This window comes from Mus musculus, chromosome 10 (genome assembly GCF_000001635.26).
Source record: "Mus musculus strain C57BL/6J chromosome 10, GRCm38.p6 C57BL/6J".
Taxonomy (NCBI): domain Eukaryota; kingdom Metazoa; phylum Chordata; class Mammalia; order Rodentia; family Muridae; genus Mus; species Mus musculus.
Genome location: NC_000076.6, coordinates 99,750,312 through 99,894,490, shown reverse-complemented (window position 1 = coordinate 99,894,490; position 144,179 = coordinate 99,750,312). Strand labels below are relative to the sequence as shown.

The 144,179-nt window shown below is 39.4% G+C and overlaps 1 protein-coding gene and 1 long non-coding RNA gene across 2 annotated transcripts; one reads left to right on the top strand and one right to left on the bottom strand.

The window, feature by feature from the left end:
- Window positions 1-63,908: 63,908 nt before the first annotated feature.
- Window positions 63,909-134,985, bottom strand: Gm35206 (predicted gene, 35206). Its single transcript, NR_155868.1, has 5 exons — window positions 134,925-134,985; window positions 132,385-132,711; window positions 67,006-67,136; window positions 66,639-66,722; window positions 63,909-64,967 (listed from the first exon to the last, which is right to left on the bottom strand). It is a non-coding gene; the product is annotated as a predicted gene, 35206 (long non-coding RNA).
- Csl (citrate synthase like) lies at window positions 134,833-136,786 on the top strand. Its single transcript, NM_027945.3, has one exon. It carries the CDS (start codon window positions 135,290-135,292, stop codon window positions 136,688-136,690), a length of 1,401 nt encoding a protein of 466 aa, NP_082221.2. The 5' UTR covers window positions 134,833-135,289; the 3' UTR covers window positions 136,691-136,786.
- The last annotated feature ends 7,393 nt before the right edge of the window (window positions 136,787-144,179 follow it).

Here is a 144,179-nt window from a genome sequence, read left to right as displayed (position 1 = left end):
TTTTATAGACCGTTGCATGGAAAATAAAATCAGTATCATCTTTAGTATGTATGTCCTACATGCACGTAAAAGGTGGATTCCCTGAAATTATTCAACACAATCAAAAAGTAAAATCAGTATTATCAGAGAGGGAAAAACCTGGTAGAGTAGATTCCTTCTAACTTTTTTACTTTCCCTTCTGTGTTCAAATAACTGTCTTCTCAGGCTCATGTTTTACTTGGGCTTTGAAAATTAGCTTTAGACACATTCCAAAACAATTCTACACTCAGATAATCATTAACGAATGTTACCGAGCCTGACCTTTCTAGCCAGACAACCACCTAGAGGTAATTGCTTTATGAGGCTTTCCCCACAGAAGAGATTACATCTGCCCTTCAGGCAACTATACCCCTTTCTTTACATTCCAAATTCAATTGATTTATTGGCTTCCTAAATTTTGGAACCACCATAGTCCTGGCGAAATTTTCTATTACTTACTACCAGCCTCCTAACCCAAAATTAAAAATAGGATTTGAAATACTTCCCAACACAGCAGAAAGCTACAAAAGAAAAATTCTAGAATTCATCATACCCACATAAATTCCCTGGATGTGTCTTGTAGATACCTCAAACAGAGCCTCTTCCCTGAGAACTCTCTAAAAGGACACGTATAATATGAATTTCCAGTCCTTTCCAGAATTGCCTGTAGTCGTGTTTTGCACAAAGTTCATATTCACCATAACACTGTTTTAGCCGTGAGGACTTCTGTGACTCTGAAAAAAAAATGAGATTTTGCAAAGCTGTCTAATAGGATGTATGAAATGTAGTAAAACATACTTAGCAGAGTTTAACAAAAATGGGCTGTTGGTGCTATTTTTGCAGCCACGGTTATATGCTTTTCAGTATGTTCTTCCTCAAACCCTTTCACCAAGCAGAGTCAGAAAGCTAGTCATTAAGGAACCAGGAATGAAATTTTTAAGGTAAGCAGTCATGGATTCTGTTATCTTCTCTATACAGGGAGAAAACATAATGAGAGATGCTTAATGGAAGGCAGAGAAGAATTGGACTGTAGAGGAGGGATGCCCTGGTGATGTAGGACAACTCCTTAGAAGAGAAGTAGAAGCTGGGGATAGAATTGATGGGGCTTGAGGGGTCAAAGACACCACAAGAAGACCTACAATGTCAACTAACCTGGGCCTATAGGGGCTCACAGAGACTGAATCACCAACCAATGGGCATGCAGGGGCTGGACCTAGGTGATTGGGATGTAAGGTGAATAAAAAGAAAAGGAACAGATGTTGGAAAATGAAAGACACAGTCATAACTGTCTTTGTGAGACTGACTGAGAGTTGGAAGTAACTTGTAATGGGTAAAATACAAGCAGGAAGACTACATGGAATAAAAATCTGGAGAGTCCTGAAAAGAAGGTTAAAATAACAATAACTAGACTCCAGGGAAATAAAATTCCCATTTAGTTTTCTAAATATATTAGTTTTCTACTTCTTCATAATATAAAGAACTCAGTAGCTTAAAACCCTCACTTATCATCTTCTATCTCGCACTTCGATAGGATGGAAGTTCTGGGCTGAGTGACTGGGTTGACTTCTCTGGACTGTACAAGACTGGCAAGGTTGCAGATGGGCTGAGCTCTTACTGGTGGACATGGCAGGGGGCGGGGGGTGCAGAGCATATCCGCTTCCAAGCCTAGTTAAGATGGGAAAATGATTTAAGTCTGTGGAGCAGTAGAACTGATGTCCCACTTGCTGACTGCTTTACTTTATGCTGATAGAAGCCACCTTAAGGATGCAAAGTGGCAATCATAGTAATTATACCAAGAGACTAAGGAATTGGAAATTATCTAGAAGTTTGCTTTCTAAAATGATGCTTGCAACATACTAGATGGTAAAAGAAAGTTTGTATATGCACCAAACCCACCAAGAAGCTATTTTAGCAACTTGAGCTAAGGTATTAATGATTTATCTTGCTGCACACTGGGTTCCGTTTGTGAATTCAAGACACAGAATTTTTGAAGATGATGATGGTGGTGGTGGTGGTGGTGGTGATTTTCTAGCTGAAGAAATGATGGCTTCAAGGGTTAGAAAAAGTACTCAAATTCACACAGCTCATAATTTGCAGACCCAAGATGTAGACCCATATTCCATGCAGGCTGTTTGTTATTACACTGCCTGTTCTCTTTTAGTTGAATGGCTGGGGACTTTGCTTGAAAGACAAGGGTGAAGAAAATACAATTGGCTTTTCATTTCTCCTGAAACATCTGCACATTTATGGCCTCTGCTTTGTATGTTAAACATGCGCTGCTTGTCGTCTTTTATCAGCAACTTTTGGTGGACTACATCATAGCACCTCCAATCCTCACAGAATCTTCCTGGTACGAGCAATAAGGAAGATGAGATTGCAGGTACATGCCTTGCATCAGGGCTCAGAGACACAGGGTAGCAGATGCAGACTTTGAACTCCAGTTTGCCCAACTCTGAAGGATTTTATTGCACTCCAGTATTAAACTAAGAATGCCTATTTCAATGTGTTCAAATCTCTGGGAAGCAGAAGGCACTTGTGGTAAGCATGGGAGCTCTCACACATTTTGTGTTTGAGTCCAGCTCTGCTACTTATTTGTCTCTCTAGCTCCAGTTTCCTAGTTATTGAAAGGAGAACATTACAGTGGGGGGGGGAGGTACTACAAAAATAAAGCTCTATTGGAGGTCAAGACTGAGCATACAAACCAAACCACGGGAGCTTTTTGTCGTACAGGAGAACTGCACGATATCAATCGATCATGCATTGGTTCGTACTTGCTTCTTGTGTAATTCCTAGGACTGAGAATTTATTCAGTACCATAGCACTGCATTATTTCTTCGTGGGGGGCTAGCTAAATGGTAAGGAGAAACAATTTTGAAGATCTTGGTTGTTCATGCAAACATTAGAAGTTAGGAAGAAGGCTGTGGATGTAGGTCACTTGTTCAAAGGATTATACAAGGTGACGTAAGCATGGGACAAACTGATAGGTTTTCTTATTTGGAAATGGAGCAGGGAAAAAGTGATTAACATATAATCTGTGTCCAGTTGTAAAGGTTGAATCAGTGGATATATAGATAGCAAGTTCCATCTTGTATTGGTTTATCCGTCCAATTCATTAAGCATTTAATGAACATCCCCAGGCCTTTAAAGGGTAAGGTGCCATCAAAACAACGGTAAGGGGGGCACAAGTCCCTTCCGCTCGACTCGAGCCCCAGGCTACCTTGCCAGCAGAGTCTTGCCCAACACCCGCAAGGGCCCACATGGGACTCCCCACGGGATCCTAAGACCTCTGGTGAGTGGAACACAGCGCCTGCCCCAATCCAATTGCGAGGAACTTGAGACTGCGGTACATAGGGAAGCAGGCTACCCGGGCCTGATCTGGGGCACAAGTCCCTTCCGCTCGACTCGAGACTCCAGCCCCGGGCTACCTTGCCAGCAGAGTCTTGCCCAACACCCGCAAGGGCCCACACGGGACTCCCCACGGGACCCTAAGACCTCTGGTGAGTGGAACACAGCGCCTGCCCCAATCCAATCGCGCGGAACCTGAGACTGTGGTACATAGGGAAGCAGGCTACCCGGGCTTGATCTGGGGCACAAACCCCTTCCACTCCACTCGAGCCCCGGGCTACCTTGCCAGCTGAGTCGCCTGACACCCGCAAGGGCCCACACAGGATTCCACACGTGATCCTAAGACCTCTAGTGAGTGGAACACAACTTCTGCCAGGAGTCTGGTTCGAACACCAGATATCTGGGTACCTGCCTTGCAAGAAGAGAGCTTGCCTGCAGAGAATACTCTGCCCACTGAAACTAAGGAGAGTGCTACCCTCCAGGTCTGCTTATAGAGGCTAACAGAGTCACCTGAAGAACAAGCTCTTAACAGTGACAACTAAAACAGCTAGCTTCAGAGATTACCAGATGGCGAAAGGCAAACGTAAGAATCCTACTAACAGAAATCAAGACCACTCACCATCATCAGAACGCAGCACTCCCACCCCACCTAGTCCTGGGCACCCCAACACAACCGAAAATCTAGACCCAGATTTAAAAACATTTCTCATGATGATGATAGAGGACATCAAGAAGGACTTTCATAAGTCACTTAAAGAATTACAGGAGAGCACTGCTAAAGAGTTACAGGCCCTTAAAGAAAAGCAGGAAAACACAGACAAACAGGTAGAAATCATTAAAGAAAAACAGGAAAACACATCCAAACAGGTGACAGAAATGAACAAAACCATACTAGAACTAAAAGGGGAAGTAGACACAATAAAGAAAACCCAAAGCGAGGCAACGCTGGAGATAGAAACCCTAGGAAAGAGATCTGGAACCATAGATGCGAGCATCAGCAACAGAATACAAGAAATGGAAGAGAGAATCTCAGGTGCAGAAGATTCCATAGAGAACATCGACACAACAGTCAAAGAAAATACAAAATGCAAAAGGATCCTAACTCAAAACATCCAGGTAATCCAGGACACAATGAGAAGACCAAAACTACGGATAATAGGAATTGATGAGAATGAAGATTTTCAAATTAAAGGGCCAGCTAATATCTTCAACAAAATAATAGAAGAAAACTTCCCAAACATAAAAAAAGAGATGCCCATGATCATACAAGAAGCCTACAGAACTCCAAATAGATTGGACCAGAAAAGAAATTCCTCCCGACACATAATAATCAGAACAACAAATGCACTAAATAAAGATAGAATATTAAAAGAAGTAAGGGAGAAAGGTCAAGTAACATATAAAGGAAGGCCTATCAGAATTACACCAGACTTTTCACCAGAGACTATGAAAGCCAGAAGAGCCTGGACAGATGTTATACAGACACTAAGAGAACACAAATGCCAGCCCAGGCTACTATACCCGGCCAAACTCTCAATTACCATAGATGGAGAAACCAAAGTATTCCACGACAAAACCAAATTCACACAATATCTTTCCACGAATCCAGCCCTTCAAAGGATAATAACAGAAAAGAAGCAATACAAGGACGGAAATCACGCCGCAGAACAACCAAGAAAGTAATCATTCAACAAACCAAAAAGAAGACAGCCACAAGAACAGAATGCCAATTCTAACAACAAAAATAAAAGGGAACAACAATTACTTTTCCTTAATATCTCTTAATATCAATGGACTCAATTCCCCAATAAAAAGACATAGACTAACAGACTGGCTACACAAACAGGACCCAACATTCTGCTGCTTACAGGAAACCCATCTCAGGGAAAAAGACAGACACGACCTCAGAGTGAAAGGCTGGAAAACAATTTTCCAAGCAAATGGACTGAAGAAACAAGCTGGAGTAGCCATTTTAATATCAGATAAAATCGACTTCCAACCCAAAGTTATCAAAAAAGACAAGGAGGGACACTTCATACTCATCAAAGGTAAAATCCTCCAAGAGGAACTCTCAATTCTGAATATCTACGCACCAAATGCAAGGGCAGCCACATTCATTAGAGACACTTTAGTAAAGCTCAAAGCATACATTGCACCTCACACAATAATAGTGGGAGACTTCAACACACCACTTTCTTCAAAGGACAGATCGTGGAAACAGAAACTAAACAGGGACACACTGAAACTAACAGAAGTTATGAAACAAATGGACCTGACAGATATCTACAGAACATTTTATCCTAAAACAAAAGGATATACCTTCTTCTCAGCACCTCACGGGACCTTCTCCAAAATTGACCATATAATTGGTCACAAAACAGGCCTCAATAGATACAAAAATATTGAAATTGTCCCATGTATCCTATCAGACCACCATAGCCTAAGACTGATCTTCAATAACAACATAAATAATGGAAAGCCAACATTCACGTGGAAACTGAATAACACTCTTCTCAATGATACCTTGGTCAAGGAAGGAATAAAGAAAGAAATTAAAGACTTTTTAGAGTTTAATGAAAATGAAGCCACAACGTACCCAAACCTATGGGACACAATGAAAGCATTTCTAAGAGGGAAATTCATAGCTCTGAGTGCCTCCAAGAAGAAACGAGACAGCACATACTAGCAGCTTGACAACACATCTAAAAGTCCTAGAAAAAAAGGAAGCAAATTCACCCAAGAAAAGTAGACGGCAGGAAATAATCAAACTCAGGGGTGAAATCAACCAAGTGGAAACAAGAAGAACTATTCAAAGAATTAACCAAACGAGGAGTTGGTTCTTTGAGAAAATCAACAAGATAGATAAACCCTTAGCTAGACTCACTAAAGGGCACAGGGACAAAATCCTAATTAACAAAATCAGAAATGAAAAGGGAGACATAACAACAGATCCTGAAGAAATCCAAAACACCATCAGATCCTTCTACAAAAGGCTATACTCAACAAAACTGGAAAACCTGGACGAAATGGACAAATTTCTGGACAGATACCAAGTACCAAAGTTGAATCAGGATCAAGTTGACCATCTAAACAGTCCCATATCACCTAAAGAAATAGAAGCAGTTATTAATAGTCTCCCAACCAAAAAAAGCCCAGGACCAGATGGGTTTAGTGCAGAGTTCTATCAGACCTTCAAAGAAGATCTAATTCCAATTCTGCACAAACTATTTCACAAAATAGAAGTAGAAGGTACTCTACCCAACTCATTTTATGAAGCCACTATTACTCTGATACCTAAACCACAGAAAGATCCAACAAAGATAGAGAACTTCAGACCAATTTCTCTTATGAATATCGATGCAAAAATCCTCAATAAAATTCTCGCTAACCGAATCCAAGAACACATTAAAGCAATCATCCATCCTGACCAAGTAGGTTTTATTCCAGGGATGCAGGGATGGTTTAATATACGAAAATCCATCAATGTAATCTATTATATAAACAAACTCAAAGACAAAAACCACATGATCATCTCGTTAGATGCAGAAAAAGCATTTGACAAGATCCAACACCCATTCATGATAAAAGTTTTGGAAAGATCAGGAATTCAAGGCCCATACCTAAACATGATAAAAGCAATCTACAGCAAACCAGTAGCCAACATCAAAGTAAATGGAGAGAAGCTGGAAGCAATCCCACTAAAATCAGGGACTAGACAAGGCTGCCCACTTTCTCCCTACCTTTTCAACATAGTACTTGAAGTATTAGCCAGAGCAATTCGACAACAAAAGGAGATCAAGGGGATACAAATTGGAAAAGAGGAAGTCAAAATATCACTTTTTGCAGATGATATGATAGTATATATAAGTGACCCTAAAAATTCTACCAGAGAACTCCTAAACCTGATAAACCGCTTCGGTGAAGTAGCTGGATATAGAATAAACTCAAACAAGTCAATGGCCTTTCTCTATAAAAAGAATAAACAGGCTGAGAAAGAAATTAGGGAAACAACACCCTTCTCAATAGTCACAAATAATATAAAATATCTTGGCGTGACTCTAACTAAGGAAGTGAAAGATCTGTATGATAAAAACTTCAAATCTCTGAAGAAAGAAATTAAGGAAGATCTCAGAAGATGGAAAGATCTCCCATGCTCATGGATTGGCAGGATCAACATTGTAAAAATGGCTATCTTGCCAAAAGCAATCTACAGATTCAATGCAATCCCCATCAAAATTCCAACTCAATTCTTCAACGAATTGGAAGGAGCAATTTGCAAATTTGTCTGGAATAACAAAAAACCTAGGATAGCAAAAACTCTTCTCAAGGATAAAAGAACTTCTGGCGGAATCACCATGCCAGACCTAAAGCTTTACTACAGAGCAATTGTGATAAAAACTGCATGGTACTGGTATAGAAACAGACAAGTAGACCAATGGAATAGAATTGAAGACCCAGAAATGAACCCACACACCTATGGTCACTTGATCTTCGACAAGGGAGCTAAAACCATCCAGTGGAAGAAAGACAGCATTTTCAACAATTGGTGCTGGCACAACTGGTTGTTATCGTGTAGAAGAATGCGAATCGATCCATACTTATTTCCTTGTACTAAGGTAAAATCTAAGTGGATCAAGGAACTTCACATAAAACCAGAGACACTGAAACTTATAGAGGAGAAAGTGGGGAAAAGCCTTGAAGATATGGGCACAGGGGAAAAATTCCTGAACAGAATAGCAATGGCTTGTGCTGTAAGATCGAGAATTGACAAATGGGACCTAATGAAACTCCAAAGTTTCTGCAAGGCAAAAGACACCGTCAATAAGACAAAAAGACCACCAACAGATTGGGAAAGGATCTTTACCTATCCTAAATCAGATAGGGGACTAATATCCAACATATATAAAGAACTCAAGAAGGTGGACTTCAGAAAATCAAATAACCCCATTAAAAAATGGGGCTCAGAACTGAACAAAGAATTCTCACCTGAGGAATACCGAATGGCAGAGAAGCACTTGAAAAAATGTTCAACATCCTTAATCATCAGGGAAATGCAAATCAAAACAACCCTGAGATTCCACCTCACACCAGTCAGAATGGCTAAGATCAAAAATTCAGGTGACAGCAGATGCTGGCGTGGATGTGGAGAAAGAGGAACACTCCTCCATTGTTGGTGGGAGTGCAGGCTTGTACAACCACTCTGGAAATCAGTCTGGCGGTTCCTCAGAAAACTGGACATAGTACTACCGGAGGATCCAGCAATACCTCTCCTGGGCATATATCCAGAAGATGCCCCAACTGGTAAGAAGGACACATGCTCCACTATGTTCATAGCAGCCTTATTTATAATAGCCAGAAGCTGGAAAGAACCTAGATGCCCCTCAACAGAGGAATGGATACAGAAAATGTGGTACATCTACACAATGAAGTACTACTCAGCTATTAAAAAGAATGAATTTATGAAATTCCTAGCCAAATGGATGGACCTGGAGGGCATCATCCTGAGTGAGGTAACACATTCACAAAGAAACTCACACAATATGTATTCACTGATAAGTGGATATTAGCCCAAAACCTAGGATACCCAAGATATAAGATATAATTTGCTAAACACATGAAACTCAAGGAGAATGAAGACTGAAGTGTGGACACTATGCCCCTCCTTAGATTTGGGAACAAAACACCCATGGAAGGAGTTACAGAGACAAAGTTTGGAGCTGAGATGAAAGGATGGACCATGTAGAGACTGCCATATCCAGGGATCCACCCCATAATCAGCATCCAAACGCTGACACCATTGCATACACTAGCAAGATTTTATTGAAAGGACCCAGATGTAGCTATCTCTTGTGAGACTATGCCGGGGCCTAGCAAACACAGAAGTGGATGCTCACAGTCAGCTAATGGATGGATCATAGGGCTCCCAATGGAGGAGCTAGAGAAAGTAGCCAAGGAGCTAAAGGGATCTGCAACTCTATAGGTGGAACAACATTATGAACTAACCAGTACCCCGGAGCTCTTGACTCTAGCTGCATATATATCAAAAGATGGCCTAGTCGGCCATCACTGGAAAGAGAGGCCCATTGGACTTGCAAACTTTATATGCCCCAGTACAGGGGAACACCAGGGCCAAAAAGGGGGAGTGGGTGGGCAGGGGAGTGGGGGTGGGTGGATATGGGGGACTTTTGGTATAGCTTTGGAAATGTAAATGAGTTAAATACCTAATAAAAAATGGAAAAAAAATAAATAAATAAATTTAAAAAAAAAACAACGGTAAGGCATAAATTACTGTTCTAAAAGCTGATCTGCTGACAGAGGAAACAGAACCTGTGAAGACTGATGACCCAAAGGGGAAAGTCACACAGGAAGTAGCAAGATGCAGATCACATTCAAAGGAGGGAGTTGCGCTTCAAACTGAGAGGAGTCAGGACTAATCTGTGGAGAAGATGGCAGACTTCAAGAAAGGCAGCTGGGGAGACATTTTGGGAATGAGAAGGAGATAAAGTGTATGCTTTGCTTCACCAGATATGAGAACAAATACTCACCTTCATTAGGAAGTTGATATTTGCAGTGGAGATAAGAAGGTATAGGGGAGAAACACTTGGTAAGTTACCAATAAGACAGATTCTAGCAGAGAGAGGAAAGATGTGAAGATTAATTACGGCTTTGGTTTTGGTGGGCAGGGAACTGATACACAGCAGAGACACTGACTCCAAAAACATTCAGGTGGGATATAGAGAAGGGCAGGTGACAGGATGCTTTGTTTTGCACAAACTGTATTTTACCTAATGGTTAGCCAGAAGCATCTAGAAAGAAGTAGAGCCCGAATCTGGGCTCATGACAACAAGGGGGGAGAGAAAAGTTCACAAAGAAAGCTTTGTCACAGGTTTTCTGGACAGTTTCTCCATCATTGGTGACCCCAGAGTTCCAGGAGCTCTAAGAGTGTACATGGTGCCTGTCTTAATCAGGGTTTCTATTCCTGTATAAAACATCATAACCAAGAAGCAAGTTGGGAAGGAAAGGGTTTATTCCAGTTACACTTCCACATTGCTGTCCATCACCAAAGGAAGTCAGGACAGGAACTCATGCAGGGTAGGAACCTGGAGGCAGGAGTGGATGTAGAAGCCATGCAAGCATGCTGCTTAGTGGCTTGCTTCCCCTGGCTTGCTCAGCTTGCTTTCTTATAGAACCCAGGACCACCAGACCAGGGATGGCACCACCCACAATGGCCTGAGCTCTCCCTCCTTGATCTCGAATTGCGAAAATGCCTTACAGCTGGATCTCATGGAGGCATTTCCTCACGGAAGGTTCCTTTCTCTGTGCCAACTCCAGCTTGTGTCAAGTTGACACACAAAATCGGCCAGTACAGTCCCTCAGTGACAAGAAAATGATACAAACTGAGTGACAGATGCAACCGAAGCATGCTTCTGGAGATAGTGATGGGCAATGGAACTGTGCAAAAGCAGTTGGGCTCCAAGTTTTTTTGTTTTTGGTTTTTTTTTCCATCAGAGGTTAAGGAAGATCATGACACCAGAGCTGTAGTCCTCAAATCCTGACCCCCAAGTTGGGAACTAAAGTGGGTGGGGGAAGGGAGGATAGCCCACGTCCGGCCACAGTTCCTCATGCTCTGAGCAGGCAGACATGGGAAGGCTGCCAGAGGCTTTCCACTTGGCTCTGGGTGGGTATCTAAGCCACTGACCCCACTCAACGGGAGACCAGGGACAGCCCCCCACGGGGGGGCGGGGCTACAGGGTGTCGCAGATCAGCTCTTAGAACAGTAATTTATGCCTTACCTTTGTTTTGATGGCACCTTACCTTTTAAAGGCCTGGGGATGTTCATTAAATGCTTAATGAATTGGAATGGATAAACCAATACAAGATGGAACTTGTATTGATGGAGAGGGCTTAGGGAGAGAGGTTCCCATGCAGGTGAGAGTCTGCGCAGCAGGCCTTGATGAACAAAGAGTCTATGATTTTAGAGATTTATTATAGAAAGGCAAGGGGGAAGAGAGAAGGTGGAAAGAGAGACTGGTCATGGCCAAGAGGAGAGAAGGGGAAAAGGAGAGAGAGAGAGAAGAAAGGCTAGAGAATAAGAGGGGGAGAGAGAGGAAGAGAGTAAGAGGAGAGAGGAGAGTAAGGGGAGTAAGAGCAAGAGATCAAGAGAGAGCAAGGTGGGGCCAAACAGCCTCTCTTAAAGTATGCTGTTATCTTTTCTGTTGCTAGGTAACTGCGGAGGAGTCTAGCCTGAAGGTCAGAAGCTTGGCCATTGCCTACGTGACTACTAACCACGCTTCTCTTGTGGGGGCAGAGGGGGTGGTAACTTTCACAGGATCCAGAGTTCCAGGAGACATGAGAGAACTCCTTCCATCCCATGTAGGTGAATTATCACCACCAGGTCCTGGGATTCCACATCTAGCCTCAACTGGAAATCGGGCTGTCTGTGCATAGCCCAATGCCCAACACCCAAGCAGAGCCCTCTCCTTCCCTCTACTTTATATCAGTTATGGTTCTGCTAACACATCACCTAAAATGTGGCTTTGAAGCCAGGTGGTGGTGGCACAAAGAGGTTGAAGCACAGAGGATGTGGAAGCAGATCTCCTTGAGTTCAAGGGTAGCCTGGTCTACAGAGAGAGTTCCAGGACAGCCAGGGCTACACAGAGAAAGCCTGTCTCAAAAAACCAACCAAACCAACTAACCAGACAAACAACAAAACAAACAAACCAAAAAAAAAAAAAAAAACCAAAACAAACAAAAACAAACAAAAAACCTGTCACTGTGATTGTCAGAAAAAGTCCTTTGGCCTATGCAGAAGTTTAAGGTTCACAAACAAAAAGACAGAAACAGGACATTTTTTTAAACCTAAGGGGAATAAAAAGATTTGCTTTTTTTGGTCTCCTGTTTCACAAGGACTGGGGTGTTAAAACATTATGGTAGCACGTGTACTTTTAAAATTACAACTGTATTTTTAAACAAACCATTTGTTGGTGAAGCAACTGCAAAAGGCATCTAAAATTACCATGTCTATATTTGATTCATAGAATTGCATATTATAAACGAATGAATACATTCTTCTAGACTATGTTTATAATTCTCTTGTAGGTTGTGATTTTGTAAGTCTGGTTTCATCTGGGATCATATTTTTTTTAAAAAATTATATAATGTGGAAAATGAACATTTTTACCAATAGCAGCAAGTGTAGCAAGAAAATCAGTTGCTGGAAAGCCTAAAGCTTTCTTTTACAAGTTACCAGGGTTGGAAAGAAAGAAAAATTATCTACATATAATGAGAATGCCAATTAGAATACCTTACAGCAGTGGTTCTCAACCTTCCTAATGCTGTGACCCTTTAATACACTTCCTCATGTTGTGGTGACCCCCAACCATAAAATTATTTTTATTGCTTCTTCATAACCACAATTTTGCTACTGTTATGAATTATGATGTAAATGCGTGTGTTTTCTAGTGGTCTTAAGGGACCCCTGTAAAAGTGTCATCCAACAGCCTGAGAAGCACTGCCTCTCAGAAATCCATGATATATAAGAACTAAAAATTTCAATAAAGCTATGTGTTAAATGACTATTTGGATGCACAAAAATCATTTTAACTTTTAGAATGTATTTGACAAACCTTATATGCTTTGTATTAAATTTTGTTCATACTTTACCATTCTTGTTTCAAAATTATTAAATGAGTTATATTTGATTAGCATATGACAGCTATAATGTTACAGATAGTTTTCTTAAACATTTTAAATTCAATTTTTAACTTTCTTTTAAATTCTAAATAAAATCAAAGTTAAACTTAAGGGAAGACTACAGTACATTTATCTTCCTCTTTCATCTTCTGTTTTGTACACTTACTTTCAATGGGTATATATTTAGGAACTAATTCAATTCAGTCAGCATTTGTTTCTTTCTAGCCCCATGAATCAATGTCCTTTTAGAAGGGTCAGATTGTCCCTCTTCAAACAAGAAATGACACTCACAGTCTCATATCCACACATAGTATAAGATTTTATTATGTTAAGAAAGTATTTGGTAAAACTCCAGCCATTCCCTCCATATGAGCAAAACCATGTGACAAGACAGAGTCTAAGAAAGAGCCCATTTCTCAGAGTGACATGACGAGGTTAGGCACCAGGTCCTTTAGAAAAGCATTCACGTCCCTCTTAATTTAGTGTTAGTAAGCCAGGAAGACAGAGCAGAATATGTATAACTTCAGTCAGGAAAACTGGTAAAATTTGCATAAATATTTATCTCAGTGGTTCTCAACCTCCCTAAGATTCTTTAATACAGCTCCTCATATTACAGTAACCCCCCACTCACGAAATTATTTCATTGTTATGTCCTGGCTGTAATTCTGCTACTGTTATGAATCATAATATAATATCTGCCATGTAGGCTACTGAAATGTGACCCCCCCCAGAGGGTTTGCACCCACAGGATGAGAGCCTCTGACTTATCCCACTGTGCATTCAAACATTCTTATCCGAGTAACCCCATGTATCTTTGAAAAGGTAAAAACAAAAATGGAGGCTGTCTGTGAGTAGGTGAGAGGAGAGGGTGATGTTCAGATAACCACCTCTACACTAGAATTGCTTACATACGGTATAGAAAATAATAATAATAATAAATAAGGAAAATATGTGTGTGTGTGTGTGTGTGTGTGTGTGTGTGTGTGTGTGTTATTTTGAACACTGAGTGGAGGATTCAAGCAGCTATGGCTCTCAAAGTCAGATGCAGTACAAAGATATTCAACATTCTGCTTACAGTCTTTCTTTTGTACAGAAATTAAAGCAGGGGCCATTTTCCCTTAAACTACCCAAGCTCAAACTTCCAAGCCTAATAGAATGATAACAAATCAGAGCTCCGTCACCTTTTGACAGCCTTCAGTCTGAGCTTGTCAGTTTTTAGACTACCTAGCCCAAGGGTATGGGCATTCCTCTGGCTATATTGTGTTGTTATCTCTTACCAGTGAGACTTTATTTCTTTGTTCTCCATTCTCTTTGTGGCTATTTGACATGGAAATCCTGGTCTTTGGAGGAGCCAGGAGCCAAAGGTTTCACATTTGTCTATCTGTCTTTCTGTATGTACTGCATTCCCTTTGATGTCTCCTGTTGCTGTATGAAGTTGAAGAGCTTGATACCTACTTTCTGTGTGGCTTTTCGGGAATCTTCTCGCCTCTGATCTTTGCAAACCAACCCTAGTATCCCATAGATTCTTTGATACTCTTTCCACTTCCTTTTTCCTCCTTAACATAATTCGTTTCAGGTATTTTATTTTAAACAAAAGGCTACAAAGAGACAATGACAGCTGGTTGCTTCTCTGTTGGCTCTGTGCAGATCATAGGGACCATAATTACAAAGACTACCTGCTTCTTAGAAGTGGGATGGGAAAATATATTGGGAGAACATACATCTGTAACTTTCCAATAACTCCTTTTGAAAGCATGGTCCATGGGAGAAATTAGTGGAGAGGTGTTTCAGTTAGCAAAGCAAGTGCCCTGGTACCCTGCAGATGTGTGGTCGTCTGCATCTTGTATAACATCGTCTCTCATGGACTTTGGCAGGCCCGCTGCTGGCTATTGATACCTGGCTGCTGTTTGAAAACAGCCTGCTTTGGGATTTTACATTCTGGGTACTCCAAATCCCTAGTGCACTGATTCTTTCAAATTAGTGGCCATGGGGCTTTTGATTTAGCACCTTAAAGTCTTCTTTAAAGTCGTTGCATGTGTTCTCCAGATGTCCCACATTTCAAGAGTGAGACGGAGTCTCTGTGTCCTTGGGTCATAAGTATACATCTCTTGTCCCTGCTGCCAAGGAGACTTGACTTTTTCCACTACGGTTGTTGTCATTATTGACTCTCATTATTAATAGAAATTTCCACTCAGTAGCAATTAAGGTTTTAAGGCTTTTTTGTCCTATTATCTCATTTGATTCTCACGAGAATGCTGAAAACTAGGACAAGTGTTATTATCTACGCTCCTTAACTATTGTCTTTATTAGAACCCTTAACAGAATTAAACTTAGACATGTGGATAGAAATTTAAGTTGCTAAAAACACATTCCAGATCACCCCAAGTGAACTGTCCCCCAGGTATGCATGTCTTAGTTCAGTAGGGCAAATTGTTACATAGCATCTGAGGTCCACATAGGCTAATGTGTGCAAAGTCTTTCTGGTGTAGCCACCGGTTTTGGAAAAACATTTGATATAAAATGTACCTAAGTCAGATTATATTCCCTGGGCATCAGTTGAAATCTTCATGAAGAAATTCTCAATATAACAGAAAGGAAAATTGTGGTATTGTCTTTTGTTTTATCTTTCTTTTCTTCCCTTTCTTCATTTGTCTTTCCCTCTCCCTTCTCCTCTCTTCCTTCTCTTCCCTTTCTTTCCTTCTATACTCTGCTCTGCCTTTCCTCTCTCTCCCTTCCTCCGTTTTTTCTTGCCCCTTCTCTCCTCATCCCTCCCCGACTTCCTCCTCCCTTCTTTTCTTCCTTCCATCTTTTTCTTCCTTCCTTCCTTCCTTCCTTCCTTCCTTCCTTCCTTCCTTCCTTCCTTCCTCCCTCCCTCCCTCCCTTTCTCTCTCAATTTCTTTCTCTTTCTTTCTTTCTTTCTTTCTTTCTTTCTTTCTGAATTTATTAATTCATTACTCTCTATTCATTTATATGCTTAGCTCATTAGCTGGTTAATTTATTCCTTGCTGTTCTTGCTTTCTTCTGTCTTACCCTTTTCCTTGAATGCATATGCAGAAAGGAAACTTTCCAACCTCAGTGATCTAAAAACATTAAAGCAATTATAACTTTTCAAGAACTCAAAAGTTGTTATTTCATGGCGACAATCATATGATCAACCAAAGTTATAGTTGTGTGTTATAGACTTTACTAGGATACGAGGGCTTTTATTTTGATAACATATCTTTTGTGGTTTAGACTCCCACATCCACCCTTTCTTTTAACTAGGTGTTTCCACTGTCAATGAAGTTGATTGGCTTTCCAATGCTGTAGAACTAAGCAGCAACTGAACCAGAATTTAAAGCAGTCCTTGAGAGGCTCCAGTCTATAATTGTTGGAAAATGGTTAAATTCAAATTTGGATCCAAGTCACAGAACACAGACCCTTGGGAAGGGTTGTTAGAGGGCCCCATTTAATAACAAGCTGGAATTCACTGGCAAGCAATTACAATTTCCTCCTGGGAAAGGTCTAATGAGGTTGGGATATTATTGGTAATGTCTTCTCATTCTTTGGCTCTTTTCAAGTTTTTTCATTGGCACAGTGACTTCATGACTCAATTTCCTTGACATAGCCTTGGCCTTGGTTGACATGACTCAATATAAAGATTATATTTATGTTGTACATATAATGTGTAGTTATTAATCTCACCCTCTTTTAGCAGTCAGAAGTATCCCATTCAGGGAAAGCATGATGGGTCAACAGGTAAGGGTCTTGCCACCAAAGCTGATGATCTGAGTTGGATCCCAGGTAACTATGGGGTTGAGAAAAAAAAAAAACCAACCCCACAAGACAGCATAGATTTGCTACATTTCCTATTATTTCAGTGCAGGCATTGATATCTCTGGCCATATAGTTGCTTGCAAACTGTTCATGGCTGATCTTCAGTACAATGACTTGGTTACAAGTGATCTTACCATGAGCTGACCAGGTCAAAATCTAATTCAAGTCTTAGCCCTGCTTTCTTGAATGAGCAGTACTGCATCTACAGTACACCACTTGCTTCCCAGCTTTGTTAAAAAAAAAAAAAAACCCTGCTACCTAGTGTGAAACTAGAAACTTGGAATTAGAAACAGAAACTTTTACCTACAGCGTACTGGAGGGCAACAGTCTGAAGTCACTCTATGGGTGTTTCCCTTTGGAGGCCCTACAGGAAAGTCAGTTTTATACTTCTGGTAGACCTAGGTAGTTTTTGGCTTGTGCAGCAAAACCCCATTCTCAGCTGCCATATTTTCCTGATGCTTTTTGCTGTTCTCTGTTTCTTCCCTGTTATTTCTTCTGTGGAAACTCATTACTTCACTTAGACTCCACCTTATATTCAGAATCACCCCAGATCAGTATTCATGCAACTCTACATACATGATTTTATTCCTCCAAATAAGATCATATTCACAGACCACGGAAATAAGAAAATGGAAATAGTGTGTGGGCAAAGGCACAATACCTTTGTAAGCATATATGCATTGCTCTGGAAAAAAAACATGCATTTTCTCAGATCATGAAAGATGCTTTTATTCCCAAAGGCTTTATAACCACTAAACTTTATCCCAAATACTCCAGACCAGGAATCCTAAGAAAAGTGGTTTTGGTTTTGTTTTGAGTTTTAAATTATAGTGTCTGGTACATGGTAAGAATTTAAAAATACTTTATGACATGATGGAAATTAACGGCATGGTCATTTTTAAAGACAGTCCTTCCTTCCTTCCTAAAATTTTATTTATTGAGCACTCAATGACTTTTGAAAGTGAAAGGCTGATGATAATACAAACTGGGCTGATTTATGATGAGAGTGAGGATTCTAGATTTCAGGCAGAAAAAAAAATCATGACAATGTTCTCTTGCAAATGAGCCCTTTTCCACGATGAAGATTCCTCACCACACAGATCTGGCTTTACCGAAGTCACTACATTCTAAGAGAATCGGGCGTCTGTCTTATTTTGTTAGACTAGATTCACATGCCTCTGAGTTTAGGCCATTGTTATGGGAAATCTCCACTGTCAACTTGACTGGTTAGAATCACCCAGAAGATTGGTTGAGACACACATAGTGTGAGCATTCATTTGAGGGCATTTTCAAAGAGGAATAGCTTTAGTGGGGAGAGCTAACCATCTCACTGGCTGAGGACAGAATAAAAAGGGGAATATAGAATAGAAGGTGAATGTCAACACTCCCTTTTCACTTTCTGACAGCCATGACATTAGCTGATCTAGACTAACCCTTTAACTCCTTCCTGAAGTTATTTCTGTTACATATTATGTCACGGTGCTAATTCTAAAAATTCTTCCAGAGATGCTCTGGTTTCTTGCATTACAAGTTTTCTCTCCCCAAGAAAAAGAACTTAGCTGCTTCCGTCAACCCTAAAGTGAAAAAAATCATATGGGGCATCCCTTCTTTAATGGACCCCATACAGTCAACTTTCTCACCACAGGAGTAGAAGGTCATCCCATTAGGGTGTCTGGCCACCTTCTCCCCTCCCACAGAGGTCTTTTATTTGGAGACAGTGTGCTGTTGACAGTCAGGAAAAAAATGTTCATCAGATGGTTTGAAAATGTGAGCTTTGAGGTCTTTGATCACTCCCAGTGTCACTGGGGTCAGAGACTGTCTGCAGGGAGAACAGTCTACAAATTGCTCCTGGGGAGGAGGCTGGGATCCAGTTCTGGATCTTGACTTTCCAAGACTCAGTAAGCAGCTCTGAAGCTGTGATTCCAGAAATTGAATTCATATCCAGTGTAAAAGCTTTGAAGGCTGTCTTGCAGACGAAGATGGAGAATCTTTTGGCATTTGTGAGATACTACAGGTCAATCCAGTGTTGCTGTTGTACCCAACTCCAGAACAGGGGAATAAAAGGGGGAGCCCTTGAAGTTGTTTTTCTAACTCTGCTAGAGGCCATCCTTGTGAGCCACTTTTATTTTATGAGACTGGGCATTCCTTGCGATCAGGGGCCTATGTTTTTCTTATTCAGCTCTAGTTTCATAACCATCATCTCCACTTTGTTGGGAGAACGAAGGACTACCTAGCAGACGCAAAACATGGCTTTCTTGTCTTGATGGAATTCCCAAACAAGATAGATGTAAAACTCCTTAATGTTTATAACTTCCTGCCAAGGTACCAGTTGTTTGTTTAGATACATGGCTACACTTCAACAATTCTGTGAATTTCATTTAGTCCAAGTATCTGACAGATGAAATAAATATTGTTATGGAGTTGGATGCCAGCATAGATGATAGGGTTTTCAGGGCCTTACCTGGACTTCTTTCAAAGTGAGGAGATTGCTTCCTCATACTTGGGTCAGTGTTGTAGATGGAATGTTCCTGTTTCTATGGATTGTCTCCCCAGGTTAATACACTCACTTAAGAAGGCTTCATAGCATTGTATCTTTGGACTCAACACCTGCCACCCTCCGGCCCTTCTGAATGTCTTTCCTATTTTAGCACTGTGCTGGACGTATTACTTTTCCTCAACTTATCCTCTAAAATTAGAATGTTAAATATGACTGAGTGGCTACATCAAGTCATCTTAACATTTTTAAAAAATGGTTTTACTTTGAGATTTCATTGGGGGGGGGGGTGGTCGAGACAGGGTTTCTCTGTAACCCTGGCTGTCCCTTATGCTAGTCACAATGGCAAAGACCAACAAAACAGCTGACAATAAATGCCAGAAGGGGTGTAGGGTACTGGAAACCCCTCATTCATGGTTGGTGGGATTGTAGAATGATGTAGTCATTATGAAAATTAGCATGGAAAATTCTCAAGAAGCTGAAAATAAATCTACCCTATGACCCAGCAAAATTACCCTTGGCATATGCCCAAAAACTTGACATCTGACTCCATGGATACTTGCTCAGCCATGTTCATTGCTGTTCCTCTCACAATAGCTAGAAAATGGAAACAACCTAAATGTCCTTCAGCCAATGAATGGATACTAGAATACTATCCAATGGTAAATAAAAATGAAATCGTGAACTTTGCAGGTAAATGGGTAGAACTAGAAAAGATGATATTTAGTGAGGTAACCCATACCCAGAAAGCCAAATGTGTGTCCTCTCCAATTGGAAGTTGTTAGCTCCAAATCTTCAGATATGAGATATGCACCGGGGTAACTGTGGAAACCATGAATGTTAATGGGACCATTGCTAGGGTATAGGTGAAGAGAAATAGAGAGGCAAATACAAGTCCTCTCATGGGGAAATGGAGAAATGAAGGAGTTCTAATGAGGAAGGAAAGATAAATACAAACTAAAGAGGGTGCATTAGTCAAGGTTCTTTAGAGTAACACAGTTTCTAGAATGAGCCTTTCTAAATATATAGAAATGAGATATGTTAGAATGACTTACAGGTTGTGGTCCTGCTAATCCAACATGGCTGCCTGTGACCAGAAGGTCCAAGAATCTAGTAGTTGTTCAGTGTAAAAGTTTGAATATTTCAGTTGGTCTTCGGTATATGTAGGACTCCCAGAGAAGTCAGCTTTAATTCCAGTAAAGTAATTGACTTGCTAACAAGGAAAGAGCAAGTAAGCAAAGAGCAAAAACTCCTTCGGTGCCCTTACATTGACTCCTAGCAGAAGGTGTAGCCTAGGTTAGAGATGAGTCTTCCTACCTCAAAAGATCTGTGTTAAAGGTGTGTCTTCCCACCTCCACAGATCCAGATTAAAGGTATGCCTTCCCACTTCAAAGATCCAGTTTAGAATTGGTTCTTACCATGCTGAATTAAGCAAAACTCTCTGACAGATGTTCCCCTCCATTTTGAGGTTTTAGTTAATTCCAGATCTAGTCCAGTTGACAGGCAAGAAAATCCATCACATAAGGGAAGGGCAAAATAACATCAAGGATGTCTGAAAAAAGTCATAAGGAATCATACTACTAACAATGTATCCCCCCCCAATCCAAAATTCTTGTAAGTCTGTGTATAAATATACATATAATGTTTAAATGAAATTTTCTTCTCTTGGCTGACTCTCTAACAGAAATCCCAAAACCAAGCAACCCCCCCACCCCCACCCCCCGTTGAGTAGTTCTTTGGAGTGTCCAGACATCTTCCAAAAACATAAGCTCTTTGTTGACTTTCAAGTTGTAAGGTTAGTTCTTATTGAAAAAGGCACCATACACTCAGACACAGGGGCCATAGGACTCTGCTCTAGAATTGATCTATACCAGTCAGTCCTCCTTGAGGACTATCTTTTATCACACCTGAAGGTGCCATGCAATCTCCCAAAGGAGAGAAGCAACCAACGGTTCTACCCAGCTATGATGGCTATTAATCACAGCAATGACTAGCATGGCACAGCAATTCTAAGAGTTCTGTAGTGACAAATTACTTTGGTGGTAACCAGCAACTCTCTCGTGTCCCTTAAAAACTTGAAGATAGGAGGAAAATCATGCCTGGTGCTGGAAACCTAGCTACCAACCCCCCAGGGATAGTGAAGTCATGGATCTTGGAGGAGTACTTATAACTATGACTGTACTAAACCAACATAATCCCTAACTACACTTTCATGTTTGCCCTTATTTATTAATTAATAATTAATTATTGGGAATTAATGGAATAATAATTAGTGGGAAAAGAGAATTCAAAGAGAGCAAGGGGAGGGGTTAGAGAGAAGAAAGAGAAGGGAGAAATGATTTAATTAAATTACAGTCTTAAAACTAAAAGAAAGATTTCTCAAACAATATTTGTTTATAGTTCTCAGAGTTCCAGAGTCTCTATTTTATGCTCTTATGTGAAATGTCTTTTCCTGTCCCCTGTCAATCAGTTTGCATCCTGACATTAAGTCTCACTTGTTCTCTGCTACACACACTTGAAGCCCAAATTTCACAGAGATTGCCAGGCTATTAAAAACTACTTGGTATTCTAATACAATTAAGTGTCGTTTAATTATATTACCACTTCCAAGAAACCTAGATATAACAGAGCTCTAGCTATTTTTGGACATGGAAGTTAGAGAAATGAGCCAAATTGGGGGAATAATGATACACTGAATAAGTTTGTTGAGGGAAATTGTGAAAATTTGATATCTAATAAATATCTGGGGAACTTTTGTCTCCTATCTTTTGAGTTCTATCAAAAGACAGGATAAAACATATAAATCCAAGGTCCCTTAGAGACTGAAAGGGACTCAAAAGTACCAAGCAAGAATTTCTCTTTCATTAAAAAAAAAATCAGTCTATGATTTTAGTTTAATTTTTCTTCCATAGCTTGCTTTCCCCTTTGTCATCTTCTTTCTTCTAATTTCAGATGTTTTAATTTTCCTACATTAAATAAAGTTACATTATCACTAAATATGTTTTAAATATTAATGGGAAAACAATTCAAATAATATTAATTAATTTTAACTAGTAACTATTGAATACTATTCCATAGTATGTATATATACATATCATCCTTTGAGTAGGTGACTAGTAATAGACTTTGCTATTGCAAAATACAAAAAACTAAAGTATGTAACATAGATATTGTACACTATTTCTCTGAGAGCAGGATTTCTTTGTGTGGTCTTTGGATCTAATTCTAAGCTTATTTTAACTTTATTAGTTACTGTCTAGAATTATCATATAAGATCATACCCTTTCAACCTTTACACATGAGTAACAATGGTCATATAATGCCATCTAAAGGGTCTAAGAAAAGTTCTGTCCTATTGGGTTTCTGAAGGAGAAAACAGAGAACATACAAGAGACCAAGTGTTATAAGATACAGAGATTGTTTCTTCCAATTTCAGGGTTTTAATTTAAATATAAGGAGAACTAAAATATGTGGCTTATAGGCAGTGACGTAGGTTGCTATAAAGCAACGTCTCTAAGATGACAATGGTGGATGGATACTTCAATCTTCACTTTCTCTCTCTCAGCCAATCTTTCATTCTAATGTAAGAATGAAAGGAAATGTTTTTGCTCACATTCCCTGGGTAGACCCAGGGAATAGTGATAGAAGAGATTCAAAACACTAAGTTCTAACCTAAAGTAGGAGAGGGAATAGTGATAGAAGAGATTCAAAACACTACGTTCCGACCTAAAGTATTCCTTGCTCCCCTTTTCATTTACACCCCAAGTGTTCGTTAGTAACACTCAAATAGGCAGCACATGGCAACTTGGTAAAGAAATGGCAGGCAGAATGTTGGGGCTATATATCAATGACAGACGCTATCTATGAAATGAGAACTAGGAGTATGGTGTAGATGTGCTTGTCAGGTCTATAGGAAGCAGAGCTTAGGTTTTTATATGTTCACTAGTTACATCTCATTGCACTAGTAGTTATTCCTATAAATAAATTATTTTGAACTTCTTGGTAGGAAACAATAATATTATTCTTATCACAGCTAGTGTCTGAAATATCCTGCCCAGACTCCTGAGTTTGAACACCTCCTTCTCAGTTGTGATACCGTTTTAGAAAGTTTCAGACCCACTGGGACAGGGAACCTGGGCGGTAGAAGTGATTCATTGTGGACAGGCTTTCTGGGACAGCTCTCTGCTTCCTGCTGGCTACAGTGTGATCAAGCCTCAGCTTGTTCCTGCTATTACAGATTGGAGCCATATCTACTCAGGTGTTTGCTTCATCAAGACCAGTGAAGAGCACTGCAAAACTTGGAGCTCAGTCTCCTCTTCTTCCCATTGTTCCTGTCAAGCATTTTGTCATTTCTCTTACCGTCCCATCAGTACTGGGGACCAGAAACTTGGGTGTGTGGATTTGCTGGCCTCAAGACCTCTGGGAAGACCATAATCAGAGTGTCAGTAAGGACTGGCTGGCTCTGAAAACTCAGCTAAGGAGACACAATTCCAGCTCCCTCCCTTATACCAGTGGTTCTCAACCTTCCTAATCCTGTGACCCTTTAGCACAGTTCTTCATGCTGTGGTGATCCCCAACCATAAAGTTTTATTGCTATTTCATAATTGTAATTTTGCTACTGTTATGAATAGTAACATACTGTAGTGTTTTATGTAATAGAATGTAAATATCTATGTTTTGCCATGGTCTTAGGTGACCCTATAAAAGGCTCACCTAACCCCCAAAGTAGTTGGGAGCTGTAGGTTGAGAAACACTGCCTTTTATGTTTTCGATAGGTTATTAGAGAATTTTTTTTCATACCTTCATCTTCGCTAGCATGAAAGCTTCTCTCCATGAAGTGGCACACTATTGCAACTGACCAACCAAGTGGGAGAGACAAACGGGAAGGAGCTTAGTCTTTGTCTAGCCTCACATTTGAAGTGACGTCCCATACTACAGTCTCATTAAAGCCATATTTGCCAAATCCACTTTGCACTGAAGCAGAGGCTCTGAAGCTGCTTTGATTATAATTATTTCACACTTTCAGCGGAAGCATTCGCAGAATGTGTGACAACTTCACTTTATGGACACCCTTTGAAGGGAAGAAACTCTTAGGCTTCCTATGTATGGCAGCCGTATTTAATCCACTACACACGGCACACAGTTTTGAGAAAAGAAATGGTATGGTTTATAGTTAAAACCTTCTGTGGCCTCATAGTTTTTGATGGTATGCACAGCTCTGAGCTACAATGAGGCCGACAACAGTGGAAATGAAGCAAATCATCAAGAGAAGGCAAAACACGGTATTGTTGTAATGTTAGACTTTACCTTGCCACAGTGATGTGCACCAGATCGTTTAAAGTGATGCTACTTGGGGGAGGGGTAAAAACAACTTTAGTCATTCCTTTCTTAAACAAGCTTGAAGGCTAAACCATTGAACAAAGTCCTTTCAGTGCTCATTAATTTAATTGCAGTTAAAATTATGACACTTTATAAGTTATGAAATTGAATCTAAGCAATCTTTTGCTTGTACTTTTGAAGAAAATGTAGTCTTCCAAATATTCATATATTTTCTGTTTGAAATTTTCAGTTGCTTAAGTTGGAATTTAGAGAGGAGAGAGTTGGGAAGAGAGAGAGAGAGTCTCACACGCGCTATTGTCTCGCCAGCAAGAACACACGCGTGAGAAACCGGATCCTTCTGCAGCAACTTTATTACACAAATTTCAACATGAAGAGGAAGACCCCAAGCACCAAAAAGGCGCTGCTTATATACACCTTAGTGTGGCGTGTCCACACCTGATTGGCTGCTCTCCCAGAGCCTCATCACCACGCCCCGGGATGGGCCGTGACTTGGCATGAAAACACCCTCGCACATGCGCACATTGCTTGTTTACCAATTAGGCCACGCAGGCACAGCAGAAACCCCTTCCCACAAGAGAGAGAAGCAGAGAGAGAGAGAGAGAGAGAGAGAGAGAGAGAGAGAGAGAGAGAGAGAGAGAGAGAGACCAAGAGAGGAAGAGAGAGAGAGAGAGAGAGAGAGAGAGAGACCAAGAGAGGAAGAGAGAGAGAGAGAGAGAGAGAGAGAAAGTGTGGTGTCTATGTGTAAGCTACCACAGTATTTATTATTATTTTTTCTCCTTAATTGTAGACTTGGAATCACAATCTGCCAAGGCTTCTTCAGGGTGAGTCTCTAACAAGCTGTTGAAAGGCAAAAGAACCCTATTTCTAATTTAAGTTTGACATAATGTTTTAGCATTTGGCTACTAAATTCAACTCTTCTGAGTTCCATAGCTTTAAAGAGGTGCCTCTTAGATTTCAAAAATAAATTTTAAGGCTCCAAATGTCAAATGTGAGCAAGTTTATCAAAGTAGATTCATTAATTTCTGCAGCTTGGATGGAGTTTTTATGAAAGGAAGAAAATAATGAAGCTTAGTGTATGACTTTAAACATTTTAAGGCAAAGGTAGGTCATCTTGAATTTAAAAATCAACAACAACCTGGTAGGTGAAAGTTGGAACAGAATTTATTCATTAATAGTTTATCAGTTATTGCTGGCTCTGACTATTGGATGTGAGAACAAGGGAATGTAATCTTTTCAGAGTCATGAAGCTAAACTTCTTATAGCGATGATAAAACACATACTAAAAAAAAAGAAAATGGCCTCAATACCGACAAAATGTTACCACTATTTGACTGAAAAGACATGTTAGTACTCTAGGTGTTGTTCAGCCCTCAGAGTTACCAGTCCCCAAAGCTCATGGAAACACATATTATCGAACGAGAAAACACCAAGACGAAATATTGAATGAGATTTCTTTAGTGAGTATGTGCTAGGTCAATAAGAACTATGATATAAAAGTTTAAATACTGCAATCATATCAAGGCAAAAATTTTAGACTCTTGAACGTTTAGAGTTGGGAAAGGTTTTGTGAACACCTGGTCTCTTCCTCTTTAATCATATCTTACTTGTAGACACATCCAATGGTATTTTTAAGTACCTGGAGATTTTGAATCTACCTAATAAATTTTACATGTATCATTATTGTGGCATTGTTGATTCTATCAATTTATTTCTGGACCAGTGTAAAAGTAACATAAATACAGCCAACACTTATTCAGAACTTGGAATATTTGTTGCTTATAATAAATGGAGACGTGACACTATTAGATATGAAAGTGGTATTGTCTGCAGACATGTATCTGAAGTTCTGGACTTGTATGGGAACTTATGTGTTCTATTGTATGGTCTCTGGCTTCAACTCTAGGCTTTAATGGCTCTTCCCTCTGGACGGCATTGCAATAGGAGGAATTTTAGATGAAATGTAGGAAGCCACTAATGTTAGTGAAGAATAAAGGATCTATCATGCCTACATCCGTACCATCTTGTGTCGTGAGCTCTGAGTAACAAAATACTCCTTGTTTTTCATAACTACCCCATGATTGCCACTGCATGCCTTAGAAATAAGCTGTATGATGAGACAGCTTTGACGAGATGAAGGAACTTATCTGTGTTTATAATTTGAAGCTTGAATTAGAACTCAGAATCACTTGCCTCTCAAGATTAGAAGTCATATTAATTCTGTTTTATCCATTCTACTGATAGTATTTGCAACTGATGAAAATAAAGGTCATTGCTTCTGCTTTGTAGTACATATTCATAAGTGACCTCATAGTTTTATAGTACTGAATTTTAATTTCAGTATTTTTCACTCCTAGTATTTATATAAATATGGAAATATTTATTATTATGTGTTTATGGTAGATTTTAATGTGTTGTTTATTTGGTTGGTTGGTTTTTTGTTTGTTTGTTTGGTCTGAATTGGAGTATTATCATGTAGCCCAGGCTAGCCTGGGACTCAGGTGCATAACTGAGGTTGGCCTCAAACTTGCGATTGTCCTGATTAATACTTATAATTCTATGATTCCAGAGATGCTCCATCATGTCCAGTTTTAGTATCAATTTTTAATGAATTGATTTATTTTTATATGTATGAATGTTTTGCCTGCAAATATGTCTGTGAACCACATGTGTGCCTGGTTCCCCGGGGAGACCAGAAAAAAGCAGGTCTTCTAATGTTGTAGGTACAGAGAACCCTACTCTACGTAAGCTACCACGAGAGTGCTGGGAATTGATTCTGGATCCTCTGGCAGAGCAGACAGTGTTCTTAACTGCTAACCAGTTTCTCAACCTGTAAGTTACAACTCCTTTCAGGGGTCGAATGGCCCTTTCACCGAGATCGCCCAAGACCATCCGCATATCAGATATTTACACTATGATTCATAACAGTAGCAAAATTACAGTTATGAAATAGCAATGAAAGTAATTTTATGGTTGGGATCAGTACAACATAAGGAGCTGTACTAAAGGGTCTCAGCATGAGGGAGGTTGAGAGCCACTGTGCTAAGGCATTTCTTCAGCTCTCTATCATAGCTTTTAAAAAGTCAGTAACAATGGTGGATTTCATAGCACTCTCAGACCCAGAAGAATGTCAGATCAGGCCTGTGGTTCTAAGGATGCGGGAAGCTGAGGCAGAAGGACTGAAGTTTGATGGCTTGCCAGGCTGAAGAGTTAATCAAGGACAGCCTGGGCAACTAAATGAATTGAAATCCAATAGGAAGCATGGGGATGTAGCTCTTTGGTAGAGCCTTTAGTTATCATGCATGAAGCCCTAAATTTAATATCCGATACAGATAAAAATTTATACATGGTAAATAGAGTATATAAGGCTGTGAATAGGTAGAGGTCCCTCTTACAGTTTAGAGAATGTTCATCTATTTCTTTACTTCTTTGGCAGCAATTCCATTATTGATTGACATTTTTTAAATGTTTCTTTTGTTGCTGTTTGGAAATTTCTTTGTATCAACAGATAATATAGCTAATTGAGCTAGTTAGATATGTACACAAGGATAGAAAGACTGTGGACTGACATTTTTACATATTCTAATGAAGTGGTCATTTATATAGCAAGCAGAGATTAGAGCTAAGCACAAAAAGAAGAATTCACTAAGTTTAAGCTGTTCAAATCTAGTTGATCTTAAAAGTTTCAAAAATGATCAGTATTTGTTATCTCCTTAAAGTTACAGTGTAGCTCTTCCTGTAAGCAGCCGGAGGTGACCTGTGAAGATGGTTCACTACTCTCTTGACCCAGATAACCCCACAAAATCACGCAAATCAAGAGGTTCAAACCTTCGTGTTCACTTTAAGAACACCCGGAGAAACTGCCCAGGCCATCAAGGGTATGCATATCTGCAAAGCCTCCATTTATCTGAAGGATGTCACTTTAAAGAAGGGGGTGAGGGTGGTCTGGTGAGCAGGGGTAGGGGAAAGGGAATGGGGGGTGTTCAGAGGGGAAACCAAGAAAGGGGACAACATTTGAAATGTAAATAAAGTAAGATCTAATTTTTTAAAAAAAAGTGGCGTTGGTAGGTGCACCTAGTGCAAACCCTGAGGCTCGACACAAGGACAGTGGCCAAAAACAAGTGCTAAATTTTTGCTGCACATGCTTAAAAATGCAGAGAGTAATGCTGAACTTACATGGGTTTAGATGTAGATTGCCTAGTTGTTGAACACATTCCGGTGAACAAGGGACCTAAGATGGGCCCGACAAACCTACAGAGCTCATGGAGGGATTGACCCCTACATAAGATCCCCCTGCCACAGTGAGATGATCCTCACTGAGAAGGAATAGATCGTTCCAAAGCCAGGAGGGGAAGTTGCACAGAAGAAAAAGATATCCCAGAAGAAACTGAAGCAATAAAAATTCAGCAGAAAATAAATGCAGATAAAGTAAAAATAAATAAATAAATGAAAGATAGATAGATAGATAGATAGATAGATAGATAGATAGATAGATAGATAAAGTTACAGTAGAAACAATGTTTTTCAGCCTCTCAAACTTTGTAACATAATGATTTCAAATATTTTATATGCTACATACTCCTTTAGAGTACCACTCTGAAATAGTACAGTTCTAGATTTGGAAGTTGGCTGTATTGCAGCTACATAGTATGAGCTGCAACAGAAATTATCTATATGTGTTCAATATTCTAACATCCTCATTGAAGATGAAACAATTAAAATGGATAAAAACAATTAATTTAAATAATATTTTACTCATAAATCAATAAACCTCAAATGTTATATTAATTCAGAATTAGACAAAAAATGAAATAGCCTTGCCTTCTTCTGTTACTGCCTTTTGACTCCAGGCCATGTTTGGCTGGTTTTCAAGTGCTCAGCAGCTACACATCACTAACGCTTTGTGGATTGAAGGGAAGAGCTCTATTTGCTTCTGCTAATAGCTATGATAATAATAACTATGGGTGCTGATTCATTAAGGCAAGTCACAGGCTAGGAACCCACAGAAATTGCCCTTTTAAAAGCTCCAAGTGACAAGAGCTTGCCCTGTAATTTCATAGGTGAGTGTTCATCAGCCTAGTGGCTTTGGCTGGAATCCCAAGCTAAGAGCAAGGGCACAAGGAATTCGCCATGTAGCTCCTGACCCACTGAGGATCAGATAACTCACCTGCACAATGAAGCCGGCTAGATCCAGTGCTGGGCACGTAGTAGACCTCCTATCCAGTTCTTTTTTTTCTTTTCTTTTTTTATTGAGATGATAGCATTTCGCTCAGATTCATCCAGCTGCCTAGGGGTCTTTTTTCTAATAGAGCACCAAAAAACTCTTTGGTAGATGGAGTGATTTGTTGTTGTTGTTGTTGTTGTTGTTGTTGTTGTTGTTTTATACATAAAATGCGGCTTGCTGATAGCTGTACGGAGACATGAGACAGAAAGTGAGCAGGTTTGTTGAGGTTTTAATGCCTTTGCACATACTTGTGACTGGCAGGGTCTGTTGGTGAGGAGCAGGAGGGTGCACACACCTCAGAATGTTTCAGCTGCTTGTCTACGGAAGGGGGCAGGGGGGGAGTTTCTCCAAGCAAACTGAAATTCCTCTAGCTCGCCTTCACGTTCTCTTCAGGAAAGACAATTAGGAGTCATCAGGGAAGGTAATTAATTTGACTCTGACACCATCTCCTTTCCTAAGACATGAAAGGAGGAATCCAAATCTTTTTCTTTTATTAAAAAAAAAAAAGTGGATCTAGCTTCCAATAATGAAAGTGAGCACATTTTCAAGGGGCGGGGGGTGGAGTCCATACAGAGAGGTGGGGCTCCAAAATCCTTAAGAGACACCGATTTCCAGAGAGTTGGAAAATGCTGACTTCAATTGAGATGTGTTTTTATCAGACCATACAAGAAGTAGCTGTTTGATATGAAGCAAGTCAGAACATGACCCGGACTGAACTGGTTGACTCAATCAGGCCTTTATTATCTTTAAGATCTTTAAGTAACATTTAAAAAAAAAACTAACTGGAATACTTAATTAAAAATATCCCAATGAATAATGCTTTGTTGCACCTCCTATTAAATCCCGCAGTCCTTTCAGAGCCTTGAGTGTAATGTAATCAAGCAACTTATTAAAGATTCTTGTTTCATGTTTGATGAAACCCAAAATAGCGAAATGGCAAGGTTAATGAGAGACTGTTCTGCGGTAGAGAAGTCCAGGCATATTTACTTCATATTTGCCATACTGTTTATCCACAACAAACATTTCCCTGCTCATGAGCTCATTAAGAAAAATGGGATTTTTTTTTAATCCCATATACATAAAGGTGGCCCTCCCACTTACTTGATGTGATGAAAGATGTCTACTGGAGGGATGAGGAAGATGTATCTTTCATCTTTATCTTTGATAGTTACACTTTTAGGTTAAAGACAAAGACAGCGTAGAGACATGAGCTAATACTAGATCATGCGGAGCTCAGTAGGAATAAAAAGGGGGCACACCTCTTAAAAGGCAGGAATAGGAAAGTTTTAGAAGGACATTCTCAAACATGTTATAAAGCACTTTAAAAACCAATGAGATGCTGTGTGTGGTACGGCATACCTGGAATCCCAGCCCGAGGAAGGTCAAGATGGGATGATGGCAAGTCTCCCTGGGCTATATGGTAAGACTCATCCTTAAAAAAAACAAAACAAACAAAGAAAAAAAACAAAAGCCCTCAAATGTGAAAATTTAGAAATTACTTATAAAGCCATGAGGTTTTGTTCTAAGTTACATCTAACATGTTTTCCATTTTCGTTCTTTTGATTCCACTGCTCTATGACATATGACTACAGAGACCAAAGATAACCATAGACTACAAGAAACTCCTGCATAATAAGTAGTTCTATCAAAACATATTATTTCAAGTTGTCTAAAGTAAAAAAAAAAAAAAGAAAACTTGGAGTACACAATAATGATCATTTCTAGAATTATATTCTAGGTAGAAACACTCTCCTTATATCCCCATTTATTTCATGTGTATATGTATGCAGCTGAAGGGGTGTGTGTGTATCTGTGTGTCTGTGTATTGCATACATGTAGGTATCTGAAGTTACTAGAAGAGAGTGTTGGATCCCCTGGAACTAGAGGTACAAGCATTTGTGAAGCATTTAGTGAAGATGTTGGGAACCAAACTTTGGTCCTCTGCATGAGCAGCCAGTGTTGTTAACAGTTGAGCCACCTCTTCAGCCCTTACACTGGACTTTTTCATATTAGCCTTTTCAGAAGGACTTTGTGTAATCTACTATTTCCCAAACTTATTTAAACACGGAGAGTTCTTAAAACTTAACATCTTGTGGAGCAACTGTTTAAGGGGAATATTTGGGAAAGTGCTACTGTGAAACCATAATATTTAAAGTGGTGAGAGTTCCAGGCCTTTGAGAGTCCCCAATTCATAAACCCAGAAATTAAGAAATAAAGAAACAGATGTTTACGGATTAGCTAAGCAAACTAAGGAACTTGCTGATCAAAACCAACCACACAGCCCATGGGATTCAGATTCGTGCTAGATGCTTTTATTAGATCTTCATTTTTACAAGCTGGTCTCAGAACAGCCAGATGGTGGTAAAGTCTTTATTTTCATTATAACTGATTGTATCATGGAATGTTTTGCATCTTCTATCAAGAATGAGGAATCCATGACAGGCAAAGATTAAAGAGGCAGCTTTAGTGACTCAGAATCTATAAGATCTGGTTATTTCACATTTTATGCCTCCTGTTCCATGTCTCCATCCTGGCATTATAGCAGCTCTCATCGCATTGAGTTCTTAGGAAACTTGCATGATTGAGGCATGGGGAAATAGCCCAGTTGGTGTTGCCCTTGCATTATAAGCAAGAAACCCCTTCGTTCTGTCTTCAGAAACCACATGAAAAGCTGGGTGAGGTGGCACACATTAGCATTCCAATGTCTCCAGGGAGGCAGAGCCAGGTGGCTCCTGGGGAATTATTGGTCAGCCAGTTTAGTCTGCGCAGCTAATCCTAAAAGGATAGGAGACTTTAAAACAATAACAAAACAAACAAATGGTGGACCACTCCTGAGGAACAACTCTTTGAGGTTGCTCTCTGGCTTCCATAGGTAAATGCACTTGTGCACATATGCAGAGACAGCAGCCCCGTCCCCCCAACACATGCATTCAATTACACACAAGCACACATGTACACATATACACAAACTAATCTTTAAAAATATTAGAAAGTAAAACTCATAGAAATTGATAACTGTCAAGTGCTTAGAGTCCCACCGGCCCGTCATCTAGCAAGGGCTACTTCAGTGTCACATATAAAGGACTTTCTCGTCAGTTTATAACGTAACATAGGTAGGTATCTTTGGTTTGATTTTGGTGAGTGAAGGATGGCAGGTCCCTATCTATCTGTGTTGTAGGAAGCAGAGAGAGAGAGAGAGAGAGAGAGAGATCAATGGAAAGCCTGCCTTACCTCCTGTAATAGAGATATTAATTGTTTGATTTTATTGTTGTCATTTATTGGCTTTAGTTGTTTGACTCCTGCCAACATGCAGGAAGATGCCCGCCTTTGCCAGGACATAAAGTTGGAATTTCTCTGAGTGACTTCTAGATGACTGACATCAGAAACTAGCGGGTTTGGCTCAGACATGCTTGCTTCTTCCAGCATGCTCAGGATCACCCCGTTTGCATAATCCAAAAGCGAAAAGTGATGCCTTATGTAATGAAGGACTCTTTACCTTTCATAAACATTTTTAGGCACCATAGACATTATGGTGTTATTTCCTCCTATACTGGGACTGCAAGCTCACTGCATCTTTCTGCTCAGACCATACTTATTGCCTTGTAGGCTCAGGGCATGGTTCTGTGGGCATCGTGTTACATACAGGCAGGAAACTCAAGTAAGGCCAAGGGCTAAAGGCTATTCTAGTTGAACCTGCTCCTCTTTTATCTTCTCTTGGAAACCTCACGCTCTGTAAGTAATTAATCTAGCGCCTTAACTGGGGCCTGAGCAGGCTGTGAGCATTTAACAGGATCTGGAGGGATGTTGTCTCTAGATGACATGAGTTTTATGCTTATCAAAACAGCAGCTGGCTCTGGTACCCATGGTATTACCGCAGAATAAAGAAGTTCTGCTTCTTCACGACTCCTTTTGTCTGTACAACACACTGGGACAAGATTGCTTTTTTCCCAGTAAGCTGTTTTACAAATGTCTGTGCCCTTAGCATTCAATTTCAGTGACTTAGTCATCTGTGAAATGCTCGCATCCCGACCTGACAGTCAGTCCTGCCTCCTCCTTTCATTTTAAGCCTCATCTTTCCAGTGTCTCCACAGACTGAGATGCCTTGAAGGCCACAGGATGAACGACAGCAGACAACTTACAGTTACTGCTTGATAAAGGTTTGTTCAGTACTTTTATAAAAGACAAATGGGCACATAAAACACATGGCATGGGCAGTAGAGTGCACGACTGAAAAATGGAACGTTAATTTTTGTTTTGCACCAAGTAGTGACTTTTCAAAGCCCAGCTGTTCTATTTATCATTTAGGAAAAAAATATATTTATTTGAGAGGTTATTATATCATAAAAGTATAGCAGAAAGCAGTATAGAAAGGACTTAAGTATACCAAAAATTATATATGAAGTTACGGCATTCTCATGTTTATTATCGCTTTTGATTCATCCCATGAAAGGAGGTTTGAATAAATACTGAATGAATGAGCACTGAATTAAAAGGAGGAGAATGCTCAAGAGTTAGCAGGCTGCTTTCATCTCTTAAGATTCCCAGCAATGTGTTATTAATGTCATTGTTCTGAGTGAATAATATAGGGGTGCGATAGCTAAGTAATGAACAGTAACGATAATTATTACTTAAAATGATGCTATGTAGGAAGCCGGTATTTTTTAACTTCCTTTAAGATACATGGGATAACTGTGCTGGTCACTCATGCTTAAGCTTTGCATATTCACAACCATGGGACACTTGACTCTAGAATTTCTTTTTCTTTTAAATTTATTTACATAAGTAATAAGTACATACATAAGTACACTATAGCTGTCTTCAGGCACATGAGAAGAGGGCGTCAGATCTCATTGTGGGTGGTTATGAGCCACCATGTGGTTGCTGGGATTTGAACTCAGGACCTTCAGAAGGGCAGTTAGTGCCCTTACCCGCTGAGCCATCTTGCTAGCCCCAGACTCTAGAATTTCAAGAGGTGATTTTGTGCCTAAATACTCCTAAGGTCTAATTTTGAATACGAACATCCCAATACAGAGATTTATTTTGTGGATAATTGTTCTTTTAATGAAAAGAGAGAGAGAGAGATTGATTCTAATTTGTGTGTGGTATACATATTTGCACTTTAAGTAGTAATGTGATGGATATTCATTTGTTCAGTCACATCTGGTTTGAGGTAGAAGAAAGCTTAGACTTGGCCTCTGTGTAAGAGAATACTGATGAAATTGTCTTCAGGTGTTAAAAGGAAGTGGTGGTTTCTCATAATACAGCTGGGACCAAATCCTGGGAGGCTCCAGTTCTTTTAATGTCTAGTTAACTGATACAGATCAGGAAAGGGGATGGGGGGTTGGGAGAAAAAAAAAACATCTAACCCCCCAACCCCTACCTTTATGCTTGGTGGATAGTAGAAGAAAGAAAATGCAAATCAGAGCAAGGAAGACAGGATTTCCTCTCTTTTCTAAACAGGGCAAAGGCCAGTTTTCAGGAGGAAGTAAAGGAGAGAGCAAAGAGCTCACTCACCAGTGGGGAGTAGCCGCCATGATAATGGCCTGAGAGTTCTGGAAGGATCGCGTCTTCTTCCCGGAGTGTTCCATTTCTGAACTGCCTCGGTCGCAAGCATCCTGAGCCCACACCACTGTGACTGTGCAGGACAAGCTGAGCAAACCCAGCTCAAGCTATCAGCCAGAGGACTCAGGGGAGCCCTAGCTGCTGGTTTTGCCCCTTAGTGCTTTCTGGGACTAAAAGACTAAAGAAAATGACAAAGGAAGATGTGAGGTAAACGACAGCCAGGAACTGATATTCCTTACCAATGCTTTTCCACTGACTCTCCATAGGACACCAGCTGAAGAAGGGTATTGCTTTACAAACTCGGAGATAGAACACCAGCTAAATGAACTGTTACAGATTTAGAGCAATATGTGTGTGTGTGTGTGTGTGTGTGTGTGTGTGTGTGTGTGTGTGTGTGTGTGCGTGTGTGCGTGTTCTTGTGCACGATTGGAGGCACATATGTGTCTTGACACACTTGTGGAGGTTAGAAACAACCACAGATTTGAGCTCCTACCTTCCACCTTGAGCTGGGAACAGTCTTTCTGTTGTTCATTACTGTGCACACCAGGCTAGCTGACCCACGAGCTTCTAGGAATTTAAGTACCCAGTTCCATCTTCCATTTCTCCAAACAAACACTAGGGCAATGAGTACACAGGCAGCTTTTTGTAAATTCTACGAATTTGAACTCAGAGCTGCTAACCATTTCCCTGGACTCGGTTTACCTTCTTACTCTCAGTCCTCAAATTAATGACCAGGTGGGCTTCAAGAGCGCCATGACTCCTTGTCCCAGAATTCTAAATCTAGTAAGAATTAAATTTACAGCCTCCATTTCATTCTACATATTTTGCTGTCCCCTCTGCTGCACACATAAAAGTTTATATAACACATTAAATTCATGTTCAAAGACAGAAAAATATAAAAGCATAGAGAACAGAGCCAAATTTAAATTTCTCCAGAAATAATCCTTCTCAGGAAATGTTTATGTATGACCTTAAAATTGCTTAGGAAAGCAAACCTCGAGACTCCATGAGATGGAATCTGTTAAAATGGGCGAAGTCTTTGAAGTCTAAGAATGCTAAGGCTACCACATATTGGAGTTTGGTTCTCTTAGTGAGGAAGGGGATGGCACTGATTTACATTAGAGTAGAAAAGTTACAAGATGAAGGTTGATAGGTCTGGCTTTCTGTATGGCTTTTTGTTTTGCTTTAGGTGTTTGTTTCTAGAAGTGGAGAAAGATCAGGCAGGAATGTAATAAAAAGAAATGTGAGTGGGGAAAACACATCTCTCATCATATATCTGCTTTAAATACATTTTATCTGTAGAGTCTTTCATTCACTCACAGGGCTTGGTGGGTTAAATAGCAGGTCTGCAGGTATGTTTAATTTCAATGCCAGAGCTATATAGTAGAGGCAAGTTTTCCATTCCCAAGCCGAGCTCACAGTGCTTATCATATATTTGACAACACACTCCATATAAATGACATATGACATCCCTATTCTGTGTCCTCAAGGAGTGGATACTGCAGATAAGTATATTTAGCAGTCCAAGTCCATGATGGACGTAGTCAAAGGAATACAAACTGGAATGCTTAGTAGTGTGTCACGGAATAGATGTGCAGTTGAAAGATGGGTTCATTAGCAGGAAGCACTCAAAAGGTTATGCTGCCATTCCATTAGGAAACAATTACAGACATGCTAGAGTCTAGACTGAGGCAGTATCAAAGCTAGGAATTGCAGGTGATAACATCAGATGAATATATGTAGGCCAATCTAGTCCTACAAAATCAAAAAGGGGTGTTGATCCTTTTAAGCATACACACTCAGGATCCTTTGTAGGCACTTGAACGTTGTACCAGCCATCAGGTTCATGTCTCCATGTCAGATGGAAAGGGGAAGTGGGTAGGAGGCTACTAATGAAGGGATGTGTCTTCAGAAAAACCCTTGACAAGGTGAGGACAGAAGTAATGAAAAGAAATTAAAACAAAGAATTGGCTGAACCTAATGACAGAAAGGTTACATTGGATGAGACTATTTGTTCTGACTTCATACAATTCATACATGTTGAATAAATGCAATTTATGATCTACTCCATTTTCTTGAATGATAAATGTTCTAGTCATTTTTATATATGGAAAAAATGCACTGTACCAGGCAGATGAGGGAGTGGAATTATGTTGCAGTGCATTCAACAAATATAGGGAAGAGGAAAGAAGACTTCTATTAGTGGTATGTTGGGGGGGGGGGGTGGAGATGATTTCAAGGTGTAAAAGCCCAAGAGACAACTGCGATAAAGGACAGAGACTGATGGTGTCATGATCACTTGCATGCTTATTTTGTAAAAGAAAGTTTGTCCCAACCCACACATTTTTGATTCTGAACGGGAGGGGATGTTGTGAAGAAAGAAGGACATGAATGGCACTCAGCACCATCTATGACAAGCCAATATGCAATCAAATGCCTGTGGGATACCGTGGGAGATAGTAATTCATAAAACATTCCAGTAAAGATGACGGAGTCCTTCTCATTCCCTTCACCTAACACTAGGGCTTACTTTCAACTATCATCCTTCAGGAGTGTGGGACTACATCTAGAAGAATTTAGTCAGTGTCTGATATTCATACAGTATGATCCCTCCATTTTCTTGAATGATAAATGTTCTAGTCATTTTTATATATGGAAAAAATGCACTGTACCAGGCAGATGAGGGAGTGGAATTATGTTGCAGTGCATTCAACAAATATAGGGAAGAGGAAAGAAGACTTCTATTAGCAGTATGTTGGGGGGGGGGTGGAGATGATTTCAAGGTGTAAAAGCCCAAGAGACAACTGCGATAAAGGACAGAGACAGAGAGGGCCTCCTTAGCCTAATGCCTGTTGCTATAGCTTCATACAACACAATACATACGGGGGCGTGCGCGCACACACACACACACACACACATACACACACACACACACACACACACTCATACACAAGCACACACTATCTCTCAAAAGCCTTTCCTAGCTTTCCAGCCTGTTTTCTGCTAATGAACTGCTAACCTCCCTGTAGCAGCCTCATGCTCTCTTACTTTGAAGCCTAAAATGTCATAACATGTGTTGCTTCCTGATAACATCATTTTCATTTAACAGCTCATTTGCAGTATGTTGGTGACTTTGCTGAGATCCTGCATATCCCAGTGGTTCGTCATTCAATTACTCTATCATTGAATTCTTAGTGTATGTATCTACGTTCCTCTGGGTTATGTATACTTTGAGCATGGGGCTATCTCTCCTTGTCACTTATAGCTCTTAATTTGCTACACTGTCATATTCCATAATACCTAATCATTTAAATACTTTTTCTGTATATGTTGTGGGTGAATTAAAGCCCTAGCACCTTCATTAAAGCATTTTCAGAATACCACTTTAAATTTATTATCAATGACTTTATTTACCTACCTTCCTATACTGATTAAAAGTTACAATAATATAAAGAGGTTTTGGAATTTTAATAAATGTTCTATAAAATATATATTACCTCACTTGTTGGAAAATCTGTTTCAAGCAATATCATAGTGGGACCAAATACAGTTTATAATACTATTTATTTAAACTTTTGTTTGCTTCCAGAGAATATAATGCATTGAGGGAAACAGAAAATATTCAACTTCTAAATTTAAAGCTTACATTTCGCCAAATATTAAAGTTCCAAATAGAATTATGTTTCGTGGTGGACATGTCCTGAGCCAGTGTACAAATTCTTTCCTGTTGTTTAAGAATGTATCAGTGATGCTGCATGGCTTTATTGTGTCTTGTTTCTCTCCCAAGGCTGAATTCACTACCAGCAGCCCAGGAGGTTGCCATATAGAAAAGTGTAACTCTATAATCACATAGGAGGTGTGAAAAGAGGGTGGCTTCTAAGCTACTCAGAGACATCCTGTCTCAAAATGACTGGCTTGAGGTACAAGAGTTGAACTATGATCTGTGTAAGACATGTGAACTAGACATTTACTACAATAAAATTCCGCTGAATTTTCAAAGGTATATTCTGCATTATTAATGTAGGTGTTTCTTGCTTCATCTACATAGTAGGATACTTCAGAATATAGACCATGCTTTGGAAGGCAGCCAATGCAGAACAATTCAAGAAGTTAAGATTCAGTGTCTCCGTCACCATCCTTGTCCAGAAGAGTAGGTGTAATTTGCTGAACATCCATCTATCTTTACCCTTGGAAACGTGAGTAATGTTCTTACACTTTTAATTTGTACCTATTCTGTATGTTAAAAAGCCTATGTACATAGCTGGAAATTAAATGAGCCGACATCTAGGCTTGAGATTCAAATAGTGGCATGGGAAAATATTTTTACTGCAATAAACGCATCTCTGATGTCTTTAGGGGAAATTGAATAGTATTTTATTGACCAAGATCAAACAATCTGTAATTACCACCCAGAGGCACAAGGGAAAATTGCAGCAAGTAGAGGCAGCATTGGGTTGCATCACATCAGCAGACACCATTTTGGTCTATGCCCGGGCATTTCCATCAGGAGCTTATGTAAGTTCCTCAAGGAGATGCCCGGGCATAGACCAAAACCGTGTTTGCCAGGAAGTCCATTCTATTAGGGGTTGCGTATCCAGGTTTTAGTTGCCTTATCTGTCATCTGGAGGGTGGTGTTCTGTGGCTTTTAAGGTGTTCAACAAGCTCCAGATAACGAGAAAGCAGAAGTCTTTCTGGTTTCTTCAAATGAAGTACTCTTTTTTTATTTCTAACCCTTTATAAACATACAATCTGTCAATCTGTCACATATATTACAGATATCTAATACATGGGTTGCCTTTGATTTTTTGATTGCTTTGTGAAACTAGTCATTGAACAGAAGGCACACATGCTTGACCACTGAGCCATGAGCTGTTATTTTTATTTTTGGTACACACACACACACACACAAACGTATCACTCATACATATGTGTGTGTGTGTATGCATGCATGTATTTAATACGTATTTAATTCTTTTACATGGAACCCAGCAACATGTCTTTGTTCCCTCCTAGATAACATGTATCAGTTTTTCTTGAGACAGATCAACTTTCCATTAGGACCTGACCAAAGATATACTTCTTGTGATTTCCTACTTTAGACCCTAACACTTCAAAATTACGACTACATTCAGTTTTGGGTGTTAGATTATCTCGGCTGATAAAATGAGCCAATTCAAGCAAAATTAAAGTATAAAAGTAGGTTTATTGGGGGCATCCTTTGGGCAGGACCACTGGTCCCAAGGAATGAAGCTAGGGAACTCACTATGTAGAGAGAGATGTAAGAGGGGGAAGAGAAAAGGAGAAAGAGGGAAGGATTAAGGGAAGGAGGTAGAGAGGGGGAGATAAGGGAGAGAGAGAGAGAGAGAGAGAGAGAGAGAGAGAGAGAGAGAGAGAGAGAGAGAGAGAGAGAGAGAGAGAGAAGGAAAGAGAGAGAAGAACCAAAATGCCTGGATTCTATAGAAAAGAACCTCTGGGTGAGCAAAAGCCCAGCCCCTGGGCTGGGAGTTCAGCATAGAGGGCAGGGTATGCCAGCCATGCCCTGTAACAGGTAGAAACTGAGGGATGCTGGGAGAACCTGGAGACCAGATCTGCTTTTATGTTAAATATGCACCTCAGCCACTTGTCCTAGGCCTAACCCAACATCCCAGCTTTTTGTTGATAAACATGAAAAAAAAAAAAGGGCAATGTAATCTTCTATGACTACTTCCAGCTGACACAGAGGCATCATTATTGGGGGTCCAAAGGCTGGATTGTTGGCTAGGTCCTGGAAACCAGGCTGCCGTCCAAAGTCTGTAGGACCATCTGGGGCTAGGGACATGAAGGGCCAGTTGAAGCAAACTGGACCAGAGCTGCAGTGAGTAGCCACTTCAGAGCTGTCCTGGATGCAGAATTTGAGGAAACACCTGAACTTGGCAGGATGCTGTAACAAACAGAAAATAAAGTTAAGCAGTTTGGGGGAAAATGTTTTCTGAGTGTAGATGTCAAACTTTTAGGCATGTGGTCTTAGAAGTTGGGGTGGGTGAAGCACCAAAACCAGGGAACAGAAGCAGGGATCCCACCCTTAAGGATAGGCAGGTGAGGACACAGATTGTACTTTCCTGGGCCACCCCCTTGTTCATGATGCCCACGTAGTCGTCTGTGACCTTTCAGTGTGTAGACTCTAGTACTCTAAGCTTGTCCCATGCCTGTTGTTGACATTCAAGCCATTCATAACTCAGTCATAGCTGATTGCTCCTTAGAGTCTTTTATAGATAGTATTTATATTTGCCCTTGATAGCTTGTCTTTCCCACAACTCTGTCTGTGGAGGTTAACTTTCAGATTTAATTATCTAAGATATGGCTTTCTGAGGAAGGATTCCTGCTTCCTGTGTCAGCCACTTCCATGCTCAATCCTATCTCAGATATTTGTTGTGTGTTTTTTTTACTTGCCAAGGTTTTAAAAATAACCTCAAAAAAACATTTTCACTGTATTTTTAGAAGAGAAATGATTCTCACTTCACTTTTAAGATTCTACACTAGGATAGACAGCACACAAGGCAGAAATAGAATCTACTTCTGCTCATTCTTGACTATTAGTACATAGCGTACTGCCTGACCCACAATAACTTTCTGAAAAGGACTCCATAATTGAACCATATACTTGCTATTCTCTTGATTTACAATTTCCAAGCAAGCTGTGGTCCATTTTGAGAAATATAACTTGAATAGGAAATCCGTTCTGGGCATCGCCTTTAGATTTTATGCATACATTCTTCTCAGAAGTACGTCCTAATGGTTATCACATGCTGGTTGACTTTTCACGCAGCAAGAATGTTCTTTATGTTCATGTTTGTCTTCTTTAAGGGCCACAGTTGTGACTCATTTGTTTAATACTGTCAGAACCTAATAAACAGTAAGCATACAGAAACTATTTTAATTAACTAATCAATAAATTCCTAGCTTCTCGGTCATAACAGTCAGCTGATACCCATTTCATCTTAAGTAAACGAAGCAGAAGATTGACACTTAACAGGGATAATGGACGCCCTGGGTTTACTTGCAATTTCTGCTTAAGCAAGAGGATGGCTAACTTCTGTGAGACTCAGCTTCCTTATTTATCATACAGTGAAAGTCCAAGTAAAGGCAATTCTCATTTCCTTTAGGAAGCCTTTTTAAAACATCAGTTAATCAGCAGACATAAAGAGGACAAAATGGAGGATTGATTTTCTACATATGTGATGTGCTTCAGCTTTTTAAACTATTTTTTTTTACTATTTTAGCTGGATTATTATTTTAAATGTCTTTAATTCTAAAGAAAATTTGGGGAATTTATTGCTAATTGATTCCATTTTGAGAATGCTGGGATTGAGAAAAATAAAGATTTCTAGTTTCCAATCTGTCTTGTAAGAAATTTAGACGATGCTATTCCATTCAGAAACAAGTAAAAATTTGGCACAACTGAAAGACAAATGACTTGTTATTGTTACAAAGAAGTGAGATCACTGAATAGATGGCTACGTCAGATTTGAGACGCAAACAGGCCAATATGGAGTCACTACTTACCCTGAATAGAGAACGAGGAAGGTCTGAACTGAAACTGATGTGTTACAGGTGGTACACACCTTCAGTGGCAACCACTACAAAAACTCCATTGGATCCATGGGGAGTTAAGAGATTCCAAGGTACTCAGTCATGGTGGACCCTTAGACTTTTGTAGACTTTACCTCCTGGAGTTCTGTGAGGACTTCACAGTAAATATCAAAGTTAAATCCCCCTCTTCCCAGCAGGAAGAGAAGGAAAAAGATACCATCCCTAAATGCACCGAAGTATTCTGTCCTTAACAAGGTCTGCTCTCAAGAGAAACCATTTATCAAGATCATAAACATCTGGGGAACAGATACTGGCACACTCAATTGCAGCTGGCATTCACATGGAGGCCAGAAAATACCCAGGCTCCACCAGGGTTCCAAGTGGAAGAAGAGACATAGAAAACTCTGCTACCTCCCATCATCCAGGAGGTAACTGAGAGGCAACTGCAAAGCTTACAGAGACTCGGGCTCACTAAGAAACTGAGACCTGGTCATAGGGTTGTAGAATGTGTCTACTACTTTAACATGCTGCTACCATGCAGTTAATGGTCTTTCTATATAATTTTTCCTACTTTGTATGTCATGTCCAGTTATCAAGAAAAATGTTACAAAGCAAACAAAATAGCAAAACTAATCATAGACAGAGTAAATATCTGAACCTCACTCAGGTATCAACTGAGTTGCTATCGGAGGTATGAAACCCCTGTGATTACTATGCTAAGACCTCCAATGGATAAAGTAGACTGCATACAAGGACAGGTAATCAGCAGAAGAAAGATGCAGAAAGATGCAAAACTCCCAAAGACTGAAAAGCACATAACAGAAATGAAGAACTCTTGCAGTATATAGTGGACTAGACACAATGGAAAAAATCTGAGCAGAGGAGAGTCCGAAAGAAACCTTGAAAACTGAAAGTGAGAAATAACAAAGATGAGAATAAACTTCAAAGCAGAGTATCCTCAAAGTGGAGGACATCTGTTAATGAGAGAATGTACACAAAATGGAGATACAAGGAGGAGAAAGAAATGAACAGGAGGAATAATTGAAGCAACGATAATTGAAACAGTCCTCAAATTAATGTTGGAAACCATATCACAGGTTTGGAATGCCTAAGAAACACAAGCTAGATTAATGGCATGATTCCCACATCTATGCATACATTTATCACCTTGTAGAGATCAAATGCTGAAAGGCAGACTTTAAAGCCCCCCTTTTATCTATACAAGAGCAAAAAGTAAAATGTTCTTTTAAATTTTTACTAGAAACTATATGATATGAGTATGACCTTTAAACTAATGCAAGAAGATAGGCCCATGAACTTCAGTACTCTACAAAATCATCCTCAAAAATCAAAGGAGAAATATGGACTTTCTAAGGAAAATAAAAATCTAGTGAATTGTAAGGAATGTTCAGATGTGGATCAAGGGATGAGAAGTGGTGGGTCTCAAACTTGGATCTGCATAGAAACAGAAGAGCAGCAGGTGAGGGAGATGTGAAAGTTAGACAAAGCCTTTTCTCATACTCTTAATTGATTAGCAGATAAATAAGATGTTGAAAATGAAAAGAGCAACCGTGTACCTAATTATACATCTATATACTTCAGTACAAGTAAATGAATGATGGCCAGGGTATGAGGAAAACAAGGAAGAGATTGATGTTATTTTGTATTATAAAGTAGTTATATTACCTGCAACATCATATGGCATTGTTTGTTTACTTATTTATGAACACATGTTTGCATGTGCACATGTGCACACTCGCACACATTTATGTGAGGGTCAGAAGACAAAACTCAGCAGTTAGTTGTCTCCTTCCAACAAGTGGGTTTCACGAATCAAGCTGAAGTTGCTAGGCTTGGCAGAAAGAACTTTTCCCCACACCATCATGCAGGTCCTTTTTAACATTACTTGGAAGGGAAACTATTTGTGAATTCATTTTACAAACTTTAAAGCAACAACTAAAACTGGTAATAAATAAATACTCCAAAGATACAGCTAAAATGATTAGAAAAAAAACAGAGGAAACGAAATAACACAAATTTTAAAGTAATATCATAAAGGTCAGAGTCAAGGTGGAAGACAATACTAGATGCAAAGGAGCCTGAAGAGATGGATGAGTCGTTAAGAGCTCATAGAGCCCTTAAAGGGAACCCAGTTTCAGTTCCCAGCATCCAAGTCTGATGGCTCACAAATGTCAGTAACTCTAGATCCAGATAATCTGACACCTCTGGCCAGCCATAGTTAACTGTACTTAAGTACACAGCCTGACATTTAGCAAAACACACATACACATAAAACAACAACAACACAGAAACATAGGATAATAGAAGAAATGTTACCTTATGAAATATGTATCGATATAACTGTATCAGCTATCACTTTGAATTACAATGATCTAAATGTACTGATTAAAAGGCTGATATCTTTGTTTCTGAAGGAGGGTCATAAATGAAAACAAACCAGTATGTTGTCTACAAGAAGCACAGTTTTGGTGTAAAGACACACATATAAACAGATGACCAGGCACAACACTTTACATTGATAATCCCAGCTAATCTAAAGACTGAGACAGGAAGATCACCTGAGCCTGGAAATTCAAGGCTAGCCTGGGCAAGGTAGTAAGACTGTTACATCATAGCAACCAAAAAGTAACTAAGATACCAAACATTATGACCAAGGGTGACTAATGGGCAAAAATAATTCTTTGGGGATATGGTTCTAGAGGGAGAATCCATAACAAGTGGGGAGGTGTGACAGCTGGCAACCAAAGCAGGAAGCAAAGAAATCGAATCTCCATCTACATGCAGAAAGGGAGGGGGGGATGGGGAAAGGCTATCAACTCAAAATTTGTCCACAGTGGATGACTTCTTCTAACAAAGCACTACTTCTTAAAGGTTCTTTACCCTCTCCTAATAGCGCCACCAAGTGGGGTCCAAGTGTTCTGATATGTGAGCCTATGGGGGACATTTCTGATTTAAACCACCAAGAAAATAATCAACTAAATTCAACGGTTATTCTTTGAAAACCAATAAAATTGATAAGCCCCTAGTCATAAGAGGTGAAAAAGAGAGGTGACAGAAATTGCCAATATCAGAAAGAGAAAAGCGGCACTGTTGGAGACCCCAGGTGTTGAAAGGGCAATAACATAGATTAAATGGACTCATAAATTGAGAGACACAATCTTCCAAATCTCAAAGAAGAAGTATCCAACTTTAACATATTTATACAACTATATATATTTAAGGAAATTGTACAGATAATTAATAATAGTACAATCAAAACACTAGATTAAGAAGAGGTCATTGGTAAATGCTACCAAATACGTAAGGCAGGAGTAACAATTTCTCAAAAGATAAAAGTAGGAAATAATTCCTAACTCAATCTACATTGTAATCATTACCTTAATGCAAATGAAAATAGTACTAAATAATGATCATTCTTATAGAATGATATCCCTTGTGAACATAGATGTAAAAAGTCTTGAAAAATATAATTTAAAAATATCAACAATGATACAAGACTATGTCCTCTTTTGAAAATCAACATGATTCATCATATTAACAAGCTAAAGAAGATAAGTTCACATGCTCAAACCAACAGATGCAGAAAAGGCGCTTTACAAAATTTAATGCTCATTCATGATAAAAGTTCTCAGTAAATACGGACTGTAAATGAACTTCCTAAACTTGATGAGTAATACCCACATAAAACTGACAGCTTACTTCACAGACATTGAGGCCACCTTTGTTGAAGCCACTCATTAAGATCATGAGTCTTACAAAACTGTCCTTTATCACCACTGATTTTCTGAATTATATTGGGAGCCCAGATAATGAGCTAAGACAAGAAAGAGAAATAAATAAGATATAGATTATTTGTAAAGAAATAAAAGTACCTTTGGCACTTGATAATCTTTGTGTAAATTGAGGGGAGATGGCCTCTTGGAGGTAATATGTGATTACAAAATGTTTACAAAATATAACACAAAATTAACACAGAAAAAAAAACTCAATTATTCCCATTTATCCAAGAAATGATCAAGTAGAATTTGAAAAGGAAAAAATATATATAGTTCTTACATTTGCACCTCCCAAATGAAATTATTTAAACAAAGGCATACAAAGTCATAAATAAAAATGTGTGGTTTGTTTTGAATTAATTGACTATGTGCATGGGATGGGTCAGCACCAATCTCTAACCCTATTAATGCTACTCTATTGTGCTTGCAGATAGGAGCAAGAAGTCCTCTGAGAAGCTCCACCCAGCAGCTGACCCAGACAGATGCAGACTCCCATAGCCAAAAGGTGTTGCCTATACATGGGATATGTTCTTCTAGCTGGGATGTCTTGTCTGGCCTCAATGGTAGAGGAAGCAATCTAGAATTGAAGTGCCAGGGTAAGGGGATACCCCTGGGGGGGGGGAGCACCTGCTCAAAGGAGAAGGGGAGACAGGGAGGGGAAAGATTGTGGAGGGGGTGTCCAGGAGGATGACAGTGTACTGTATGTAAAGTAAATAATTAAAAAATAGACACAATCTCCCTTTGGGGACATGGTTCAGATCCTGAACTGTCTGTCTGCATGGAGACTTTGAAAATACAGCTTTGGTTTTTAAGATTCTGGTGAGTTTTCTTGGCTTCCACCCCAAACCCAACACTTTGGAACAAACATCAAAACAACCAAATGGATAGAACAATCTAAATAAAAACAAGTGGGGAAACAACTGGACATCCATATAAGAAGAACAGAATCTAGACCATGTACCTTTTGAAAGAGTTAAGTTCAAGTGACCACTGATTTAGAACTAGAAAGCTCCACGAAGATAGTATAGGAGAAAATTGATATGGCCTTCATTTTGGTGATGCCTTCTAACACACAGCACCAAAGCTATGTTCTATGAGATTTATTGAGAACCTGGACTTGTAATAAAAACTCCAAACCTTTTCATGAGAATAGAAGGAAGTTCCAGACCAAGATAAAATAGTTGCTGAAGGCACAGCAAATTGAAGGATTTGTGGTAATTTGAATAAGAATGACCCCCTATGCTTAGTCACAAGAAAAGTGAAACTCTTGGAAAGGATTAAAAGATTTAGGAGTTGTGGCCTTGTTGGAGTAGGTGTGGCCTTGTTAGAGGAAGTTTTTGGGTATTTTTTGAGGTTTCAAAAGTGCTTGTCAGACCCCACCCCTACCCCCTCACATTCCCCCCCACACCACTCCACCCCCATCCCCCTCACCCCGTCTAACTATAGATCATGATGTAGAACTTTCAGCTACCTCTATAGCACCATGTCTATTGGCAATCAGGCACCTTCATGGCTAGCCCAAAGGGACCCTGAGACAATGTTAGCAATCACTCACCTTCACAGCTAGCCCTGATGGACCCATTCACAGCAAGACCAATCAAAGACCGATCATCACTAGCTGTCTGGAAGGTACACATTCCCATTGTCTCTCCTGTCACATGGTCCTGATTAAAAAAAAAAAAGGTACATTTTTCTTCCCCCACCCTTTCTTCCCTTCCTCCACTGATAGACATCCCCTGTGCCCCCTCCCTCCTCTCCTAATAAGCCTCCCATGTGAGACCTATTGCATGGTGTGATTTTGTCAGAATTCACTGCTTAGTTTCATCAGTGTCTGCCTGTGTGCCTCCCATGCTTCCCACCATGATGATAATGGACTAAGCCTCTGAAACTGTAAGCCAGCCTCAGCCTCAGCCACAGCAATTGTAAGTAAATGCTTTCTTATATAACAGTGTCCTTGTTGTGGTGTCTTTTCGCAACAAAAGACCAGTGACTAAGACAAGGTTGTTATTTAAAATATAGAAACTATGGACTGCAGACAATATGATCCATCAGTGTAGGTAGAGCAACTTTAGTAAATGCTAAGGGATTGATAATAGAGAAGGTGATGTATACAGGTGAGCAGATAGCGTATGGGAAGTCTCTGCACCTTCCCTTACATCTTCTATGAACCTAAAACTGCTATAAAAATAAACTTTATTATCAGTGAGAGGAAAAGAGAAGGAGGAATCACTGCCCCCTAAGAGATAACAATCAAAGCAGACATTCAATAAATTCACAAATAGTAGCTAACATTTTAATAATTTTTATATTATTATTTGTGTGTATGGGTGATTTATTTCATGCATGTCTGTGTACTATATCCATACAGTGCCCTCAGAATCCCGAGGTGGGTGTCATATCCCCTGGGACCAGTGAGATCACACCTTGAGTTTGCCATGTGGGTATTGAGGATTTGGCCCTTCTTCTCTGGAAGAGCAGCCAGTGCTCTTAAATACTGAGCCATTCTCCAGCCCAATAACTAACATTTTTATAGCAATTGCCATGTGGCAGGCATTTAAAAATTATCACTCTCATCCTTAACAGCTCGCCTAAGAAGATGGTATTCTTATCCTTAGTGTAAAAATGAACAAATTTAGAGAGGTCGGCTACCAATCTGTAGTCAACATAACGTCCAAGAAGCTTCAGGGCTAGAGTTCAAACTCAAGCAGTCTAGATCTGGAGTCTCTGCCTCTTAACAATGTTTGCTAGGACCTGGTTTTTCTGCTGCATGAGGGCAACACACTAATAGATCCATGAAAAAAAATCATGAGACATTACAAGAAAGAAGCAATAATTTTCATGAGAAAATAGGTAAGTCTTAAGTGAGGAGGTAAGCTTTGCAAGCTGAATCTAATACAATCTGTGGAAAATTGAAACAGGGATAGATGCTCTCTCCCACCTCCTATCAGCTGTAGACAGATGTTGTCCAGTCAGTTAACTACTATTAATCACAACAAGAAAGACAACAAAAGTTTCTTCAGACTGTGAAGATTAAGTCATATAATGTGTGTAAACACATTTTCGTGACACTGCAAGAATGTTCCCTCCAGGTCCTTGCAGGTCCACCAGGAGTGGCTGCCCTTGTAGGAGTAGTGCTTCCGTTTCTCCACTTCTGCCTGAGCAGGCTTTTAGGATGGCTTCAGCCAGTAACACTGGATGAAAGTGGGGCCATATACCTTTGGAACAAGTCGTAAACAGTAAATCAATTTTCAGCTGGCTCTGTCTGGGAATGTCTGATCTTAAAACCAAGCCATAGAACTACAAGGAAGCCCGGGCCATATGGAGGCACTCACAGAAAGACCAAGTGAGATTGCTGGTCTTGACCTCTGGACAGCAATAACTTCCCAGCATGTGAGTGAACCATCTTGAAAGACGATTCTTCAGGCCCTAGTTGAGCTGGTGTTGGGTGGAGCAAGGCCTAGCCCAAAGTGCAGATTCACGAACCAAATAAATGATCTTTATGTTGTCCTGATTTGCTATGAAGCAAGAGGTGGCTGAAGCATATTTGAGACAATACTGCATGGGAAGTCCTTGACATAGTGTGTGAAATAACACATGTTTAATTAAACATGGCTATTAAACTAGACATGTCTTAGAGTTTGTAGAAACTGGACTAGGGCTCCCTGGATTTGAATCCCAGACAATCTACTTCTCCACTATGTCAGTGAATTTGTGTTACCAATAAGTTCTTAGTTTCTCATTTTTAAAGGGGAATGACTATATCCATTTCATAGGCTGGTTATTGCTGCTAAATGATTTTCCCTCCGCTTGTGGTCCACGATCCTCACGAGATGACCCGATCAAGCTTCCGTAGCAGTTACTCTTACATCATCCTGATCCTTCCTAAAGTTCTCAGGTTAGACAGTCTTTGCTTTAGCAAGCTTTTGACCTGCCAAGTTGCAGTGGCAGAACTCAGACTGACACTTGTACTTGGCACAACTTTCTTCACAAAACTGAGGTGCACGTATTTTTTAGATGACTCTCGACCATAGCCCATGCTTCTGCCACCACCACTGAATACTCGATCTTCTGTTATCAAGTCAAGGCTAGTAAGTAGGTCTAAAGTCTTCCTCCTCCCTCTCCCATGCTCCTACCTCTGTCCTCTCAGGAACAGGTTTGAAAAATACTTCAGCATCACAGACCATGACTCAACACAGCATCAAGATCATAAGCAATTGTTCTCTAAGAAAAGAAGAATTACGTGGAAGAATCAGACATGAGTCCATGGTAGACCGTTAGAACTTGCCCTTCTGTGACCCCCTTCTCTCTGATACTAACTCTGCTATTGCCTTAAACCTAGTCCTCAAACTCTTCTTATTCAAGAGCTTAAGCTGACTTGCAAATCCTTCCCAGAATGGGGTTACAGAGAATGTACCCCCAACAACTCAAGAAAAATGAACAATGTGTGCTAAAGCCATCTTTAGATGATTGGTTAAGGCTGGGATCTGCTCTCTCTCTCTCTCTCTCTCTCTCTCTCTCTCTCTCTCTGTGTGTGTGTGTGTGTGTGTGTGTGTGTGTGTGTGTGTGTGTGTGTTAGTCATTTGTTTTAAAGTTTGGATTATTCTTAATTTCTCACATTATGAAAGTATCTGTTATTGCTTTTGAGCTGAGTTGAACCATGTAACCTCAAGCACGGGAGGCAGAAAGAAGACAAGAAAAGAAGTTGACAGACATCAACACCAGGACATCAGAACGTGTGAATATACCCTCCTTAAATGGTCCCAATAAAAGTCAGGAAATGGTCCTAAGTCTATAAACATTCACATTTAGTTGCTGGCATTTACTTGTAAAACCTTAATATGTAATATAGCCCTCTAGTTTGGTTTTTAAAAATGTCTTAAGTATTCTGGCATCTGCATGCAAATGGTTCTTGGTTTTATTTCATTTCAGAAACCCAGGTAAGTCATAAAAGAAAACAGCACAAAGGAGATGATGTGGGTATTAACTCTTAATAACTGTTCTCAACACAAGACACATTTATTCTCAGTTCACAGCAACGAGTCCATTCACATATACTCATTTTTTTTTTCATTCAAGAAATATCTTATTAAGACTCACCTTCTACAAGCGGGAAAAAAAACCACAATGAACTCAATGCGGAAATAACTAAAATGCAGTAAAGTGTAACGATGGGTGAATATATAAGACACGTCAACAGGAAGATGTCAATACAGTCTGTATAACAAACTGGTTTTGGATATCAGGCTCTGTGCTAAATACACATGGTGTTAACTGCTTTGATCTTCAAAAATTCCTTGGATGGGTGTGGTTTCGCCTCTGTAATACAAGTGAGGAGACTCTGCTAGTTGCTGAGGTCCATACATGCAAAAAGCTAAGAAGCTCTGGCATCTCCTCAGGGGACTTGGGTTCTTAGGCATGCCATAGGATGTCATCTGAAAACGCAATCTTTCTCCTGGGGAGGAATTTCCAGAAAGCCAACTGGAAGGACAGGAGTAAAGCAGGAATCAGACACTTTGTCCCATAAATGACCAGAGAATAGTAAGGTTTTTTCATTGGGGTCTTTATAACAACTCAGCTGTCATAGGAAAAAAGCAATACATGGACGATGGGCAAATGAGCATGATCTATTCTAAAACGCTGCATTCATAGCCCCTGACATTTGCATTTGGTTTCATCCTCACATGTTACAATCTATTATTCCTTTACACTAATTTTAACGTTAAAAAGGGAAAGCGGTTTTTAGATAGCAAGAGCATACGTTAATGGTCAAAGCTTCGAATTTCAATCGTCGCTATAGTTTGCTGTCCTCTGTTCACAAACTACAGAGTCTGTGCCCCGATGAAAGGCAGCGTGGCAGTTCTGCAGGCAGTCCAAGGCATTGTAAGCAAAGGAAGTAGCAGTTGGCAGAGACATAAGTAGGTGACCGAACAGGACTGCTTTGAAGAGCCATAAACAGAGCCATTGGCATTTAGGGCTGGAGGGGGGTGGAAACACAGGCAAAGGAACAGAAGATTCCTGCGAGCCCATGCTGGGAATTTGACCTTCACTGTGTGGGCAGTTGTGTGTGTGTGGGGGGCGGGGGAGTCACTGTGGAATTTGTGGTTTACATTTTGAAAGTGTCTCTCTAGTAGCAAGGTGAGAAACTGACAAAAGTCACTCTAAAGAGATGGAAGGAAAGGCAGGAAAGCACTTAACAGCTCCAGCTAACACTTACCAACTCCAGTAGTTGAGCCAAAGGCCATGTGAATGGGCTGAGTCATCTGTCCTGTCTTCCCCCTACCCATCATGTCCTTTCTAGACTCAGTACCATTTCAGATGATATTTCTGTCTCTGGAATTCCTTTCCTTCTTTCGTCACTTAAACCCTTCTACCCTTCTGAGTTCCATTCTGTCGTCCCGTCTCTAAGAAAACCTGTGCTATAAGTCGTCTTACACAGGAGGACTTAGCTTCCTTAATAATCGTACTTGGGACATTGGCTACAAGTAGTTCTGCTGTGCCAGACCATAAAGCCACGTGCCTACCATATTACCTATGGCTGCAGTATTTACATTAGAGAGAAGCTCAGTCAATAAGCAGAGAGGGCATGAGGTCAGAAGGGGATAGTTACCACACAGAAACTGACTGGGATCACTTGACTGAACGGTTGACAAAGAGAGAGACCACTCACAAAGGGGATTTCCTAGATTTGCCTCAAAATATTGAGTGGGACAAACAGAGAGAATGCAAGACAGAGATCAGTTTTGAAGCAGTTGTGGAAATGACTTTGATCATGTCATGTCTCCCAAATGATACTTGAGGAGGTTCATCAGTAGACTGGTATCTGTTTCCCACCACGAGAACACAAGTCCTGACACTGGCAGACGCAACAGCACACATTCATAACTTGACCTCCTGCTTTGAACTCTTTCCAGGAAGCACGTGCCCCAAGAGTCAGAATTCCCTTCCAGAAATACCCTTTTCCTTGTGTGTTCTGCCTGCTTCCAATACTGAAGAAAACATCTGTGCTCTCCACTTAAACCGCTAGCCTAGCCGCTTTTTGCTAATTCACCACTTTTCCCATAGCCCCTGACTTCCCGCCATGAATATTCTCTGATCCAAATAGCACCTCATTTTTCGTTCATTTCCACTGTTTTGTTCCTTTTCTACATGCTTTTCTACCCTGCTTCCCGTTTTCTTTTTTGGCATGCCCAAAGCTCATCTTCCTGTAGAAGCCAATTTAATGTCCATCTCTTCCTCAGTACTTCCTGAGGCCTAGTACATAATCCTTTGTCCCCTTCCTTGAATTGTCTTAACCCGCATGGACCTGTTGCTCTGATAATAATACTTCCTTCTGCTCTGGGGATGTAGCTCAGTCACAGGCCTTACATAAGGAGCCCATAGATTTGATCCCTAGGATTACGGTATCATAGCATGTGGGCTTTATAAAATATTATACCCAGAACCATTGTTTTACAATTATGAATTATTGACTGAGCTAAAAGTAAGTTTCAAACTCTTTGTACTTTAAAATATACAAATAACCAATTTGAAAGGGCTATTGCATGACTAATAAGAAATCACATGTGTTTGTGCTACTCACCTCATATTATTATCATCATTAGTATTTGTGTTTCTAGAAAATTTCCTCTAGTCACATTACCACCTCAGTAGCAATAGGTCTTTTTTTTTTCTCACACATAGATTTTTATCTGGAAATTGTTTTATCTTGTGGCTTGATTCCACTTGCTAGGGTGTGTGTGTGTGTGTGTGTGTGTGTGTGTGTGTGTATTCCACATCCTTTCAGAAGAGTCATCTAAAAGCCAATGACCCTGGTTTTTATTTAATCAGAAGTCAAGTAAAAATATATTGAGCATATAAATCACTTGAAATTCCATATTATCCAGTAAAAGTTGAAGATACATTGCCCTGCCTGTAAAGATTTAATGTTTGGCAAGGAAGCCCTAAACATGTGGCATAGAAAAGAAAATGAGCTGAATCTTGATTTGGAAAAACCCTACTTGTGGCTACCAGATCCGTGGGCTTAGGTTTGTCATTCAGTGGTGAGGTCCAGGGGGTTGTTTATATCAGGAAGTAATAAGATTTACTCTGAACAGATTTGGGAGAAAGATTAACATGCGTGATCTGAGAGAATGGGAGGAGGTTGGGGGTTAAAAGCTTAAGCCAGGATGCTCAGGAAGATGAGGAAAAGAAGAGGCGGTGAGAACCTAGTCAAAACTAGAGGTGATTACCAAAGACTTATTAGTTGGTAATGTAATTAAAATATATTTTTTATAATTAATTTTTGAGAACTTTATGCATAATTACTGAATTTACTTGATTTACAACCCTCCCTCTTCCTATTACAACTCCTTCTGTGTTCCTCTCTCTCAAACTTACCACCTCTTCTTTAATTATATGTGTATGTATATATTATATATGATGTGTATATCTATTATATATATATGTGTGTGTATGTATATGTATATGTATATGTATATGTATATGTATATGTATATGTATATGTATATGTATATGTATATGTATATGTATATGTATATGTATATGTATATGTATATGTATATGTATATGATGTATAACCTGCTGAGTCCATTTAATGTTTCTTATACGTATTTGTTTAGGGCTAACCTCTGGGGATTGGGTAACTCATCAAAGACTCATGCATAGAAAAGTTTGATTCTCCCTCTGTTAGTAACCATTAATCACTTATAATTCTTTCTGTAAGGGTAAGGATTTGAGACATTTCCCCAGACACCCTGGCACACGAAGTGATGCCATTGCACAAGTTTTGTTTCTGTGACTTTCTCTCTGAGATTTCATGGTCAGCTTCCCTGCCACATATGGAAGACACTATCCCACAGCCAACTTTCTGGTCTTCTGGCGTTTACGATTCTTTGTCCCTGTCTTTTGCAATATTCTCTGACTGGGAAGTGTAGGGGTTGGGCTGTGGATGTATTACTTGGGGTTGGGCACCCCATGGTCAGTTCTTCTCTGCCTTCTGACCAGTTGTGGATTTCTGGGGTGGTCTTCACCTGTGGTAAAAGGAAACATCTTTGCTGGGAGATGAGTGCTATAATTATGGTTGTTATAAGGACCAAAATCTGGAGTGCAGTTAGAAATTATACTGGTTCAGGAAAATGGCAGCAGTGGGCTCTCCTCTAGGGTCTGTGACCACCCTAGCCATGAGGAGTTAATTTGCAGTAACCATGGAAACTAGGGAAGTTAAAAAGTGACCATGAGGGTCAGGTAGGAGTGGGTGAGGGGTGGGGGTTGGTGGAAGGGTGTGTGTGTGTGGGAGTTCTACAGAGGGAGATAGAACATAAATGTCACCAGATTGGAAATGAGAAAAATGGGGGCAGAAAATTTGATTGGGATGGGAGAAAGAAGGTAGCACAAAGGGAAAGAAAGGAAAGAGAGATAAAGAACAAAAAGACATTTAAGAGAGACATGGGGAAACATTTTCTATTTACTTAGAATACATTAGATATAACTAATATATATATTTATATTTTATATTTATACTTATATGTTTTATTTGCACATGTATATATTAACATGTACAATTTATATATAAACAATGTATATTAATAGTTTATGTTTGTATTATGTTTTATTTATACATGTATACATTAACATATATAATTTATACATAAATAATATATAATATATAAATATGCGTACATTTAAATGAAGGTATATCATTTGGCATCTGGGGTGATAATGCTTCCCACAAGAGCCTTAGACTATCTAGCGAAACACTCAGTGCGAGACATGGGAAACATGCCTTTGAGTTGTTGGTCACAGGAGTAAAAAAGACTCTTGGGAAAGATATGTTATTGCGTGGATCTCAGAGAGCTCGCATAAAACAGCATGAATTCTAGGACACATGCGCATTGTAAGACTTGTAGAAAACCAAGAGAAGGAACAGCACAGGCAAGCTGAGGAGTGACATCATGACGAGATGTCCCTGGTAGCTGTGTGCCTCCTGTCCTCACAGGAATTCCAAGGAAGGGGCAAAGTCTGAGAGTAGCTTTTCTATTAGTGCTTCTGGCTCCCAGAGAGATACTTGTAATTCTATTTGCCTTCTTAATATACCATTTGTCTTACTACTAACATCCTCGGCATACCTTGAATATATATGGACTGTCTAAACACAACAACTGCCAGAAAGCATCTTTATTTATAAATTCAATTTAACGGTAACACATCAAAGATTTCTTGATGGATTTCACTTTTCCCTCACACCATGGGTCTGCCTTCTTAAATTTTGAAAAACATTCTTTCTCTTCTGTGACAACCTGAGAAACAGCGCCACCTTGGTTGAAAGTGTATTGCCCTTACACCCTTGCCTAGGGTCCCTTGTTCTTATGTGTGTTGATTTAACCTGGCACATTGCCTACACTCTCTGTGATTCTGCCCTATCGTATCACAAACTATAAGGCAGCTGAGCTGGAAGGCTAAACCTCTCAGGGCTCTTTTTGTTACTCTGGAAAGGGCCAAATTACAGGAATGAGATGAAAATGATCTCCCTGCATGCACCGGCTACACTCCTTTGGTTTTGTGCAGAGGCCCCCAAATCCAACCACAGGATGTCAGTGAACTGAGTATCTAAATGTGCTTGTAAGAGCTAGGGCTTAGGCCACCTGAAAGTATCTGGTGTCTCTTTTATTTTTTGGCGAGTTTGCAGATTTCCTTACAAATAGCACTACTTTTAAGTGCTTATGCTATACAATCAGTTCATGTGAGGACATACATTCCTTCCTCAATGCTTTACACCTTTTAGAGATTTTAAAGGCCAGATACGCTTACACTCTCCACAGTACCGATGGTATTAAATGGTCTGAGATTGACTCATATTTATATAAGTCCTCGTATTATAACTTAAATGCTGCAACCAATCTTCTGATCCCTGACACTTCCTAAGTTACAACAAATGGCCTGCTATACTATTTGGGACATCAGGAATCTAGAATCACCTGACAAGTTGGAATATATACTTCATTTTGCTGTTTTCCTGGGAGGGTTAGCTCAGCTCTGCCAATTAGCTGGCAATATCTAGCTCCCTCCTTTCTTTTTATTTCCTTCTTCACCTCAAACATGGCTGTCCTATTAGTCAGCAGTCAGTAATTTTTGCTTTAAAACAATAGTTCCCAGCTTTTTCCTTCTCAACAAAATGTTATATATGAAGATGTATACAAAAGTCTTCACTAAAATAGGTTTTTTGTTTGTTTGTTTGTTTTGTTTTGTTTTGTTTTGTTTTGTTTTGAGGTTTATGGGAGAAAGCAGCCCTAAGTAAGTTCTAATTGAGGAATTAAGATTCTTGGAAAGGGTAGAAAATGAAGGAGGGAAGAGACGGAAGAAATAAGGAAAGGGAGAAGGGAGCAAAGATGTTAACGAAAGGAAGGACCTGGAGTCCGTATCCAGCTACATCTCCAGGGCAGATTGTCACTGCCATACGTTTTGTGAGGTCCTCTCTGATAGCCAAGAAGAGGCAGATAACTTGGCCAAGCTCTTTCCCCATCTGAAAAAGCTGCCCTTATACGACAGAGTGTTAAGTGCTGGAGCAAAAACTTGAAACAGAAAATCACAGCAACCTTAATTTAGAAAATTAAAATCATTCCCAGAATCCAAGGCATTTGAGACCACTACTAATGCGTTTCCTGCCTAAAAAACACCCTAAAGCAAACAGACTAATGAAAGCGATAATACTTTTAATAGTTATAATTACAATGACCCTAAAATGTAGAGCTTACTTACTCTCCACCAGTTACTGCAGTAGGAATTTTTTAACATATATTCTCTTCTATTCTAACCCTAACAGAGCCCAATGCATTACTTTCACTTATAGTATGTCATTGAGTAGTAGTGCACACCTTTAATGGCAGCATACAAGAGGCAAGGGCAGGTGCATTTCTGTGAGTTCGAGGCCAGCCTGATCTACAGAATGAGTTCCAGGACAGCCAGGGCTACAGAGAGAATCTCCGTCTGGAAAAAACAAACAAACAAAATACAGTAAAGAAACTAAAGCATGAAATAAGGAAGTTATTAGTTAATGGTCTTAGTTTCTTCTCCTATTGCTGGGAACATCTTATGTCCTCAGAAAATTTTTCATTCTGGGTAAAGAAAGGTAGCTGGTGAAGCCCTGTAGACTGTGAACATAGTTTTACTGGTACCCCTGGCATCATTCCAATATCAGTTCCAAATGGCTGTTATCAAGCATAGAATTAGGATATCTCTTAAGAGGCACAGCAAAGGTCCTTATTACTGTCAATCACAAACATTCATGCCTAGAGGAAACTCATTATAACTGAGTTTAAGAAATTCATACCCCAAAGAACAAAATATACCACAGTTAGCATTTAACACTTCATGACTGTCCTCCTCTGTAGAAAAGCCAGCCCCAGTTTTCCCAGGCAGATGGGCCTTTTTTTGTGAAAGACTGAGACTGCATCGTGTACCAGCTGAGAGCCAACTAAGGCATCTGCCCTGAGACCCCGAGTGGCCTTGTTTTTGTCCCTGGTTAGTCTGTGGGAGCAGCAACTCCACTTGAGTTTCTTGTTGTTTCACAGGCACTGATACAACACAGACTTCTTTCTAGTCCTTCCAAAAGCCGCTCTTGGCAACAGACACTGGTATACACAAAGACATCTACATCTGGTAAGGCTTGGCAGGAAGTGGAAGGGATACATCCATCAACATCAATGACCGCTCTCAGTAAATGAAGTTCTATGGAAGAAAACTAAAGCACTATATGAAAAATCCATAGTGTGTTAAAAGCTCAGCTGACCTGTCCAATGGATTCACACACTCCTGAGTGTCTGCGACATGCGAGGCACTTCTCTTTACAAGCTTGAAAGGGTAGAAATCAATAAAGACAAAAGTATTAAAAGCGCTATGTCCTAAGTGCCTTGAGACACAGATTGACTCTGATAGTGAAGGTTTTGAGTAGGAGCGAGCATGCTAACACATCTAGGAAGTAAAGAACTTCAAGGCAAAGGAAATAGTGTGTTCAAGGCTGAGGCAACAAGCTGGGTTTGGTGTTCTGAGAGAATCTCAACTCTGCGACTCAGATCCAGTGTTAAAGTAGCGGTAAATCCCCCTGAGGGTAACCTTTTGGTCACAGGAATGGAATCTCTGACCTGGTCTCACTCTTTTAATATTCCATTTGAGTCGGGTCAATCACTTAGCTACGATTTACCTTAAGCTATGATAAAGGCATAATTAACCCCTTAAATTCCTGTCCACAGTATAGTCTCTACGAGCTGAGCAGTCATGAGAATCATCTGGGTCTGTTCACCTTTCGCAGTCCTGACTCACACAGCGAAGTTTCCTCTCCACTCCTTTTTCTCTGTTTCTTGAAGATGCTGGCAAACATCTATGTATGCTTTATCTGAAATTTTGGGCTACCTTACTCCTCCTCTAACCTACTCTTGCCTTGAGGCTGTGCTTCCCTGTGGACCTCTCTCCCAGAAACTCAAATGTCATGACATTTCCCTTCCTCTTCTCTATTCTCCTCCTGGGTAGTTGCTTAGATTTACAGTTTGCTTGCCCTGGGGAGTTGTTCTTTTAAGCTCTTATAAAATTTCCCCCACACTTCTATCTTTATCCACCCTTAAATTATCTTATTAGTGAGTTAATGAGACTAAGAGCCCTAATAGGCAACCCCAATTTTTTGGTATCATGTGGCAAATAAGAAGAAACACCCCAAAATTCCAAAAAAAAAACATTAGCAGGAGTGAAATGACCTGCAGATAAAATTGAAACAGCTAGTAGCTTTTGAAATGCCTTTTGGTATCAGCTTTTCAAGGCTGTGTTCAAGAATGCACAGAACATGTAGCTGTGACTTCAAGAACAATGATGTTTATTAAAGATGGTTTTCATTGAGTATTCACTGTGTTCTGGATAGTGTGTCATAAGCCTTTACTTGGATTGTCTCTGGACAGCATGAGTAACCTATTACCATGGTGGGGAGAATGTGTTTTCTAAAACATAATCAACAATATGTTACCGAGAAGAGGGGCGTTGGAGACCTCTTTAAAAACTGCCATAAATATAGCTGATTCTAGTATTTATTTCTATATTCAATGTGACATGTTGGTAGTGGCAAAGTTTATCACCTTGTCTTATACCAAGTTATATGTGTGGGTGCAGAAATAAGATAACAAATAAATAAATGTGACTGGTACTTTTGTTCATTGAGCACGTGGTTTCTAAGGGATGCAATGCAGTAACCATGGTTATACCAGCATCTCCTGACTGATGCTCAAACAGCAAGTGTTCATGAAAAGCAGTGGGTACAGCGAGAGCTGCTGGCCATGGACAATGCTCTAGTATGGTGAACCGAGAGCTGCCTGGCTTGGAGATGTTACCACAACAGGACCATAAGCAAAAAGGAGAAGTATGTCTTCACATCTTTATTTTAAAATGTTCATTTTTAAAAATAAAACTCATTAATAGCAAACTCATACTAAATCAATCAGCTAACAGATGGGAGCTTTGGATTCAAAACAGATTCTTGTCTTTCTTTCAGCTGGCAATTAGACATTTTGAAAGCGTATTCTTAAACTATGATGTGTCAAAATTTTGTGGTTTTTTAAAACAAAACTGTCAGGCAGCAAAATTTATAGACTTACCTAATTTCTTATTATTACTGCCTTTGCTTTTTATTTCTCAAGCAGTTTAGTTTTTTTTTTATTTTTCATTGTAGTCATGGTAGAAAATTAAAAACACATATTTTTACCTTCAAAAATTATATAAGAATCTTTTAAGAAGATCCAATTTTATTAATATATTTTATTTAAGGCAATAAAGTTCTGCTGTCTTAGTATCTATAATGATAACAAAAATACCGTGTGTGAGTTCTGGAAACATCGGGAATAGTGCTCTGGATAGTGTCCCAGGGACCAGATATTTTAAAATGTCAAGTTCAATGCAAACTGATATATTCAAATGACACTCTGTGACTTCCACTCTCAAGTTTGCATTTTAAGCTACCATTTGTACTACGACTGATCCCACCCACTTTCATGGAGTAAGGAGCCAAGGACAATGAGGGAGACCTGAGGAAAGACAAGTCCTGACAAGTGGAGTGATACCCAAGCTAGGTAGGTCTCTTCTAGTCTCATCAATGGAACCCGCTTCTTCCTTATGTGAGTAAAAATCTCATTTAGGAAGTTGTTTCTTTTGCTTTCTCCAAGTAAGATGGAATGTGAAGTCAGCATCTAGGAATAAATAAGAATAGTTTCTTGTGATTATTTTATGAGAATGCCCCGCTTTCTATCGCTCATATATTTGGTCACAAGGGACTGGAACTGTTTGAGCAGGACGAGAAGGATTAGGCATTAGAAAGTGTGGCCTTATTGGAGTGTGTGCAGCCTTGTTGGAGAAGTATGTCACTTCGGGTGGGTTTTGAGGTTTCAAAAGCCCATGCTAGTCTCTCGATGCCTGCAGGTCAGGATGTAAATACCTCAGCTCCAGCTCCAGTGTGATACCTGTCTGCTTCTTGATGATAATGGACTTATGCTCTAAAATGGAAAACAATCTCCAATAAACGTTTTCTTTTATAAGAGTTGCTTTTGTCATGGCATTTATTCACAAGAATGCAACTTCAACTCATAATACATACACACACACACACACACACATATACATATACATATACATATACATATACATATACATATACATATACATATACACATATATATTGACACACACAGACACACATACATACACACATATATACACACACATATATGCACACACACACATACACATGCACATATGCTTTTCTTTGTTTTGTAGTCAACATTCTCAGAAACACAAGAATACAAACGATAAGTGTCCCTCAAAGAACCTCATTCCCTCTCTTTCCTTCTTCATCGACAGCCAAGTTCATCTTAACCTACTAGAAAGCGATCTTTCTTCGGAAATATGGAGTCTTTTGCAAAACCAATCCTAAAGAGACTTCTTTTTAGAAATAGAGGAAGAGGGTAGAGGACCCTGGTAACCAGAAGCCTGACCTATCCTCAACCGAGCTCCAAACTGGTGTAGCCTTCGGGGTTGACCTCAGTTATCTGAAACCGTTTGTCTGTCTATGGAACTGGGATGAAGCGTGCTTAAAGGAATACCAGCTCAAAATCAAACCCAATAAGTGAACACATACACAAACTTGGCTCAGATAAATATTCAGCTACGTCCCATCATTTATTACTTTATTTGAAGGTAGCTGGAAGGACAACATTGGCATCAGCACAAAATTCCTGTGACTCACTTTTTCACAATTTGTAATGAAGATTATAGAGCTCTTTATTGGTACATTTTCATATCTTAATATCTCTGTGCCTCTTTATTGCTTTGTGGTGAGAAGAGGTGCTCCTTTGCCCTAACATTCTGAAACTCCCTTCAGACTGGATACTTTGACTTTAATTTATGTGAAAAGATTTCATTGCTTTATTTACAAAATGCCCTGTTAAAACACGGCTGTTCGTAATTCAGCCTTGAACATGGGACTTAGAGATGTGGGGCCTAGGCAATGGACTGGCATTTCAAGATAGATCTGAATTGCTAAGCACTCTGAATTGAAGTTTTTACAATTCCACACTGCATTATGGAACTGCAGATATCATTATAAGAGAGACATACTCATAAAGGAAAATAAACTCAAGTCTGGGGTCTTCATATCAGCATTGGTCTGTTTAATAAATGTCCAGGACTCACAGATACAAAATTGAGTGGTTCTCATTGCTTAATTTCTCATGGCCATAAATTGTGTTTTCTCTTTAAAATATAACCAAGTGATGTTAATATGCTACCAGATGACTCTAACTTTCATAAGCTTATTAGAGTTGAATTGCATCTTGGACCCACTTGGCCTCCCTTTTTCTGTCTCCTTGCTTTTCTTCTTCCCATCTATCTTTATTGTTTTCAAGTTTGTTTTATATACTTCTCTTCGAAATTTTAGGATGGCTTAAAAAAAACAGTGAGTCTAGAAAGGTACAAAAGTCAGTTTAGACCGAGAGAAAGGAAGGCTCCGTTTCTCTGTCTCAAAGACACATTTTTAAAATTTTTTTATTTACGAAGAATCCAGTAAGTCTATTCAAAATTGACTACACGGTGAGCTCATCTGCAGGAAGGAAAAAAATTGCTTATTTTCAATATCTTCAATATAGTTATTGACTTATAGAGCTAAGCACCTCATTGATTTGTGCATAGTGTATCTACATATAGTAAATAAGATTGCTTTCAGCACCCCTCCCCCACCTTCCCAAAACATTCACCGAGATAGCATGTTAAATAGATGTTAGGATGTACTCTCAACCTGTGATGGAGGGAAATTCTGCTTGGTGTTTACTCAGCAAATATTTCTGTCTTAATTGCCAAGATAATTGGAATTCAGCATATGAAGCAGCAATTAGCACATCCAATATGGTCACCCCGCTTTGCAACATCCCCTGCTATGGTTTTCCAGCCATGTATCAGAGAGAAGCAGATGTTTCCAGAGTCTTATTATGCATCACAGCTGTATTGTGCAAGACCAGAATATAACTGCTCTGGATGCTCTGGCCCCACAATGTACCCGTTTAAAAATGATTATCATTGTCATAATCCTAACTTTGGGCAAAGGTTCTGTCAAATTCCTTGGGTTTATTTGTTGGCTTGCTTATTTAAATTAATGCTTTTAGAAATCGCTCTAGCAATAGTAAATCTCACTCTCACATATGTTTGTGGAAAGACTGCTCCTAATGTTAAAGAATCTAGTGTACTGATGCCATCTGGTAAATATTAGAGTAGAATAGATAACATCGTGTGCATCTGTAATGTAAATGCATTCTGTTGTAGACGTGTAAGGTTGGAGAAAAAGACAAAGATTTTTGTCATTGTCCACAGGATACATTCATGGCTCTGGGTTAGCAGGAAGTGGAGGATAGAGCTGTGTGCATGTTTCCCGGTTGCCACCCTTCTCCTCTGCCTGGACATCCACATCTTGCTGCGCTGAATGGATCTTCCCTTTCCGACATTCATTGAATATTTTCCCGGGGCTAAGGCTCTTCAGTGCCTTCCACACAAGTCGGCTGTCTTCCTAATGCTTATCCAAAGGAGCTCCTGTCCAAAGCTGAAAAGATAATTTGCTGGATTAATGAGAGGTGGTGCCAGACCGTATGAAAAGTTTTCATATATTTCCAAGGGCATTGTGGATTCTATTTTTGTTTTAGATTCAGACTTTAAAGCTCATTCCCAAGTGAGATATTATGTTGTAAATCTATCATTTAGTATTCCAAACTGTAATTCAGTGGAGTACAATCTATAATTTTGTAATACATATTAGGAGAAAATTACAGTGGGAGTGGGAAAACAGACCTGGCTATTATCTTTAAGGTGCCAATAAACATCTCATTTGCACTTTTTAATAGTTTAACCAAGACATTCAAAACATTTCTTAAATTGACACCTAATTCAAACCCTAAGACTCACTAGGTCTTGACACTGGGGCACTTGGGATTTTGATTTAGTGACAGTGATAATTGATGTATGTAATAAATGCTATCTATGCCTACATAGAGAAGTTGAGCTATACATTAGGAAAAATAATATGCTGTAACTAGGAAAAAATATGTGAGCCCTCACTTTTTTCCCTTAAGCAAATAAATATTGTGCTTTTTTTCTCTCAATTAGTCTAACACCATCATTACAAACCACCCTTCCTTCCTCCTGAATATATTTACTGTTCTTTGTTTTATCACCACAATTTCCTATTATCATCCTGATTTTCATTAATTTTTCCAGCTCCATATGGGTCTTTATTTGTGTATATATGTGTGGTGTTGGGGGAAGCAGTGTGTATTCATATGGAGGGCAAAGGTGGAGGTCATATATCTTCCTCTTTTGCACTTAGGGGTTTTTTGGGGTTTTTTGTTTTTTGTTTTTTTGTGTTTTTTTTGTGTTTTTTTTGTTGTTGTTTTGTTTTGTTTTTTAGAAACCCAATCACTCACTGATAACAGAACTAACAGATTGGTTAGACTAAATATCCAGGAAGGTATGGGGACTGGCTCGTCAACACATGATGTCATTATGTGGGTCTTATTTAGGAAAACGTTTCTTCAGCTGTAATGGGTGCAGTTTCCTTGTTATGTCTAGAAGATACTCTCTAGAAATAGGCTTCCGAGTCCTTTGGCTTTTGGCTCTTGAACAGTCTTTTTGCTCTTGTTTCCTTGATTTTCCTGGACCCAAAGAGACAAACACATATTCTCTCCTCTTCATGCATCCTAACTCTGCATCTTTAGATTTGAGTATATAACCTGCAGTGAGTTTAGAGGTCAAGAAAGTAGGCAGAGGCTAGAGGAGGAAGAGGAAAAGGGGCTCCAGAACGGACGATAGGAGCATACAAGTGTAAGAAGGAAGAAATGGAGATAATGGCAGTGGGGACAACTGAGTAAGGTAAGGTGGGGTAATACAGAAGGAGAAGAAGAACCAAAAGATAAATAAAACTAAGGATGTATGAAATATAATTTTATAGCCAACTGAGAGAGAGAGAGAAAGAGAGAGAGAGAGAGAGCATGATTAAGTAAAGTTATACTACACATGGTAACAAAGCCCTGCTCACCACCACCACCACGAGCCATAGACTATCATCTACCAAAATTCTCAATGACAGGCATGGGAAACTCCCATTTAGTTTTTGATCTGGTGGTCCAGAAGGCTGCCCTACACAGTATAGACTCCTGTCAGTTTGTCCTCAGCTGTTTCCCAGGGCTTGACGGCAAGATCCTGTGAAGACACTACCTACTTCAGGCAGGGGACTTGGAAGAATTGAACTGGAAGCCTCCTCCCTGAGAATCAGCTCGCCTCAATTCCGAAGGTGCCATGCAAGCTGCCAAAGAAGAAAAGCAATCAATAGCCCTGCCCATCTTTAAGCCTTTGAACCACAGTGACTGGCCTGGCACCATATCCCCAATGGAGCAAGAGCTGCACTTGGAAGACGACCAAATGCTATTTAATTGAAGTTAAGGTGCATTGAATAGGAGGGAAATTCATGTCTGGTACTGCAAACCTAGCCAACCACTAGTGCCTGGAGAGGACATAGAAGCTGAAGAAAACCCTACTACTGCCAACTACTTAAACTAATATACTTTCTAACTATTATAAATACTTACACGTACATCCATAGATTAACGTGGCTATCATGTATCCTCAAGGAAGCTTCATTTTGCAATTGATGGAGACTATTACGGAGATCCATAACTGGTCACAATGAAGAGAATAAGGGGGAACAGAGTGCCCACGCCTAAATGAGTATGAAATTTTGCATATTATTTTTGATGGAGATATTTAACATACTACTGCAAACTTTTACACTTCCAAACTCATCTGATTGATGTCAGATTTTTTAAATTAAGGGAAGGCTTGTATCAGGGAAAACGAGGGCATGCCTTTAGCTTTCTAAATCAATTTTCTTATCAAAATACAGACCTTTTGACCTCAGTTTACATATTCATTTTTTTAAGGCTGAAATAATAAAATTACAGAAGGCATAGGTTGAGAGTTCATCATGAAAATTATGCTTTGCAGGCATAACTGACTTGGTGCTTTTCACAAAACATCACAGCTAGAGGCTGCCCTGACAACCATTGTAGCCTCAGCCACGAGACAGCAGAGCTGGAGGAGAAATGAAGGACACAAGACATCCCATCTTTCTAGCCAGAAACTTTCTGCTCTCTCCTGGTTCATCAATGTGTGCACACACAGCCTCTTCTGACTTATTACTTCTTTAATATATCTTTACTGCTTTCTTGTTGCTCTAACAATAAATGTGATTGTCATATAAAGGAGAGTTACTATTGCTCATGATTCTGGGCTCACTGGGGCATCAGGTATAGTTAGCCATCAAGTTGCAAGGATCCTTCTGTGATTTTCTCTGCCACACAAGGGCTCCAGATCTATGCCACCACGCTTAGAATTTTTACACTACTGCTAGGGAGCTCAAATTAGGTCTTCTACTGCTAGGGAGCTCAAATTAGGTCTTCAGGATTTCAAGAGAAGCACTTTAATAACTGAGCTCTCCCAGTAGCCCTACAATTTGATTCTCTCAAAAAAAACAGAATTTCTTAAACCAATACTTACTTAATTCTGACCATGACGAGCTCATCTTAAAAATACCCCCATTGTAAATGCCACTAACAGATAATCTCATAGTTGATTTTAGTCCTTTCCTTTAGATAACATACTTGCAACACTCCCCAGGTTAGAGTATGTTTCTCGACATCATACCTAAAGCCTTGGCCATCAGATTGCTAAATAAATCATGGGTCTCACAATCCAGGGGCACAGCTATCTAAAAGGGGCCTTAGAACCTGTACTGAACTGAGCAAAAATGAAAGCACAACACAATGACAAAAAGTAAGGCACATTTATAAGAATGTGTTAAAAAAATACTACCAAAAGGGGTGCTTCTCACACTAAGCTCTTACATTGGAAAAGATGAAAAGCTGTAAATTCACAGTCTCGCAAAGCCGGAAGAATTAGATGGCTCCAAATGGAGCAGATGGATGACACAGCCAACATCAGCACCAAGATCAGTGTAATTGGCTTCACCACATCCTGCAGGATGGTGGATGAAAACGCAGAGAAATCAGACACTCCAGAGAAGAAACCTGAAGCAAGCCAACCACAGTGTTTAAAGGGGTAGCAGTAAGATGCAAATGACCAGGAAGAGGAAGGATGCCCCCATGGCAGCTAAAACCCTATTCGGGTCAGAGGAATTGACAGCCAGTCTGATCTGCTGTGAACTTCTGAAAGACCCTACTGACGAGGACGGACCTCTTACTCTGAGATGATTGCATCTACTATAAACCCAGTTGGGGTGACAGAATGGTGGCACACAGATGCCGAAACTTCACAAAATGCCTAGGAATTTTATTGCTGAAGTTATTCTTAAAGACTGTTGAACCACAGCTTAAAAAACTCCTTCAGTCAGCATGGAAGGAAACCGAAAATTATAACCATGCCAGCTACTACCCTGATCAGCCTCGTGGAAGCCACAGAGGCATGGATGTCGTTCTTCTGTTGCAACTGACTGAACAATGCTTTGTCCTTATAACTAGACCCCTTGTCATCAGTTAAGTTTCTCTATGTAGAACATACCAGAACTTTTTTTTTTGGTTAGCACATTTGTAAAGAATCCATTTCAGCAAAATGAAAATGCCCAAACTCTCATGGATGCTTGATTCAAGGAGAACTAGAGAACAGATATCAGGAAGGTGAGATGGTCACCAAAAGTTGTGGTCCTAGAGCAGGATAGAACTGTGAATTAACATATTTTACCAAAATTCAAACTACTGTGGTACCTGCAATCCAGCTTTACTCTAATTAACAGATTCTAGCCTCGTACATAGATGTTTTAAATTATGTACCAAGAATCTAATTAGGGCTGGCAGTGCAGTTCAGTGAGTGAATGCTTTCTTAATATGCAAAACACTCTCAACTATAGTGTGTATGCACACAGAAAAAAACAACAAAGAAAATAAATTGTACTGTAGAAATAAAATGTGATATTGGAAACACGTTAAACAACAAGAGAAAAGCAAACCAAGAATTTCTATGGAAAGAGCAAAAAAAAAAAAAAAAACAAGAAAACTGGCAAAAATTGCAAAGAGAAATATGCCAGTTGTTAATACTTGGTATGAAAGTGGGTCTTATTGTCATAGTCCCTGTTGATATTAAGGAGAAAGAGAGAAAGAGAGTGAGATCCTACACACAATTTTGCCTACATTATTTGAAAACATATGTTCCTTTAAATGCATAAACTGAATACAGTATGAACTAAATCATTTGAATATCCCTACAACAGTTATGGAAATTGCTCTGGTAGTTTAAAAACTTCTCTCAAATAAATCCCTGGGCCCAGATGGTTTCACTAGAGAATTCTTCCAGGCATTTAAAGAAGAACTAACCAAGCACAGCTTGACACAACACCTTTCAGGAAACAGGAGGGAACACTTACAATTTATTTTAGAAGGCTAAACTTACTATGATAACAAAAGCAAATACTGCCCAAGCAAAGAAGGAGCAGGAAAGGACGCTATGGAACAAATTCCTCAGGATAGAATTCATTAAAACCCTTCAGTAACAAGACTAGTAGTTTACTTAGTCAACAAAATGACTCTAATAGTCTTTATACAAAATTACATAGTGTGAGTATTCACCTACAGTGTACAAGGCTACCTGAACAGTATAGTGTCAGTCATTGACATTTCTGTGTCAATGAGTGAAGACAAAAAAAAATCCATGACCATATCAACTGAAGCTCATGAAACATTTGAGATGACAAAGTTCAACACCAATTTATATCATTTGATTATTCCTCTTTACTTGCTCCTAATCTATTTCTTTAAAAGGCTTTCTTTTTTTCTACTGTGTTGTTAGAACGTAGAAAGCAAGAAATATAGTGTGTATCCATTCTCTAGAGCTGCTATAACAAGCACCTACATCAGTCTGGGATGACATTTTCAGCCTCAGAACATGAAGTGATGACCAAGGACAGGAAATAAGTATAGCAAAAAGTTGAAGCCAGTAAGTTATCAACAATCATATAGTAAGAGACAAAAGAATAACAGAGAACAATAGAGCTAAGAGAAGCAGGGAGAGCCAAAATAGTATACAGATGTCTTCGACCATAGATGGCAATATGGTGCGAGCCACAGAGAATCAGAATCGTGTGCACCTATATGATTTGTATGAAAAATATTCCCCTGTACACTTTTATTGTGTGTTAGAAGGGAAGACAAAAGATCTTCATGGATTTTTAAAACCATGCATTACTTCAGTTGAGTGTATAATGAGAACTACCAAATTCTAGAGGAGATTTGAATTGAGATATTTATGCACTCCATCTCACTTACATATATAATCCTTTTCCTAGAAGCTGACTGATCATGTTGCTCACAGAGTGACAACAAGTAAAGCCCTGTCAGTTATATTTCCAAAATCTCAATTTGAAGTTCATTATAAACATAAAATGCTGTATGTCATTTCTGAGCCAGTTGATAAGGTATCACTTTGATGTAATTATATCATGGCCTCTATCAATCATCTCTTTCTCTCTTCTTACAATTTCTCAATGCATTCAACCTAAACAGCTTAGTTGACACTATCCAAAGAATCCTCAGAAAATTTTTAAATTGCTCATAAAGAGTCCAAAGTTTCCAGTCGTAATTATTAGACAGAATAGCCAGCCAGAAGTCACGGCATCGCATCACTAAAAGCATTAATCACTCAATTTTGTCCAAGAGAAGTTACTTAATGTCTGTGATGCCATTCTTGGTTTAAAAGAAAAGAAAAAAATTAATAAAAGAAATAATGGTTTCTTCAAGTAGCTCACAAAAGTCCTTGGCAAGAAAAAAATAGTCATAACTCATTGACTCCATCCTTTGAAAGGGACTTTAGAAACATTGAGTTTTGTGAATCTCAAATAATACAGATTTGAGGTCAGCGAGATAACCCATTTATTACAGTAACTGATATTTAATCATAAGGATCTAAAAGTTTGTTCTCCAAGCCCCATGAGAAAGAACCAGCCAGACATGGTGACATAAAACTATATTCCCAGCAACTCCTTAGGACTGGCCATTAGCAAATAGGCAGTTCCTAGGGCCTACCCGCAGGTACCTAGCAACAGCTTTCACCTGCCGCGGCAAGGTGTGGCCCATGAAAGCACATCCCTATGACACCCCAGGTCTCTCTCTTTTGCTGCTCTCGGTTTCCTTTCCATGTCTCCCTCCTTCTCTGTCTTATTCACACGTTCAGCCCCATCCTCTGTGTTTCTGTCTTTGTCTCTGTCTCTCTGTTCTTTCTCCTTTCCTCCTTCCCTCCCTTCTTCCCCCTCTCATGTGCCACCCCAACATAGCCTTTCGTCCTCTCTCTTCCCCCAATAAACCTCTTATACTAGATCTGTTGGGTGGTGTAGTTTCTTAGCTAGTGATACACTTGGGCATAGGCCTGTTGAAGGCATCCCACCTTCTCCAATTTACACTATCATTGGTGCTGTGACTGGGGCAGTGGGAGGGCTCTCCTAGTGTCCAGCCACACAGGAACCCTACTCTCCTGATCTACCCACAAAAGATCCACTCTCTGGTACATTGGTCACTTTGGATTCCACCTACCACCAGCAACTGGTGAGTTCTCCTTCCTCAGTCATTCTTGCCTGAGTCTGACCATTTCTCTTAGATGAGTCTCCCTGTTTTCCAAGCATGGTTTTTGTTTGTTTGTTTTTTGTTTGTCTGTTTTTGCCTCCTGTCTTTATTCATTCAGAGTATCTTTCCTCAGGTGCTTAACCCCTGGACCCTGTTCAGTGTTTGATGACCCACTGGCCAGCTTGTGCCCCAGACTCAGAGATCCCTCTATACTTCACCATCTCTATACCATCATCCACCTCCTTGCTCCCCTTGGTATGCCTTTTGGAGAAACTTAACACTTCTACACTTAGTGCTCAACTTAAGGGCTTCTAAACTTACTTGCCTTTGCAGTTGAACCTGCCCTCAATATGCTGCCCAAGTGATGAGGGAAGTGTGAACAAATTCCCCTTTTCTTATTTCTTTTTTCCTTGCTCCAAGCCCCCCCACAACACACAAATACCTCCATCATTCACACAAACACACATGCACAAACACACAATCACATTAACACACATATATTCATTGAATGAATAATAGATATTTTTAAGAGGTCTGCAGCCCTATAGGAGGAACAACAATATGAACTAACCAGTACCCCCCAGAGCTGTGTTGCTAGTTGCATATGTAGCAGAGGATGGCCTAGTCGGCCATCAATGGGAGGAGAGGTCCTTGGCATTGCGAAATTCATATGCCCCAGAACAGGGGAATGCCAGGACAAGAAAGTAGGAGTGGGTGGGTTGGGGAGCAGGGCAGGGAGAGGGTATAGGGGGCTTTGGGAATATAATTTGAAATGTAAATAAAGAAAATATCTAATAAAAATATGGAACCCCCCAAAAAATCTTTTTAAAGAATTGTTTAATAGAAGGTCCCACAATCATTCAAGAATTTGTTGTCACACCTGCCAGAAAACCAGGTATGCTCCCTGCAGACCTCTGCTCTCTTTGTTCCCCTGGATCCAGTCTCATCCCCAACTCTTCAGCAGAACACCTGTGGCTTCTCCATGTCCACATGTCCTGTAGATTCCACAAACCATCCCCTTCAGAAACTCCCTCCCCACATCCATTGCTCTGTCACAACCTCCAACCATAGCAGGTACCCCCTGCTAACCCAAGGATGGCTTCTCCCAGGGCAACACCTAGGCTGGAGGCAGATACACACCTCTCCTTCTTCTGATCCCCAAGTTCAAATTCCCCAGTCTCATTGCCAGCTCTGTAGTCTCCTTTTCCTCTCTGAACCTACCCCCAGAGGATCAGAAAGATCTTCTCTCCCAACCTTCCTTCCTGCAACTCACTCCACTGTCCCAGCAACCAACACTAGGAGACATTCACTGGAAGCACGTCTGCTGAGCAGGCCAGAGAAACAAGAAAACCAACTGAAGACCTTCATCACTCCTCCCATAGTCTCATCCCTAGCTCTGCAACAGAACACCAATTGCAGCCTTCCTTCTCCTCTGCCCATATCGCTTATGAATTCTACAGAGCATCCCCTCCTTACCTCCCCCTCCCACCTATCACTTTATCCCAGCCCCAAACTTCAGCAGGTACTCTCTGCTAACCTACATATCACTCCTGCCAGGAAAGCAGACAACTGTCTGTAGATCTTGCTTTCTTCTTATGCTCCTCTAGAGTAGTAGTTCTCACCCTTCCTAATGCTATGACCTTTTACTACATACAGTTCCTTATTTGTGGTGAACCCCCAACCATAAAATTATTTTGTTGCTACTCCATAATGCTAATTTGGCTGCTATTATGAATCATACTGTAAATATCTGATATGCAGGATAGCTGATATGCAACCACTCCCAAAGGGGTTGTGACCCACAGCTTGAGAACCACTGCCCTACAGCCAACCCTTCCCCACCCAGTACAATAGCAGACCTTCTGGAATGACCTTTTTGTACCACATTCCAAGAAGACAAAATGACTGAACACTCTGTTCTCCTTTTTTTCAATGAACCCCTTAAGACTCTTAGCATATCACCATTCTTAAGTGGCCACAACTATCAGCTCCAAAGAGAAGTTTATACCAGGCAACACACAGCTACCACACTCTCACAAAACCATAGAGAAAACAGAAACCAAGAAACAAAATACCCACCCAACAAAGACAAACCCTGAAATCAGCACCTAGACTTTTAATCATCCCAATCACAGGTGTCTAGACATCAACATAAAAACAGCCAGGACAATACGTCTCCACTAGAGCCCAGATAACCTACCAGAGTAGGCCCTGAGTATTCCAACATAGCTGAAGCACAAGAAAACGACCTAAACACTGCCTATATGAAGATGATAGAAATCTTTAAGGAGGTAATAAGTAAATCCTATAAAGATATTCAAGAACATACAAACTGTGAAAAAAGTAAAAAAAAAAATCTCTTAAAGAAATGCAGAAAAACATAAACAATAGAAGGAAATTAATAAGACAGTTCAAGACGTGAAAATGGAAATAGATCAATTAAAAAAGTGAGGGAATGTTGAAACAACAAAAAATACCAATTTAAAGTAATACAGAGGAAAGCTTCACTATCAGAATATGAGATAAAAGAAAGAATTTCAGACTTTGAATATGTGATAGAAGAAATGGATACATCACTCAAAGAAAATGTTAAATCTAAAAAACCCCTGACCCAAAGCATCCAGGAAATCTGGGACACTATAAAAGGACCAAACTTAAGATTAATAGGAATAGAGGAAGAAGAGTCTCAGCTCAAAGGCCCAGAAAATATTTAACAAAATCATAGAAGAAAAATTTTCTAACCTAAAAGAGGAGTTGCCTATAAAGGTACACAAAGCATACAGAACATCAAATAGATTGAACCAGTAAAGAAAGTTGCCTCAACATATAATAATCAAAACATTAACACAGAGAACATAAAAGATATTAAAAGTTGTAGTGGAAAAAGTAACATACAAAGGCAGACCGATTAGAATTATACATGACTTCTCAGTGGAGACTCTAAAAGCCAAAAAAACCAGAACAGGTGTGCTGCAGACTCTGAGAAACAAGGATACAAGTTCACAATATTTTATACCCAGTAAAACTTTCAGTCACCATAGATGGAGAAAAGAAGATATTCCATGGCAAAACCAAATTTAAGCAAAATTTATCTAAAAATACACTCCTACAGAAGGTACTAGAAGGAAACTGGCCATTTAAGGAGATTAACCCATAAAGCACAGTGATTTGAATTATTTCAGACAGCAAAATCTAAAGAAGGGAAGCTCAAGCAAATATATCCCACCACACCCACCACCACCACCACTTCCTAAATAACAGGAATCAGCAATCATTAGTCATTGCTGTCTCTCAATATCAATGGCCTAAGTTCCCTAATAAGAAGACACAGAGTAACAGAATGGATGCAAAAACAGAATCCATCCTTCAGCTGCTGTCAAAAAGCATACCTCAACATCAATTACCTCAAGGTAAAGGGTTGGAAAAGAATATTCCAAATGAACCTAAAAACCAGGAGCACCCAAGTTTGTAAAAGAAACAGTACTACAGCTTCAATCACATATTGACTTTCACACACTGGTAGTAAGAGACATTGGTACCCACGATCACCAATGGAGAGGCCATCTAGACAAAAACAAAACAGAGAAATAATAAAGCTAACAGATGTTATAAATCAAATGGACCTAACATATTTACAACACTTCACCAAAACACAAAGGAATATACCTTCTTCTCTGTAACCCATGGAACTTTCTATTAAACTGACAACATACTCAGAAACAAAGTAAGTCTCAATAGATACAACAAAATTGAAATAATTCTCCACATCATATCAGACCACAGTGGATTAAAGCTAGTTACCAACTACAACAGAAACAACAAAAAGCTTACAAACTCATGGAAACTAAACAACTCTCACTAAATGACCACTGGGCTAATGACTACTAGATCAATGACTACTGGGTTTATAAAAAGAGATGTTAAAGACTTCCTAGATTTCAATGAAAATGAATACACAACATACCCAAACTTAAAGGATACAATGAAAGAAAGCCATGCTAAGAAGAAAGTTCATACCATTAAGTGTCTTCATAAAAAAGTTGGAGAGGCCTCATACTAACAACTTAATAGCACACTAAAAAGCTTTAAAACAGAAAGAAGAAAACACATCCAAAAGGAAGTAGATGGCAGAAAATAATCAAAGTCAGGGCTGAAATCAATAAAATAGAAACAAAGAGTAAAGAGTAAAATACAAAGAATCAATAAAAATAGAGTTGGTTCTTTGAGGAAAATCAACAAATAGATAAACCCTTATCAAAACTAAAAGATGGAGCGAGAATATCTAAACACAATCAGAAAGGAAAGGGAGGCCATAACAAGAGATAAGAAAGAAATCCAGAGAATCCGAAGGACATGCTTTAAAAAGAAAATGTACTCCACAAAATTGCAAAATCTAAGCAGGAATTATTTTCTTGATAGGTACTACTTTCCAAGTTAAGTCAATTTTAGTAGACCTATAACCTGTAATAAATAGAAACAGTCATTAAAAGTCTTGCAAACAAAGAAACAAACAAACAAACACTTTTGGCCAGATGGTTTTAGCAAAGAATATTACCAGACTTTCAAAGAAGAGTTAAAGTTGATACCTCTTCAATTATTTCCCAAAATAGAAACAGAAGGAACATGGTCCAATTCATTTTAAGAGGCCACAGTTACTCTGATACCAAAAACCACATAATGACTAAACAAAAAAAGGTTATCACAGATCAATTTCAATTGTGAACAGAGATTCGAAAAGACTCAATAAAATGCTTCAAACCAAATCCAACAATAAATCAAAAAGATCATCCACCATGATCAGGCATGCTGTATCCCAGAGATGCAGGTATGGTTCAACATATGAAAATCAGTAAATGTAATTGTACTCCTGCATAAAACATCATGACCAAGAAGCAAATTGGGGAGGAAAGGGTTTACTCAGCTTATACTTCCACATTGCTGTTCTTCACCAAAGGAATTCAAGACAGGAACTCAAGCAGGGCAGAAACTTGGAGGCAGGAGCTGATGCAGAGGCCATGGAGGGATGCTGCTTACTGGATCGCTTCTGCTGGCTTGCTCAGCCTGCTTTCTTATATAACCCAGCACTATCAGCCCAGGGATGACACCACCCACAATGAGCTGGGCCCTCTTTCCTTGGTCACTAATTGAGAAAATGCCCTATAGATGGATCTCATGGAGGCATTTCCTCAAGGGAGGTTCCTTTCTCTGTGGTAACTCCAGCTTCTGTCAAGTTAACACACAAAACCAGCCAGTAGAGTAATCTACCATATAAACATACTGAATCAAAACAAACAAACAAACAAACAAACAAACAACAACAAAAACACAACATGATCTTTCCTATGCAGAAAAGGCCTTTGACAAAATCTAGGATCCTTTCATGATAAAAGTCCTGGAAAGATCAGGGATATAAGCTTCATACTTAAACTTTAAAAGGGCAAGTTTACAGAAAGCCTATAGCAAACATAATTTAAATAAAGAAAATCTCAAAGCAATTTTACTGAAATCAGGAACAAGACAGTGTTGTTCATTCTACCCATTCCTATTAAATATAGTAAAGTCTCAGAGCAATAAAACACCTGAAGGAAATCAAGCAGACACAAATTGAAAAGGAAGAAGTCAAAATGTGATGATTTGATAGTTTATGTAAGTAACCCTAAAATATCTACCTATAATATAAATAAACTTACACAACTAATAAACACTTCCAGCAAAGTAGCTGGATACAATATTGACTCACAAAACTCAGAAGCTCTCTTACATACAAATGGCAAATGGACTGAGAAATAAATCATGGAAACAACACCTTCCCCAATAGCCTCAAAATATAAGGTATCTTGGAGGACTCTGCCCTAACAAGTGATAGACTTGTGTGACAAAACTTCAAGTCTTTGAAGCAAGAAATTGAAAAAAATATATTGGAAGATAGAAAGAACTCCTAAGTTTTTGATTCATTAGGATGGATTTAGTGAAAATGACCATCTACAAAAAGCAATTGAGAGATTCAGTGCAATCCCCACCAAAATTCCAGTGCAGTTCTTCACAAATATTAAAAGGATAATTCATATAGAAAAAAACCCATCCAGGGAAGCTAAGTCAATTCTCAACAATAAAAGAACTTCTGGATACTATATCATTCCCAATTTCAAATTGTACAATAGAACTATAGTAATAAAAACCAAAGGTTATTGGCATAAAAACAATCATGTTGATCAATAGATCAATAGAATTAAATTGAAGACTCAGATGTAAACCCACACACCTAATGATACTTGATTTTTGATAAAGAAACAAGAAACACACATTCAAAAAACAAATCAAAATAAGACAACATCTTCAACAAATGGTGCTGGTCAAACTGGATGTCTGCACAGCAAAGAATACAAATATATCCATACCTATAACCCTGCACAAAACTCAACTTCAAATGTATCAAAGACCTCAACATGAAACGAGATATACAAAACCTGATAGACAAAAGAGGGGAATCACTTTGAATGCACTGGCACAGGAGACAACTTCCTGAACACTGATAGCACAGGCAATAAGATCAATAATAAATATATGAGACATCATAATATCAAAAAGCTTCTATAAATCAAAGGGCACCATCAATTGGACAAAACAGCAGCCAAGGGAATAGGAAAGGATTTTTACTGACATCACCAAAACACTCAATACAATGATATCCAAAATATATAATGAACTCAAGCAACAATGTATCAAAAAAAACCTACAAATATTCCAGCTACAAATGGAGCTACAGATCTAAACAGAATTATCAATACAGGAAACTTAAATGGCTGAGAAACACTTAAAGAAACGTTCAACATACTTAGCCATCAAGGAACTACAGATCAAAACTACCTTGAAATTCCATCATATATCTGTCAAGATGGTTACACTCAATAACCCAAGTGACCATTTATACTGACAAGGATCTAGAATAAGGGAACACTCCTCAATTACTGGTGGGAGTGCAAAGCTGTATAGCTACTGTGAAGTCAGTGTGATGTTTCCTCAGAAAATTGGGAATTGATGTACCCTAAGATCCAACTACACCACTCTTGGGCACATGTGCAAAACATGCTTCATTCTATCATAAAGGCACTTGTTCAGCCATACTTATTGCTGTTCTATTCATAATAGCCAGAAATTGGAAACCTTGCTGTTGCTCAACAGAAGAATGAATGAAGAAAATGTGGTACATTTTCACAGAGGAATATTATTTAGCTGTTAAAAAATGATGTCAGGAAAGTTGGAAGCAAAAGAATGGAACTAGAAAAAAATATCATCATGAGTGAGATATTCCAAATATATATAAATAAAGATGGTATGTATTCATTCATATGTGGATATTAGTTATTAGATAAATGACATGTCAGGGATCTCTAGAGTCACAGAACTTATGGGTAGTCTCTATAAAGGGATTTGTTGATGATTTACAGTCTCCAGTCCAACTCCCAACAATGGTCAACAATGTGTACCATCACACCTTTAATCCCAGATGATCTTGAACTCAGAGGTCTCCCTGTCTTAATCTTCTGGAATTCACAGCCACTATGCCTCAAGATCTCCATGCCAAGATCCAGGTCAGAAACTTCTGTCTCCCAGCCTCCAGATTAGGATCACTTGCGAGCCTTCCAATTCTGGATTGTAGTTCATTCCAGATATAGTCAAGTTGACAACCAGGAATAGCCACTACAACAACCAATCGACAATCCATAGAGCAGAGAGGTTATGTGTAGAGAAAGGAACTAGGCAGCACACATGGATCTCCATGGGAGGGGAAGTAGAATAGATTTTAAGAGTAGACTGAGAATGTTGGGGGTATAGGAATGAGAGAATCAGGTGAGGAGGGGAAGGGAAGCTAGTGCGGAGGGAGGGAATTCTGGGAGACAGGTAGAATTGATGGACACTTAAGGGATGGTATGAAAACCTCTGGCAGCAGAAACTTCATAAAATATATGAATTCCATTTTAATGAGGTCGCCTAATAATGAGGGATACAGAGTCCGAACTGGCCACCTCTTGTCACCAAATGGAAACTTCCAATACCGGCACTGGATTGCATTCACTTTAGTTGTTGGCTAAGGGGGTCCCATTGGAATCCCTAAACAATCCAGATGTTGCCAACACAAGAGGCTGTTCTTGGAAAGCTGACAGTGGGCCGCATTGTTGAGAACAATCCCCACACACAATTTAATGAACATGGATAAGTCAAGCTGGTGCCTACATGGAGGCTTCATTCCTAAGTTCTATTATCTGTTGCAGGAAGTTACTCTGCAGGCTACCAATAGAAAAACATAAGCACTAACCGAGGCACAAAGCCTTTGATCTTTGGAGTAGCCAACCAATGTCTGATTTCACTAAAGTCCCACTCCATGCAATAAAACTCATACTGGTAAGGTGACCAAGAACCAGAGATCAGATAGTCTAGAGACCCGAGGTACAACCAAACACTACGGATCTTTTAAAAAGTAATAATATAATTACCCCTAATGATTTTCAGCTACACTAAGATCTAAGCCTTACTCAGTCATCAGAAGAGAAGCTTTCTCCTACAGCAGACAGAAACAGATACAGAAAGGCACAGCCAGACATTACGTAGAGAGAGAAGATGTCTTTGGAACAGACAGCTCTGAATAATATGCCTCCATTAAATCGCTCAAACTCAGAGCTTAAGGAACCCAGCAGAAGAAGAGGCAGAAAGAGTGAAAGAGCCAGAGTAGATGGAGGCCATCAGGAGAATAAGGACCTAAGAACACAGAGACTGAGCAGCAAGCACAAGAATGACACGAGTCTGAACCAGGTTGTGTGTGTGTGTGTGTGTGTGTGTGTGTGTGTGTGTGTGTGTGTGTGTGTGTGTGTGTGTGTGTTGTGTGTTATTTAGGGTTTCCATTGCTGGGCTGGGCTGCAAGTTCAGAGGTACAATCCATTATCATCAAGACAGGAGCATGGCAGTGTCCAGGCAGGCATGGTACTGGAGAAGGAGTTGAGAATTCTACATCTTCATCTGAAGGCTGTTAGGGGAGACTGGCTCCCAAGCGGTTAGGAGAAGGATCTTGCTTGCCACCCCCTCAGTGACACACTTCATCCACCAAGGCCACACCTACTCCAACAACACATCTCCTAATAGTGCCTCTCCCTGAGCCAAGCATATCCAAACTACCACAGGATCTATATATCTATATCAATATTTATATCTATACCTATATCTATAGCCTATGTTGTATGTTGAGAAACTGCATTTGCATCAGTAACCATGGCTCTAAACTCTAGTACCATTGTACTTCATTAAATGGAGAGACCACTGGGCCGTGTTATAGTCTTCAAAGTGTCACCAGAGGAAGACTAGAGAAGTCAAGGTACAAGTGATGATCTTTGCTGTGGTGCCTAGATTTATTCTGCTTAATAAATAATGTTATTGGAAAGAAAGAGAGAGAGAAAGAAAGGGAGGGAGGGAGGGAGGGAGGGAGGGAGGGAGGGAGGAAGGAAGGAAGGAAGGAAGGAAGGAAGGAAGGAAGGAAGGAAGGAAGGAAGGAAGGAAGGAAGGAAGGAAGGAAGGAGAAAGAAACTTCAAAGTTCAAAGACACCCAGAAAGCACCACAACTGCAAGGAAACGGCGACATTATAATTGGAGTTGAACCTTGCTTCACATTCCTGCTGTTCAGCCCCACGTGATGGGTAATTGGGAATTGTGTTTATGTACGCTTAGACTAAAATTTGAGGTTTATAATGTTTCATAATCAACCTGCAAAGTGAGTCCCAATTTCACGTGGGCTGAATGGAGACTCAAAAATCAAGCAACAAATATTAGGATTATCCTTCCATTACACCGCCTTTGAAAAATGACTCCTTGCCGCCACATGAAGGGGTTCTCTTGAGCTTTAATGCTGAACAGAGATTTAAAAGGATTAACATCAACCACCTTCCAGTAAACACCCAGAATGCATTTTAACATCTACTATTTCATTTTTATTTGAGTGCTTCCATACTGTAATGTTCTGGTCATGTAGAAAGACTGTCTGGCCCCGTCCATTACTATTCCTTCGAAATATTCATGGTTCCCCACTGACCCTTTTTCAGCAAGTTTTTTTTTAAGTCCTTTGTTTCTGCTGCTGTTTTGTGTCTGGCTGACATTAGTTGGTCAGATTTATGGTGCTGTGTGCAGGGGTTCCCGCTGCGCATGCCATTATTACTAATGCCTCTCCCTTTAGCAACCTGTGTTTATAACAGACATTGAGTTGCTTTATCCAACTCTTTGAATTCACAGGGCTTACACCTCACTGGAATGGTACTTCTTATGGCCAAGGGACTTTGAAAAACACTTGACTCTATTTTCATGTAGAACTATTTTTAGACCCAGCAGCGGACTTAACCAGATCTGCTCCTTGATTGTTTATTTTTGCCTAGACATATATTTGGAAGATGTTCGTTCTCGTTGGGCTTCCACAGATGCCCCATTTGTTCATTCACCATCTTCCCGTGCACCAAATATGGACATGATCAGCTTGTTCACAGAGGAAATAAAAGTGAAGGCTTCCTTATCATGAAAAGATAGGCAGTATTTATTCACTGATATATGATCTTCGACCTTTGATTTTCATGTGTCTGCACCTGTATGTGGTGTGTGATAGATGAGCAATATGAATGTGTGGGCATGTTCTTGTGTACAGACATTTGCCTGTATGGTGCTGGTGTGAAAGTCAGAGAATAACATCCAGGTGTCTCTCCCTGCCTTTCCTGACTCTACCCTACTTCTGGCCTAGAAGCACTCATCAGCTCTCCGGTCTCTATACTCTGTCCCTTTGGGGGAGGAACAGATGTCTGGAATCATAAACACTTAACTACTGCATCCAGATTCCACAGGGGTCCTGGAATAAAAGCCTAAATCATGAGGTTTTCTCCAAACACTTTTATCCATTAGGTCATATCCCTAGCCCTGTCTTAAGTTTACTCCAACAACATGGCATACATTTTTTTTTCATTTTCTCCAAATTTATTCTTTAATTCTCATTCTTCTCAAAAGAAACATAATAGAATATGTCTGAAAGGTTACAAGCTGATTTTAAGTTATTAAGCTATTTTTTATTGGATATTTTCTTTATTTACAGTTCAAATGTTATCCCATTTCCTGGTTTCCCCTCCGAAAAAAACACCCTCCCCCTATGCTCTCCCACCCCCCTTGTCCTACACACCAAACCACCCACTCCTGCTTCCTGACCTTGGCAGTCCCTCACATTGGGGCATAGAGCCTTCATAGGACAAAGGGCCTCTTTCCTCATTGAAGTCTGATTAGGCCATCCTCTGCTGCATGTGTAGCTGGAGCCATGAGTCCCACCATGTGTGTTCTTTGGTTGGTGGATTAGTCAGTCCCTGGGAGCTCTGGGGGTACTGGCATATTGCTGTTCCTCCTATGGGTCTGCAAACCCCTTCAGCTCCTTAGGTCCTTTCTCTAGCTCCTTCATTGGGGACCCTATGCTCAGTCCAATGGATGGCTGTGATCATCCACTTCTGTATTTGTCAGGCACTGGCAGAGCCTCTCAGGAGACACCTATATCAGGCTCCTATCAGCAAGCACTTGTTGGCATCCACAACAGTGTCTGGGTTTGGTGATTTTATTTGGGATGGATCCCCAAGTGAGTCAGTCTCTGGATGGTTATTTCTTCAGTGTCTACTACACACTTTGTCTCTGTAACTCCTCCCATGGGTATTTTGTTCCTCCCTTCTAAGACGTATCTAAGTATCCACACTATGCTCTTCCTTCTTCTTGAGTTTCATGTAGTTTGTAATTGTATCTTGGATATTACCAGCTTCTGGGCTTCTGGGCTAATATCCACTTATCAGTGAGTGTGTACCATGTGTGTTCTTTTGTGATTGGGTTACCTCACTCACGATGATATCCTCCTGATCCATTTATTTGTCTACGAATTTCATAAATTCATTGTTTTTAATAGCTGAGTTGTACTCCATTCTGTAAATGTACCACATTTTCTGTATCTATTACTTAGTTGAGGGACATCTGAGTTCTTTCCAACTTCTGGCTACTATAAATAAGGTTGGTATGAATTTAGTGGAGCATGTGTCCTCATTACATGTTGAAGCATCTTCTGGATGTATGCCCAGGAGTGGTATTGCTGGGTACTGGGAGTACTTTTCCCAAATTTCTGAGGAACTGCCAAACTGATTTCCAAAGTGATTGTATCAGCTTGCAATCCCACCAGCAGTGGAGGAGTGTTCCTCTTTCTCCACACCTGCCCCAGCATCTGCTGTCACCTGAGTTTTTGATCTTAGCCATTCTGACTGGTGAGAAGTGGAATCTCAGGGTGGTTTTAATTTGCATTTCCCTGATAACTAAGAATGTTAAATATTTTTAGGTGTTTCTCAGCCATTCATATTCCTCAGTTGAGAATTCTTTGTTTAGCTCTGTACACCATTTTTAGTAGGGTTATTTGTTTCTCTGGACTCTAACTTCTTAAGTTCTTTGAATATATTGGATATTAACCCTCTATCAGATGTACGATTGGTGAAAATCTATTCCCAATTGGTTGGTGGCCTTATTGTCTTATTGACAGTGTCCTTTGCCTTACAGAAGCTTTGCAATTTTATGAGGTCCCATTTGTCTATTTTGGATCTTACAGTACTAGCCACTGTTTTTCTCTTCAGGAATTTCCCCCCTGTGCCCATATTTTCCAGGCTCTTCCCAAATTTCTCTTCTATATGTTTCAATGTCTCTGGTTTTATGTGGAGGTCCTTGATCCCTTGGACTTAGGCTTTGTACAAGGAAATAATAATGGGTCAATTTGTCTTCTTCTACATGCTAATCGACAGTTGAGCCAGCACCATTTGTTAAAAATGCTGTCTTTTTTCCACTTGATGTTTTTAACTCCTTTGTCAAAGTTCAAGTAACCATAGGTGTATGGGTTCATTTCTGGGTCTCCAATTCTATTCCATTGATCTAACTACCTGTCACTGTACCAATACCATGCAGTTTTTTTATCACAATTGCTCTGTAGTACAGCTTGAGGTCAGGTATGGTGATTCCACTGGAAGTTCTTTTACTGTTGAGAATAGTTTTTGCTATCCTGTTTTTTGTTTGTTTGGTTTTTTTTTTTTTTGTTATTCCAGCTGAATTTGGAAATTGCTCTTTCAAACTCTATGATGAATTGAGTTTATACTTTGATAGGTATTGCATTGAATAGGTAGATAGCTTTTGGCAAGGTGACCATTTTTACTATATTAATCCTACCAATCCATGAGCATAGGAGAGTTTTCCATCTTCTGAGAACTTCTTCAATTTCTTTCTTCAGAGACTTGAAGTCCTTATCATACAGATCTTTCACTGCTTAGTTAGATTCACACCAAGGTATTTTATATTATTTGTGACAATTGTGAAGGCTGTTGTTTCCCTATTTTCTTTCTCATCCTGTTTATCCTTTGTGTAGAGGAAGGTCACTGATTTGTTTGAGTTAATTTTATATCCAGCCACTTTGCTGAAGTTGTTTATCAGGTTTAGGAGTTCTCTGGTGGAATTTTTGGGGTCACTTAAGTATACTATGATATCAACAGCAAATAGTGATACTTTGACTTCTTCCTTTCCAATTTGTATCCCTTTGATCTCCTTTTGTTGTCTAATTGCTCTGTCTAGGACTTAAAGCACTATATTGAATAGGTAGGAAGAGAGTGAGCAGCCTTGTCCAGGCCCTGATTTTAGTGGGATTGCATCATTTCTCTCCATTTAGTTTGATGTTGGCTACTTGTTTGCTGTATATTGCTTTTACTACATTTAAGTATGGGCCCTGAATTCCTGATCTTTCCAAGACTTTTATCATGAACGGGTGTTGGATTTTGTCACATGCTTTCTCAGCATCTAATGAGATGATCATATGTTTTTTTTCCCCTTGAGTTTGTTTATATAGTGGATTATGTTGATGGATTTTTGTATATACAACCATCCCAGCATCCCTAGGACAAAGCCTACTTGATCATGGTGGATGATCATTTTTATGTGTTCTTGGATTCGGTTTTCGAGTATTTTTGAATCGATATTCATAAGGGAAATTGGTCTGAAGTTCTCTTTCTTTGTTGGATCTTTGTGCGGTTTACGTATCAGAGTAATTGTGGCTTCATAGAATGAATTGAGTAGAGTACCTTCTGTTTCTGTTTTTCAGAATAGTTTGAGGAGTACTGGTATTAGGTCTTCTTTGAAGGTTTGATAGAACTCTGCATAAAACCCATTTGGTCCTGGGCTTTATTTGGTTGGGGGACTAGTAATGACAGTTTATATTACTTTAGGGACTACGAGACTGTTTAGATCATTAACCTGATCCTGATTTAACTTTGGTACCTGGTATCTGTCTAGAAAGTTGTCCATTTCATCCAGGTTATCCAGGTTTGTTGAGTAAGGCTTTTGTAGTAAGATCTGATGATTTTTTGGATTTCCTCAGTTTCTGTCGTTATATCTCCCTTTTAATTTCTGATTTTGTTAATTAGGATACTGTTTCTATGCCCTCTAGTTAGTCTGGTTAAGGGTTTATCTATCTTGTTGATTTTCTCAAAGAACCTGCTCCTGGTTTGGTTGATTCTTTGTACAGTTCTTTTTGTTTCCACTTGGTTGATTTCAGCCCTGATTCTGATTATTTCCTGCTGTCTACTGCCCTTGGATGAATTTGCTTCTCTTTGTTCTAGAGCTTTCAGGTGTGCTGTCATGCTGCTAGTGTATACTCTCTCCAGTTTCTTTGTGAAAGCACTCAGAGCTATGAATTTTCCTCTTAGGACTGCTTTCATTGTGTCCCATAAGTTTGAGTATCTTGTGGCTTTATCTTTATTAAACTGTAAAAAGTCTGATTTCTTTCTTTATTTCTTCCTTGACCAAGTTATCATTGAGTAGAGTGTTGTTCAGCTTCCACGTGTATGTGGGCTTTCTATTATTTATGTTGTTATTGAAGATCAGCTTTATTCCGTGGTGATCTGATAGGGTACATGGGATTATTTCAATCTTCTTGGATCTGTTGAGGCCTGTTTTGTGACCAATTATATGGTCAATTTTGGAGAAGGTACCATGAGGTGCTGAGAAGTTAGATCCTTTTGTTTTAGGATGACATGTTCTATAGATATCTATTAAATCTCTTTGGTTCATAACTTCTGTTAGTTTCGCTGTGTCTCTGTTCAATTTCTGTTTCCATGATTCATTGATGAGAGTGGGAAGTTGAAGTTTCCCATGATTATTGTGGAAGGTGAAATGTGTGTTTTGAACTTTAGTAAAGTATCTTTTATGGATGTACTTGCATTTGGAGCATAGATATACAGAATTGAGAGTTCATCTTGGTAAAGTTTACCTTTGATGAGTATGAAGTGTTTCTCCTTATCCTTTTTGATAACTTTAGGTTGAAAGTCGATTTTATTCAATATTAGAATGTCTACTCGAGCCTGTTTCTTGAGACCATTTGCTTGGGAAATTGTTTTCCAGCCTTTTACTCTGAGGTAGTGTGTCTGTCTTTGTCCCTGAGGTGGGTTTCCTGTATGCAGCAACATGTTGGGTCCTGTTTAAATAACCAGTCTGTTAGTCTATGTCTTTTTATTGGGAAATTGAGCCCATTGATATTAAGAGATATTAAGGAAAAGTAATTGTTGCTTTCTGTTATTTTTGTTGTTCGAGTTGAAATTCTTTTCATGTGACTATCTTCTTGTAGGTTTGTTTAAAGATCACTTTCTTGCTTTTTCTAGGGTGTAGTTTCCCTCCTTTTGTTGGAGTTTTCCCTTTATTATCCTTTGAAGGGTTGGATTTGTGGAAAGATATTGTGTAAATTTGGTTGTGTCATGGAATACCTTGGTTTCTCCATCTATGATAATTGAGAGTATTGTTGGATACAGTAGCCTGGGCTGGCATTTGTGTTCTTTTAGGGTCTGTATGACATCTGCCCAGGATCTTCTGGCTTTCATAGTCTCTGGGGAGAAGTCAGATACGTCTACCTTTATATGTTGCTTGCCCCTTTTCCCTTACTGCTTTTAATATTCTTTCTTTGTTTTAGGCATTTGGTGTTTTGATTATTATGTGATGGGAGGAATTTCTTTTCTGGTCCAAACTATTTGGAGTTCTATAGGCTTCTTATACGTTCATGGTCATCTCTTTCTTTAGGTTGGGGAAGTTTTCTTGTATAATTTTGTTGAAGATATCTACTGGCTCTTTAAGTTGGGAATCTTCCTTCTCGTCTATACCTATTATCCTTATGTTTGGTCTGCTAATTGTGTCCTGTATTTCCTAGATGTTTTGGGTTAGGACCTTTTTGCATTTTACATTTTCTTTGACTCTTGTGTCAATTTTTTCTATAATATCCTCTCCACCTGAGGTTCTCTCTTCTATCTCTTGTATTCTGTTGGTGATGCTTGCATCTATGGGCTCCTGACTTCTTTCCTAGGTTTTCTATCTCCATAATTGTCTTCCTTTGTGATTTCTTTAGTTTCTACCTCCATTTTTAGATCATGGATGATTTTGTTAAATTCCTTCACCTGTTTGGATATGTTTCCCTGTAATTCTTTAAGGGATTTTTGTGTTTCCTCTTTAAGAGTTTCTACCTGTTTACCTTTCTTCTGCTGTATTTTTTTAAGCGAGTTATTTATGTCCTCCTTGAAGTCCTCCATCATTGTCATGAGAAGTGACTTTAGATGCATATCTTGCTTTTCTGGTGTGATGGTGTATCCAGGACTTGCTATGGTGGGAAAATTAGGTTCTGATGGTGCCAAGTATCCTTGGTTTCTGTTGCTTCTGTTCTTTTCCTTGCCTCCCGCTATCTGATTATCTCAAGTGCTCCTTGCCCTCGATATATCTTATTGGAGCCTATCCTTCCTGTAATCCCGGTTGAGTCAGAACTCTTCAGAGTCCAGCTTTCTCTGTGATTCTGTGATCCTGTGATCCTGAGATTCTGGGTGTGTCAGAGTTCTTGTCAGCCAAGCTTCCTCTGTGACCCTAAGATCCTGGTGTAACCAAACTCCTGGGATGATGGGATCCTAAGATCCTGGGTGTGTTAGAGTGCCTACAAGTGATACCTCCTCTGGGGCTGTGGGGTTGTCTGCTGAGTTTGAAGCCAAGGTATACCAGAGCAGACTGGAAGGAACTGGAGCCACTGGCTGCTGGGTTCCTGTGTCCGTGTTCCTGCTGGTCTCAGGCACTCCTGGTGATGTCAGAACAGATGCTGTGCTCGACTTACCAGTAATCCTAATATCCTGGGCGTGCTAGGGTGCCTGGGGAGTGGATACTCCTCTGGGAACCATTGGAACTCTCTGCCGAGTTTGTGCCCAATGTGGTCCGGTTTACTGGCACTGACGGGAAGGAACCTGAGCTACACATGGCATACATTTCCTGACAGTAGGTCTGATAGTAACTTCCAAATGGCTAATAATCATTGGCATTGGAAAATATGGAATAATTTTGTTAATTTAAAAAAGATGATCACTTATGATAATGATGGATGATGTGCCTGGCTTGAGTAGAATGTCATTTAAACGAAATTTTCGTAGCAATGAAGACCTACTTCAACAGGTCTTCCTTGTAATCTGGGTCAATGCTTGAAGCACCTTGAATTCATATAACATTTGGTACAAGGTGATATGTAAATAAATGCCCATTTGAAAATTATACTAGAGTGACAGTGATCCATGACTATATTAACTTTTATGCAACAATGTCACAAAGCATCCCATAATGTCTTCACATGAACTATTGCTTACTCTTTAAAATCTTTGATCTACTATTTTGTGGACTTTGTCTTTGTGTCTGTATTGTGTCCATCTATAAGGATGTAGTACGTTGAAGTTTAGGGTTCCTGAGCGTGAAGCAACTGAAGTTATTTTCGTTTGTTTGGTTGTTTTTTTTAATGTCTTTGGTGTCTCCTCCACAAAAAGTTAAGTATACTTATATTGTGGAGGTTCAAAAACTGCTGAGTAAATGAAAACAAGAATAATTTATTACATTAGAATTGATTAGCATATTCATTTTGACTAGGGAAGGCATATAAACATAATATGATAAAGATTAAGGTTAGTTTTGTAAACATTCACCTTCAAGAAATGTGAAAACAAGCAAACAAACAAAAAACTAAACCAATGCAAAATAAAATAAAAATCATTTTTTAAAAAACCTAATCATTTGAAGGAAACTTTCCAAATAACAAACAGATGGTGCTAAATCTTCTCCATGAAAATACTAGCAAAATTATCTAGATTATCCATGTAAAGACACTGGATATTTCCAAAGTTATATAACAAGGCAGAAAATGTTTAAGGAAATCTACCATTTTCATAGTAAAATGAGACCACTGCTATGGAAAGACCCATTTACTATTGCAAGGCCAAGCAACTGTGGTAGCCAGAAGCTTTGGAGTCACTGGAAAGAACTGACTTATACAGAGCACACCACATATCTTGATACATCAGAGAGCTGTCGCTGTCTGAGCACACATGGAACCTGGAAAAGACATGGTCCATTCTAGATAGAGCTTTGCTGCTGTTTATCATGACTTGGTTGGAGTTACGCTCATCAGACAGACTCAATTTTCAGGCCATTGTCAAAATCATCTACTTGAGATAATTAGCATTAGGCTGACTAAAGCTACACTATCAGTTGAAACAAATTTGAAAGAAAATTCTGAGGATTGAAATGATCCCAAGGGGTCTTGAAAAGCTCTGATATATTTCTGGCGATCCAGAATTCCAAGCATATCCTCATCTCCAGGAAATACTAGTTGGGTCTCAGTTATTTATTATCAGTGATTGACCTTGGCAAGCTGGGTTAGCAAGAAGTGAAGGCTAACACAAATTTTAAAGATGATTGAACTTCAAAAGTATACTCCCAGGCACAGGAATCCCAGTAGAAAAGGGTAGGTGTCCAGTTCACTCAAATGAATCTAGGTTATCATTGACAACTAAGCTATGCTGACCCAAAACAAAACGTCCATACAGGCTTGGAAATGAAACAATTATGTATATGTACATATTAGACAGACAGAGACTAGATGGATAGGTATAGATAGATTGAAAGACAGGTACATGAACAGAAAACCTTCTGTGGATACACCCTGCATCAAGTAGATAACCTACACAATTAGTCTTGGAAAGTCACTAAACAAAGATAAACCAAAGATAACTCCAACTAAATAGAAACTATGGATCTACAAAATCTCTATTATGCATAAATAATATGCATCCTGGAGATGGGGTGGAAAAATTGTAAGAGGTAGAGATTGTGGGCAGCTGCTGTATCACAGATTTTTCTGAAGATGAAGGTCCATTGTGCATATATAGTCACAGCAATTATGGCTGCATGCTCAAGATAACCCAGGCAAAATGCCAGTATGGGTGAGGGAGAAGATCACAAAGCCCCACCCCTAGCTCAGGAGCTTTTAACTGATAGCAGAGGGAGAACCAGTTTTCTTTACAAGTGGACCCTTGTTAGGTTGTCCATGTTCCAATGGATTGCTCTACATCCATGCAGATCTTGGCAGTGCCAAATGGCTCCAGTAGATGAAAGAAAGAAAGAAAAAAAACATGAAGTTGGGAAGAAAAAGTGGTGGGAGTTACCAGGAAAGTTGAAGGGAAGAGAGTGGGGGTCAATTTGACCCAAATGCTTTGTACTAGGTATGATGAAACTTGATGATACAGAACAAAGAAGTGGGACAGGAGGGCGTATGGGGGTGGGGATGATGAAAGAGCATGATACATATGGATGAAAATGGAATAATGAAACCTATTATGTCGTAAAATGAACATAGCATTAAACATGTGTAGTTTAAAACATCACAAACAACGGTGAACTGGATGACTTGTCTTTAACTAAAAGGGGTGACATGGGGAAGGGGAGAAAAGGACACGAGCATGACATAAAAAACCAATAGGAATAAATGCCACTTTTTCAATAGTTACATCCATTATAAATGAATTAAAAAACTCTAACCGAAAACCGAATGGTTTTGAAAATAATCCTGTAGGGAATGGATGAAGTCCTGAGTAAATGTACATTGTTGACATGACCATGTCAAGGACCAATCTCAGCTCCGTGGAAGTGGCAAAGCCTTTTCTGGGTGAGGCTCAGATGGCTGTGAGAGTCTTCCTCAGATCAATGAGAAGGTTGACCATGTATACAAGCAATGTCCCCTGCAGCTTTCTCTCCAGCCCCAAGTTGTATATAGTCCAAGGCTGTCCCCCCCAACAGAGACTGCTCCTACTAAGGTTAGCTAAAACCGCCTCCTTGTTCATCTGCATGTCATAACTCTGACATCTTGTTCAGCTGTAAACACTCAGTCAGCCTCCTGGTTCAACTCTATATAATCAACATGACCGTCCAGGACCCTGTGGCTTCTCCATATGAGAAGGCAGTCCACCAAATTCCAGACTTCTATGTTTGTCTTTTCTTCATTCTTTCACCATCTATTACAGGCCAATCATCGGAGCCATGTAGGATCTGTACGACACAATCCATGCATATGGGCACACATAAGTGAATGACATTAAAATCTGGGATACCAATGATCTAAGCCATTTGAGATGTAGGGTGATTATATCAACACAAGTAATGATATATTAATTAATAAATATACATGTTACCATAAGTGGTAAGACACACAAAACACAAGCCAGCCATATTGATGGGAGCAGTGATCAATCCAATAGTAGTAGTTGAAGAGTCTAGTATTTCAATATGAATAGTAGCCTTATTGATAAGGCTACTAGATAAAAATAATTTGTTGAGAAGGACAACAAAGTAACAAACAAACAAAGAAGGATGATGAAAAGAAAAACTAAACTGAGCAGTTTTTCAAAACCCTTCTTCTGTAAACTTCCAATGGCATCATTTAATAGTCATTAGTAATTGTCCCAAAAGAGATCAAAAAATGGTGATCACAGCACTTAGGAAGCAGAAGTATAAGGATAGAAAGTTCCAAGTCAGTGGGAGTACATAGCTAGAATCAATTTCAAAAATCACTAAACAATAATAACACAGAATCTTTACTGTGTTGTTATCAGAAATTTTCAGTTAAATCGCGTTGTTACCACAGTTACTTTTCGTCTTATGTGTCTTTACATTTTAATCATTTATAATTAACAGAGAACATACATGGCAGAGAACTCCGAAAAGAAAGATCTCAGATCCATACATTTTGACTGGTTTGAAAATCCTGTCATTTAGGCTTGTGTAGCTACATAATTACTTGTCTTACGATTCTTTTTTAGGATAAATTCATAGAAATAAAACTGTTATAGCAATAGGTGTATTCATTTAAAGAAAATTTTCAGTGACTTTGTTCATGTTATACTACGAATGCACTCATAAAATTTTGATACATAAAGACATATTGCCCTTCTAAAAACAATGAAGTTCATATTCCACCATCACTCTAAGGAATTCACTTTTTAGGAAGTAAATTTCCGACTGCTGAGGATATTGTCATTTGTTTAACTCTCCTGTTACAGATGGATATTCCAATCATCTGCTTACTAGGCAGTTACTTTCTGCATAGCTGTTTGTATCAGGAGCACTTCTACAGCACTGTACCAAACAGACATGACCTCGTGCTTATGACCGTTTTACTTTTACACCACTCAACTGCTAAGATGACTATTGCCGGTGTATGTTTATTTTTTAGACAATTGTTTGAAAAACAATATGAAAAGTAGCGACAGGCTTTCTAACACTTCTGTTAAAGTTCATGATATCTTCAGTTTCCTTGGAAACTAGCTGAACTGTGAAGATGTCACGAAACATACCATGGGATTAGTTGCCCTGCTAGTGTTAAGACAGAAGAAGTTGGTTCATGTTTATTTTGAGACAATGTGTAAGAGAATAGAGGAAGTGCGAATGAATTGGATATGTGTGTGACATCTAGGGTAGATTTTCGGTGGCAGGCAAACCGGAAATCTTCCCATTTAAATATTTGATTTTGCATTTCCAATGTGAAGTCAGATGCTTTCAAAGGATACTCTTCTATAAGGTCATGATTGAAAAATATTTGAAAATACAAATAGAAACATATGGATTACAACAAATATCAGTAGTGCAATGGTTATAGATCCTGAATATAAATTTTGTCCTGAATTACAGTAGATATAATACAACTAAAACATAATAAATCATTATTTTTCTACTCCTATCTAATCATTAATGTAACATCTAAGTCTTAATTATGAAAATGTTTCAAATCCTCCTTTCTTTATCTATTCCAAAAAGAATTAAAGATTTAAAAGAATACCTCCAAACAACACAAAACATTAATGCTTTAGGTATATTAGATTGCACGTGAATACATTAGTGTTACAACTTTGGGAATATACTAAAGAAACTAGTAGAATACTATTGAAGAATCATATCTTTTTTAGCTTTGAGAATTTTTATCATATAATACTTCTTTGGCAAGCACATCTGTTTTGTGATTGAAAGTTTCAACTTGTAAATAGGTTGAAGAGCTCTATGTAATTAAAGTTTAATCACTGAGCACAAGAAATCAACTCAAACATATACAGCTGTCCACAATGCCCTTGAGAACAGCAATTTATGAAATAATAAGAAAAGAAAATCAACACAGAGATAAAAAGGAAGATTTGGGATGATCAAAGACTCGCGACCTACATTTATCTGCATAGAACTCTTTATTAGCAGAAACTTCAAATAAATCGTGCCATTAAAAAAAAACCAGCATGATATAGCAATCATTAAAATAAAGCACAAATAATGTTATGCTATCACAGAAATGTTCCTGCAGATATGTTTCACTTATGAAAGACGCCTAAGAAGCAGAAATTGACTGGCTAAAGATCAAACATGTAAAACTTTAAAGTAACAATAAAAATAAATGTACATTAGCTTTAGAATGGAAAAACCCTTCCAGGAGCCTTCCCACTGACTTTATAAGCCTACAGACCAAGGTTATTAGAGTATTAGCTGCTTACTGAGTAATTACTAGGGATCATGGATTCTTCTTGAGAAAAAGTATTGCCCACTGAACAAACGATTTAAAGTAAAAGAAAAAATAAGAAATCAATAATAGCTATCCAAGATTGCTTAATCTTGCATAGAACCTTTGGATGACAGTTGTCATTAACCGTGTGTGTGTGTGTGTGTGTGTGTGTGTGTGTGTGTGTGTGTGTGTGTGTGTGTGTGTGAAACTAAGAGTAAGCTTTTACATAAATACACAGTATAACCAAAATACTCGACTCCATGAAATTCTCTCATAGAAAGTCTTCATTAACTTTTATTTATTCACATTTCTGTCTCATATTACAGCTAAGGTACAGCTCAAGGTAATGATGATTGCTCTCTTCAGAAGTTAAGGGAACAAGATTGTTATGAAAATTATTTCATGTTTGGAATACTACACAGGTTTCTTCTGCAAGGTATTTACTCATGATAATTATTAGAGAAACTATGAACATTCTGGACAAAGTTTCATCAAGTCTCTGGATCCCTTATAATTTAAGAGGAAAAAGAAAAGGTAGGAATGAAATTTTGAACTAAACACTTTCTTAGTAGACAACTTGGTATCCTCTGGAACTCTTTATTTTGCCCAACAAGCATTTTAATCATTGTTTGAACTTTAATCCTGGATCTGTGAATGAATAAAATTTTGCAAGCATTGTCACACAGCAAAAGTAGATGCTCGGGATCATAAAATGCAAACATTGTTCTCCTTGAGGTGAATATGATGCGTTCATGTGAATTATCTAGTTTTGTAAATAATTAAATCTGGTAAAATTTTTCAAGTAAATGGGTGACATCATCAAGAGTACTATATTAGTTACCTTTGTGTCACTGCAACAAAATAACAGAAATCAAATGGAGGAAGAATTTATCATAGTTCACATTTCAGAGGATTCATTCTGTGGTCCCTTGGTTTATGTTTCTCTGTCTACAGTGGTCCAGAACTTCATGGTGTAGGAGTGTGTAATAAAGCAAGGTTTTCACATCATGGCAGAAAGGACATAGAAAGAGAGGCAGGATATTGGACAAAGCCACTTATTACCTCTACCTAGATACTAGCAACTCAACCTCCTTAAAAGGAGCTTTAACACATACAACATTACATTTCATATTTAAACTATAACCAGTGCATTGTTTTTCAGTTTGGTACACACTGGTAATTTTTTCTTAAAAAAAAAAAAAGATGAACTCAAGTGATCATATAAGATAATGTAAAACTGACACAAATTTAGTTGATTTGTTATTTCAATAAAAATTGAAGTTCTGACATTTATTCTCTATTGAGTTTCTTTATATGAACAACTGGATTCTTGCTGGAAATACTTTCTGGAGATAACCTAGATTTTCCTTCTCACTGTCAAGGCATGTTTTGTTTCTGGAAGAATAAGTTACATCTTTTGTGTCTGGGTAATGTATGCTAGCGTATGTATGTAGCTAGACTGCCTCATACCTATATATCTAGTGTATAAATCCTTGTCTGATGTAGGGATGTTGTGTTTGTGATGTTGATGAAGTTGCTTAGATTTAAAAAAAAAAAGTAGGACCTAGTAAAAAGAAAACTCTCTTAAAGCAATAACAGAGCACAATAGAGCCAAATTTTAGAGAGATGAAAGTCACACGGAAGATGAGGGAAGGTACCCTCGTGATGCTGACTGTGCCACAGTACTTGAGAAACTATAAAGGATAAGAAAATATGGAGAGAAACTCTAAAATCAATCATCTCTGATTGGGAAAGTATAAATGTTAGTAATGGAATACTGTGTTTCCAAACCACAAATGCTGCCTTCCACTTCCCTGGATTAATAGAATTATGATGCTTAATACAATTATGATACTAAGAATCTTGAGAACACCCTTACAGGAAGAAGGAAATATGCCTTGTTAGTAATCCTGTGTTAATGGTCTCAATTTTCCAACAAAGAGATCCAAACCAACTGATGGTTTTTATTAGGTTGTATTATGGCATTTTCCAAATATGATGTTTTTCTTGTTTCTCCTCTCTAATCTTCCTTCATGTTCTGAGAACCCAAGAGAGAAACAAGGGATGCTTTCTCCCTCTTTAGTTGCGGACAAATGCTTCTGTTTTCCTTAGCCTGACTCCAGCTCTAACACCGGCTGGTTTCGTTTGGTACTTGAAAATCAGCACACTTCTTGTGCCCCAGATGAGAGGAGACCCCTACTGTCCTTGGAAGTGATCTCCATTATGACAACATGCCTTTTCTTTCTGGTTGCTTTCAGGATTTGGGGCTTTGTTGTTACGTGTTACTATGGTGTATCTTAGCGTGGATTTTATGTTTATTTTATTTGGGGGTTTTCTTGGCTTTCTGAACCAGCCTTTTGACTAGCTCAGTGATATCCAGCCATTGTGTCTTCAGATATTCTTTCTGTTCATTCTCTCATTCTGGGGCTCTAGTCATATCATGCACAAAGATACACACCTTATCATTAACTGCAGTCATCCTGCAGGTGAGAAAACCTCCCTTCTTCTCCGTTTTCCTGGGGTGGCCCTTACTCCGAACTGTGATCTCTGGCTGAGCAAAGGAGGGTGAAGCATGTGGCACAGCTGCATTCCATATATGTCTGGTGGGCCTGTTGTGGCTATGATTTATTTGTCCATTTTACAGCCCACATGTCTTTATGTAGGACACAATACTCCTAATGTTCACCGTACATCCTGTGGCTTAGTTACTTACCCTGGCCTTAAATATTTACTTAATACAAACTACATGCCACGTCTGCCTGTGTTTTCAATTCCCCATTGCTTAGTGATATATGGATTGTTCATTTGTATGATTTCTTCCAAGAAATGCCTACTTAGGTCTACTAGACATATCAGAATGAGAGTATTTCTATTGTTTCCTCTTACAGCTTTTGAAGAGAATGAATGAATACATTTATTCATTTGAGTGATAAGGACTAAAGCCAGTGGCTTTTGCAGGCAGGCAACTGGTCTACCACAGTCTACCATCTCCATTTCCCCCCCCTCCCATATTGACCTTTTATTTTCAAGCAACTTAGAGATGAAATGAGTTCAACACCCACTACTTTCTAGCTGAGGGACACAGGGGCATGTTGCAGCTCACTCTGACTTGACTCTTCCTTGAACAGTCAGGGAGGCTTTGCACAGGAGGTGACCTGTCTCACATAGGAAACAGGGAGGCAAGTCACATGAAAACTGTAAACCCCTCCCCATTCTTATTTTGGGGGAAGAATGCTGGTTTGTAGTGGCTGACAATGCAAGCTGACATTCTTAATATTATGTTGAATTGAAAGCACTTTATCTGAAGTTGAGCACAAAAGAAAAAGAAAATGTTCATTATACACTCCAATTCAATATCATGCTTGAAGTTTTAGCCAGAGCTATAAAGCAAAATAAATAAATAAAAAGAAAAATGTAAAAGAGGTTAAATTATCCCCAATAATGCAATGGAAATCAAAATTAAATTGAGATTCTATATCACCTCTAATAAAATTGTCACAATGGTCAGGGTTAATGAATTTATAATAATGGCAAGCATGTCCTCTTAAAAGCCAGCTCAAATGCTGTCAGATATGTTTCACAGGGCATTTCTGATAAGAATTTAAACTAGAGAAACTACTATGAAAACCAGTATGGAAGTTGTTCAAACTGTAAAAGAACTACAATATGATGCACCTATACTAAACCACTCCAGGGAAAAAATACTACCAACAGATACTTAGATAACATATTGCTACAAAGAGAGGGAGTCTGCAGAGGGGAGAGTGTGGACTGCAGAAGCTAACAGCTTCTGGGTCAGGCAGAAACCACAGAGCTTCTGGGGTAGACCACATTTCAGGCTCCAGATATCCGAGCACCTTCCCTGCCAGAGGAGAGTTGTCCGACCCGCACAGAAGGGCTTTACCACAGCATCTGGGGGGAGACATCTTGGTTCCCAGATCCTGCCAAGATTACTCTGTGCAGGTGAGAGTGTGGACTACAGAAGCTACACAGATTCTTGGGCAAGCCCTGTTTCAGGCCTTCATCTTCTGCCAGGAGGCAGGTCCAAACCCCTGATATCTGTCCACCTTCCCTGCATCAGGAGAGCTTGCCTGCAGAGAGTGCTCTAACCACTGAAACTCAGGAGAGAGCTAGTTTTCCAGGTCTGCTGATAGAGGCTAACAGAATCACGAGAGGAACAAGCTCTGACCAGAGACTAGTATAACAACTAACTCCAGGGATTACCAGATGACGAAAGGCAAATGTAAGAATCTTACTAACAGAAACCAAGACCACTCACCATCATCAGAACCCAGCACTTCCACCTTAGCCAGACCTGGGTACCCCAACACACCCGAAAAGCTAGACCTGGATTTAAAAGCATATTTCATAATGATGGTAGAGGACATCAAGAAGGACTTTAATAACTCACTTAAAGAAACACAGGAGAACACTGCTAAAGTTACAAGTCTTTAAAGAAAAGCAGAAAAACACAACCAAAGAGGTGGAAGTCCTTAAATAAAAACAGGAAAACACATACAAAGAGGTGATGTAAATGAACAAACCCATACTAGACCTAAAAAGGGAAGTAGACACAATAAAGAAAACCCAAAGAGAGGCAACGCTGGAGATAGAAACCCTAGAAATCTGAAACCATAGATGCGAGCATCAGCAACAGAATACAAGAGATTGAAGAGAGAATCTCAGGTACAGAAGATTCCATAGAGAACATGGGTACAACAATCAAAGAAAATGCAAATTGCAAAAAGATCCTAACTCAAAACATCCAGGAAAACCAGGACACAATGAGAAGACCAAACCTTTGGATATTAGAAGTAGATGAGAATGAATATTTTCAACTTAAAGGGCCAGCAAATATCTTCAACAAAATATAGAAGAAAACTTCCCAAACCTAAAGAAAGAGATGACCATGAACATACAAGAAGCCTACAGAACTCCAAATTGACTGGACCAGAAAAGAAATTCCTCCCTACACATAATAATCAGAACAACAAATGCGTTAAATAAAGATAAAATATTAAAAGCAGTAAGGGAAAAAGGTCAAGTAACATATGAAGGCAGGCCTATCAGCATTACACCAGACTTTTCACCAGAGACTATGAAAGCCAGAAGATCCTGAACAGATGTTATACAGACACTAAGAGAACACAAATGCCAGCCCAGGCTACTATACCCAGCCAAACTTTCAATTACCATAGATGGAGAAACCAAAGTATTCCACGACAAACCAAATTCACACATTATCTTTCCACGAATCCAGACCTTTAAAGGATAATAACAGGAAAAAAAAAAAAAACAATACAAGGATGGAAACCACGTCCTACAAAAAGCAAGAAAGTAATCCTTCAACAAACCTAAAAGCAGACAGCCACAAGAACAGAATGCCACCTCTAACAACAAAAATAATAGGAAGCAACAATTACTTTTCCTTAATATCTCTTAATATCAATGGACTCAACTCCCCAATAAAAAGACATAGACTAACAGACTGGCTACACAAACAGGACCTAACATTTTGCTGCTTACAGGAAACCCATCTCAGGGAAAAAGACAGACACTACCTCAGAATGAAAGGCTGGAAAACAATTTTGCAAGCAAATGGTCTGAAGAAACAAGCTGGAGTAGCCATTCTAATATCGACTTCCAACCCAAAGTTATCAAAAAAGACAAGGAGGGGCACTTCATACTCATCAAAGGTAAAATCTTCCAAGAGGAACTCTCAATTCTGAATATCTATGCTCCAAATGCAAGGACAGCCACATTCATTAAAGAGACTTTAGTAAAGCTCAAACCACACATTGCACCTCACACAATAATAGTGGGAGACTTCAACACACCACTCTCATCAATGGACAGATCGTGGAAACAGAAACTAAACAGGGACACAGTGAAATTAACAGAAGTTACGAAACAAATTGATTTATGAGATATCTACAGAACATTTTATCCTAAAACAAAAGGATACACCTTCTTTTCAGAACCTCATGGTACCTTCTCCAAAATTGACCATATAATTGGTCACAAAACAGGCCTCAACAGATACAAAAATAATGAAATTGTCCCATGCATCCTATCAGATCACCATGGACTAAGGCTGATCTTCAATAACAACATAAATAATAGAAAGCCAACATTCACGTGGAAACTGAACAACACTCTTCTCAATGATACATTGGTCAAGGAAGGAATAAAGAAAGAAATTGTAGACTTTTTAGAATTTAATGAAAATGAAGCCACAACATACCCAAACTTATGGGACACTATGAAAGCATTTCTAAGAGGGAAAATCATAGCTCTGAGTGCCTCCAAAAAGAAACTAGAGAGAGCACACACTAGCAGCTTGACAACACACCTAAAATCTCTAGAAAAAAAGGAAGCAAACTCACCCAAGAGGAGTAGACAGCAGGAAATAATCAAACTCAGGGGCGAAATCAACCAAGTGGAAACAAGAAGAACTATTCAAAGAATCAACCAAACGAGGAGCTGGTTCTTTGAGAAAACCAACAAGATAGATAAACCCTTAGCCAGACTCACTAGAGGGCACAGGGACACAGCATCCTAATTAACAAAATCAGGAATGAAAAGGGAGACATAACAACAGATCCTGAAGAAATCCAGAACACCATCAGATCCTTCTACAAAAGGCTATACTCAACAAAACTGGAAAACAATGAAGAACATCAGAGGAACACCTGGTACCAACCTCTGGCATCTACACCCACACACATACATGCGAGCCACAAAGACACATACTCATACACACAGCTCCCTCCACACACAAAGGGCCACCACTTTGTAAAATGTGTACACACTAATAAGATTTTTTTTAAGTAAAGGAAAAGAAAATTTCATGTTCTCAGCAACGAATGAATGTCTACATATTATAATGTGTAAATGTATACAATATTCTGACTTGTGCTAGCTGCCTGGAGGCCAGTGTTCTTCTATCAGCCTTCAGTTGAAGTTGTAGAACTCTCAGCTCCTCGGTCACCGTGCCTGCCTAAACACTGCCATGTTTCTGCCTTGATGATAATGGACTGAACCTCTGAACCTGTAAGCCAACTCCAATCAAATGTTGTCCTTATAAGAGTTGCCTTAGTCATGGTGTCTGTTCACAGCAGTAAAATCCTAACTAAGACAGCTGGGACCAAGAGAAATAGTCTTCCCCAGAGTCTTCCCAAGTTCCTCAGTTGATGTTCCAATGCCAAACAGTCAATCTGCAAACATATATACACATGCAACATTGTTGGGAATGATAAGTTTGTGTGTATATCATTAGGAGTGTGTGTGAGTGTGTGTAACAGCAATTAAAGAAAAAAGAGAACATAAATTTGAGAATGAGCAAAAGGTTACATGGGAAGGATTAGAGGGAAGAAAGGGAAAGGGGAAATGAAGTTATTATACTATAATCTAAAAGTGCGATGGACTTATTATCAAATAATAAAATATGTTTAAGAAGATTAACTTGTATCTGTCTAAGTGTGCATATTCCTGGGGCTTGACAAATACATATTAACCTGAACAGTAAATTCTGACTGTAGCAGTTTGTCATCTCACCAGTTCCTGGAAACACTCCTCAACTTTCTTCACACCAAATACAATCTGTGCTTTTGTAATTTCTCCTAAATTGGGTTGTATCTGTAGATGACTGTAGTCAGTGGACACCTTAACAACAATGCCTTCCACAGGCATGGCCCATTACTCTGTTAACCTAGTTATTCTAAAATTCCTGTCAGTGGGATTTTATGATTCTCAGTGAGGAAAATTTCCACATCTTTTGCTAAGGAGATTTTGAAGGACTTTGCAGTTTTATTCTATTGTGAATGATATTTACATTAAAACATCAGTTGTTTATTGCCACAAAGGGAAATGAAACTAAGCAGTTTAAAAACTCTATTCCATGAGCCTACTAAATTTACTTAGTAAATGCCTTTGGCATTCTGAATGTGGAAGTTAGACTGCTTCATCCCTCCTATGGTCACTAAAGCTGCCCATTTCCCCCTATGTTTCAGTCTTCATTGGTCCCATGGCCTTATTCCTACAGCCTAATTTTCTCACTTATCCCTTCCTGTGGATTTCCCATTTCACGTACTGAGTCTTTCATTTCCCCGGACATTTATTCTATTCATCTCCTGTATGTCCCCCCATTGCTTTCTATTTTCTGCAAAGCTCCCTGAGCAGACTGGGCATAGTGATCATGATTATTCTGATGCTCTTACTTGATACACGCTCCTCTCTGGCATCTCTTGGTGGGTCTGTTTATTGACATTTGTTCTTCTGTAGTCATGTACTTCTTGGTAGGTGAAAGAATTTTGATTATATGGTGGACACTGTGAAGTTGTATTAGGAAGCACTCTGCAACTCAATGCCCTAGTTCAAAGAGTGCTGCGTTTTGTTCTCTTAGGCCACTGGCTTTACTAGAAGATTAGTTTGATTCATGTAATTCTTATTCTAAGCAGTTCTAGAACATGTCTAGAGTAATTTTAGTTCTAGGCACAGATCAGTTTCATTACTAGATGTGACTTCTCTGGGTTCTCTCATGAATGTCCCAATGGTGACTGAAGAAGCTCTACACTAGCTAGATAAGAGCTCAGATGCCTCTGTGGTATGCATGATATGAGCTCCTGTTTATCAGATTTTACTGAGTCCGACAAAGTCTATGGACAACTTAGTGCTCAGTGAAAGAGTCAAAGGTCCTCATGGGAATTCAAATATTTTCTTGGTAGCTCTTTCTCTGTCTCTGTCTCTGTCTCTGTCTCTGTCTCTGTCTCTGTCTCTCTGTCTCTGTCTCTGTCTTTCTGTCTCTCTGTCTCTGTCTCTGTCTCTGTCTCTGTCTCTGTCTCTCTCTCTCTCTCTCTCTCTCTCTCTCTCTGTTCTTTTAATTATACCTTACTATTTCTTAGGCTGGTTGACTCATAATTAATTTAGCCCCTTTACCACGAATGGACTTTTAAAACCAGTGGTAGATACTATATGGTCACCTCCATGTGTTTCAAGTGCTTTGGACAGGGATTGAGTGAATGGGGTAACAAAGAATTTCTCTCAAACTCCCTTTCAGCTCACACCTCCATCAGGAATTGCTGTCAATAAGCAAATACATGCATGAGTTGGGAACACAACTTGGTACATCTGCCGTTTCTGCTAATGAGATAGATTGTAGTCATGTTTGGCTCTTGCTATCCATCAGTTACCAGGTTCAAGAATGGTGCCTCTCATGATGCTTTTCACTTCCCCCTTAGCTACAACACATTCTCATTTCTAGAGATGCATAGACATCACTTCTTTATTTCTTCTAATGGCGTTGAAACAACTAATCCCTCGCTCTACTCTCCTCTGGAGCAGGTTTCTCTTAACAGTACTGTGTAAAACAGTATTTTGAATGCTAATTCAGAAGAACACAGGACAGAAAGCATATAATTGGCACCAGTTTGTATGTTCAGTGGTGAACAATACTCAGACATTGAGTTCCGAAATGATGATATAACTCATTGTTTTACGGCAAACTCAATAAAACTGCCTTCTGTGGTACTTTGAAGGAAAAGTATGGGTTCAGTGTGTCTGTGATGTTGGGTAAATAGTAGACACTGAAATGACTGGTGTTTGTTAACTACTTCTTTTACTTTAAGAGGAAATTTGATAGAAAGTTCATGTTCACAGTTAAAGCAAGTCAATTCTCAAGCATTCTCAAGAAATCTAACTCCATCCACAACATGCTTTCAACTTCATCGTACAGTCTTGGTTGGCTGAGAGGACAGTAGTGTGGTTGAGAGGCCAAGCACTTTAACCACAACCAGCAGGAGTTATTAGTACAGATCAAAAACAGTAGCCATGGCAAGAGTCACAGTAAGAAGCCACAGCTGCGGCCAAGAACCTGCCAACATAGAGGATGTGATGCTGATGCAAAGGTCAGTTGCTACACTTCTCAATTTCCTTTTCTTAGGCATATCCTGTTCCAGCTGGTTCTGTGGGATGTATTAGGAGTGAAGAATTGGCTTGATAACTTAGTGGTTGTTGGAACAGAAGACAGTGCCTGGGTGGGAATAGAGAATGGACCACTGTGAGGCATTGGGATTGTCTCTCTAGGAAAAAGATAATTGAGTTTGATATGCCAGAAGGAGACTGGATTGTTGTTTGGATGGACAGATGGTTACACTGTGAGAAAATCTACCAGTTGCCCTGGAAAACTGGATTTTCTTTGACAGGAATGGACTTTTAAATATTATTTGGGCACATAAACTCAAAGGACAACCACTAAGTCTTATAGTTTTCCTGGAGGCTAGATGTGGTCTTAGACATCAGGTAAGTAGGTGAGTAGAGGTAACAGGGAACAGCCCCTTAATGTTCTCAGAGGGAGGGGCTGTGCTCCTCCCCTCCTCTCCCTTTTTCCCACCTGCTAACTCTAACTTGGATCACAGGTATTAGAGGTAAAAGTAACTTATGACAAAGGCCAAATTAGAAACATGCTGAATAGCCTTTGGTGTTTATGTGAATACATTTCTAATGTTGTTAAACCATTGTTATTTGGGATTCTTTGGCCAATTATTGCAGAAATGATTCATCTTAATACAATTCGGTTTTTGGTTTTTTTAAAAAATATTTTGAATCATACAAAAAATGGTTGAAAAGCAATGCTGTCTTTAAGTTTGTGTACATAGTGCAAGTTTTAAAGGTAAGACTTGTAAAGTAGCATTTTGGAGCTAGGGAAATATGTTCTTCTGGTTTTAAAGATCTTTCCTAATTGCTCAATGAAAGGGCTTGATCACCACCCAGTTCCAGAAAGGCCACTGCAGAGAGGCTGTCTGCTGTTCTCCAGGGGTTTTTACTCAGGTTTACACAGCTTCCCATCAAATGGATATTTTGTTATGTGCAGCTCTGATTGTAAATATGAGAACACTTTTTAGGGGTTGGTTCTCTGCTCTCATCCTGTAGGACCAAGGAATCAAACTCAGGTCATCAGGCCAAACAGTGCTGATTTACCCACTGCACTGTCTCATCAACTCACTCTGCCTTATTTCCTTTCAGATTTGTCAATTGGAGCTACATCTGATTCCACAGAGATGGTCACAGGTCAATGAATGAACCTGTGCTATTTTTCCCTTGGGAAATAAATCTGTGAATTTTCATGCATATCCCTTTAGATCATTTCTCACAGAGAAGTAAGTTGCTTTATTTGGATATCGGTGGGGGGAGGGGGGAATGACCACAAAGATTTAACAACTTTACTTTTATGAACTAAAATTTTAACATAATTATCTAGAAGAAGCCATTACACAGAAATGCATGCTAATGGATACAATGAAAAGCTTTAGACAGTGAATCTAGTCAAGTAACAGATATTGGTCAGTGCTGAGTTAGAAACATCTCAACCATTGCCATGAGGTGAAGAGTAATTTTAGGTTAAAGTAAAAGCTCAACTGATTAGCATGCTCATCCCACCTAAGTATTCTAGAAACCCAGATTAAGGACATCCTGTTTCTTATCAGGTTCATGGCTTCCTTTTATAAAACGAAGCCCCGAGATTGCCCTGGAAATATCTCCTTCCCCTTAAATACCTATGGGAAAGAGACTTCTAAATGCTGCGTTTGTTTTGGCTCCAAGGCAAATTGTGGGTATCTGAACCCTCATCAGTTTCACAATTCTCTGTGGATTAGCCCTGTTTCCTCAGCAAATTTTCCTTAATCACAATGGAAACTTGGGCAGAAATCTGTTTATATTTTCCACCAGTTAAAAATGGTACTGTGCGAAGAAGCACTCTGCGGTATCCAGGGCACTTTGCTGATCTCCTCTTCCTGGTAGTTTGGAACAGAACATGCATAAGGCTACAATATTTGGTTGGTCTCAGAGCTCATTCCAGAGCAGTTTGTTCAAGTCTCAAACCACAGGATGGCTGGCTTTCTTACAAACATCAAAAACGTCTCCTGGGATCAGCAACCATCTTAATTGCCACAGCTGGACACCTCCAGGGAGCTATGTGATCCATTTCTGGAGTCCAGCAATGAAATGACCACTGGTGGAAATAGTCCATATTTTACATGTACAAGGGCCCATCTACTCCCTTCCTCAAGCAGTAGTTGTTGGTTTTTTTTTTTCATTAACCGACTCTTCTCCATTGCTAATTTAAAATTTGTCTCTTTCCAAATTATGATTAGAGGAAACACTCTTTCAATATTTAAGTGCTCAATAATAGATCCCTGAAAAGGAATGGCATTTAAATGCTGTGTAAGAAGCTCAAGTCTAAGTGGATTAAGGAACGCCACATAAAACCAGAGACACTAAAACTTATAGGGGAGAAAGTGGGGAAAAGCCTCCTCAAATATATGGGCACTGGGAAAAGAAATTCCTGAACAGAACAGCAATGGCTTGTGCTGTAAGATCAAGAATTGACAAATGGAACCTCATAAAATTTCAAAGGTTTTATAAGGCAAAAGACACTGTCAATAAGAAAAAAAGGAAAAAGGCCACCAACAGATTGTGAAAGGATCTTTACCAAACCTAAATCTGATAGGGGACTAATATCCAATATATTGGACAAAGAACTCAAGAAGCTGGACTCCAGAAAAATCAAATAACCCCATTAAAAATGGGGCTCAGAGCTAAACAAAGAATTCTCAACTGAGGAATACTGAATGGCTGAGAAGCACCTAAAAAATGTTCAACATCCTTAATCATCAGGGAAATGCAAATCAAAACAACCCTAAGATTCTACCTCACACCAGCCAGAATGGCTAAGATCAAAAATTCAGGTGCTGGCAAGGATGTGGTCAAAGAGGAACACTCCTCCATTGTTGGTGGAATTGCAAGCTTGTACAACCACTCTGGAAATCAGTCTGGCAGTTCCTCAGAAAATTGGACATAGTACTACCTGAGGATCCAGCAATACCTCTCCTGGGCATATACCCAGAAGATGTTCCAACTTGTAATAAGGACACATGCTCCACTATGTTCATAGCAGCCTTATTTATAATAGCCAGAAGCTGGAAAGAATCCAGATGTCCCTCAACTGAGTAATGGATCCAGAAAATGTGGTAGATTTACACAATGGAGTATTACTCAGCTATTAAAAACAATGAATTTATGAAATTCTTAGGCAAATGGATGGATCTGGAGGATATCATCCTGAGTGAGGTTACCCAATCACAAAAGAACTCACATGATATGTACTCACTGATAAGTGGATATTAGCCCAGAAACTTAGAATATACAATTTGCAAAACACAAGAAACTCAAGAAGAAGGAAGACAAAAGGGTGGATACTTCATTCCTCCTTAAAATGAGGAACAAAATACCCATGGAGGGAGTTACAGAGACAAAGTTTGGAGCTGAGATGGAAGGAAGGACCATCCAGAGACTGCCCCACACTGGGATCCATCCCATAAACAGGCACCAAACTCAGACACTATTGCATATGCCAGCATGATTTTGCTGACAGGACCCTGATATAGCTGTCTCCTGTGAGGCTATGGCAGTGCCTGCCAAATACAGAAGTGGATGCTCACAGTTATCTATTGGATGGAACACAGGGCCCCCAATGGAGAAGCTAGAGAAAGTACCCAAGGAGCTGAAGGGGTCTGCAATCCTATAGGAGGAACAACAATATGAACTAACCAGTACCCCCCAGAGCTCGAGTATCTAGATGAATATGTAGCAGAAGATAGCCTAGTCAGCCATCATTGGGAGGAGAGGTCCTTGGTCTTGCGAAGATTATATGCCCCAATACAGGGGCATATACCCAGAAGATGTTCCAACTTGTAATAAGGACACATACTCCACTATGTTCATAGCAGCCTTATTTATAGTAGCCAGAAGGATTATATTCCTCTGTATTATGTTATTTATAATACAGGGGAATGCCAGGGCCAGGAAGCAGGAGTGGGTGGGTTGGGGAGTAGGGCGGGGGGGGGGTATAGGGGACTTTCAGGATAGCATTTGAAACGTAAATGAAGACAATGTCTAATAAAATCATTAATTAATTAATTGATTGATTGATTGATTGATTGATTGATTAAAATGCTTTGTAAGATTCCACAATTGATTGCAATCTATACACCAGGATTTTAGTAAAAGATTCTTAAAAATGCTAAATTGCATAGCAGAGAAATCAAGGCAAAATGCCATACATTGAATGAAGCACAGGGTCCCCATTGAAGGAGCTAGAGAAAGTACCCAAGGAGCTGAAGGGGTTTGCAGCCCCATTGGAGAAACAACAATATGAACTAACCAGAGCTCCCTGGGACTAAACCACCAATCAAAGAAAACACACACAGAGGTACTAGTGGTTCTAGCTGCATATGTAGCAGAGAATGGCTTACTTAGTCATCAATGGAAGGAGGGACCCTTGGTCTTGTGAAGATTATATGCCCCAGTATAGGGGAATGCCAGGGTCTGGAGGCAGGAGTGGGTGGGTTGGGGAGCAGGGGGGGGGGATAAGGGAATTTTGATGGGAAACTAAAAAAGGGGATAACATTTGGAATGCAAATAAAGAAAATATCTAATGAAAAAAAGAACAGTTTTAAACATGCTGTGTAAATTGAGGGTTTTAGAAAAGCTTTAACTATGAGACAACACCACCAACTGTCTATGGACTGTGAAGAAATCACATATTCATTAAAAACATGTCTCAGGTGAGAAGCACCTGATATATCGTAAATAAAACGGACTTCAATAATAAAAGCTTATTTATGCATATGCTTTATGCAAATTTGAACACTACTATTCTTGTCAATGAAATACTGCTTCCAGTGCTGGTCTAGTCATTCAAATCAGCCTCGGATAAAGATCCCACATACTGTCACATTTCAGGATGAACATTCAGTCCATCTTCCTGTGAATTCCAAAATGAGACAACTGGTGACAAAGTCATCATGACACAGTGCCCCTACTGTTTCATAAACTACCTTGGATTTTAGTCCCTACCTTACCGATAGCTTTGTGGTTTGTTTTGTTTTGTTATTTTGTTTTATTTTGTTTGTCTTGTTTTAAGCCATCATGAAGCCTAGAGATTTCTTAATTGACCACTGGACTAAGACAATGATGAATGGCAAAAGGGCAGTCTCTAGCTTTCATCCATCTCCTGAGCTCCTTAACCCCTTGGTCGACATCCTCAACTGTATTGCTAAGTGCCCTCTCCACCTCTATACAGCTAGAAAAAAAAATCTGATCCTCAATTTCTGGATTACCAGGTTTTAATAAGGGGGTGTGGAAAATGTCTGTGACAAGGTTGATTTCCTTTGTCTTCAAAAATGGTAGCATCTTTCATCGATTTTACCATATCAAAAGAATAAGCCATGCTTCTTTTTTTGGAATGCTCCACCTATAGGGTATCAATAGTAGCCTATTCTGTGTCCATATAGTTCTCTTATCGATCCATATCATCTTATTCTCTTCAACAAAGTCCCCTGAGAGAACGCAAGTTTTGTAATAAGAATTAATGCTCCTTGCTCAACTGTTCATGCCTACTTACACTCCTAATAAACATCATGATACCAGACAACTGAGAAGAGAAAAAAGAGGGAGATAAATAAGCCTTAAATTAAATGAAGAATGAAGGGGAAGGAAGGAAGGGAGGGAGGGAGGGAGGGAGGGAGGGAGGGAGGGAGGGAGGGAGGGAGGGAGGGAGGGAGGAAGGAGAGAGACTGAAAAGAGGAATTTCTTAAAGATTATACAAAATGAAATCCTCATGAACAATGAAATGTTACGTCACACAGCAAATGAACTTTAGAGACTAACACAGACTTACTGACTCTCCAGATGAGACAAAGAAATTAAGCAATTTAAAAGTGAGTGTGAGTGGCTTTTCCACTGAATAACTAAGTCATAAACATGAACCTTGATTGATCTCTTGAGTTGTATTGCAATAAAAAAATAAGAGCAAAATTATTTGTGTTCATCCTTAACTGCCATGTTTTAAAACATACTAACTCATGATTTTTTTCATTCCTTTAGAATAAACATCACATCCTTTATAATATAATACTGAAAGTGGTGTTTTACAAGAAATTAAGAGCAGTACTTTAGAAGTTTATTTCCTCTTTCAACAAAATAGAGAGTTCCCTGAGTTCCCTGAGTAATTTTGCTTTCTGTTTATTTCACTTTTCATTTTTAAAATTTTTAATGTATTTTAATCTTAGCTTTTCTTGTTCCTGAACTTCTCCCAGACCCTACTCAACTCTCTACTCACTCAACTTCATTCTCTCCCCCTCCCCCACCTCTCTCTCTCTCTCTCTCTCTCTCTCTCTCTCTCTCTCTCTCTCTCTCTCTCTCTCTCTCTCTCTCTCGTTTGATAGAGAGATATATGCATTGGCACTTTATTTGGAAAAACTGATTTCCCCTTTTTCCAAAGGTATCAATCACAAATAACAAATAACTTCTTCTCGACTAGGGGGTAGGACTTTGTATCCATTTCCCCTCCCCAGTGCTGGGATTTTGCCTGGTTTGTATTTGTACCGGTCTTGTATGTACTGTCACAGTCTCTTTGAGTTCATAAATGTATCAATTCTGTTGTGTCTGGAAGATGCTTCTTCCTTGAAGTCCATCATTTCTGGTTCTTACAGTCCTTCAACCTTGTTTTCTGCACAAATATTTGTAGTAACGGGCTTGATAAAGACTTAGAGCTAAGTTCCCCAAAGTGTCTCTCTCACACACACATTATCCTACTACCTACAACAGTGACTTGTGTGTGAGATACACTGATACAGTATTGGAACAAATGTTATGAGAGTGAACAAACCAAACATTTAGATTAGATTTAAGACCCACTCCATGAGAGGGAACCTATATATGACACTGACTAGATCAAGGGATACTCTACTGCTATTAATCTGCAGCAATAAATGACTCCTAATGACAAACTGCTTACCTATATATCAGTATACCATTCAACTAGCATCAGAGACAGTTTTTCTGGCAATAGATGAAAACTAATGCAGAGACTCAACACCGGACATTGTTTTTCCGTTCAGATATTGAACGCAAAGCTCTGAGGAACATCTCCAAGTGAATGCAATCATGTTAAATGATGTCGATTTTAGTCTCACCTCTCCGTCTCTTTCAATCTTCCTCACCAAGATAACGGAAAAGTACAGCCTATAGCCTATATTACCATTTTCCTCTATCCTCATAAAGCATGCACACACAGTTATGATTTTGTTTAAATTTCATAAGATTGCATGAGCTACGGAGCTGGATCGGCAGGAAAACTCATTGTTTCTAAACCTGATGGCCTGAGTTTTATCCGCGGAACCCATAGGGTAGAAGGTGAGAACCAAGTCCCACATGTTGCTCTATGACCTATCCACAGGAGACTTGACACATGTTCACAATCCCATACACATAGCTTCACGTACATACACACACAAAATAAATAAATGTATGTTTTAAGACTTCTTAGAGATAACATTATAGGGATTACCCTACAATTTGTTTTCTGACTCTGACTGCAAACCTACACAGTAAATAGATGAAGCTGAATATTTTTTATTTTTAGAATTTTATGCATGTATACAATGATCAATATACCTATTTTCTCCCTCCGACTCCCCACATATCCATCCCAACACACTATCCTCCCAATTTTATCTTTTTCTTTTGTTTCTTTTTAGTAATACAACTCCAGCTAGTACTGCCTCTATGTTCATAAATATGGGAACGATCCACTGGAGCAGAGAAAACCTCCCCGTGGTCATGTCCTTAAAAAATGTTTTATGCAACTTTACATTGAATGGGTGTGTGAAAATCCAGTTAACATTTCTCCCACTATAAGTGTTTCTAATTTCCAGGATCTTTTTAATCCACTTCAAACAATGTTGTCATAACATCTGTACATTTTCACCTATAGATGAATGTGAAATCTCTACTACTTTCTCTCCCTACATTACCGTTTCTTCTCATTCATGCTCTGACTTCCATAGCCTGGGCTTCAATAGTAGGATGCTAGATTGATAGATAAGGAACATATCTATACACACATAATATGTAACAGTTTTACCATATCTTCAGTAAGTTTAGGACTTTTAAGCATCATGACTTGCTCTATATACTGGAACACTTTTCATCCTTTGAAATGTCCTGCTGTGGAAGTCATAGCCTTGTTTGGCAGGCTTTTTCAATCACCCCCAGAGCATAACCTATTACTATCCTCTATTTCATTCTGCTTTTTGACACTGGGCAGAAATTTTAGCATTCTGAATTATTCGGTGGAAAAAATATGTCTTCAGGTAAAATGACAATTTCCATCCAAATTTATGTCCTCAGTTTCTATCCCTTGCTTTAATTCTATATCAATCCCTCTCCCACATGTATGCATGTGTTTGTGCATGTGTGTGCATGAGTGTGTATGTCTGTGTGTATCCACTTCTCCTTTCTAGTGCTGAGATTTTGTATGGTTTGAACTTGTGCATGCCTTGTTACTTATGTGTGTGTGTGTTGCTAATGGCTTTCTTGTCTTAGTTAAATAGAATTTTATTTAACTTAGAAGTGATAATTTCAGGAATATTTGACACATTTCATCTTTACTCTCTTTGCATGAAAAAGCTCACTTTTTGTTGTTCCTTTTTCCGTGTTAATGGAAGGAATTTTGGAGATAGCTTGGCCCATCGTGCACTTGTCTCATTTGACTCATGAGCACAAAGGAGTACACGGACTTGAGTTCACTCATCAGAAGCCATGTAGTATGCATCTGTAACCCCAGCACTACAGACGTGCAGCCAGGAGAGCCCCTACAGCTCAGTGGCCAGAAAACGTACCTTTCTTAGTAAGTTTGAGGCTAGTGAGGGACTTAGTCTCATAAAAACAAAGTGGAGAGCTATCCTCTGCCACGTGTAAAATACATGTACCTGCACCTACATGCACCTGCATACATGCAGATGCAAGCACAAATACAAGCCCGGGTTGGGGGGGGGGATTAATATGAGATTGGAGATTTGGATTGGTGGTTAGACATCATTTTCATGCAATGTCATGATGTCCTGGCCTCCACCAGCCTACAGCACTATACACACAGACATAAAAGGTTAAGGATGCTCACAGTCAGCTATTGGATGGATCACAGGGCCCCCAATGGAGGAGCTAGAGAAAGTATCCAAGGAGCTTAAGAGATCTGCAACCCTATCGGTGGAACAACATTATGAACTAACCAGTACCCCAGAGCTCTTGACTCTAGCTGCATATGTATCAAAAGATGGCCTAGTCGGCCATCACTGGAAAGAGAGGCCCATTGGTCAGGCAAACTTTATATGCCCCAGTACAGGGGAACGCCAGGGCCAAAAAATGGGGATGAGTGGATAGGGGAGTGGGGGGGGGACTTTTGGGATAGCATTGGAAATGTAATTGAAGAAAATACGTAATAAAAAAAAAGGTTAATACGAAATCTATTAGCCTCTATTTAGGTAGTGTCCTAACATCAAAACATGCATTCACATGCTTTTAGAAAAATCTTATTGGTATTCATTTGTCACTTTGTCCTACCTGAATTCTCTGCTACACGGGTACCCTCTTGACAAGCACATCACGTGTGTGTGTGTGTGTGTGTGTGTGTGTGTGTGTGTGTGTGTGTGTGTGTTGAGATAAGGTATCATTATATATCCTTGAATGCCCTTGAACTTGTTAGGTAGACCAGGCTGGACTCGAACTCACAGAGATCTGCCTACTTATATCTCCCAGATGCGAGGATTAAAGGCACGTACCACCATACCTGTTGAGCATAAGAGCCTTGTCTTAATATTTCACTGTGACCTTGAGTCATCTGTGCTTAAATTCATGACCTTTACTATATAGTAGTCCATGATATCACTGTAAACAATATACTGTCTGTACCTGCTAGGTATAGTGTAGACGTTACAAAAGAATGCAATGTGGTAAAGTCATGTGAGAACAAAGACTGTTATGAAAAGCCACACCAATTTTAGACCATAGGCTCATGATAAAAAAAAAAAACCAACCATAAACCCAGCCAAACTCTCAGCTGAAATATTAGTGGTAAATGTAGTATGTGTTCACTCCACACTCCAAGAGGGACATAAAAGATTGGAAGCCCAATGGAAGCCCAATCTCTCTATTTGGGAGAGGAGACCAGCCTGCCTTTCATTCTAACTGCCTTAGAATCTAAGATGAGTCCTGTTTGCAGCTGATCCTGCCTCCGGAGCAAGGATCTTCTCACAGCTACTCAGCCCAGGAACTTTCTAACTGCTCAAGCTGGAGCCCTTAACCACTTTCATCCCAATTCTCCAAAACCTTACCTTTCTAGAATATCAATATGTATGAAGGTTCCGTTAAAACAGTAACTCCCCTTGCCCTTTCCTTCTCAGAACTATGTCCACACAGAATATTAGGGAGGTGTTATTTTCCCACAGTAGAAACACAGGGGGTCATTAGACATTAACTCTGTGTTACGAAGACTGCTATGAGGTAATCTAGCTATCTACCAGGAATAGGAACTAGTATTGTTTCCAGAGACCTTATGATTTCTTCTTTTCTGGACACACATACACACCCACTCAACCAGACCATGGGCGGGCACATTCAGAAAGAAGGGACTTGAGGGAGCTTATTCTGTTAAAAGCAGCAAGGTGACAGTCTGCTTATTGTAGGAAAAGAGAAAGAAATCCGTAAGATGAATATCCAGTGCAGTATCCTTGCAACATAACAAATGGGCTGCTGTTGTGATATGTGGAAATGAGCTGGGACTCTAACATATTCAGAGCACGCTATCCAATCAGAAGCCTGAGCCTGTACCTTAGACAGACTGTAAGAAACAATTGATGATGCCATTTTTCTTATAAGTGGCCTTGGAGCGTCTATTATGGTGTAGTCTATTTCAAAGGACGTTTTTAAGATGTCCACTTGATTATTTGCTGTGAATAGTTGAGTGGTGTCCTTCATAGGTGCTAAATTCAAGAGCTACGGTCACTTATGGAGTGCATTCTTAGGTTACATAAACTATGCTACATTTGGCGTTGGGTGAATTAAGATATATGTTACAGGCAACATATTGCATAAACAATGCATGTCACACACACATTCTACAAACTGTGCTATTAATCCACTGCTCAGAATCCTGAAGTCAAGGATATTCTTCAAAGGATATTTTTGTGTTTGTTGAATGTTTTGTTAACATGGAAAAAAAATACAGCTTTGTTTTCCACAAAGTCGCCATACTTTTTACTGTGCTTCAATTTGTCTCTTGAAGGAATGGCATTGGGATTTTTATGGCTTGAATTAATATGTATAATGCCTTTTAAAGGATACCTTTACATAAGTTCATGATACCTTAAGAAATACGATAAATATTTGTTTTATAATCTCTGCCTCTGCCTCCCTGCCTCCCTGCCTCCCTGCCTCCCTGCCCCTCTGTCCCTGCATGCTGATATTAAAGGCATTCTTAATATTAATGGTTAATTATTATTTAATTAACCACTAATATTAATGATTAAATATGTTTGTGTGTGTATGTGTGCACATGCAGGTGTGCATGTGTGTGTGTGTGTGTGTGTGTGTGTGTGTGTATGTTAAGAGTTGTCACCAAAGGCTAGAAGAGAGCATCAGACTCTTGACCTGGAGTTACAGGTGATTGTGAGACATCTGCGTTAGGAACTAAATTTTAGTTTTCTCCAAGAGCAGCAAGTGTGTTTAAATGCTGAGCGTTTTCTTCATTCCAGTTTATAATTCACAGACTGAACATTTTAGGCTATTTCCCAAAATGTGACTGTGAGAAAGTTAAAATGTTATAATACCATGACACTCCGAAGTAATTTTGAACATTTAAAAATATACACAGGAAATGAGAGAAAGAAAAAAATCACAGATTAAATGGCATTGCTTACACACAGAGAAACAAGTTGAACTACAGCCCCAAATCAAATCTGGATCCGGAAACCGATTTGTCTTTTCTACATTTTTCATGCAGTTTGGCAACTTTTGGGCCTTGAAGGGTAGCAGCCTGGTTATAGAAGCAAGCGCTCACAGTATGTTTTGGAAGATACAGAATCTCGGGTGATGTTGAAATCCTCCTGAACGGACACTATACTGGAAATAGCAGGCACCTTCTCAACCATTCCTGGATGGCCGATCTTGTCACCATGCCTCTGAACGTGTCTAGAGTAATCCTATTAGTGGGATGGCTCGAAGTATCTCCATCTGAAGATCCCCAAAACTAAGCATGTTTGCTAGTCTTCCTCGCTCCTGCCAATGACATACAAGGTGAAAGAGCTGTGAGTGACTTGTGCAGTAACAAGCTACAGGTCATTGTTGTCTCCTTTTATCCTCATGATAATTGTATGTGAGAAGGACTATTTCAGTCTTCAGTCTACATTCAAGGATAATGAAAATTAAGACTGTCATGACTTGCCGACAACTACACTATAGGGCAGGACATTTTTATCGCAGTCACACCACCATAGTCCAGTTTGGTAAAAATGAAATCCAGAAATCTGGGGCTGTTCTCCTCCACCTCGACTGAACCACTGTGAGATCTCATTTACATCTTGGTTGCTTCTGAAATTAATTTTTCAATTTTCATTTACCAACATCACCAGATCAAATTTTGCCACCTCTGTTCTAAGGATAATATCTAATTGTTTCACCTCTCTCTCTCTCTCTCTCTCTCTGTTTGTGTGTCTGTGTCTCTTTGTGTGTCTCTCCCTGTCTGTCTCTCTGTTTCTGTCTCTGTCTCCCTCTCTCCCCCCCCTCCATCAGTCTGTCTGTCTGTCTCCCCCCCTCCCCAGTTTCCATGCCACCCTGAAATTTCCTTCTTTCCTTTTGTTTCTTTCCTTCCTTCCTTTCTTCCAAGAAGTTTCCATGAGTATCCTGCCCCACAATTCCTGTCCAGGATTATTTTGTCATTTTTCTCGATTCTAACCTGTGTGTTCCATTAATATATAATCTCTGCCATTGAAGCACAGATAACTCAGCGTTTCTACCACCAGACTGTTGCTCATATGACCACATGGTTAACTTCTAGAAAGACTTTGTCTTACTCATTCATTCATTCATTTATTAATCACCCACTTTGTGCCATGGCCTTTTTAAATAACCATAACATGTTTAATATGGTATGATGTGGATACTGTCATCTCAATATATCGTTGACATAATGTTTATGTAGCTGAACATAGTCATAAACTAGAGATCTGCCCTGACTTCTCAAGAGGTAAGATTGAGGACACGCATAGCACTTCCACCGTAGATATGGTTAGTTTATTTTATTTACACTGAGAAGAAAGAAGGGCAGAAATCAAAGATACCACTAAGAAGACAAGCATCTTGGTTATATGCCTGAAATGAAGAAAAAGAACTTGGTATATTTTAGGCAAATTTAAACTTACAAATCAAATAAATGCTTAAGTGGAATTGTCTTAAAATAACAGGGGGGGGGAGGGATAAGTAGCACGGCTGAAGGATCTAGACCAGCTGTTCTCAACCTGGGGAGGTCACAGCACCTTTGTGGGTGTCAAACAATGCTTTCACGGGATTCTCCTAAGACCTTGAAAAACACAAATATTCACATTTTGATTCATAACAGTAGCAAAATTATACTTATGAAGTAGCAACAAGAATAACTTTATGGCTGGACATCACCACAACATGAGGAACTGCATTAAAGGGTCACAGCATTAGGAAGGTTAAGAACCACTGATCTAGATGACCTTTGACTTTAAAGTAGGACAACAATTGGAATCCCTCACCTGCCACCACTACTAAGTTAGATGAGCTCAGTTAAATATATCTACTCTGTAAACTTCTTTTTTGAAATAAATTAATTAGATTAGCATTCTTACTAATTCAAATGGCTGTTACATGAACAAAATGCTAAAATGCATGTAAAATGTTTAGTGACCCAGCTAGTATTAAGACAACAAAGGATGGATCACTATTACAAGGTTGCATAGTAACATAATAGGGTTCAATAGTAAGTCAAAAAAATTGTTTTTTTCCCTGATTTTTCAGTGTTCTTTTCATCTACAATGTTTATTTCTTCTTATTATCACTACTACTGTGACTTTGATGGGGAGCCAGTGAAAAACTCAGCCTGAGAGTGGTTGCTATTCATCATGGGAGTGTCAATGTGCCCAGATTTCAATATCACACTTTTCAAAGCCATACACTGTGGACCAGGAGAAACACTTCTAACTCCTGCTATAAAACATTGTTGTTTTAACGAAATAGCGCTATTTATTTCATCCTGCCCTCCTAGGATTGCTGTACCAGGAAACCTTAGAAGAATGGAATTACTAAGCTTAACAAGCAAGCCAAGTGTCATAGTAAACATTATTTATATCTTAGTTTAACCATCTCTATTGTGGTTGAAATAAAAAACACACGTGTTTTGAAAACATTCTCAGAGACCCTTCCCTCAAGGGAGAGGTAAGAATTTTGTACATTTCTGACTATGATGAAGGAATTTGTGGAACTCACTGAAGATCTTAGCTGGAGAGAAAATTGAACAGCACACACACACACACACACAAATTGGCCTGAGATGCCAGTCCGCCTGCCTTGTGGTCTCCACTCAGATGCCAAGAGCAAAATGGCTCATCACAGAGAGCTGCTGTCCTATGCAATGGGTGGCCGAGCACGTGGCCCTTCTATCTTTTCTTCCCCTGGGGCATGCTCAATGCCTCACTAGTGGCCAGTTTCTCAATGAGTAAATAAGTTCTGCTTCTTGACACACATTCCACGGGTAAGCCAGATTTGAGAAAACCAAAAGCCAAACATGCCAATAAGAAATAATAGAAGGCTAACAAGCCACAAAGAGTTGGGGTGGTGGTGCTAATAGGGGGACTTTGCTGAAGAGCCAGTGCAAGCATTACACAATGTTCTCTTTCAGTAAACATCCTTAGAATGGAAGCATTAGATAGTGGCTCTCACCAGCTATTCCCAGGCAAATCCGTTGGGCCATTTGTGGTTTATAGTCCAGGATTTTGTTTTGCTGTATCATCTGTGTACTTTTTACTGTTGTATTTCTTTTGGTTAATCTTCCTTCCTCCTGGGAAACAAAACTCTCTGCAATAACAAACACTGTCTGTGGTAAGTCCCTAAAATTCCAGCGCAACAGATTGTAAAGCCTGCTGGCCACTCCAAATACGCATGCGCCATTTCTCACTTCAGCCGCTCATTGCCAACTCTGTCTTGCATGTGCCGTTTTCTCTGGCTGCCCGTCACCAACTGCTCCATAAAAAAGACACTTTGCCATGCACAGAAAATGTACTCTTCAATAAAAATCAAAATCATACTTGACTAGAGGAAGCTTTTGACGTCTCAATAATGTGAAGATTATGTCATTTCTTCCTCATTGCTCTCCTTATGTCCCAGTCTATAAAACAATTAAGTATATTTTTAATAATGTTGGGTCTTTTTGACCACAAAGAAAGCTGTAGAGAAAAATATAACTGCTTGAACACAGTATATCACCTTGGGATATATTAGTCAGACTCTATTAGAAGTATCTTTTACTTAATAGGAATTCACTTACAAGAATCCTGAACCCCCCAAATTAATTAACCAAGTCTCAGAATCATTCAATGAACCAGATGTTCTTGAAGAGAATCCCATGGTACTGACAGGTGGAAGGTTCTCGCTGTTGGGAGAGGCATTTGGGAGTGCTGGGCACTCTGACTAGAGAAGCGTTATTTTTTTCTTAGTGCTGGAGGACAGGCTTGATTTCTGCTCGATCTTCTGACGTGATTGCTGACATCATCCTGCCATTCTCAATGAACTCTGCTTTTGAAAGGAAGTTATGTGCTTATTCCAACGGAACAACTGGAAGGCAGCTATTCTTCCTTGAAAGAAAGAAAGAAAGAAAGAAAGAAAGAAAGAAAGAAAGAAAGAAAGAAAGAAAGGAAGGAAGGAAGGAAGGAAGGAAGGAAGGAAGGAAGGAAGGAAGGAAGGAAGGAAGGAAGGAAGGAAGGAAGGAAGGAAGGAAGGGAGAGAGAGAGAGAGAGAGAGAGAGAGAGAGAGAGAAAGAGAAAGAAAGAAAGAAAGAAAGAAAGAAAGAAAGAAAGAAAGAAAGAAAGAAAGAAAGAAAGAAAGAAAGAAAGAAAGAAAGAAAGAAAGAGGCAGCTTCCAGTAGTTGTCTTGATAGTACTGATATTCTGTCTCCTATCAAGGGAAGCCATATCTAAATTTTAGGTACAATCTTCTAATATGTAGCACTAGATTCACTGTAGGAGTTTTCTTCATTTTTATTTTGTAGAACCAAATATTCTCACTGACAGAATGTGTTGCCAGAGTACATGTCCTTTCAACCTAGAGCTTCTCTAGTCTGGGAAACTCCTTCAGTGCCACGTGACTCTCTGGTTTTAGTGAGCAGACCCAGGTTTACTCTGTGGGCATGTGAAAGGTCCAACAGGTCTTATGTGACTACTTTGAAAAGGACTATCCATAATTAATCAGGGAACCTAAGCAAGAGATGGCAGTAAAATGACAAGCTCGTCCTTAATAGGCGGATTGGCTGACATCTGCCTTTAAATGGGTTTTCTGTTGCTGGCAATCCCATTCACAGAGCAGCTGCTCGGTGCCATGCACCCGTTCAAGCTTTTGAATTTGCACAACCTCAAGGTTAGTGCTGAGAAGGACGAGGGAGCACTGGTGCTACTGATCGTGCAAGTCTTACATAAATTGAATATAGGTTTGGAAAAATTGCGATATGACCAGGATTTAATCAAGGATTGAGTTTGGATAACTGCATACATTTCTTATCATAAATCCTGTGATCTCTGGACTTAAAGAGCTTTTGCTAGGTAAAAATGAGCAGCTTTGGATTTATCTTGTATAAATATGTTGCTAAGAATGCAGGTAAGCTGTATATAACATTTAAAAGTGTTTGAGTTGGTGTGTCATACAGGAAACCTGTATGGCAATGCCCATGGGTCTCGGCTCCGCCTCTTACAACATGTGTGTTGTGTGCATGTGTGCACATGAGGGTGTGAGCCCACCAACCTCTGCAGGTGTCTGTGAAGCAAGAGCTTAACATCAAGATAGTCCTTTCTTATTCTCCACTGTAATTTTTTTGGAGATAGGGTTCCTCACTGAACCCAGGGCTGTTCTAGCTAGGTTGGTAGTCAGTGAGTCCCAGAGATGCTACTGTTCCAGGGCCCTAGCACTGGACTACAGATATTTGCTACTATGTGTGTCTTTTACATAGGCACTAGGTGTCTGAACTCAAGTCCTCATGGTTGCATAGAAAGCGCTTTACCCACGGAGTGATCTGCCCACCCTTATAGTAATTTCTGTAGAAGTTGAGCTTGAGACAATAATTTTATATGTAATCATACTAGATTTAATTTTGGTGAAGGGCCTATGAGGGTGGGATACATATGATAAGGTGGGAATTTACTAAGTCAGAAATGAACTTTGAACTGACCTCCTAAGCGGCTCTAGAACTTGGGTTTTACCACAAAACTGCACAGGTATAAGAGGGCTTAGTTATTGTACCTTTCTTCTGAGGGATTCCCAAGACCATGACTCCCATCAACTGGAGCAGGGAGTTCTCTAGAGAAAGATATGGGTGTTAGTACTTGGTAGGTAATACCGGCAAAACCAGGTAAATAGGACTTCTGGCAGTCAGAGAGATAAGATTTACTGAGACAGCATCTGCTCCACAATCACATGATAGAGATTCAGCTAAATAATTCTCCTTCATATATAGTATTTTTATTTAACAGTATTTTTCTTTTTCCATCATCACCACCATCATCTTCATCATCACTCGTTTTTTTTACAGTTCACTTGTTATTCCCCTCCCAGTCCACACTCCGACAGTGACAGTTCCTCATCCCATTCCTACTCCCATGACTCCAAGAGGATGTTTCCACCTCCTACACATCAAAACACACCCTGTCAGGCCTCCCCATTCCCTGGGGCCTCAAGTCTCTCAAGGGTTAGGTACATCTTGTCTCATTGAAGCCAGACCAGGCAGTCTTCTGCTGTATATGTGTTGGGGGCCTTGGACCAGCTAGTATCTGTTGCCTGGCTTGGTGGCTCAGTGTTTGAGAGATCGTGGAGGTCCAGGTTAGTTGAAACTGATGGTCTTCCTATGGGGTCACTCTCCTCCTCAACTTTGTCCAGCCTTTCCTTAATTCAACCACAGGTATCCCCAACTTTAGATCACTGGTTGAGTCTTGTAAGTATCTGCTTCTGTCCTAGTCAGCTGCTTGTTGGGCCTCTCAGAGGGTAGCCATACTAGGTACCTGTCTGTAAGCACACCATAGCATCAATAATAGTGTCAGGCCTTGGAGCCTCCTGTCAGATGGACCTCAAGTCGGGCCAGTCACTGGACCTCCTTTCCCTCAGTCTCTTCTCCATTTTTTTCCCTGCAGTTCTTTTAGAGAGGAACAATTCTGGATCAGAGTTTTGACTGTAGCACGGCAACCCCATCCCTCCACCTGATGCCCTGTTTTTCTACTGGAGGTGAATTCTACAAGTTCCCTCTCCCCACTGTTGGGCATTTCATCTGAAGTGCCTCTCTTTGAGTCTTGAAATTCTTTTACCTCCCAGGTCTCTGGTACATTGTAGAGGGTCACCACACTTCTCTTCCCTCAAGGTTACATATTTCCATTCACTCCCTTGGGGCTTCAATCCTGCCTCCTTTCCCCATACCAGATCATGTTTCCCTTTTCTCCTTCCCCTCCCCTCTCCACCAAGGTCCCTCCCTCCCTCTGCCTCCTGTGATTGTTTTGTTCTCCCTCCCAAGTGGAATTGAAACATCCTCACTTAGGCCCTTCTGCTTGTTAACCTTCTTGAGTTCTGTGGATTCTGTACTCTTTTTACTAATATCCACTTACTAGTGAGTACATACATGCCCTTTTGGATCTGAGATACCTCACTCAGGATGATATTTACTAGCTCTATCCATTTTCCTGCAAAACTCGGGATGTCCACATTCTTAATAGCTGAGCAGTATTCCATTGTGTAAATGAACCACATTTTCTGTATCCATTCTTCCACTGTGGAACATCTGGGTTGTTTCCAGGTTCTGGCTATCATAAATAAGGCTTCTGTGTACATAGTGGAACACATGCCCTTGTTTATTTAACAATATAATAAAATTAGGTGGGCATTATTTTCTGGACAAGACAGTATTTTCTTCTTCAACTGAATGGAAGAATTTCTATGACTATTTATTGTCTCAAATGGCTAATCTCCCACCCCCCCCATTTATTTCCACTTTAAGGATTGCCTTCTAGATAATCCATATACAAAAATGTCTTCATACACTTTACATACTCTCTAAATTTTAAACAATGTTACTTATAAAGCATCATAGTGTCACAGTGCAATCAAACAATTCTTCCAGTCATTATGAGACTGTCACAATTGATTGTGTCATGTTCTGTAGTGCTGAATTACTGACAAATATAGACAAAGGTGTCTTTGTTTCTCTTAGTAAGAGTATCTCATTTAAAAAAAAAGCTTTCTAAAAATAATACTACAAAAATGTTCATGTGCATATTGTATGGCTGTTAAAAATGATATTAACAGTGGGAACCACGATGTCTTTAACAACTAGTTTATTGGAAGATAGAGGCCATGGAATTTAAGTTCAAGGTCTGTCTGGGATGTGGAGTGAGTTTAAGGGTAGCCTAAGTAATTTATACTTTTAGTTACATTTTATTTATTTGCTTTGTGTGCATGTGTGTACATGTGCATGGGTAGGTCCACATGTGCTATGGCATGCTAGGGAGGTCAGAGGAAAACTGGTAGGGATCAGTTCTCTCCTTCCACCATGTGGGTCCTCAGGGGGTCAACCTTTGTTTTCGGCCTTGCTAATAGACCCCTTTGCTCAGTGAGTGAGCTTGCAATCAAAGGTGACTCATTGAAACACCTTTAAAAATGTAAAGCAATAATGATATGGCTGCAGTACTTATCTAGCATGTATGAGGCCCTATTTTTAGTTAATAGTGCTGTGGGGAAAATTCACTTGTCATTTTACTCATATTATCTTAAGTGCCTATAATAATGACCAAAGCCGTTAAAATCCAGAAGTCATGTCTAATGCATAATTCCTCAATTAAAAACAATGAAGCAGATAGTTAATAAATGTCTTTCGCTGTGTTTTTAAAGAAGACAAAACTGAGCCAACCAGATTTCCATCATATTATTTGATATTTGCAGGTTGCTACTCCTGACCCCAACCCTTGGACCGGAGGACATAACTGCTGATGGCTTGGAAGCTTTTGTGAGGCTCCCACACTCTATAGGGAGTGGCACAAGTGAATTGGCATTTTTCACAGAAGCAATAGAGAGAATCCCTCAGCAGGAGAGTTCTCTGTTTCTCAGTCCACCAAAGGTCAGGGAAATGATCTACTTTACCATTTAGAAGATTCAGAATTCCCAACTCTGACTTTTTCCTTTGTAAAGTGCACTACACATATTTTCCAGCTCCTATTAGATGTACCCAGAACCTTAAAAATAAGAACTGAAATTTAAAATAATCTATCAGGTCTATAAAAGACCAGGAACATAAAAAGTGCCGTAATTAGAATTTATTTTAAGGCCCCTTGTTCACTAAATAGGCCACAGTAAGTCAAAAGTGCCTTTATATATATCCTCGGTGCCCTTTTTGATAGAACTCCTACAAGGCTTAGAAATGAAAACAGGGATTCAACTTGTGGCTCAAATGTAACTGAACTGTCCTCCCCCAGTTATCCTCTCTCAGCCAATTATCCATCTAAGCACACTCCCAATGCGGTTATGTGTATTGTTTCTGAAAAAAAGAGTATGGTCTACACAGCTTGTCCTCTGTCTGCCACTATGTTCAGCCCATCTGCCATCTTTTTCATAGAAATGGGATAGATGAAGAGCTGAGGGTGCTCAGGAAAAATGGATGATCTTTCTGCTCTTTATCTATGGTGGTTTGACTATGCTTGGCCCAGGGAGTGGCACTGTTAAGAAGTGTAGGCTTGTTGGAGGAAGTGTACCACTATTGGCATGGGCTTTGAGATCCTCCTCCTAGCTGCCTGGAAGAGAGTCTGGTCCTGGCTTGTTTCGGAGGAAGATGTAGAACTCTCAGCTACTCCAACACCACGTCTGTCTGCAGGCTGCCATGCTTCCATGATATGACAATGATGGACTGAACCTCTGAACCTGTAAGCCATCCAAAATTAAATGTCCCTTATAAGAGTTGCATTGATCATGATGTCTCTTCTCAGCGATAGAAACCCTAAGACACTATCCCAGAGTAAAAATCCCGAAGGTTTGGTTTATAAAGGGTAAGTATAAGAATATCTCATAAAAATAATCAAATATAAAAATATCTTGGGATCAAAATAGGTTTTGCCAAATGGCTATAATAAAATATCAAAAGTCCACACATCCTCATTAAAAAGATGTTTGGGAGCCAGACCAGTCTGTTATATAAACCTAATCTTCTTCTTCTTCTTCTCCTTCTTCTTCTTCTTCCTCTTCTTCTTCTTCTTCTTCTTCTTCTTCTTCTTCTTCTTCTTCTTCTTCTTCTTCTTCTTCTTCTTCTTCTTCTTCTCTCTCTCTCTCTCTCTCTCTCCCTCTCTCTCTCCCTCCCTCTCTCTCTCCCTCTCTCTCTCCCTCCCTCTCTCTCTCCCTCAGTGTGTGTGTGTATATATGTATGTGTGTATGTGTGTATGTGTATTGTATACAATGGAATCCATAGTCTATATTATTTAATTTTTAGAAGGCTAATGATAATAAGCAGCCTTATACAATATGTAGGTAAAGCAGACTTCAGTTGCATTGTACATTTGTAAATCTCTGAACCTAGCTTTTGCTTTCATCCAGTATTTTCCTGAACGAACATATCTCAATTAATTTAGTCACATGACTTAGTGTACTGTGCCACACATCAAAGCTAATGCTGCCTCATGATACCACTAGAAACGATGCTGTGAACAGCTTGATTTTTGCAGTTTGATCATACTTGTTGTTGACAACACACTCCTGCACACTAGTTCTCTTCCTTCAATTGATGGACCTGATCGTGGTTTGTAAGCCTGAATTTTGATTGTTAGGTATTCTTGACATGTGTATCCCACAGTTTCAACTCTGTTTCCTCTTAATGTATATTAATCTCAGTCATGAGTGTCAATATTCTGTCTCTGTTTGTGTCTCTCTTTGTCGGTCTCTGTCTCTTTCTGTCTTGCCCTGTATCTCTGTCTCTTCTCTATCTCTTCTATATCTCTGTCTCTCTGTTTCTCTCTCTCTCTTTCTCTCTCTCTCTCTTTGTTTCTCTATTTCTGTCTGTCTCTGTCTGTCTCTCCTTAGCTTATCCCTATAACTCTATAAATAGCACCAAAGTTCAGCACATTCGTTGTTTCATTGTTTAATGGCTCATCATTCTCAATGAAATGCCTACATTGGAAATGTTATTATTTTTCATTAGAAATTGTAACTTCCTCGAGGTTTTATTTGCTAAATCAAGTAACAAACTAATAGTGTGCAAACTGCAGAAGAATATAGTACCCATACTTGATCTAATCTCACATCTAGCTGTTTCCTTCAGATTGAAATATTCTCTCTTGGACAGAGAAGGGAAACTGTTGAAAGCAGGGAAGTTCACAAACTTCATTCACAAAGCATAGGAGGATAAGAGGGTTTCAAGATTCAAGATTGTATAAGCAATAAAAGATTGCTAAAAGAGAGCAGACACTCCAGTGTAGCTTGCTAAGTATTAGACAGCTATAGACAGCTATGCAGAGTTCATGAGTTGTCACAGCTCTAAGCAGAGCTTTTTCTTGATACAGCTACCCTTCAGTCACCCATGATCCCACAAGAAACACCTCCTCATCCATGCTACTATACTTGACCTCAGTTAACTCATCAGTTCATCATCCTCCTCTCTCTCTCTCTCTCTCTCTCTCTCTCTCTCTCTCTCTCTCTCTCTCTCTCTCTCTCCCACATTGCAAATAACCCCTTTTCATCCATTGATGCGATCTTACGTGAACAGACATTTGCTCACATCTCTCTGTTGTGTTATCATGCTCCTTGGCAGTGCTTTGACATTTCTCTATCAGTAAAGAGTCCATTTTCTACTCGTTAAACATCATCTATCCTAATAACTTGATTTTACTGATAGGACATAGTAACAATGAAAAAATATTTCTGAGCATTGATCCAGGAGAACATATGGCTTCTGATCTCTCGGAATGCCGTTACTGAAATTAACATTTGAGGAAGCCAGATATAGTCACTGGATAAAAGGAAAATCAAAAGGAAATTTCTCTACCAATAACACTTAGATCAAGTACCCAACACCAACACTGAGAGTTGGGCAGATATGAAGGTTTCCAGAGTCTCCAGATGACTTAGTTCCATGAAGAGTTCCAAGTATAAGCAGAACTGCCAAACTAAATCAGCTCACATTGCTAACCAACAAAGTCATAATAAAATAGATAAAGCTCATATATTTTTGAATAGTTTGTTGCATACCAATATATCATGAATTAAATCTAACTAAAGATAGTAGATAACACACAAGGCTTCCCAACAGACACATCATGTAATTATTGTTTGTTTTAACCAAATACAGAAAATTGTTTTCTTTTTGAGTCTGATGTTCCTTCACATTTGGTCCATTCTTATATAGTATTTATAGAATGTTTTAATAAATCTCTTTCATTTAATAAGACAGCAGGCACTACAATCATCTTCATTTTGTGAATGAGGACACTCAACCCAGGATAGCGCCTAAGTATACACAGTAGAAATAGAGGACAAGTTTGGGATCAAGCCCATTGCTCTATGGTGTATACCGTGCTGCCTTGCAGTCCCTCTGCCTGGCTACAGTAATTTAAATTTATATTTTACATTATTAAAATCTTTGACTCTAGATATGTTTATTGGCTTTTAAACAGTTTCAATCATCATTAGTGTTCATTCTTCATGATTTATGATAGATAGATAGATAGATAGATAGATAGATAGATAGATAGATGATAGATAGATAGATAGATAGATAGATAGATAGATAGATAGATAGATAGATAGATAGTAGACAGAGATACAGGTATACGATATATGGATAAATATAAATATGTGGATATATACATGTGTTCATTTTAAGTACAGTTTTGCTCTGAAATTTCTGATTCACTTTCCAGCAAATTTTTATTTAGCAATCATTCTTTGATATTTAATAATGCTTTGAGTCATTTTATAAGCAATCTGTACCTTTTATCTCTGAATCATTTAGGCCCTTTTGTCAATGAAACTGGAAATTATATTTCACACATTTTGTATTATTAATTTGAAACTGTTACATATCCCTGTTCCAGGTAAAATTTTCTATCTTTCACTGAAGAGAATATTTGTGTCCTTTTCAAACTATTTCCCTGCTCCAAAAGAGGAAATTTATGTTACATAAAGTTTATTACTATCTCAGGTCATTATAGTTCAAAATAGGATTTGTAGTCTCATTTATAATTCTAATAAAATGGTAAGTTACACACCAGGAAAACAGACCTTAACATAAATTCTAATTTTTAAAATGGCGTATTAAAACAATATCTTAAGTGAGACTTATTGAGACTGTGGGCAGTTTTTTTTTTAAGCCTTCCTTTTAGAAGCATTACTGCAGTGTAATTGATAAGTGAAGTATAGTCAGAGGGGCACTGGAATGGGAGGACCTGGGTCATGCATCCATCCCGAACAGACACTGTCTCTAAGGAATTTTGAAAATATCAACATATAATATCAATGAAAGTCAACATTTTGAATACATTAAATGGCATAGAATTTATTTAACATCAGTGGTGTACTGGGAATGTTTTTTTTATTCCATGACTTCTGTTTAATTTCTCACAACTGATAACTATTTGTTATCTCCTAGTCTCTATCAGCTCTCCTTTGCTGGGTACTCAAGTGGTTTAAAGAACTTGCAGAAAAGCCGGGCATGGTGACACAGAGGCAGGCAGATTTCTGAGTTCGAGGCCAGCCTAGTCTACAAAGTGAGTTCCAGGACAGCCAGGGCTATACAGAGAAACCCTGTCTCAAAAAACCTAAAATAAAATAAAGTAAAATAAAATAAAATAAAATAAAATAAAATAAAATAAAATAAAATAAAATAAAATAATAAGAACTTCCAGAAAGAAGTACGTCTCTGGGTCATCCTTGCTTCCACTTTAAAGGTGTCAGGGTGGAAAGGGAAGGCAAGATGGTGTATTTACATCAAATTCTCAAATGTAATTTTAAACAATGAAGGAGAAAAAAGAAAGTGTCAAGTTTTGCACACTGTTCAAATGCTCTCTCTAACCTACAACACAACACCTGTATCATCCGCAGCATTAGATTTTTACAAAGGAATTATACATCAATAATCTTTTATTATGTCTCAGAATAAAAATCTACTTTATTGAGGTACCCAGAAGACTCTGGGGAATGATAAATTAACACCTATTAGTGAGACATGCAATGAAATCTCAGACTGGGAAGGAACCAAGGGAAGCTGTGTAGATTCCCTCAGGCTGGCCTTTCCCTTGGTCCTCACTCCATGCAGAATAAAAATGTCATATCACACAGAGTGACTAATTCCAGTGCTTCAGAGGCTTGCCCTAATTTCTCTTATGAAATGACATGACAATTACCTTATATCTAACCGAAATCTACAACATAGAGAGAAATCATAATTTCTACCTAAGATAATGATTAGAATTAGTAGATAATTATCACAAGAGATATTAATTTTCTTGTATTTTACTTTTGAAAAACTAGTAAAATGGGTATCCCATTTCTACCATATTTTCCATTTGTTTAACGTGAGGCAAATGGCTATGCTTATAATCACACAGATACCAAATGATATTGTAAAAACAAAATTAATACTCTAAGTGCTAAAAGCATGAAATATATTTTTCCTGGGATGAGGCCCTAATTGGATATCTAATACCAACTGAAATACCAGCCCTGAAATTATACACACACAAGTAACACTAAACAGCTGAGAAGGTTGCATTTATACGTGTGTGTGTGTGTGTGTGTGTGTGTGTGTGTGTGTGTGTGTGTGTGTGTGTGTATGTGTGTGTAACAATAACAATTAAAAAGAAGTCATAGATTTGAGAGAGAGAGAGAGAGAACAAGGGAGGACATGGGTTGGGGTTGGGTGGAGGAAACGTAAAGGAGTATATATTAAAATTATAGCTTAGTGTTAAAAATCTTTTTTTTAATTGCATATGAAAGAGGGAGAGGAACAATTGTAATGGACAGGCAGCTCATTGTGAGACTATGATTTCTAGCAGTGTTAGAAGCTACTCACAGAAAGTCCTACCAACACGACTGTCTGAATATGAGGTGAATAAGGTCAACAATAATAGGCATGTCAAAGTGGAATGAGGGAAAAACCACAAGGTCTTAAACGTGTGTGTGTGTGTGTGTGTGTGTGTGTGTGTGTGTGTGTGTGTGTGTGTGTGTAAGTCTGTGTGTCTCTGTGCGTACATACATGTATAGGTTGTTATATGTTATACTTTTTATACACATATCTATATATACCTATATAACTACAATTATTGGAAAAGGAGGCCATGAAGTTGAGAAAGAGCAAGGAGGGAGGGGTATATGAGAGGATTTTGAAGGAGGACAGGAATGGGAGAACTTGGGTAATTATATTATAATCTCAAAAATAAAAGAAAAACGCATACCCTAATATCAAAGATCATTCTTATCTCTACTATTTATAAACTCAAGAGTGCTTGAAGACAAATTCAACATGGAAAACCAATGACTGCTATGACTGAAGTTGGAAAGGCAACACCGGTCACCAATGGCATGAACTAGTTGCTTTAGAATATCTCTCTACTTACTAAGTTGCTATCTTTTTAAAAGTGAAATATAAGAAAATTATAGATAAAAAAAGGAATACTACCCATAAATTGTTCTTGGTACAGCTGACTGTTTCCTTTCCTCCTTCTCTCAAGTATTTATTAGACAGTAGAAGAACATTTATGAAATTAATTGCAGGGATCATTTAGATGGTGCTACTTTGAAGACCACACTTAAGCATATACTTGGGAATTACTTTCTTGCTCATCTTTGCTCACTGTAATAGTGTCTTTTTCTTCTCTATGAGTCTTGTTTTATATGCTGTTTCACAATACGAAAACACCCTCTCAGCCAGCAGCAGCCTTGGTAAGTCTAGATCAAATAGCAGTTACATTTAATAAGTTCATAAATAAGACAGGAAGCAACTGCTAATGGAATCACTCCTAAAACTTTACAGCACAAGAAAATCATGTCATTCCAGAGGGATAACACATTCCAAAATTCATCATAACTCTAATAATATACATGGCGATAGATTTTAAAAAATAATATTTGGAATAAGCAGAAATGATATTCATGTTCCATTCCAACCATATATTTGACCTTACCCCCAAACAAACAGTTAAATATCCAATTTCATATTCTTTATTGGAAATGAAGCCAACATCAACAACAACAAAACTCACCTTACATGTTTCTAGGAGATATGAAAGTCATTTGAAAGAAATTCAACAAGGCGGCCTTTCACTTTATAAGCTTTCAATGATTTATAGATCTCCTTCTCCTTCATGCTGGTCATTCTTTTTTTTGTTTTGTTTTGTTTTGTTTTTTCGAGACAGGGTTTCTCTGTATAGCCCTGGCTGTCCTGGAGCTCACTTTGTAGACCAGGCTGGCCTCGAACTCAGAAATCCGCCTGCCTCTGCCTCCCGAGTGCTGGGATTAAAGGCGTGCGCCACCACGCCCAGCTCATGCTGGTCATTCTTTACCACCTACTTCTTTTATCTCTGTATCAACTGTCAGAACAAAAAAAAAAAAGCAGAATTTCATGGTTAGGATGATACATCATCACATATCTTTTATATGAGATGAAAAATTCCAAAATACAACAACAACAAAAACAAAAACAAAACAAAAAAACAGATTTCCAAACCATGCTAATAGCAAATGATGCCTTGAAAGAGCTAACCTTTTATATCTGTGTTCATTAATAGTATTGAGGTTCACATGGAAGATACAAATGAACGTTTGCTCACTTTGAGGTTTACAGAAATTGAGAACTAGACAAGACAGTCAAAAGGAAAGTGGCGAGCAGCTGCTCAAACAATGGAGAGGCTGTGAGCACTTGCTACATGCTGAGACGGAAGCTTGTCCTTGTAAAGTTTTTATCCTCGTGGGGAGGACAAACCATTCAGCCTTACTTGACTTTTGTTGATGAGGAAAAGGTTGATACGGAGTGAGCAGGACAATGAATAGAAACTTAATAAGATTTCAATGAGACAGACACACGGCCACCGCAAGAAGGCACGTGCTGGATAGATACGGAGACAATGAATCAGTCTGGAAATGGCAACTACTCAGATATGACTGGGGATGACAAGCTTAACCTTTTAGAGGGAGCAGAGAGGAGACAGCGGTGAGATGAGATGTCATGAAGGTACGTGGGGGTCAGTGTTTTGTCGAGTACGGTATTATATGTGTGGCTGAAATCCTATGGAGAACTTTGAACATAAGAATGCTTGGTTGTTCCTTTCCATGTAGAAGATATTCAGGAGGTAGGAGATGGATACAGGCGATTCCTTGGAGGCTTGTGGATCAGCTAACCTGGCACACAGGGCACTGAACAGCAAAACGTGTTGTCTCAAAAAGGATGGAAAGAAGAATCAACAGGCGATGTTGCTCTCAGACTACACAGATACAGTGAAGCATACTCATACTTACACACCTAACCATGCATACCTACAGAGGTGGAGGCAATATAGATGAGGGGAGAGGAAGAGAGATGTTTTCAAATAAACTTAAAAGGTACCTATTGACTATGTGCCTATGTTATCAGTGGCAAGGAGACAAGGAGGCTAGACACAAAGAATTGAGGTTGTCGAGAATGAACAGGGCTGGGATTTATATTGAGGCAGAGATGAGAAGTGGTCAGATTTAGGTAGAAGCAGTAGAACTTAATTAGGAATGAAAATGGAGAATGACAGAACTCCGGGAACAATTTACAACTCCTGATACTGCACCTTAGTGTATGGGAGAATATCGGAAGGGAAATGTTTGGATCACCCAAGAATTTTGTTCCAGACTTGGTAGAGTGGTGTTGACTATTAGATGTTTGAGGAAGGATGTTGTCAAGTAGATGCATGGTTAAAGTCTTGGGGGAACAGTCGAGGATGAAGACAGTTTGCTTGCTTGCTTGCTTGCTTGCTTGCTTGCTTGCTTGCTTGCTTGCTTGCTTGCTTGCTTGCTTGCTTGCTTGCTTGCTTGCTTGCTTGCTTATTATGTAAATTTTAGTGCCACAGGTCTGATGTATCTACCTGAAGCAAAATTATAGTCAAGAAGCATGAAGACCAGAAACTGGAGACCTATAACATTTGTCTATTATAAGCAGGAGCGTCGACTATTGAATTCAATGAGCGTATTCTGACCTATTGAGATACAAGGAAAACAAACTATCTAAAAGGCCAGTTATAATTTGAAATTATATAAACTGATGAAAAATATGAGTACCAGCCCAGCAGAGTTCCAAGACAATTCCCGCTCATCTGTCTTGAAGGTCAATATTGTGATAGAGCCAATGCTAACTTTTGAATAATTTGGCCAAGTTGAGGCAAAATGTCCCTGATGGATAATTGTTTTATTCAAAAAGCAATGCAAGAAGCCTAGAATTCTGGACAGTAGTGGTAAAGAGGAAAACGAACAAGTAAAAGAGGGGAAAGTTGGAGGGGAGATACTGTGAGATAAGCTCACATGTTCCCCACTCGGGGGCACCAGTATTCCAAGGGGATTGAAGCCAGGAAACAGTTGCTACAGCTTCCTTTTCCTTTGAGTTGAAAATTCCTGATGTCACTGCCAGGCCCTTCTTCCTCCCTAGTCTATAAGTACGAATGCGTGTGCGCGTGGCCTCTCATTCCGGATGCAGTCTACCATGTGGGAGAAGTTCTAAACCGCCACATAGGTTGCGGTTACCCCTCCTAAGTAAGTTGAACTTTGAAAATGTATAATTACTCACCAAGGCTAAGCTGACCCCATTTCTCAACCGACTGAGCCTCTTGGAGGAACGTTTATTACGTAATCACTACCCGTGGAAGAACAGAGACCGATCTGAGCCTCGGAGGGCTCAGACATCAGGACATCAGCATCCCAAGTGGCTTCGTTCCTTTGAAAAAATTGCTGTAGCACTTAGCAGTCTGCTTAAAGGAGGGAGAGAATCACACTTTGATCTCTGATAAGCGCAAATTCAAGTCCTTGAGCTCAGCCTTTCAACATCACTGGCGGTTGGCGTGGTCTCCATCACAGTGGCGGCCATTCCGAACTGTTGTCGCTGCAGCTCTCTCCCTTTGATCCCATCCTGCCAGGTCTCGGAGTTCGCCTGCCATGGCTCTACTTACTGCGGCAGCCTGGTTCTTGGGAACCAAAAACCCACCCTGCCTTGTCCTTGCCGCCCGGCATGCCAGTGCTTCTTCCACGAACTTGAAAGACGTGCTGAGGAATCTGATACCCAAGGAGCAAGCCAGAATTAAGACCTTCAGAAAGAAACACGGGAAGACAGTTGTGGGCCAGATCACTGTGGACATGATGTACGGTGGCATGAGAGGCATGAAGGGACTTGTGTATGAGACATCGGTTCTTGATCCTGATGAGGGCATCCGTTTCCGAGGCTACAGTATCCCTGAGTGCCAGAAACTGCTGCCTAAGGCTAAGGGTGGGAAAGAACCCCTGCCTGAGGGCTTATTTTGGCTGCTGGTAACTGGACAGATGCCCACAGAGGAACAGGTATCTTGGCTCTCACAAGAATGGGTAAAAAGGGCAGCTCTACCTTCTCATGTCGTCACCATGCTGGACAATTTTCCGACCAAATTGCACCCCATGTCTCAGCTCAGTGCAGCCATCACAGTCCTCAACAATGAAAGCAACTTTGCCCGGGCATATGCGCAGGGAATGAACCGAACTAAGTACTGGGAGCTCACCTATGAAGACTGTATGGACCTGCTTGCCAAGCTTCCGTGTGTTGCAGCAAAGATCTACCGGAATCTGTACCGGGAAGATAGGAATATTGAGGCCATTGACTCTAAGCTGGACTGGTCCCACAATTTTACCAACATGTTAGGCTACACGGACCCTCAGTTCACCGAGCTCATGCGTTTGTACCTCACCATCCACAGTGACCATGAGGGTGGTAATGTAAGTGCCCACACCAGCCATTTGGTGGGCAGTGCCCTTTCTGATCCTTACCTGTCCTTTGCAGCAGCCTTGAATGGGCTGGCGGGGCCTCTCCATGGGCTAGCAAATCAGGAGGTGCTTGTCTGGCTGACACAGCTACAGAAGGAAGTTGGCGAAGATGCATCAGATGAGAAGTTAAAAAACTACATCTGGAACACACTCAACTCAGGACGGGTTGTCCCAGGCTATGGCCATGCAGTACTGAGGAAGACTGACCCTCGCTATTCCTGTCAGCGAGAGTTTGCTCTGAAACATCTGCCTAAGGATCCCATGTTCAAGCTGGTTGGTCAGCTGTACAAGATTGTACCCGATATCCTCTTAGAGCAAGGGAAGGCTAAGAACCCTTGGCCCAACGTAGACGCTCACAGTGGGGTGCTGCTCCAGTACTACGGCATGAGGGAGATGAATTACTACACAGTCCTGTTCGGAGTGTCGCGGGCACTGGGCGTTCTGTCCCAGCTCATCTGGAGCAGAGCCCTAGGCTTCCCTCTGGAAAGGCCCAAGTCCATGAGCACGGATGCTCTGATGAAGTTTGTGAACTCTGAGTCAGGATAAAATGGGAGACGGGGGGAGGGGGGGGACGACTGCCCATAAGAAAACGAGGATAAAAATTTATTAAAAATAAATTCTAATTTTTGTTTTGTTCCAGGGGCCTTTAAGACTTAAGATTTAACTGTTATATGAGGCATTGAAAATATATTTGAAGCTTTAAATTGAGACTTGAAAGGCAAAGTGACCTCCTCCTCCCCTCACCAGCTCAACTCCCCCTCCTGGTATGAGCTGCCCAGCAAGCTGTCGGATGAACTGCCCTGATGCTTGTGGTCAGGGTTAGATCCGGCCACTCACCATCTCTAGAGCAAGAGTCTGGCTCCTCTCTTCTTTAGGTCAAAGCAGGTTACAGAAAAGCTGCAGTCACTCCATGGAGCTTTCGTTTCTACTCTTCCAGTCCCCAAATCATTTAAGCCAGAGACAGGTCCCCTTTATGTCCATAGAAATCATAGTGGATGCCAGCTGTATCAAACACCATGGCCTTTTCCCAATGTACACAAACACCTCCTAACCAGCAAGATCTATTGGTTATCTGGAGATGTTTTGGCAACTCTTTAATGTTATCAGGTGACCGTAAGTGGCATGGTATTTATTTTGACCGGCACCCAACATTTGAATCTATTTCTCCTTTTAAATTATAGCATTAAAGTTAAGGTCTGGGGGGTGTTAGGTTTCCTTCCAGGCTTTCTATACCTTGCTGTGCCTCAAGCTAAGGATGATCAGGGTCTCCCTGTCCTGGCCTGTGCTAGGTTCCTCTATTAGCAGGTGTATCCGATCTGTGGTCTTCCCTGGGCATTCGACTTTATCAGTCTTTAATGTGGAGTTGGGCTTTTACTTCCATGGAACATAAGCCACTACCTTCTGACCTTGGTTTCTCCTCTTACTATGTTCTAGCACAGAATAAAGGCTCAGGAATGACCAGCCTCTTTGGGGTCTCGTCCTAGGGGTTCTAGCCTTTCTTTTTGAACAGCAAATTATACATAGTTCCCATACTAGGATATTAGATAGACCTAAGGCTGGAGACATTCAAAACAGTGAGCCGCCTTCTCATCCCATGTCAAGGAAATGGTCCTTTCATTATCAATGTGTTTTGCTCTTCCCATAAGTAAGAGCTCATAGCAGAGCATTTATTTCAGTAGCCCTGTTTGCACAGGTTTTCAGTGACTCAGAATGCTCTACTGCCTGATGATTGAGAAAGGGTTGAGATACACTCCTGTTGTCCTGGCTCCTTATCCCAAAGCTCCTGCCTGTGTTTGTATGGAACCCATCTCCAGCACCACCACACTGTTGAGATGGATACACTGTAAACCCCCGGGTAGCTGTTAAAGTCATGATGCAGACTTCAGGATGTTCTGTCTAAAGTGAAAATAAATATTTTTATTAACAAAATAAATAAAGTCCTTAAGCTTGGTGGAAACAATAAAGTGCAGGGCTTGATGTCTGAAGTTAGTTACATTTCATGCTTTACTATTCACCATGGAGTTTGACATTATGAAAATTACATGACCTTTTTAAACCTCAGAATCCTCTCCTGACATGATATTAAGTGACTTCTACCTAAAAGGTTGATGAATTAGACAGTGTAGAGGTCAGGGTGAGCATGGATAAATGTGTGTGTGTGCGCGCGTGTGTACATGTGTGCACACACTCAAGCTTCACCTCCCTTAGGGGTCAGGGAGTGATATAGACCCAGCAAAAACTGTGCTTGTTATGTAAATTAGATCATGATATAGAAGTAAATGACATCATTGTCCCCAAAGCTTAACAGGATCCAGTCCGGGAAGGACAATGTAGCGTTTACCTGGTCAGTGTCTGCCCATTGGTTGCTTATAGGAAATCTCATCTCGTTCCAGACCCAGATCTTAGTGGAAAGGGCTGGAAAGCCATGTTCTTCCCCCAACTTCCTTAAACACCCTGAGTCCTTCTCTGACTTCCCATACCGCTCATACAATACAACTCTACTTGACTATAGCTGGCCTTGGCTAAGATAAGTCTGCAGCCTTTCTATTCCTCACAGCCTGTCACATGACCTGTCCTGGGCCAGTCTCTCCACTCTCACACCTGTCCTCTCATTCCCAGATCTACTCAGTACTACCTTGTAGCTATCTCACTACTGAGAACTTCTCCCAGTCCCTTTCAGGTAAATGTGTCTTACCCTGGAACCTGGAGCAGAAAAAGAACATTCATAAAAAGGAAAGGAAGGAAGGAAGGAAGGAAGGAAGGGAGAGAGGAAGGAAGGAAGGAAGGATAGAAAACTAAAAAATTCAATAAAGTAATATACTAATGTTAGTTTCAATCTTGACATGAGTTGTGCTATAAGAAATTATGAAAGTCTGAGCAGAAATTATGAAATTATGGAAGTATGAGCAGAAATTGGGTGAGAATTATCTTTGTAGCTTATCAGAAAAATTAAAATTAAAAGTTCATTTAAGAAATGAACACCCTCAGCTTTTCTGCAAGATTTCCTTCTCCACTACAAATGCCTCTCCCTGCTCCTGCCCCTTCCCTTGCTTTCCCTGAGTGACTGTACTGTGCCAGATTTTCTTCATCTGTCTAATAGTGAGAGTGAGCATAAGCCATGGTTAAGAATCTAGGCAGAGGTGTTACATACAGAGTATGTTCGTGTGTGTATGTGTGTGTGTTGGTATATACATTAGGATGTATGTATGTATGTATCTGTGTATGTGTATGTGTGCGTGTGTGTATCTGTGTGTGTGAGTATATGTGTATGTATATGAATGTGTGTATCTGTGTGTGTGAGTGTATGTGTATATGAATGTGTATATGTGTGTGAGTGTGTGTGTATGTACATTAGAATGTATGTGTGAGTGTGTGTATCTGTGTGTGAGTGTGTATGTGTGTGTACATGTGAATGTATGTGTGAGTGTGTGTGTGAGTGTGTATGTGTATGTGTGCGTGTGTGTACATGTGAATGTATATGTGTGTGTATCTGTGTGTGTGAGTGTATGTGTGTGTGTATGAATGTGTGTATCTGTGTGTGTGAGTGTATGTGTATATGTGTGTGAGTGTGTGTGTGTGTACATTAGAATGTATGTGTGAGTGTGTATATCTGTGTGTGAGTGTGTATGTACATGTGAATGTATGTGTGTGTATCTGTGAGTGTGAGTGTGTGTATGTGTGTATATATGAATGTGTATATGTGTGTGAGTGTGTGTTTGTGTGTGTGTGCGTGCATGTGTATGTGCGTGTGTGTATGTGTGTAGGCTGAAACACAATCTTCGGTATTGTTCCTTAGGAGCTGTCTTTTCTTTCTTTCTTTCTTTCTTTCTTTCTTTCTTTCTTTCTTTCTTTCTTTCTTTCTTTCTTTCTTTCTTTCTAACACAGGCTCATGTTCCAGCTCCTCCTTTGTGTCATTCTTGTGGATGACACAGAAGGACAAATTTGATGTGACTGTAATATTTGGATGGCTCTAACTATGTTGTTTTGCTTACGTGTGCTGGATGTGAGGGGGGAGAAGTGGTTCCTAGTCTGTAACATTTTCTTCTTAGACTCTACTTGTTTAAACGTCAAAGCAGAAACTCAAGGCAGGAACCTGGAGCAGAGACTGAAGCAGAGACAATTAAGGGGGGCTGCTCATTGACTTGTTCCTCATGGCTTCGTCATCCTATTTTCTTACACAAGTCAGGACAACCTGCCCAGTGGTAGCATTGCCTACAGTGTCTTGGGACCTTCCATAGTAGTTATTAACCATGAAACCGCCCCACAGGATTGTCTACTGGCCAGCATGATGAAGGTATGTTTACAACTGAGGTTTCCTCTTCCAAGATGGTCCTAGCTTTCATCAAAAAAGTAACCAGAACCTGCAGCCACCTAAACCAGTGTGACTGTTTTCATTTATGAAAGATTAGTAGTAGTAGTAGTAGTAGTAGTAGTAGTAGTAGTAGTAGTAGTAGTAGTAGTAGTTTATAACAATAACTTTTTTTGAAAACCTATTCCATGAAAAAGTAGTAGTAGTAGTAGTAGTAGTAGTAGTATTTTATAACAATAACTTTCTATTGAAAACCTATTCCATGGAAATTTTCTTATGGAAAATTCACGTTTAGAACTATATAAATGTTATTCTTCTCCCAACCAAATATTTTAGACAAACTATACACAGCATAATCCCTTCCCTCGTGCCCTCTTAGGTAATGCAGCAATGACGCTTTGAGGCCAGAGCTCTCATGGAAGATTTGTATCACAGTCTCCTAGGAACATTTGGGTTTTCAACATTCATACCCACACCTGATTCTTGGAGACTCAAATTTTGTGGACATGTGAAGAAAATACTTTTTCAAAAAAAGTGAATAAGCCCTCAAATGGTATTTCTGCAGAAACCTCATTAGAAACTATTGCTCAGGACCTCTGGTGTTTCAAATGAGCCGTTATTTGAAATTCAAGAAGTTCCTTATTCCACGTGGCCTGCCTCTAGCCCATCTGTGAAAGTCACCTTGCAATTTGCATAAAAATACAACTGTCTTTAATATTCAGAACAAGGTACATAACTTTATAAAATGCATGCATTGTAATTATTGAACGCAAATTTACTCTAATAATGAAGAATAATTATTTTAGGAACACATAAAGAATTCAATCTTAAGTTTTTCTGCTGTTCGGGTTTGATCAGAATCCATGTTAGTTAATGGACGTGTACTAGGGGCTGTTCTGTGTAAGTAACGTTTCCATCAGTCATCTTACAACTCTCTTGAATGATAAGAAAGCCTCATTCTGTACTGTATCCATTTTGATTACTTTACATCCCAATAGAAATGTTTTGGCCCAGTGTAAATTTCAACCCTTTTGCCCTAAAATTATAGCAGAAATAATTTCATCTTTTTTTAAATCTACTATTGATGACAGTCTCCACTTGATAAATTTCATCTCAGAGTAGAGAGACAAGGAAGTTGTGTGTAATATAAATTAATATGCTTCCTTTTTTCTTTTTTTTCAATGAGAACAATTACAGGCAGGAGCTACTATAATTATGATATGTGTACCACTCCACAAGGCATCCCTAACAAAAGTGCCCTGATTTCAAGCAGCTTCCTCAAGCCAGTGGCTTTCCTTCTTAATCTCTATTTTAGTTATGCCGTAGTACATTTTTTAAATTATTATTGTAAGATGCTTCAAATCTATTTTAGAAGTGGGTGATTAATACAAACATATATCTTAAATTCACAAAAATAAATTCCCATTAGATATTAGGAAGTCTAGTGAAATGATTATCTTTGGTAAAGAATCTCAAAATCTTTTCAATTTTTTCCTAGCTCTGTTTTTATTGTTTATTAAGCTGGCAAAATAATGACATTTTCATGACCAAGCACCATTGAACTTTATTCACATTCAACCCTCCAAAGCGGTTCCTTGTTCTTACTCCTGCTAGTCTCCCCCTCCCCCCAAATACGCCTCTTTCTCCTTCATGTCATGCCTATGTATTTTTGAATACATATTTGAACCCCTATTATTTGAATGAGAAATAATATGCAATGCTTATCCTTATCTTCTGTTCTATCTCTCCATTTGCCTCCTTCCTTGAACCACAGAACCCATTTCTAGTTCTCTGGAGATGGCCATTGAAGTTTTTGATGGGAGGCAGGGTATTACTGGGTTGAGTAGGCTGGTCAAACTCAGAGAGATCTGCCTGCCTCTATCTCCTGAGTTCTGGGATTAATGGTGTATGCTTTCCCATCTTTGCAGCTGTTAGAATAGGATGGATATCAAATTAAATCTGTAGGTTGCTTTTGGTAATGGGCCATCTTCCTAATACTAATTCTGCCTCTCATGAGCATAATAGGTCTTTCTCTTCTAGTGTCTTCAGTGCCTTTTGTCCATGTTTTAAAGCTTTCACTGTAGAGGTTCATCACCTCCTCAGTTAATTTGATTCTTGGGTAGTTGTTTACTTGCTTGTTTTTAATGACATTGTAAATAGAATCCTTCCTTGGACTTCTCCCTCAGAAAGTTCATTATTGATATGTAGAACAATGACATATTTTCATTTGTTGATTTTTGTTGTTGTTATTCGTTTGGGGTCCTAACACTTTATTGAAATTGTTGATTCTTATGCTTTCATGATTTGGTTTCTGTCTCTGTCTTATCTCTCTCTGCATCTACCTGTGTCTCTCTACATCTTTCTGCCTCTCTGCCTCTCTCTCTCTCTCTCTCTCTCTCTCTCTCTCTCTCTCTCTCTCTCCCTCCCTCCCTCCCTCCTTCTCTCTCTCTCTCTCTCTCCTCTTTTTTCCTCATATAGAATTTCTTTTTAGTTATTTTTATCAATTCTGGCCAGTTGGGAAAACATTGTCTTAGTTTGTAGTTGTCTTCATTGTCTTGGAATATCTTCATTTTTCCACCAGTTTTGAAGTATAACTTTTCTGGGTACAGTTACCTTGTTGGCAGTTAGTTATTTCAAAATCTGAAATATGACATTCTGTGCTTTGCTAGGTTTAGGGGTTTCTGCTGAGAGGTCTGATATTATTCTGATGGATTTCTCTTTGAAAGTAAGTTGGCATTTCTTTTTCTTTTCTTATTTCTTTTCTTTCTTTGTCATGACTTGGCATTTTTCTATTCAAGTTTTTAATACATTTGTATAGTCTTGATATTTGACTACAAAATTTTGGAGTGCCTTCCCCATTCATGTCTACTTAGGGTTCTAAATGTCTCTTGTCTCGTTTCTTTTACTAGATTTGAGAAGTTCCCTACTATAATTTCATCCAATAAGTTTTTTTATGATTTTTATTTTTCTTTCTTAATCTCAGCTCCTTTGTCTATCTCATGTATTCTAAGGTATGGTCTTTTGATCATGTCCCTGCTATCTAAAACTTAGTAAAAAGAAAAAAGTGGAATAGGAAGAGGATTAAAACAGCATCTTTTGGGGTTGGGGATTTAGCTCAGTGGTAGAACACTTGCCTAGCAAGCTCAAGGTCCTGTGTTCATTCCTCAGCTCCGTGGGGTGGGGGTGGGGGTGGGGTAAACAGCATCTTTCTAGATCTTTTAAAATTGGACTCTTCCTCAATGGAGATGAAGTTGAAGACTCTTATGTTCCTACATTTAGTCTGGAACTGAACTAACTTAAACAGTCAAGTGTCAGATGTCAACCCAAGATATCTTCCCTTCTTTGTATACTGGGAACCACTGCTGGCCATACTTTGCAATCTTTAGAGAAGTTAAGTACTCACTCAATCCTGAGACTTCCCAGTGGGTATGTACACTGGAGTGGCTGTGTCCTGGGGTGTGCCTCTCATTAGCATTTCACACTAGGAAAGTAAACATTGCACTGAGATCTGTACAAGTAGAGACATCTCTGTGTCTTCAAGTGCTACCAGACATTAAACATCCTATTGGAAGAACAAAGAGCTGGAAACCAAATACTAGAGCTTCAAGCTTATAAGTTCTTGGCCCAGCCAGCAGTACATCATAGCTGATAAATGGCTCCATATGCTGGGCCACCTGCTGACCTCTGTTAGACTCTGCAATTGCCCTTGGGAAATGAGTTCAGCTC

Coding starts and splice junctions, on each gene's coding strand:
- Csl (NM_027945.3), top strand. CDS start 135,290: ATGGCTCTACTTACTGCGGCAGCCTGGTTCTTGGGAACCAAAAACCCA.